The sequence below is a fragment of the Apus apus genome, chromosome 19, assembly GCF_020740795.1.
Source record: "Apus apus isolate bApuApu2 chromosome 19, bApuApu2.pri.cur, whole genome shotgun sequence".
In the NCBI taxonomy this organism is placed as follows: Eukaryota; Metazoa; Chordata; class Aves; order Apodiformes; family Apodidae; genus Apus; species Apus apus.
The window spans coordinates 101015-222910 of record NC_067300.1 but is presented as its reverse complement, the minus strand read 5'-3'; the positions used below and the strand labels follow the sequence as shown (position 1 = coordinate 222910).

Below are 121896 nucleotides of genomic sequence, written 5' to 3'. Positions count from 1 at the left end.
AGCGGGTGCTGCCACCCTCTGTGCAGGGCAGAGGGATGTGTGCCACAGTGTGCCACACCAGAGGTCCCTCCACAGCCACTACAGCCTGTGGCCACAGAGTCCAGTGCCAAAGGAGAGGGCTTAAAAAGAAATAAGAGGTTGTGAACCGCACCAGCACCACTGGAGGAGTACAAGCACCTACAGCAGCTTTCAGAGAGCAGCCAGATGAAGCACTGGAAGGGCTGCAGGTGGATTCATGACCATGTCCCAAAGCAGTAAGGAGAGACCAGGGGTCCCCAGAGCACAGGGAAGCTCAGAGGTGACAGGACAGGGCACGGGAACGTGGCCTGGAGCAGACAGCCACTGGGCTCCTTGTGCTTAGGCTGTGATTGTGCAACCTCAGTTCACCCACAGTCCGTGGGATAGGACAGTCAGGAACTTCAGGGCTGGCAGCAGTAGATGGGCTGACTTAGGCAGAGAGACAGAAGGATAAATTAAATAGCTCACCTCACTTTATTATCCCTACAGACAGGTGACCCCCCTCATAAAGAGAGCCACTTTTAACTAAATCTCAGGCAACACAGGCACCAGAGGTGGCATCATGTGATGGCAAACACTGATGCCCAGGGGACAACTAACACCCTACTCCTGCAGAGAGGGGACATGACCAGTCATGGCCTTGCTCTTAGCCTCTGCCTTGCACTTTGCTGGTTCCCACTCTGGCACGGGGCAGCAGGCATGAGTGAAGAGCAGAGATTCATGCCTTGCAGTGAGTTTCAGGTCATTATCAACCTCAAATTGAGGAGCTGGATGGGACAGACAGCACTGGACAGATAAAAACAGGAGCGAGAAGGGAATTGATCTGCATGGTGCCAAGCCCAGGGCAGGTCCAGCAGCTTCTACCCAACTCAGTGCATCATGTAACAGCGTGCCAAGACTCAGATCATAAAACAATCCCAGAGAGAAAGGTCCTGGTCTTGGAACTACAGAAGGACAGGCCTGTGCTACATGGGGATTCACAAGGATCTCCTATGAAAGTACCATAAATACCAAGTACCAAGCTACATGGAAGACATTGTTCAGCTCAAGCATCATCATTGAGTTGGGTGGGAAGGAGGAGGCATCCTGAGATGCATCGGACTAACAGGACCCATGCTCAGACCACCACCCTTCACAGAGACCTGGAAGGGGAGCCAGCACACACCACCTGGAGAGGCAAAGCTGCTGTTTCTCCACTTGGAGATGTGCAAAGGAAGGGACTATCAGCCTCCACTCCATCACCCAGGTTCAGCTAAATACATAAAAGAATTCTAAGCCTGGCAGTCAGAAGGAGATCTTTGATAGGTCAAGCCAAACACAGTGATGTCGAGGTGTCTGCCTTGATCTGCAGGGAGCCTGGAACAGCAGCTCAGAGGTTCAGGCTACCTCGTTTGGGTCTCTGGCTCATTAACTCTAGGAGCCTACAGATGTGTAAACAGCCACTATGGCATCACTACTGCAAACTGGATAGAGTTACACCAGGAGCACCAGCTTGGGCACAGCTCTGGCCCTGTGTAGTGTTGTAGCAGGCACAAGTCAGGCAGCAGAGAGGAGCCAGGCATGTCCCATTGGATCTTCAATCTCGTCCTCTGACAAACAGGAAAGCAGGAGACAGGCCACCCTTCAACAGCCTAGAGATGCTAGCTGGAGTACTGAAGAGCCATCATCTTTTTCTGAGAGAAGCCAAACCTCAGCTCCCCCTGTGCGGGCAGCACGGGCAGCAGCCGCTTCCCCCAGAATGCTGGGGACACAGGACTGGGGACACAGTCCCTGCAGTCCATCCAGAGACAGAAAAGGAGCAGCTTGACAGCAGCAGGGCTGGAGAGTGCAGCAGCAGAGCAGTGAGGGTGCTCCCTGGGTGGGGAACTGCCTTCCCAGCTTCCTCCTGCTGAGATGCAACCAGCAGCTCCAGACCTTGAGATATGGCACCTGGAGCAATGAGTGCGGTGGGTTTTGGGCAAGAGTCCCACAAAACCCCCAGGGAAGGTGGAGGATGGGGAGCGGGGTGATGGACACTAGATGAAGGTGGAGTCCAGCTGGCTTGTTTCATGGTTATTGCGGGCACGAGCCTCAAAGAGCTGCTTGATCAGGGCAGATTTCTCTTGCTCCAACTGGGTGATGCGTTCGCTCTTGTCGGTCACCTCCTGCATGGGACAGAGGATGAAAATGCTGCTCAGAGAATGGAAGCACTAGTGTTTGCTGCACTGCAGGTGCTGGGATGTGAATCCCAGCAGCCAGCCTGGCCATGGCAGGGGCATCATGGGTGTTCCTTCCCCAGCAGCCTGGGGAAGCAGCCACAGACTCCAGCCACAGCTCTGCACCCTCTCCTGACCTGCATCTGTCATAATCTTTTCCCTGCAGTAGGGATGCCCCATGCCCACCCACAGACCCTTCTCCAGCAAACAGCTGGACACAGCTGCATAACGGAGGGTCTCCAGCCCACATGCCCTTCTCTGGGATGACTAAGGTTGGCCAAGCTGAAGGAATATTTTCCACTGCTTCCTATTCCTTCTCCAGCCCCACCCCCACCCCTCGAAAGGGATCTCCTTCCTCCAGTACCTTGGTGAGAAGCCGGTTTTGCTCCTTCAGCATGTTGATGGCTTGCTGGGAGCCTGCTGAGGCTGGGGACACCATGGGGACCAGCCTGCTCACAGCTGAGGAGGGGGTCACCGGCTGCAGAGAAGATGATGAGGAGGGATGAGCCATTGAGCCTCCTCCTCACTGGCTCTCCCCAGCCTTTCCCAAGGCCAGAAGCTGCTTCTGTGGCATATGGGGAGCTGAGAGAACCCCAGCACAGGATCAAAGCCCCAGCACAAGCCTTTGCAGGGGCTCCAGCAAGGCAGGCAGAGGTGGGAAGCATTCCTGCCAGTGTGCTCAGCTTCTGTCAGGAGCCCAGCAGGACAGCCAGCTCTTGAGAGGGCCAAATCAGCAACTCAGCAGGATGCTTTCCTTATTCCCTTGTAAATGGCTACACCTTTTTGGGAGATGCCTTGAGCATCCTCCAGTCCAGCTCAGGACAAGCTGTGCTGTCCTCTTGACCCTCCCCCATCCAACTACCTTGCCCACAGAGCAAAGTCACCCCCTCCTAGAGCTTGAGGAAACTCTAGCAGCTTTGATGCCAGCTCAGCCATGAGTGTAAGGGGGGACAAGATGGGTCCCAACTTCACACAACCAGCCACAAGCTGCTGATCTGCTGCTCTCACCTTGCTGGCGGTGGAAAGGAGGTCACCCAGGCAGCGGTTCACCTCCTGCAGCTTGGGGACCAGGCGCTCCAGGTGGCTCTGGCCACCCTCAGAGAGGAATTCCTGAGGGACAGGGAGGAGGAAGAGGCTGGGTGTTACCATGGGGCCAGCTCCAGGTCCAGCCAAGTCCCAGGCTGGTTCTCCAAACCCACAGGGCATCCCCAGACCCACCGAAGTAGATGGGCACCCCAAGAGCAAGCCCCAGACTCACAGCACTGGTTTTGTTTCTCCCCAGGAGCCTCTGGCGCTCCTGCATGAACTGGATGTGCTGTTGGTACCACTCCCGGGCATGCTCTATGAGCTCCAGACCCTGCAGCAGGAAATCCTTCTCCTGTTCCAGCTCTTTCATGTGCTTCAGCTGCAGGACAGAGCATGCAGAGATGTTACACCCTCCCCACCAAGGCCTTGTCAAGGCCCAGGAGATGGTTTCTGCATGAGGAGTGGAGGAATATGGATATGGGCAGGGGTCTTGGCCCCTGTCCCCATGAAAAACTGCAGAGAAGAGGGATGACAGCTCCTGCCAGATGCTGCTTTGGAGGAAGGGTCCTCCAGTTTGGGAGAACAACCAAAGCAGGTGAAGGACAGTCAGGCCGCCTCTGCAGGCGCAGATTTTTATGCCTTGTATTTACCCGGGGATGAAGCAAGAGCAGAGCCTGCAGCTGCTCCCCTAGCCCCTCAAGGCTGTGAGCACCAGCCAGCAGCACAAACACACTGAGTTCTCAGCAGTAGCCAAGATAAACCTGTAGGCTGGAAACAGGGGGAAACCTGCAGTTCTGATTCCCCAAGACTCTGCTCCCCACTCAGCTTTGTCCTGCTGTGAGGCCACATGCGTGGGGCTCCTGTCCCCAGCCCAGCCCCTGGGACAAGCAGAGCTGGACCCTGCACCAGATGGTGGAACAGACAAGGCTGGGCAGGGCAGCATGGCTTGATCCTTCCATGATGGGGATCTGTGCCCCAGGGACACAGGGTCCCCTGCTCTGCTGCCACCAGCAATCACAGAGGTGGGGAGAGAAGATGGGACATCCCTGGGAAAGAGCGATTGGTGCAGTGACCCTTTCCTCAGCCCTCCACCAGTGAGCCTAGGCTCCCACTCCCCTTCTCCCAAGCCATACCTGCCTGCTCCCCAGCTCCTGCCCCTCTCTCCATGCCAAGAGCAGAGCTGCCTGCTCTGCTGCCTCTGCCTTCTCTGCCTGGTCTCCACCACCAGGGCACAGACTGGGCTGCAGGCACCAGTGGGACTTCGATCACCCAGAAGCTGCTGGGTGCTCAGAACCTCTCCTGCTGCTTTGGAGAGCATCTGGAGGGAGGGGGATTCAGCTCAGAAGTGACCTTGGACAGATCCCCACCCCGAGGGACAAGTGAGACCATATCAAGACCTTCCTCAGGCTGCCAACACTGCCCTGTCCCCATGGCCAGCCCCAAAGTCACCCAACCTCCCTACACCAGCCACCAGCCCCCCTTACCCAAGGCTGTTCATGCTCCTGCTGCTCCTGGAAATGCTGTTTGCAACATGACAGCCCTCCCCCAAAACTGCCCCCATGCTTGGACGGACAGACAGACATACCCACAGGAAGAAGTGCAGAGCTTTGCTGCTACACAGGCTGCTGCTGAGGGGCACAAAGAAGGTGCTGTATGTGGCAAGGACCCCCACCCAGCTGGGGCTGCAGCCCACCACTGCCTGGCCTGCCCTGGTCCCACCAGGCTTGCTGGCCAGCATGGTGGCTGAAGGAAGAGGCAGCATCTCACAGAGCAGCAGGACCTCACCAGCACTGCCAGGTGTGGGGACAGATGGCATCTGGCCAAGGACAGGATGCTCTGGGGACAGAGGCAGGTTCTGGAGCAGGAGGAAGGCAGAGTGCTGGGCTTGACTGGTGCTACCCAGGGTAGAAGGGGAGGGGACAGTGCCATACCCTGGGCTCAGCCTCTCACAGAAGGTCTCATCCCAGCCATTCCCTGTGGCCATGGGGAAATCAGGCCGATCAATCACGAACTGGCTGAAAAACACCAGCAGACAGGAGCCATGGTGGTGCAGAGGGTTCCAGCACTGCAGCACAGCCCCCACCTCCACTTTGCTGCTCAAGATGAATGTGGGGATGCAGGATGGACAGTGCACCCACTCGCAGCCACCCCCCTCCCTGGCTTTAGACAAATTATCCTCATCACAGCTGATTGACTTGTCTCTGCAGCATCAGTGGGGAGGTGACAGCAATGTCCTGCACAGGGATTCAGTTGTTGCTGCAGTCAAGCCTGCTCCAGCTATCTCTCTATGCTCAGAAGTGGGATGAATACCCAAAGGCCAGGATGCCAGGGAAGGTTCCCTGCCTGCAGGATGGGGACAGACACCTGTTCTCTAAGGGCAGGAGCACATGGAAGGCAGCACTTGGTACATGGGGAGGGGGGAAGAAAGGCAGAGAATCTGCCTCCCACAACAACCTGGAGAAACAGAGGCAAGGGAAACACCAGGCCAGAGCAAGAGAGCTTGTGGGAGAGCTGGGAGGGGGGTGATTCAGCTCAGAAGTGACTCTGAACAGATCCCCACCCCCAGGGACAAGAAAGACCATACCAAGACCTTCTTCAGGCTGCAGCACTTCCCCATCCCTGTGGCCAGCCCTGAAGCCTCTTAACCCCCCGAACAGCCCCTTTATGCCAGGACTGCTCCTGTCTCTCAGTGTGACACATGGGCCACCAGCCCCTCACCAGTGCCAGGCAAGACCTTGAGCTTGGGACAGTGATGGGCTCAGCCTGGATTCGGGGCCTGGAGCTGCCTGGAGCTGCACCAACAGGGAGCCTTGCCAGGGAAGGAGGGACCTTCCCCTCCCTGAAACAGCAACTCCCAGCCACCAAAATCCTGAGGACCAGAGACCACCATCCCCAGATACACACATCTACATGTATTACTCCCTGCTTAGAGTCCAAGAGCACTCCATCCCTTGCATGGCTGTAAGCCCAGCAAACCATGTGTGCACAACCCCCCTCCCCAGGCCAGACATCGTAGCATGTCATGTCCCCCAAAGCCAGGACCAGGCTGGCATCGATGCTGCCCAAGCCACCACTCAGCCCTGCTGTTGAGGCACAGGGTGACACCAGCATGTGAGGAGTGGAAGTGCAGAGGTGATAGCCTCAGCTGCAGCTCTGACACCAGCCAGCGCTCGTCCTGCAGATCACTCATCCTGCAGATCACTCATCCTGCAGGCTATCTTGGCTCTCTTCCCAGGAAAATGTACCTAGAGCTTGTGGGTAACATGTCCAGGCAGCTTGCGAGCAGTGCAGATCCCTTCATCCAGCCAATGTGATCCAAGCATTCTCCACTCAGGGACAAAGAGAGGGCAGCTGATCCCTCCATCCTGGGCTGCCCAGCTAAATTAAATGCTAATTTATCTGCATTACTGGCAAGAAGTCTCTTGGGAGCTAGGAGGATCAGCATGCTTGAGCCCGGACCTACGGAGAACATCTGGCAGCCCAGCCCCGCTGCTTCCCAGGATGCAGTGTGCCTGACCTGCACTGGAGTGCTTGGAAGGCCCAGAGACCCTGCTCCTGCACTCACATGTCTGCCTTTCCCTGCCCAAGTTTTTGCCCACAGGGAAGGCACCTGTGCAGTCAACAGTGGCTCCATGGGCTGCCCTGCTCTGGGGACAGGCAAGGGGACACGTGCCTCCTCCCTGTCCAACACGATTTGGGTCAGAAATCACCTCAGAAGCAATGGCAGGACCTCCATGTACATCAACAGAGCTTTGTATCCAAACTAACAGGATCTGCCTGACACCCCATGGCTCACTCATGCAGGGTGCACACTGGGGAGCCACAGCCCACACAGATCTGGTGTCAGCAGTGAGGGACCCCTGCAATCCACCTTCCCCCAGGGACGACCGGCCCCTTCTCTGGAGCCCACAACAGGGCCATCCCCTTACCATGCTGAAGTCCATGCCATTGGTGATGGTGTGTCTACGGTGTTCTGCACGTCCCCTCTGATGCCTCCGAGTGTCCTCAGTCCCTGGATGGCAGCCATCTGTCTGGGACTGCCCAGCAGCCTTAGCATCACTACCTGTAACACAGGAAAGCATGAGCCCACCAGCCACTTGGAATAAAAAACTCTTCACAACCACTTATGTGAGACTATCTGCAGGGTGGTCTTGCAAACAGGTGTGGCCAGGAGCAGCTGAGCAATGCACTGGCCCGAGCATCTGCTCACATCTCCATATGCACAGGGTAGGCTTCAGCAATGACTCACTTGGCTGTGCCAGGCTGGCAACAGACCTCTGTGGTCACCTTCTGCAAAAAACAGGCAGCTTCCAGGCAGCACTTTCAGTCCCAGCACAGGCAATTATACCATTACTACTATTGCCTACCCTCATACTGTCCTCATGGGAACTGACTACTCCTGAAGGCAGCTCCTGCTTGGTGAGAGGTCTGACCATGCAGACATCCCCCACGACCCTGTGCCTGTGGTCTAACCATAGGATAAATCAGACTGCAGGTTTTCCAACATTTTATTAAAATCCCAACATCATTTCTTGCAAAAGTCTGATCTGCAAACACATGATGCTGGTGCAAATCCATGAATAACAGATTTTTGCAGATAAAGTTCATATTGGCAGGTTTCAGGCTGGATCAGACCCTCCTGCCTGTTCACCAGAGCCAGTATTGGCTGGACACCTGCATTCAGGACAAGCCCTGGTGAACTCACCAGAAACAGCCACGCCAGCCCGGCTCCTGCTCCTGCCCAGGCATGGGCCGCAGAGCAGGCAGAGCCCTGCCCACACCTGCCTGGGCTGCTCCCCCTTCTTGCCCCAAGGCCTGGCCCAGCCCCCAGCAGGCTCAGCAGAGTGTTTACACAGACAGCTTGATCTGTTCTCCTTTTAGTTACAGGCTCAAAATCCTGGGGAGAAAAATTAGAGTAGAAGGGACTTCTGGAAATCATCTAGTCCAGCCTCCTACTCAAGGCAAAATGAAATGTGAAGATAGATAGTGTTGTTCAGGGTTGTACCTAGTTTTGAAAAATTCTAGGGATGGAAATTGCATACAAGTTCCCAGCAGGTCCCCACAACTGGTTACAGTCCCAGCACAGAGATGCTGTTACTCCCATCACCACGGCCCTGAGGCAATATTGATCTGTAGCAGACCAGGGGGCTGCGGGTGTTGCAGCAAGGGACAGGTGAACCTGAGTAGAGCAACAGTCTCCCTCTGGCCCACCAATAATTTAGTGCTGCACTGGGAATACTTGCACTTAATGGTAGTGACCATTGTACCCTGATCACGGAAACTGAAGAGTTGTATTTGTGTTGTGAAAGTGCTGCTGTATGACCAGTGCTGGCTGGATCAGGTCAGAGTAAAATCCTGAAGCTCAGCTGCACTTGCAAGCAAGATCACAAAGTTGTTCTGAATCTCTCAGGTCTGGAGGAGTCTGTCCGTAGGGACTACAGGAGTTCTTAGTTTTGTCTGTCCTTCATTTATGTGATTCAGCTTACAATTAGAAAGCTGTTAGATGACACTGGAAGCACTCAGGAGCCACATTAAAAAAAACCTTCTAAAGTATCAGCTCTGAAGTCCCATTTTTACTTCTTAAGTGAAGAAGTAAATCATGTGGCAAAGAAAATAATGGACTTTTTATGCACTTGCTCCTGCAGCTCACCCCACTCTCAGCACACAGCTTTCCTTGAGAGTTTCTTTCCCTGGCTTTCAAACAGGAGCAGCAGGGAGGCAGGCAAGTGAAGGCAGGCAGTGAGGCAGTTGGAGAAAACATCTCTTCCTGGGGACTACACCCCACAGATCTCCCAGACACCCCCACCCATCACCACCTCTTCTCCTACAGCGTGGGCACCTGCCAGCTCCCAGGCACCAGAGCTGCCTGGCACGGGTCTAGCAGATTCCCTGCTGTGCTGGCACAAAGGGCTGTGAGTGCCAGGACAGGGCACTTGGCATTGTCCAGGCTGACACATCATTTCCCACTGCTCCACATGTGTGCTCAGCCAAACACATGAACATGAGGAAGAGGAATATGTGGCAAGAGAGGGCAGCTGTGGCCGCAGGAGCCACCCTTCACCTCGAGGGCAGCAAGGTCTGGGAGAGCTGCACCATACTGGGGCTGTGCGGCCACGACTGTGCCTGTTCTGCAATGGGAGCTGAATTTAGCTCAGGGGGCAGCAGGCAGTGCTACCTCGGTCAGCCTGTCACACTGTGTCACTGGGGAAGGAAGCCATGGGAGAAATCTTCCTTCTGGTCCATCATGGTGTTCCTGTTTCTGCTACCAGCAAGTGGCATAGAGAGGACACCAGAACATTGACAAATACAAAGCCTTTGATATAACCCATTCATCTACTTTGCCAACTGCCTTTGGTTTCCATATCCACCTGGGAGGAACCCAGCAAGACTGGTGCAACCACACACATGTTCTCCTTGCAGAACTGTAGCACATCTTGCTTGGGAAGCTGAGAAATGGCCCAAAACCAAAGGTAACTTTGATATACAGAATCCCAAAGCAAAAACAGAAGCACTCTGGGAAGAAATGAAGGGTAGAAACATGTCAAAAAGCTTTTTTGCTGCTGTTCCTTGGAAGTGCCAGGTTGAGCTGAGCTGAATCTGTGACAAGAATGTGCTCCTTGGTCAAACAACTGAACTCCGTGCACCTGCGCTGACAATGTAGTGGCTCAAAGAGGACCTCTGCTAATGAGCTGAGACTGATTCTTCTTAGGCAAAGAGCAGGGTTAGCTCACCAGATGTGGAAGAGATCCTGCCATGAGATGTGGGATGGTGTCCTACCTCCAGAGCCCCTCATGAGCCCAGCATTCCCCAGCCAGAGCAAGTGCCCAGGAATGAGCAGACACCTCATGGTCACTTTTATGCATTTACATTCCTGTCCTTGGCAAGGGCCCAGACAATAACAGCTACAATAACCTACAGACAATAACCTACAAACCATCCCCTCCCTCCTGCTGGGGCCACCAGCTCTCCAGGCCCAGAAGCACAGGCAAGTGCTGCACTGGGGAGGAAGCAGAGCCCAGGGCCACCACTGACCTCCTGCACTTTCTGATCTGCTTTAACTTCCCCAGATCTCAGTTCACAGCTGATCCACAAGGGTAAAGACCTCCAACACCAAGACCCTCAGATGCTGCTGTGACAGGCCACCAAGGCACGAGTGGTAGGGAAGCCATCATGGTGATTTCTCTGCCCAGTATCAGCCTCACCATCCTTGTCCCTGGATGCTGCTGGCTCCCCGGAGACCATGGTTGGTGTCCAACAGTGACCTGTGGGCTGTGCCAGCACAGCCAGGCTGATGAGAGCTTCTAGGATGCTGGAAGCTGACTCTGAGCAGGGATTTCTTCAGAAGCACTTCTGCTGATCCACTGATGGAGGTTAGCAAGGAAGAGCAGACAGAATCGAGCAGACAGAACCACTGTCCCACTGGCTCACTGCACCCCTGGATGTGCCAGGAGGATCCTTTGGCCCCAGCCTCTGCCATCTTGCCGTGATCTGCATCCAAATCACCTTGGATCAAATCACCTGGACCAGAAAGCAGAGCCAAGGTGACATCCTGTGAGCCCCTCCTTCCCCCAAAACACAGACAGGAAGAGCTTCCTCTCTTCCTCTGCCACTTTGCAGTTGATGGGCATGGATACACCATCTTGCTGCACTTGGTTGGGTTCTTACAGAAGCTGCTTCTTGCAGCTGGAGAATCAGAGCAGCCCTAGTGATAAAACCTTAACAGAGACAGGAGGGCTTCCTGGGCAGCTCTCAGCATCCAGCACATTCCCCTTAAGTGCCAAGCAGCTGTATCCTACCATAGCAGTGCCCAGTTGGGGCACACATGGCCAGTTAAGGAGAACATCAGCCTGTTCAACCACAGCCCGAGAAGCCCTCCACAGTGGGAGGGGGCACTGAGCAGCTATGCAGGATGCGAAGCTAAACCAGATAAAATAATTACGAGTTACAATGTTCACTAAGCTGCTGTATCAACCTGAAGTTCAGGCCTGCTGGCAGAACCCATCTCTGTGTTGTGGGAAGCTGGCACAAGGGTGGCACAAGCTGGCACTGAGGCACTAAGCCTGCCTAAAGGTTCACTGGTATAACACCAGGCTAGAATGGAAAAGATGTTCTAATGTTGCTGTAATCATCCGCTCAGTCCTTTCCAGGGCAGAGCCTTCAATCTGCTGTTAATTTACCAAGCAGGTTGCTGGGGTTTGTTTTTTGTTTGTTTGTTTGTTTGTTTGTTTCAGCTTTTTCCAGATCTACACTTTTGATAATAGAAAGGCCAGCCTGTTTAATAATATTTTCCCAGGTGTAGCTCCAGTGATTAGTTTGGAGGCAAAATGGAAAACAGAGAACCTCCACCACTTTTAAAGTTTCCTCTCCACCTAGCTGAAGGCATGGGGAAGGAACGGGTGGGAGAGGAAGGAAAACCAGCCCAGGCAACTTTTCCAGGGTAGAGGAAGTCACCATACTCAAGTGTTGCAATAACAAACAACAGCTCCTCACACAGACCTTTGTGTCTGTAAATCTCAAAGCTGTTCACAAACTTAGATAAAGAATTATTACCCACACTAGATAAGCTCAGGAGCCTGGTTTCCTTATATTAACTAGTCACAAAGCAGGGTGCCAGTGACATAGTCTCCCACTTGGCAAGGTCAGTGTGCCACCCGCAGTGGGAGACCCTGGCAGAACCATTATGAGGACCCCAGGTCCTGAGGAAGAGTCCGCAGGGACCTGCCAGTGAGCATTGCAGACACAGCCCTGGCCTGGCCACCCAGACAGTGCTTGGGGACTGCAAAGGACATCTCTTCAATGCTGCTTTCCCGTATAATTTTGGTTTAATTATTTATTATTATAAACAATATTGCAAATTATCCCAACCGAAAGCTGGATCAGGTTTTGCTATTTTTTTTTTTGGTCCCAAAGGTAGATGAAATCGTGACCCGAGCTTTAGGGAGGGCACTCCCTCAGCACTGAGCCCACCAGCTCCCGGCTGCTCCGGCACCGCGGCTCTCCCTGCGGAGAAGCCGCTCGGGTGTCGGCGACCGGCTGCATCACCCACCCCCGAGGAAGGTCACCTTACAGTCACGCCAGGATAGAAGCACGGACACTTTACAGACATGCTCTTAATTCTTCTTGTCACTGCTATGAACAGGCAGCATCCACGCGAGAAGGGATGCAGAGGGAAGCACCAACCCGGGAGCGGAGCACCGCGCTCGCCCTCCCGCAGGACCAGCAGCTCGGAACAAAGCCACCAGACCTGAACTAAAACCAGCAGTGACTTTGGTGGAGTTTTCCGCAGGCCTGCGGGCCGGGCTCGCCTCTGCTTCAAGCCCAGAGGAGGCAGCAGGACCGGAGAGAACCCCGGGGTCCCACCCCGTCCTGCCTACCGCCAGTCTCCGGCCAACGGGGCTGCCCCCAAGTCGGGCCACGTTCGCTCCCCGACCCTGTCCTCCCCCGGCCCCGCCGGCTCACCTCGGCCCCGGGGCTGCCCGTGTCCCGGTTCCCGCTGCCCGGTGCTCTTCCCCCGTCGCTCCTCAGCACAGCGCGGGCTCGGCGGCTTCTCCGCGCTCCGCCGCCCGCCGCCGCCGCTCTCGGGCGGGGGCTCAGAGGCAGGCAGGGCAGCGCGCAGCCCCAGCACGAACCGCTCGAAGGTGAGGTACCCGCTGGCCGGGGCCGCCCGCCGCAAACCCTCCATCACCCCGGCGGGCAGCTCCCGGGCTTCCGCCCCGCGCCAGCGGGACTCGATCTCCCGCAGGTGCACGTAACCACGCCGCCGGTCATCCAGGATATCGAAAAGCGTCCGCAGGCTCTGCAGGAACGCCCGAGGGAGACCGTCGGTACCGGCGGGCAGCGACCGGTCGCCGCGCTCGGGAGCCATCACCGGCCGCCGCTCCAGAGCGTTACTCGCCGCTCCCGCCCCCGCGCGCCTATTGGCTGGCGGCGGCTACTCCCTCGCTTCTATTGGCTGGCGGCGGCCGGTGGCGCTGCCCATTGGCTGAGGGGCAGGACGGCGGTTTGAGTTCCACGCGGCGCCCGCCCCGCTCCCGGCCGGGGGGGAGCGGAGGGTCCCAGTCCCTGCTCTGGACCCCCGGACTCCCCGGAACCCCACGGGACCCCAAGGACGAGAGCAGGGCGGCCTCAGAGAGACGCCTCCTCCTCCATCCCCTGCCACCCAAGCCCCTGCGCCCTCAAGAACGGCTCGGTGACGCCCCCCACCCCCCCCCCCCCCCCCGTGCCCGTCCACCCCGGCACAAATTTCACCCCCAGACCCTCACCCACTGCTCCCGCAGCTACAAATCTCCTTCTTTACGGGCAGAACTGACGGTCCCACTATCTGTGCCCAAACACCATGAGTGCTTCTGCTGCCAGTAGTCATAAATGGCTTCTTCTTCCAAGTAACAAGCAAAAGGACAAGAGGAAATGGCCTCAAGTTTTGTCAGAGGAGGTTTAGATTGGATATTAGAAACAATTTCTTCACTGAAAGGGTTGCCAGGCCCTGGCACAGGCTGCCCAGGGCAGTGGTGGAGTCCCTGGAGGGACTTAAAAGCCCTGAAGGTGTGCTGCTGAGGGACACAGTTTAGTGGTGGCCTTGGCAGTGCTGGGTTAATGGTTGGACTCCATGACCTTACAGGTCTTTTCCAGCCAAAATGATTCTATGATTTTTGTACCTCAGAAACACTGTATCCTTGCAGAAAGGAAAGCTGCTCTCTTTTTAAGCCATGGACACCTCCTCACTGGGCTTTGCTCTGTGAAGGACCTGCTCTGGCTGGTCTCCTCTGTGCTATTGCCAGATTGTTCCCAGCCTGCTTTCCATTTCTTTTCATAAGTTTCCTGGACCTGTCCTACCTGTTTTCAGACCTCTGCTTGGCTTAGTCGTTTTTCACTGAACAGGTTCACACCTGTGTAAGGACACAGAGAGATGGAACCAGTGCATCATCCCTCCCCTCTCTGATCCAGAAACAAGGCAGTGAACGTGTCACTGCTCAGCTCAGGTACCAGAAACAGACTGTGTCTGGAGGTTCTGCTGTAATACTCTTGCTCCTCCATGTGGAGCTCTCTGCTCTGGTAACAGGGAGCTGGGATCCAGATGCCCAGTGCAGCTCTGGTCTGACCACAGGCTCCATATCCAATGGCCCTCAGGACACTGCCATCTGACAGGCTGATGTTCTTGTCCTCAGTGTGATTGGGAAAATGAGGTTAGGGAGCTTTTGAAAATTGTTGGGAAAGATCTTCTGGGGCTTTGTTTTGCTTTGCTTTGTTTTCTTTCACTGAATTGTGGCACCAGCCCAGGCTTTTCTGACTGCCAGAGCCATCTTTGAGTTTTTAATTATAAACAATGTAGTTATTCAGTTTTCTTTCCTCCAAGACACTGGGAAGCACCAGCTCCCACCGTGGCCCAACCCTCCCTGCTGGCCCGCAGGCATTAGTGGGGACACTCGCAGCTCTGGCGCAGTGGCTCACAAAATACCAGTGCCCCTTTCTGGGGAGGGCATGGAGCAGCTGATGTCCCCCAGAAGGCTGATGGCAGGCCATTGTGTCCCACCAATCAACATTGCCTGTACTGGGAGGAGAGGTGGCAGCAGCTACACCAAACCCCAGCACAGCACTGGTGGTGGAGACTGGGACACCCTTCTACATGACGCTGACCATCTACGGGTGACACTGGGTGACTCCGGCAGTAGGTTCAGTCCCTTGCTGACTTCAGCAGCACATACGTATTCACACATACGTGAATCTTGTCTCTGCAGAAGACACATTGTGATTGCAACCATGAGGTTGTTCCCTGATGACCATGTTCAAGTAGACACTGTGGAGCCCCTGCTGCTCTGTTCTCCTGGGGTAGAGTGAGGTCTGGTGGGGAACCAGCTGCATGTCTGTGGGCTCAGTGCATGCATGCTGCTGTCTAGCAAGTGGCCCAGCAGCACAGCACAGCCCACCTCTACCTATTGCTCTGCTGGCCAAAACAGGGCCATGTCCAAAGCAGGTTGGTCTCCAGCCAGCACAGGTCATCAGACCACAGCCAGGAACAGTTGGTTGGGGCTTGGTTGAAACCAGACCAGAAGCCGTGTTAACAACACTCCAGATACCAAGTTCTGGTGCTCCCCATCACTATCCAAGTCATGAAGTGCAGCTGGTATTAATTCTTCCTTTCAGACACAAAGCTGAAGGGGTGCAGAGAATCACTTCCAGGGGAATACCAAAGTGTCAACTCAGAAATGCATCTGTCCCCAGGAAACCTCTGGGCAGAGGCCAAAAATGGTGAGGGGAGTGTGGTCAGGGAGACACAGCACATCTTCATATAGTTTGATCTTTCCAGGTCTGAAATTCGATCGTGTTTTCCATCTTGCTGCTCATAGGGCCTATCCAGGACATGCTCTGTTTGCTTTGGGCAGGTTGGGTGCTTCACTTTTCTTTTCTCCAGACTGCTTTTGCCCTTGGAAGACCTGTGAGCAGGAAGTCTGGTGGCTGCCTAGCAGCTCCAGGGCTGTCATGAGGGCTGGGAGAAGGGCAGCGGGTGAGAAGCTAAAATAAGCTGTCCAGGGGGCAGGGGGTTTTGTTTCCTCACTCTGCAATGTTCTTGGATCCACAGAGCCATGGTCTCTGGGTAGGAAATGGCCCTGACTAGTATCCAGTCTCAGCCCTATCCCCTCCAGCTGATGGGTTCTCAGCAAGATGAATTTCAATATATGGAATAATTTGAGGCTTAAATTGAAGGGTGATAGATGCTGCAAAGCCTGTGATTAGAATCTGTCTAGTGTTTGCTCTGTTCTACTACAAATTCCACTCTGCTGCCACCAATGAAGGCAGCTCCTGCAGCCGAGGGCAGCTTGCAGAAACAATCATGCTACAGCCACAAACTGCCCAGCCTCTCATCTAATTCAAGGAATGACTGTAACACCACATTTCTCGGGGGAATATATTTGTGGGTACTTACTTACGGAAGACTGAAGCAGAGCCCTAAAAAAAAGGAGCTCTGCCTCTCTCCTGGTAGAGTATCTGCCCCTGGTGGAACAGTGTTTGCTGTCTGTCTGCTTTCAGGGTGCTGGAGCTTTTTAAAGAATGAATTTCTTCTTCCATCTGCATGTTTGTGTTTCATTTGGCCCAAGTGTTCCCTCCTTCCTGCTCTTTCAGGTTGTCCTGCCCAGAATATCTGCTCTAACTTGCCATTGGTTTTACTGCTTTGCAGAAGAAAATTTCTACCTGCACGGGTGTGATGGGTTGTAGAATCAGGCTGGGTAACTCTGTGCAGCAGGATCAACCTGTTCTGGAGGATGGTTGGATTTGAGGGGTGGGAACACATTTACTAGCAGCAGCAGGATTTGCTGCATTTTTTCTAGGAGAGCTGAGATGCCAGAGCTATAAGCTCCCATGGCTACAAGATCTCACAGCTACATGATCTCATGGCTACAAGATCTCACAGCTACAAGATCCCACAGTTATGTGTTGGGGTTCCTTCAAGGCAAGGCAGCAAGTTCTGCAGGAAAGAGCAGGGCTGGATTTATAAATTGGATCTGACAGAGCCTTTTCTGATTAATAAGGGTCGGTAGTTATGCAGGTACTACTTGTGGAAAGACCTGCACGACACACCAGGCAAGCCAGGAATGCAGCCGCAGCAGGAATAGGCTTTGTATAAACAGGAGCAGAGAGAGTTTTTGAAACCCAAGCCCCTGCTCAAGCAGGGGCTGTGTTGAGTCACGTGAAATAGAGAACAGAGGGTGAAACAAAAGCTTTGAAAACTGTCAGGCTTTCTTCCTGGCCTGATTGTCACATCCAGATGGGGTACAGCTCCCCTAACTCTGGTCACATGCAAGGAGGTGGCTACATCTGAGCAGCTGTGTGTGTGTCTTCTTGTCTCCTGCTTAGCTAGGCTCCAACTGCTGGCAGGATGCCAGGGGGACAGGCCAATGGCTGTGACAGGGTGCCCAGCTACAAGAAGGGATGGAATACACTGGGGCAGGAGTGTAGGACATGGCACTGTCCACAGTCTGTGACCACAGCATGAGCTGCAGGGGATACCACCTCGTGTGTCTTCTGGCACCTCCAGACTGGCCCAGCCTTGATCTTTGGTTTTTTGCATCTAGTCATGCCACCTCTGATGGGGACATGGAGTTGTGAGTTGAGCCCTGACCCTGTGGCTGGCACCATAGCCACAGTGGGGCAGGATCCACCCACCACCCTGCTGTGCTGAAGTCACCCCAAGAGCTTTTTGGGTGCAAGAAGGGGTGTGAGACTTTCCCAGGAACCAAGGTCCCAGCACTAGCACCCCTGGCATCCCCATCAGGTACACCCTAGCAGCCAAAGATGTCTGGCACCAGCTGGCACAGCCTGCTGCAGAGGGGGCCTGCTGGGTGCCAGCTGCTGTGCTCAGACCAGGAGACAGACTGGGAACTTGGCTGTACGGAAATGCTGTGCTGGCCAAAGGCAGCCTCACAGGGCAGAGCCATGGGCATGCACTGGGCAGGGACTGTGTAGTGGGGAAGGATGGCAGGTTCTTGGGAGGCAGGAGCTGTTCTTGGAAAGCACACATTACCAGATTGGAGCAGAGGCAAGCAGGGAACATGCTGCAGACCCTGGGTCCAGGGGAATCATCACAGCTGCTGACCAGCTCTGCACCTGTGAGGGACAGCGAAGCTGCTCTGGGTGGGGCCATATGTCATAGAAGCATAAAATGTTTTGGTTGGAAAAGAACTTTAAAATAATGGGATCCAACCATTAACCCAACACTGCCAAGGCGACCACTGTCCCATGTCCCTCAGCACTGTATCTACACAGCTTTTAAGTCCCTCCAGAAACAGGGACTCCACCACCACCCTGGGCAGCCTGTGCCAGGGCTTGACACCCTTTTCAGTGAAGAAATTGTTCCCAACATCCAATCTAAACCTCCTCTGGCATAACTTGAGGCCATTTCCTCTTGTTCTTTTGCTTGTTCCTTGGGAGCAGAGACCAACCCCCCTGGCTCCAACCTCCTCTCAGGCAGCTGCAGAGCCAGCAGGTCTCCCCTCAGCCTCCTTGTCTCCAGGCTGAACATCCCTGATTCCCTCAGCTTCTCCTCATCAGACCTGTGCTCCAGCCCCTTCCCCAGCTCCACTGCCCTTCTTTGGACACGCTCCAGCCCCTCCATGTGCTTCTTGTTGTGAGGGGCCCAGACCTGACCCCAGGATTCCAGGTGCCCCCTCCCCAGTGCCCAGCACAGGGGGATGATCCCTGCACTGCTCCTGCTGGCCACACCAGTGCTGATACAAGCCATGATGCTGTAATCGGCAATAACTAGCCAGGAAAATAATTTAGAAATTATTCCATTTATTCGAGGTAGGTGAGCAAACAGCGCTGGGCGACCGGAGAGTCTGTGCTCTGCCAGCGGCGCGCACGCGGCTCTGCGCGGGGGTCCCTTTTATACAGTTCTTTTTCCTGCCGTTTGGAGGGTCCACCTCTCTTGGAAAATTCCATCCTTGTCCCGCCGTTTTTGGGAGGTCCTCCCCCCGTCTCGGCAAATTCCATTCCCTTTCCCACCGTTGCAGGGGGGGGGGGAGGGTCTGTCTCTTTCTCTCGGTAAATCCCATTCTCTGCGTTGTTGTTGTTCTCCGGGACTTACACAGTCAATCAAGATGTTATATAACTTATTGTTTTATCTACCTGATATGGCCATCAGCATTTAGCATTAAATAACAAAGTATAACTTCCAACATTAACCATTACATAACAGAACATAACTACAAATATTTAACAAACATGGCAGCCTGACACCCAGCCATATACATTCAGATTTGATCAGCAAATTAAATTCCTGATTCACCTATAACAATGCCATTGGCCTTCTTGGCCACTGGGCACATGCTGGCTCATATTCAGCCACTGTCAACCAACACCCCAGGTCCTTTTCCACCGGGCACTTTCCAGCCACTCTTCCCCAAGCCTGGAGTGTTGTGTGGGGTTGTTGTGACCCAAGTGCAGGACCTGGCACTGAGTCTTGTTGAACCTCATACAGTGGCCCTCAGCTGTCCAGATCCCTCTGTAGACCCTTCCCATCCTCAGGCAGATCAACACTCCCTCCCAGCTTAGTGTCTTCTGCAAAGTGAGGGTGCACCTGACCCTCTGGATGAGGGGTCCAGATCATTGATAAAGATCTTAAAGAGAACTATCCCCAAGACTGAGCCCTGGGGAACACCACTAGTGACCAGCCACCCGCTGAGTTTAACTCCATTCAGCACAACTCTTGGGGCCTGGCCACCAGCCACTGTTTCACCCAGCGAGCAGCACCCCTCTCCAAGCCACGAGCAGCCGCTTTCTCCAGGAGAGTAACATGGAAAACGGTGTCCAAGGCATAACGGTCCAGGCAGCCAACATCCACCGCCTTTCCCTCGTGGTCCCGCCCTTGCCCGCCTCGTTCCGCCCCCGGTGCCGCAGCCGGGCAGAGGCCGCTGTCGGGGCCATGGGGCCGCCCGAGGAGGTGCGGGCGCGGCTGGCGCGGTGCGGGCAGAGCCACCTCCTGCGCTTCTGGGCCGAGCTGGGCCCGGCGCAGCGCGGGGCGCTGCTGGCGGCGCTGCCGCCCGGGCTGGGCGAGCACTGCCGGCTGGCGGCGGCAGCCGGGGCCCGCCGAACGGAGCCGCCGGAGCGTCTGGACGGCCGGATGGAGCCGCTCCCCGACCGGCTGCTGGGCAGCGCCCGCCGCAGCGGCGCCGCCGCGCTGGAGCGCTGGGAGGCGGAAGGTGAGCGGGCCGCGGGGCCGCCCGTGCTGGGGCGGGGCAGGGGCTGGGGCCCGGCCCGTGGTGCTGCCCTCCCGCCTCGCTACCCGCGCCGGGGCGCGGCTGGGGCGCCTGTTGCGGTGTCGGCAGGTTCCGTAGCGCGGGCTGCCGCCGCTCCGTGCCAAAAATACCGAGACTTGTCCTAAAAGCCAGCCGGGGCTGCCGGCGGGAGCGGGCCGGGCCAGCTGGATCCGACCCGGGCCCGGCCCGCGCTGCCGTGCGAGGCGCGGGGTGCGCGGGACGCCCCTCAGTCCGCCCCTGCCGAGCCTCGGCTGGTGCGGGGAGCGGGGCTGTGCCCGTGGGACCCCGGGGCAGGGAGTGGGGCCTGCGGGGCGTCGGGAAGGGCCCGTGGGACACTGAGCAGGGCCCGTGGCGTGTCGGGCAGGAGCTGTGCAGGCGCTGGCCGCAGGCAGCCCGGTGTCCCGTGGGGGCTGTGGAGGCTCTTTGGGGCTGAGACACTGAGTTTTCCCTCTTAGCTGTTAAATACAGTGGCAGAGACTGGGCGGCGCATGGTTGGCTGGACACGGGGTGACATGGGATAACGCTGTGCCTTTCGGGCAGGTGATGTCCCTGGGGAGGGTGGGAGCAGAGGGTTTGCATCGCTGCTGGAATAGGGTCCTGCATCAGATGGATGTAGTCTTGTGCTGGCACAGGGGCTGATGTAGAGCCCCATCCAGGCTGTGCCACATTCAGTGCAGGAGGGAGATGGGGTCTGGGAGCACAGCAGGTGGGTAGTGTGGAGGAAGTCCAGGAGAGCCCAACTTCCATGGCTTTTGGAGCCTGGCAGATGCTGGTGGCTTTCCCTGGTCACCCTGTGTGTGTGTGAAAGTTGGAGGTGATGGGGAGGGAGTGGCTGGATGTGAGGGCTGTGCTCCCCACGTAGCACATACGTCTTACATAGACATCCTCTGCTTTTTTCCAAGTCCATGATTTTTTTCATTTAATTACACAGGTTCTGATGTGTCTCCTTCATAAAATAACAGCACTGTTAAAAAATAATCATCATAAAAAAAGGAAACCAGAAAAAACCAGCTGTGGTCAGAGAGACACTTGCCTAAATTGTGGCAACCATCTGCACAGCCTTGACTGTCTTCTGTCAAAGAGGTGGGGATGTGGGGAGTAAAAATTTCCAAGCAAAAGCAAAAATAGAAGTGTCAGGGTCACAGGGCAGAGGAGCTTTTCTGCCACTCCTGCTGAGTGGTGGTGGAGGGAGTGGGAGGAGACTGGGGATTTGTTTCCACCAGCTGTGCTCACATCTCCAGCCCAGCAGAGGAGGGTGGTGGTGCCTGGTGAGCACCACGGTGGAGCCCAGATCGTTTGGCAGGGGACCCGCTTGGATGGTGGTCGCTGCCTTTTGCTAAAGGGTGTCGGTGAGGAGGAAGGGAACCCAATGGGTCTAGGTCAGGGCCATGCAGTTAAATTAATGATTTTATCAAACTGGGTCCTTCATCCTCTGCCCTGCTGTTCCAGTGAGAAGCTGGTGTATCTGCCTGGTGCCACCTTCCACAACAGGGAAGAGAAGGCAAGCATTGCTTGCAGAGGTCGCACGTGTCTGGGACTACTGGCATTGCACACGGGTCAGCTGACCTTGAAGTCTTCATGACCCCAAGTCACGCGGGTCCTGTGGACAGCGATTCTTAACTTGTACCAGGAGAGGGGGACGTGGTGCTTGTGGTTTGTAATCCAGTTTAATGCTGCAGATGAAAATCAGGCTCGGTTTGATTGCCTGGAGGAGGGCTGTTGGGAGCGAGACTTTGTGCCACTGAGCTGGGCAGCGCTGGCATGCCCCATGTCCCTGCAGACGTGGCCTCTTCTCCAGGAGTGTCCTTGTGCCCCCACACAGTGTGTTCCAGCAGATCCAGCATCCCCACAGGCTTTGCAGGGATTGTGGGTCCCTGAGGGGATGCAGGTTTGGAGAAGCTCTTGTTTCCAGCACGTTGCTGGTGGTGTTGAGCTGGAGGAGAGCAGGGTGAGCCGGCCAGGCTGCTGCTTAATGTCCCTGAGGCTGCACAGCTGATGCAGCCCCTGGTTGCAGGGTCAGGATCACCCCTGAGCTGAGGTCACCTGTGTTCTGCCTGCAGATGTCCAAGTCACCAGCAGCTCCCACCTGCAGCTTGTCCTTGGTGAACAAAGACTGAACAGCTGAAATGATGTCTCCTCCTTTCCCCTTCCCCCTTTTCTTGATAAAAAATCATGGTTAGAAGAACTACGCAACTCAGAACTTAGTCTTGGGAACACCCAAGGTACATTTAAATAGTTTAAAAAATAATACATTGTTACTGTCTCAGAGACAATAAACTTAGCCTGGTCAGGTTTGCATTCAGATCTTTAAGTGATCACATATTCTAGGCAGCCTTAGGGATGATGGTATAAATCAAGCACAGATGCTTTTCCAGTCTGTGAGTGTTTTGTTAATAAACTCTTAAGTCTTGGGCATGGACCCCAGCATAGCTCTCATTTCACCAGAGGTTTTGATGAGCCTATTCTGGTATCTGACTACTCTGCAGAATGGAGGGAGTTTAACTTTTTGCTTTATTCCTCTCTTGCTGACTGCTCTTGTAATTGGGCTGATGTGCCTGTTCAGGAGAATTCAATCTGCTCTTGCAAGATCAATCTGTGTTTCCTGCAAAATCTGTTTTTGTTTTTTACTTTCTATGCAGAATGAAACGTCCTGCAGCATTGATGAGTATCTATCAACACATCTTCCCTTTGCTATTTGGTTGAGCTGTTTGTATTTAATATGCTGCAGAAGATAACCATGACCTTGCTCCTTCAGCTACAGCCATCACCATCCTGTCCCTGCTCTGCCCAGGATGGGGACTGGCTGCCACAACAGTGGGACCCAAAACTGAAGAGTTTGGCTTTGGTTTTGAACTGCAATCCCTTTCCCTTCCTCTCCTCACTGGTAATTTAGTGATGGCTGCTGCCCCTTCCAGTGGCTGGTGACTCCTCCCTGCTCCATCCTGGGGCTGTTGCTCCAAGGCTGGGGTGAGCAGAGGTGATGGTGAGACTGGTCCTGGCAGGAGTGTGGGAACAGGGGCCAGCTGGAAGCTGTTGGTTTGCTGAGTCTCTGTGAGGGGAGGAGAGGTAAGGGCAGGGGGAGGAGGAGAGCAGGGAAGCATATTTTACTGAGGTGGGTGTTCCCAGGGCTGCAGTGAGCTAGGCTGGTGTGCAGAGTCTCACCCTCACTCTTCCTTGCTGGAAAGGTTTGCTGCCCTGGTGCCAGATCCTGGTGTGGGGACAGCCATGAGCCCAGCGGGATGCTGGGAGGCTTGGAATCCTCCTGCAGCCCTTTGCTCAGGTCCTTCCCTTCTGTGATGGTGTCATATGTTGGCAAACCATGTGCCAGGGACTAGGACTAGGAATGTTGTCATCTCTAGTACCTTAGACCTTCTGGTCTGTGCTCCAGGTCTTTTGCAATGGGAATTTCAGTAAAGATGCAAAAGGGTCACTAATTGCTTGTGGTTTGTTGCGTAAAATTATGCTTATTTCATTTGCATCAGCATGCAGCGCTGAGGTCAGACTGACAGGCCTGTAATTCCCTGGATCCTCCTTTTGGCCCTTCTTGTAGCTGGGGGTGACATTTGCCAATCTCCAGTCAACTGGGACCTCTCCAGATGGTAAATGGTGGAAAGTGGCTTGACAAGCACTTTTGCCAGCTCCCTCAGTACCTTTGGGTGTATTCCATCCAGCCCCATAGACGTGTATATCTGTGTGTATCTACTAAAGATAATGAGACTTTGTTTGTTTGGGATGTGGAAACAATGGTCACAAGGGACCTCTTGGAGGTCTCTTGTCCAACCCTTGTTTGGAACAGACCCATACCCAGTCAGATCAGCTATGGCTTTATCAAAGTAAGCTTTGAAAACTGTGAAGGAAGGACATCCCCCACATTTGCCCTAATGTGTAGTTGAACCTCCTAAGCTGCAACCTCATGGCTGTTTCCTGTTACATCACTGCTGCTTTAGGTGAGGAAACTGTTCAGCCAAAGAAGTGAAATTAATGTTTTAGTATTGTGTGAAGCATCATCTTTCTCTCTCTGAACTGCCAGCAGTAGGCATTCAACTGGCAGCTTCTGGCTGCTGCCTGAGCTGTACAGAAAGACTTAGGAGAATAGCACAGGGTGTTGTCTGCTGGTGTGATTCTAATGTTCCCTTGGGCTTTTTTCTCCTGTTCAGGCTTGCACCACATCTCACAGAACAAGGTGGCAGTGCTGCTCCTGGCTGGAGGACAAGGAACTCGCCTGGGTGTGAGCTATCCTAAGGGCATGTACAACGTGGGTTTGCCCAGTGGCAAAACCTTGTATCAGATCCAGGCAGAAAGAATCCGCAAAGTGGAGCAGCTCGCTGGCCAGAGACATGACTGCAAGTGTGCCATCCCCTGGTAGGTGACCTGGAGCCACAGACCTACTGTGCAGGGCTCTTTGCTTTGCAGTCTTGCATATGTTGTCTTCTAGAAACCCTTTGCTGGGTGCCAGACAGAGACACATGAGGGAAAAGCCTTTTGTCAGCAGGATGTGTGATGCCAGCAGCTGGGGGAGAGTGCGCAGGGATGGGGAGGTTCAGGTCTGTGTCTGCAGACCTGGGGGACTGAGCACTGCCCTTGAGTCACTGACCACTACCCTGACTGCTGCACTGTGCTGTCTTTTCAAGCACAGCCCCTGACAACACTATAAACAGCACTTTCAGTGCCTGTTTCAGATGCTTTGCAAGAAATTTCACCTGTTTGCTCTGTGCTTCCTCAGGTTCCTGCATGGAGGGGAGGGATGGCCTAGAGCTCACCTTCCAGGCCCTTCCTCCTTTGCCTGCAGTGTCTGCTGCAGCAAAAAAACTCTTCCCTTGTAGCAGTAAATTCTTATGCTCCATTTTCAGGCCATCTCCTGCTGTGGTTGTTTACAGCTGGCTGCTGTCACTCCTAGCTGCTCCTAGGTTTCAAAAGCTTCCAGGCTTCAAAGAGACTAGCTCTGTGCAAGGTGCAAAATGTGAATTTGCTGTAGGATGTGGTGGGTGAGAGAGAAAGGTGCTGCAGGATGCTTCTAGCAGTGTTTTCTGCAAGTGTCCTTTGATTATAGACACCTTTATGAAACTGTCTGGGCTGAGCCAGGGTTTGGGAAGAGTGAGATCAGTTGTCTGAGGTCTTCAGGGTAGCACATTGTTTTACAGATTGGAGGTCAAAGGTGGTTTCAGTCCATGTTGTGTTTCTTTCTGAAGCCATGTGTATGTCACCTCAACTGCAAAGGCACCATCCCTGGGACTGCTGGAAGCCAGGATGGTTTGTTTGCAGGGTACAACACGTGCTGATCATGTTTAGGGTTCCTCTCCCTGGCAGAGGGTCTGTTGGCTGCTGCAGAACAGGCGGTGCTGTGCTGCAAAGATGGAAATCGGGGCACATGTGACATCCAGTCCTGTGCAAAGGACAGATACCCTCGGCATGGTGGCAGAGGACCCCATGTACCTGTGCCAACTTGTTGAAGTGCTAGACAAGTAGACCATGAAGATGACTCTTGGCCACTGTTGAAGAAGGAGTGCAGTGGAGACAGAGACAGCAGCAAGAGGAAGCTGGAATGAGAGGAGGAAATAGAGAAACTTAAGAGAAAAACAAATCATGCAGCCGTCATGGGAAAAATGCTGGCAGACAGAGCTGCTGGGGAGTCACAGCTCATTCCCAGCATCTCATGCTGGTCAATGCTTCCTTTGGTACTTAACATCAGTTTGACTCTGAGATGAGTGAGGCTGTTGTAGTGTCCTTTGCCTTGTTTTCCAGCTCAACCAGATCTCCAGATGTCATTCACATTTAGGGAATGGCTCTTCTGTCCTGGCTGGAGCTAAGTCTGTGGACTGGGTCATGCACAAGACCCTGTGGGGCCTTCCTGTGGGATCAGTGCTGGAGGGGAGCTCTCCTGCTCAGTTGCAGGGTACTCTAGTCTCTCTCATTTAACACTCTTGGCTTTCCTCCCTTTTATGTTCCATTTGTAGTTTTCTCTTTTGCTTGTGCTTTCCTCACTCATGGCTCAGCATGCATTCCTGCCCAGGTACATCATGACAAGTGAGTTCACGCTGGCGCCAACAGAGGAATTCTTTGTACGACACAACTACTTCAACCTGGACAGATCTAACGTGGTGATGTTTGAACAGAGGATGCTGCCTGCTGTCACCTTTGATGGGAAAGCCATCTTGGAGGAGAAGGGGAAAATTGCTATGGCTCCAGGTACCCTACTGTTCACTCTTACAAGAATGCAATTAATATATGTTGATAATTGCTACCAGCCATCAGCCAGCCTTGGCACATGGAGCAGTCTTTGAAGGTCAGTGTTGATGCTTCTGGTCAGCGTGGGAGGGTTCTGTTGAATGTTTCAGTCTAGTAACCAAGAGTGTAGCAATCTCTTTGTAGTTCTTGCTGGAGATTTGTCCACAGCACGTGTTTTTTATCAAAGCTTGAGAGTATTGGCAGGTGAGGAACAAGGTGCATGGGCAGGGCATGAGGTCCCTGGGGTGCTGCCTCCCTGCTGTGAGCCAGGTTCCCAGTCAAGGTTGATTGCTGGAAATGGATGAAAAAGCAGCAAAATTAACTCTCCAAAACGATTGCAATGTCTCATCTAGTAAAGTTCTCTTAACCTTTTACATGGTGAGAGGTCAGGGCCATGGTGCAGTGATGTGGTATTGTGGCTGCAGGTGCTTTTTGTGGGCTGACAGGGTGTCAGAGGAGAAACCATGAAAAGGTGATCTGTGATGAACAACTGGACAGGTGTCTTTTGTGCAGCTGCACTTCAAGCCTTTAGAAATGCATTGGGAAGTTGCAGGGGGAGATGATCAGAGAGTAAGATTTATTTATTTTCATGCTGAGTTTTAAGTAGGTTTTTGCTCTGCACTGGAAGAGGAGATATGTAACAGGCTTTTCCTACCCTCTGCATAAGATTTTGCCCTCTACTCTTTTCCCTCTTGAGGATCTTAGAAGGCTTCATTAAGTGTCATACCACTTCTCTGTGAAGCTGGTTCCCACAGTCCTGCTCTGCAGGCGAGGGAGCTGGGGTGTAGAGGGGAACAGGCTTGTCTGAACTGCATGACAAGAGCTGGAAATAAAACCTGACAATACTGACTTTTGGCTAGAAACCACTCCTTGCTCTCCTGTTAAAGAAAGTTTGTTCAGGCCTTACGGCTTTTGCTCTGCTAGCCACAAAATACCTACAAAGTCACTAATTAGCCAGGGCTTTCTCTTTTATCTTGTCTTATAGATGGCAATGGAGGCTTGTACCAGGCTTTGGTGGATAATAAGATCTTGGAGGACATGAAGCAGCGTGGGATCCAGTATGTCCATGTGTACTGTGTGGACAATATTCTGGTGAAAATGGCAGATCCAGTCTTCATAGGCTTTTGTGTTTCCAAAGGGGCAGATTGTGGTGCAAAGGTGAGGTGGTACTGATGCTGGGCCACTTCCTCATGGGGAGTTATGGTCTGGTTATGCTTGGCAGCTGCTGCCCAAGGTGAGCTCAGATGAAGCCGTGTGTTCAGACCTCTGTTCAACAGCAACTCCCTCCAGGCAGGTTTAGAGGAGCTGTTTGCTGCCTGCATTACCTCTGGGATCCCTACCTGTGGGTTCCTCTCCTCCTCCCAGAGTCTTGTGGAAAATAACCTTTAGTTAGAGCAGGGACTGGAACTGCACAGGAAACTAGGACCTAGAATTGCTTCCCATTGCTGTGCTGCTGTTTGTCTAAAGGCACTTGGGCCATCTAGGAGCAGTTTTGGGCTGGGTTGTGTGTTATGAAAGCACCTTTAAGTCTAATGGAGGCATTCCTTATGCCCCACTGTGAGAGATGGGGAAAGCCAAAGGAGCCTGGTTTTGTCACCCTAAAGCAGCAGGTCCCCAATGAGGGTTTTATATTACTTTAATCCATAAAAATGTTCATGGGAACAGAGAGCTGAAGGGTAATAGCTGCAAACATTTTCCAATTAATGCCAGGTCCCTTGATAAAAGAAATGCCTCACAGTATGCCAGTTTGGTGAGGGACTTTTTAGGATGTTGGGCAGTGGTAGGACTAGGGGGAATGGATCAAAACTAGAGGTGGGTAGATTTAGATTAGATGTTAGGAAGAAGTTCTTCACCATGAGGGTGGTGAGACTTTGGAACAGGTTGCTCAGAGAGGTGGTGGAAGCCCCATCCCTTGAAGTTTTCAAGGCCAGATTGGATGGGGCTCTAAGCAACCTGGTCTAGCAGGAGGTGTCCCTGCCCATGGCAGGGGGGTTGGAACTAGATGATCTTTAAGGTCCCTTCCAACCCAAACCATTCTATGATTCTGTAATCTCTTTTAAGTAATTTATCTTCTGAGCAACTGTGCAATTAAGTGGTCAAGTTACTGGGTTTTATGCCCAGGTGTTGGGCAAAATGTGCCTGCAGGCTACTGTGTACACCCCACACTGCCTGTGCTTCCAAGTTCCTGGAGGAGCTGCATGCAAAAGTCCTGTAGGATGATTGGTACTTGGAAGTTGGAATAGTGCTGGGCTTTTCTTTCTCCTAGTCATAGCTCTCTCTCCTGGGCTGCAGGTGGTGGAGAAAGCCTACCCCACAGAGCCAGTTGGGGTGGTGTGCTGCGTGGATGGCCTCTACCAGGTGGTGGAGTACAGCGAGATCAGCCTGGAGACTGCACAGCAGCAAAGCCCCGCCGGGAGACTGGTGTACAGTGCCGGCAATATCTGCAACCATTTCTTCACAGTTGAGTTCCTGGAGATGGTAGTTCAGTAAGTCCAAGCAGACCTGCCAGGCAGCTGTGTAGCCTAGGAATGCTTCCGAGAGGGGGTATTCCCATTTGCCACTCTGTAGTTTCAGTTACAGGTACTTCCTGCTTTGCTCTTCACCTCCCCTCTCTTCCAAACAGTAGTAAACAGTCGTGTCCCCTTTCTGACAGCTCAGACTGAACCCAATGAAGAGGTTGTGTGCTTTGCTGTAGCTGAATTGTCTGAGTTATACCAGTGCCTGGACCTTCCTGGTCCTCCAGGTGGCTGCCTTGTGTTCAGGAATGCAGTCAGCGATGCAGCGCCATGGGGAGGATTTCCAAGGGGAGTGTCACCCATGCCATCCCTTCGGACAACAGAGGTTGGAAAAGAGGGTGAAGCTGGGGAAGGACTCTGCACCTTATTGTGGGGAGATGGGCATGTGATGCTGTGCTCCATCACCATCCCAGTCAGATACTGAGTTGGGCTACCTTTTTACCTCTGCCTGTAATTCCAGCCAGCTGCTCAATCGTCCCTCCCCTCTTGCATTGCCCTGTCATGTCCTACTGGTGCAGGGAGTGCTGCTGGCCAGGTTACTCTGCTGACAAGTTTTTTCCTGGATGTGACTTGGATCGATTTGGAATGAACAGCACCCACGACAGTTGAGAGATGAGCCTGAGCAGTAATAAGCCATGTGCTTCCCAGAAGTGTACTACTTTTTTCTAAGTGGGCATGAAGCAGGTGAACTTGTTTCTCCTCCTTTTACAGGAAATATGAGCCCCAGCTGAGGCATCATGTAGCCATAAAGAAGGTGCCCTACATTGACGAGGAGGGAAATCTGATAAAACCGCTAAAACCAAATGGAATAAAGCTGGAGAAGTTCGTGTTTGATGTGTTCCAGTTCTCTAAGTTAGTGGCAGACGTTATTTTCTTTTCTTCCTCCCCTTCTTAATGTTTGAATGACTGTAGGTTGCAACAGACCTTGGCAGGGAGTGCATGGTTTGTGGGTGGCTTGTTAGAAAGGCTGTTGGATCCACACTGAGCTCCAACGCAGCTGTGGCGCTGCGGACTCTGTGAGCTGCGATCACCCAGTGCTTGGGCACAGCTGGGCTACCTGCCACTGTGCTCCCAGATCTGTGTTCCAGCTGGGAGGGAGGGGAAAGAGGAGGGAAAGGAAGGGAAAGGAACTTGAGATCAAAGCCAGTGTTTAATACAAGCCTATGTTGGATTATTCAGACTTGAAAAAATTGGGACTTTCAGGGTTGTGGCTTCCATGGCAACTGCAGCTCTGGGTGCATTTTTGGTGCCAGGGCTCAGCTCACACCCTTTGTGCTTGGAAAACAAGTTGTTTGAGCACTGTGGGGCCAAGTTACTTTTGCTGTGGGAACTGTCAGGGTTGACTTGTGAAGGCTCTAAAACAGAGGGCACAGTGCTGCAGTGTTAGCACAGCCAGGGGTACTTTGTGTTTTGGGAATGTGGGATTTTAATAATTTAGGAATTTAGCATAAGTGTTCTATGAAACCTGTTTTCTGAGGTCCTGAATTAAGCAGGAAAGTTTTGGGTTAAGTAAATGGCAAAAAGAGGCCTCGGGCAAACTGAGTTATCTTTGTCTGGGGATAGTGTGTTTCTTTTTGGAGGATTTACTTCAGGATAGGAAGCTCAAGGTTTGAACAGATCCCTCTTTCCTCATGTGTGTTCAGTACCAAAGGCAAAACCAGTTGATGGAAACAGTGCTGAGTTCTGGGCTTTGAAAAGACTCATTTGCAAGCAGTGATTCCTTCTGCTTTTTTAATAATTATGCAAAACCAGCTTGGCAGCTGCTCTTCACACATGGAATGCAGAAACACACAGATGCTGCTGTGGAATTTTTTAATTTGCATTCCAGTTTCTGGTAAACAGCTATACTTAACATTCAGCTGTGAATCCTTCCATATTACTTGTTCACCCCTGGCAGCTGGTGTCCTCAATTGATCCTTGCATACAGACTGGCAAGTGAGTCTGTTTCTTGGAGCAGGGTGTGGTGCTCTGAAGGGAGCCATCCAGCCTGGCTCTGTTGCTGAGCTTCAGGCATCACTGATCTCTCCATCCTGCCATACTCTGAGCCAAAGCTTTTGGTCCATCTGCCTCCCAGTGCCTTCAGAGATCCCACAGAAACCTCTCCAGAACTGTTGCTTTTCCTCTCAGCTGTGCACAGCTCTGGAGGGCTGTGAAGCTGCTGTTATGTTCCCAGAGAGACTAGGCCTATTGTGTGTTTCCATCATACGGCCCTGGTACTTCTTTGCTCTTCACACAAGAGTTGGGCTTTCCTTAGCTTGACTGCCCCAGGTTGCATACATTGCTGGTCCCTGAAATACAAGTGAGCCTTTCCCCATGGAAGAAGTTGTTGCATCAGCAGGGCTGATGGAATAGTTTTGTTTTACATTATTGTTATTTTCTCCCATTCACCAACAGGAATTTTGTGGCATTTGAAGTTTTGAGAGAAGAGGAGTTCTCACCACTAAAAAATGCAGACACAGCTGACCAAGACACTCCTACCACTGCTCGGCAAGCCCTCCTGGCCCAGCACTACCGCTGGGCTCTCAAGGCTGGGGCCAGGTTTCTGGATGAAAATGGTTGTAGGATACCAGAGAAACTCAGGTATGATGTTCTATGAGCTCCATAGCCTCTCTGCCTGTGGCTGCCCCATTGTACTGGCTGGCATGCCTGCAGAACTGGGAATTAGTCTGGTGACAGGGTGACTTGGCAAGATTTCGTTCAGCTGGTCTCTTCTGAACCCACAGTCATGTCCATTACAGCTCTTGCTTCAGCAGTGGTTGTGAGCATTCTAGGCAGCAATGCACAGTGCTCTGGGCTTTATCTGTGGTAGAGAGTCCTGCCCTTGGGCTTGAATCACAGAATGTCAGGGGTTGGAAGTGACCTCCGGAAGTGACCCCCTGCCGGAGCAGGACCAAATCTAGGACAGGTTACTCAGAAATGCATCCAGAGATGTATGTTGAGACATTCTTCCTGCAGAAGCTCATTAGGCAAGGACAACCTTCTCCACCGTTCTGGGGTTAGCCAGGAATTGTAGTTTGTAGTCTTCTCCACTTTTCTGACTATGTCCCCAGTGCTTAAAACCCAGCATGATTCTCAGGTGGGCTTAAGGATCAGCTGTTACAGCAGTTATCAATTCCAGTGCTTCCTCCATCAGACTGAACAGCAACCTGCTTGTACTCCATGGGGCTATTACTGTATCAACTCATAGTTTAATAAATGCATGAGCTGTTAATTTTACTTGACAAGCACCTCCATAAAAGTGATGTTCTTGTTTTGATGGGAAATATTTGTGACCTGCTTATTTCCTTTTATATTCACACTTTATGTTTGAATAATGTCTGATGCATCTGAATATAATAAATGTCTTATCCTTCTGGATATTCTGTTCTTGATGATCTTTTAAAGAAGATGCTCTGTTTTTTAAACACAGCAAGATGTTCATCCTGTGTTGTCTTCTCTAGTCTCTCAGGAACCGATGATCCTCCAGCTGTGTGTGAGATTTCTCCGTTAGTGTCTTACTTTGGCGAGGTGAGAATAGCTGTCTGGAGGTATTTTTAAGAGTGTGCAGGTTTGCCTCTGATTTCCTTCCAAACACAGAGGATTTATTTAGCCTGGGCTTACTGAGAAATGGTAAGATCAAGGGAACTAGGACTTGGGCTCTGCATTACCTTCATGGTTCTCTCTTCAGCAGTTTGTTCACTCTCAGTTTCAGCCATCTGGAAAATGAGATTTGCAATGAGGCTGTGCAGTGTCATTAAGAATTACAAGTCCTTTAAGATCTTCTGAATGAAAAGTGCAGCATATTCAAATTACAAAATCCATGGGGTCACTGTATTCAGTTGTATCTTGATCTGTGCCCATCTCCCACTGAATGAGAAGTGCGGTGGATGCATTGGCTTTAGAGAAACTGCATCTTAAAAGAGATTTCTCATGTTGGCCTCTCTGAAAATAAGTGGTCCTGGGAAAGCTGCTTCCATTTAAGTAGCAAGAAGAGGAGCTTCCCTGTGTTGGACAGGCAGGGTGAGAAACAAAGGATTGCAGGAGGATCTGTGGGTGCTGTGGGGAAAGGTGTTCATAGAACTTCACATCTCGCTAGGTTTCTGTGTGCAGGTAGTGAACCCATCGCAGCTGATGCACTGTAAATACAAAACGAAAAAAAGGCAATTTAAATTAACTTTTCTTTGTTAGGATTATTCTAATGTGAATTAAGGACACACCTACCATGCCTGCCCCTTCCCAGGAAGATTGTATCTGAGATCCCTTGTTTTATGGTTCGTGGGTGTCTCTCCTTCATGAACCCCAGGCTCAGGGCTGAACTGCTTTCCATCTCTGTCACTGGGAAACTGCTGCTGTTGTCTGTCCTTCCTGTAACCTTTTAACTTTGGCCAGCCAGTTTTCTCTGAGTACATTATGTAGACTTAAAAATACTGCAAGTAACCAGTGTGATGCAATTCCAATCTAACAGTTCTGTTTTTACACATTCTCAGGGTCTGGAGGCATACATGAAGGACAAAGACTTCCTTTCTCCCTTTGTACTTGATGAAAACAAAGTCAAGGTGCTAGGAACTTCTTGAAGAGGAAGGAGAACTTTCCCCCTGAAGACAGATATCTGTCTGTCAGATCCATTAGAAGAAATGACATTGCTGAGATGTCAGCTATGAAGTGCATTATAAAAAAATTGCTTTGCATTTTTGAATTGATACCAAATCCTTGCAGCAGTTGTGTTTACACACACGTACATGCTCACCGGTTCTGCTTGGTGCCTTGGAAGGCTGTGCCTTTTTTACCTCAATCTGTTTTGTAGACTTGGATGTGAATGAAGATTAATACCTTCTGTGTGCCAAACAGGTTTTATATTTCTTATTTGCTATGCATACAAATATGTAAAAGAGCCAGTCAGGGCCTAATAAATCAGCTTTGCATTCAAGAAGATGAAATCTCTTTAGTGCCTTGTTAGGTATCTTGTATGTGCTGGTGGAATTTTGTTTTGTGTTCACAGCTGAAGAATCAGTTTGAGGTCCCATCATGAAAAGTATGGGATGACTTTGTGTACTGGGGCCTTTTTCTGTGTAGATCCGTCCTTTTCCCAATCCTGTGATGATTAGAAGAGCCAGTTCAGCATTTCCATTCTCTAACCAGGTCAGAGAGAGGAATCTGCTGTTGGTGGGTATGCTCTCTCTGTAGGCATCACTTGAGGTTTGGCAGTCCAAAGCAGAACAGACTGTTTTGCTTATTCAGGCTTGCTGGTGCCATTCCAAGAAAACGTAAGTAAATACGCAGCTTAGACTGATTGCTTTTTACAGCTGTACTGACCTGTTTGGTTTTTTTCTTAATTAAGACAATATTTTTTTTTCACAACAACTGTCTGCTCTTCCTGTCTGTAACAAACGTTTCTTTTACTTCTCATTTTTTTCTGTTTTAATATATACCAAATCCCTCAAAGAGGACTTTTTAAGTACCTGAAAGAAACAAGAGGAACAAATCCTGCGGGAGTTTAATGCTTAATGAAAACAAAATAAAAGTCTTAATCCCAGCATAACCAGTGTGCGCAGGAAAACACCAGCCTCTGCTTCTACAGTTTCTGGCCAGGTAGTTTTCCAGCACTCCTTCACATATGAAGTAATTATTCGGATACCTTCCTTTTGACGATGTTGCTAACCATAGTGTCAGCTAATTAAGGATGCTAATTGCCAGAACATATGATTTTATGTGACCTGAGCCCTAGCTGAGGACTGGCAGGGTGGCTGTGATCCCCTCCAGCCTTTGGACTGCTGAGCCTGTGCCTTAACACACCCAAGTTGTTCCACCCTTGGTGAGGGTGCTCCAGGTGCACTGCTGGGCACCCTTACATAAGGAGCACTCCATACTTCCTACTTAAGGAAGCACTGCTTCCTGCTTAAGGAGCACTCCATACACCCTAACAGTGTTAGGGAAGGTGATGAGCAAGCTGCCTCGTTTAGAATGTTATTTCATGCACCTGCTGATGCTATTTTATTAAGCATAAATCTTTTAAATCACTTCTGTGGCTTTTGGTAATTCCTGACATGAAGCTGTATTCAGGATGTCAGGGAAGTATGAAAATGGGAAGGCTTGTGTTTTCCAAAGAAAGCATCTAAATGCCAATCTAAACAGAGTTTTCAGGTATAAAGTGTCTTTGCATGCACGTGAGTAATGAGCCTTTTGCACATGCAAATGAGCTAATGACAGTTCTGATGACCTCACTTTGCATGTGCAGCAATTCCCACCTTTAATAGAAATAAAGCATCTGTCCTTGATGTTCAGTTCTGTAATGGTTTTTGCACGGTGTTTCTGTGGGTCATTCCATTCCTGTCAGTCAAGGTTTATATCCAAGAACAGTCTGTGTTGTGTCTTCGTGAACATGGCTTGTGAATTCAGGCACCCACTCCTTTTGAATTGCACTGTGCTATAAAGAAAGGATCTTTATTTTGCTCTTTTAAAAGTGCTTTTTCTTTTGAAACTTCAGTTCCCATGTGCTTTAATCATGTGTACACTGAGATGCTGACAAGGTTTTTAGAGGTTGTACTCAAGGAAAAGCTGAATTAGAATGCTGGGTGCCTTGTCTGTTGAGGTTTTTTTCTGTGGTTCCTCATTTTAAACTGGAATAGAGAATTTTGAGAGAACTTAAAAAAAAAAATTAATCTGTCCTGTATGTAACAAAATAATTCTAATATGTGTTACAAAATGAAAAAATGAAACTTTTGGACACTTAAGCATTTTTATAATAAAGATGTTACTATGATTTCTATGTGTCTGTCTGTGTTTTGTGTTCATGAGGAAAATGCACTTGTTGTCTTTGTCCCTACACGTGTTGGATGTGGCCACAGGAGCTGCAGGACACAAGACAGTGTCACTGATGGCATGGCTGGGGCTGCGATGCCCACGCTTCCATGTGCAGGGGATGTGGAGCTGCACAGAGGGTCAATCCCAAGGGAGTTTGACATTGTGGGATGTATTTTTTCTCCACAAAACAGAAGACAGTTCTTGGCCAGTAATTCTGTTAGGTTTGGGGATTGTTTGTTTTTTTTCCAAGCTTTTAATCTCCTTGTACTGAGGGGAGGAGGAGTTTCATTGTGGGTGGTGTGTGTTTGTCTTATTTGAAGATCTGAGTGATCTGGAGCTGAGTCAGGCTTTCACAGATGCTCTGTAGGTACTGAGCACTTGTCATGCAGCCTTTGCTTGGCTTCCACTTTTCAAACAGGGCTCTATTTATAGAACAATCAGTAGGGAAGTTACTGATTTTTTTACAAATGACAGATTTTTTTCTCTTTTAGGGGTTTAGTGCTGAACCCAGCAAAGGTCAGAAGTAGGTATTTTTCCTTCCTTACCTACTTCCCCCCATGTTTGTCTCTTGGCACCCATGTGAAGGTTGCTGAGGTTTTTTTATGGGTTTCAGAGCTACATGAATCAGTGGTTTCCTGTGATAGGAAAATAAATGCTACAAATGAATGCATTTCTCAGGCTTCTGTTAAATTGTTCCTCTGCTTGTTGATGAGTGTTCCTATCTATCAAAATTGCTTGCTCATTTCTTTTTAATTCTGAGATGCTCAGGAAAAAAATCCCGTTTTCAGTTTTGTCTAGAGATCCAATGTGAGTTGGATTCCCAAGTTAAAGGCTCAAATGATGCATGTTGAGTAGCTGGGCACAGCCAAAGGTGAATTCAGTGCCAGCTCTTAAAAGCAGCTGCTTCAACACTGTCGCAAGCCGGTACTGGGGGGCTACCCACAAACACTTTCTACTTCTGTTTGGACAACAAACCAGATCTAGAAGTAATGGTGATTAGAAAGCCCCAGTCCTGTGGTGTCCATCACTCTTCCCTACCCTCTACTGTTGCCATCCCTCCTCCATCCCAGTGACGAGACCAAGACGTGTTTGCACAGGGAGTGACAAAGGGCTGGGGCTGTGTGAAGAAGCAGATGAGGGAAGAAGCAGGTCCTGCTGAGAACCAAAATTCAGTTCCAGATCTTGTGAAGTATTTATTTACACAACAGCTTGGGTTGCTTTTCACCCACTCACACGCATCCTCTCGCAGATTTCTGTTGTCTACTCTGAGGCTTGTGTTCCTGGTCTGCCCAGGGCTCTGTGTGTGTGAAAAGGACAGCTCTTCTCTCTCCTCTGGGAGTCAATAGTTGTTTGGAGTTTTTCTTTGCCGTGCAGGCTGGCTGGAGGAGCAGCGGTGTCTGTGGTGCCTCCTCCTCTCATCAGGGCACAGTGTCTGCTGGTCAGTGAGTTGTTTTTCCTGATGACTTCCCACGTGCACACTTCCACTTCTGTTTCTTTCACACCAATACTTCTGTGACTGGTCCCCATAACATCATCTCAGAACAGAGAGGAAAAGCGAGGGCTCTCAGCCTCTCCTTACTTTCCACTTCCCAGCCGGGGTGGCTGAAACCCTGGCTGGGCAGGGCCTGCTACGTGGCGAGAGCAGGCAAAGCCAGGGCCAGGAAGCGGAGGGAGGGAAGGAAATTCTGCCCCAGTCCTCTGCCCGAAGGAGCTGCCAGTACCGGATGGCTGGTGGCCGTGCTTGGCCGGGGAACACGCCCGCTCCGAGCGCTGCGGCCCCCGCGGCGAGGGCTGCGGCCGGACGGTCCAGGGCGGCAGACGCCGGTAGCTGCCGCCTCCCTGCCCGCCGTGGGGTGTACGAGTCCCCAGGCCCTCGCTGCCCGCACCGGCGGCCGCCGCCGCTGCCCCGTTGCTAGGGCGGGGCGCGGCCGTTGCCACGGGCGCCATAGAGTCCCGGAAGTGCTCGGGGGACGAGAGAGGCACCCGGAAACGGCCGCTTTGCGCCGGGCGGCGCGGGGCGTTCGCGGCCCCTGAGGCGTCGCCATGTACTCGGCCGCCGCCGCCGCCTCCTCGCCGCCGCGACGGGACTTCATCTCCGTCACCCTCAGCTCGGAAGAGGCGGTGGGGGCCGGCGGCTACAACAACAGCAAGGCCTGGAGGCGGCGCTCCTGCTGGCGGGTGAGAGCGGGCTCGGGGCTGTGGGCCGTGAGGGAAGGAGCCGGCTTGGCGCGGGTGTGGAGCTGTAACGGCGGGGACACTTGGCGATGGGGCGCTCTGGGGAGGGGTGTCTCCGGTCTTGGGTGCAGCTGGACCCTGTGTTGGGGTTTCTGGAATGGAGACCCCTCTTTCCGAGCTGGGGAGGGGGCCGAAGCTGCGGGCCCTTGGTGGTGGGGTTGGGGAGGGGTGGCCCCGGTCGGGGGCTCTTAGGAGAGCAGTGTTGGGTGGCAGCTCCCCACCTAGCAGGGGCTGTTGGGGCGCAGGCTGGCTGAGGGAGCTGTAAGTCTTACCTTAATTTTTATGAGCAAAGCTGGGGCGGGGGGATATGGGGTGTGTTTGAGTGGAATCCTGCCCTCTGCTAGTGGGCATTTAGGGCCAGCACTGCGCTCACTGGGCAGGAGTGAAGAGGGGATGAGATTTAGTCTTAATATCTTTGTCTCCTATTTTAGGGCTTGAAAGGGGGAGCCCTGTCCTCTGCCCTAGGAGAGTAACGGAAACAGTTCTGTTCTATGTGGGAAGGTTGATGTGAGCAGAGGGGTCTCTGGCAGAGCTGTATGGAAGGAACCTTCCTGCCTGTTTGGGACTAGAGAGTGGGCAGCAGCGTTACCAGGGTTGGGAGTCCTGGTTTGGAGGGGCAGGAAAGGAAAGTGTGAGTCCAAGGGACAAAATAACCCTTGTTGCAGGTAAGGGATGAGGTACCTACAGGGCTTTATGGTGGTCGGATGAAGTGTATGAAGAACTGTTTTAGGGACACAGTATGGCAGCTTTTGTCTTATTAAGAGCTAAGGAAATGTGGGGGTAGCGCACAAGATGTTTCACCCTTCCTTTTAATCTTATTCTTTGTCAGAAAAAAATGAAAGTCAGGTGGTGGTGAATGCCTTTATGTATTCTAGTGCTTCATTCCTACCCATCTTTTCCCAATGCCTCTTTTTCCATCCTGTCCCAAAGGAACTTAAGGCTGCTGGGTTCCAAGCATCCTTCAGCAGTTGGAAGGTCACAGTGGGGGTGACCGTGCAGGTTGAGCTGAAGGCAAAGAAGTGGGGTCAGTGTCCTGTGGTGTGCAGGGTCACCAGGCTGTCAGCAGCCTGGGAAGAAGGCAGGAATGGTGCTGTGGGGCTTGACAGTGAGCACCTCCACAGCTCTGTGGAACATTTGCAGCCCCTGGTTGTTAAGAGGATGTGAGGACTATGGGAAATGCTTGGAGGGGATAGAGTGGTTTGTAGGGAACTGCAGGTTGTTCCCAAGTGCAGCCTTGGCACTGTGTGTGCCAAGAGTAATGAGAAAGAAAATGCTGCTCTGGTGAGTTTTGATAGGACTGTTAGAAAACTACCAAAATGATATTTTAGCAGTTAAACATTAACTGCAATTGTTTTCTCTAAATGAAGGAAGCTTCTCTCTCAGGCTAATATAGCATTTGCTGCCTAACTTTTAATGATTTTGTTGTATATACATCAGTTTTAAAAACACATTTTTGCCCAGGTCTAAACTTGAAAACATCATGGTTTTATCTTGTTTGTTTTTCTGTTGCTTTACTTCATTTTCATGTTGCTGAGGGTTGGTGACTTTATTAGTGGTGGCAGGACCTGTTCTGTGTGACATTTCACATATGTTTGGCAGGGGCAGGATGCCTGACTTTCGTTTTCCAGGGAATGTCCTCTCAGCTGATTTTAAGCCTTTCTTATTTGCTGCAGTAACATTTTTTGTGTTCCTAATGTAGGCTGCTAATGTCATGCTAAATATTCTTCCTCTTCCTTATTTTCTTCCCTAAAGAAATGGAAGCAGCTGTCCCGACTGCAGCGCAGCATCATTCTCTTCCTGTTTGCCTTCTTGGCAGTCTGTGGAGTCATTTCATACACAAGCATGGAGGAGCCATGGAAAAGTATGTGTTTAGCTGGGAATTACTGGCATGTGGTGGTACGTTTACGAAGTTGCTGCCGTTCTTGGAACTAGTTTTACTTTTTATTGACAGTGACTGGATGTGTCCATGAAAGCGCAGTTGGGAGATGATTTTAGGTGATGTGTTTCAATTACTTGTTTCTGCTTAATCAGAAATATTTTTAATATGCCTTTTCATTGTTTATCTTGACTAGAGCAATATTTTGGTTTTATTTGATTAAGATTTGGAGGCTGTTTATTTGGGGTTTTTTTTATGTTTATGTGTAGATATTGCTAACCCAAACCTAAACAGTAGGATGAGATCATCCTCTCTTGGTTTTGATTGTCCATCAGATTAGAAATTCCAATATTTTTCTCAATATGAAGGCACATTTACCTTTGATATTATCTTACTGCCTGTATTGAGAAGCTAAAATAATAGCAATTGGGAAAAAAAAAATAAGTGCGCATGTGCCATTTAGCAGCCTCCTTGCATATTAAGGAGAGTGTTGATACCAAAAGACATTTGTCTCTGACAATTAGTGTGTCTTATCAATGTTTTTGAATGGAAACATTTTTTGGAGGCACATCTAGTGTGTGAATGCTGTTACACGTTTCTAGCTGGAGCCTAAACTGTTGGTTCCTTGTGCTGAGCAGTTCTGTGTGTCTAGGTCTAATTAACAAATCGTTGGATGATCAGAGAACAGAACCAGAAATTCCTGGATTAAAGCTGGCAAATCCAGCTGTCTTACCAGCACCCCAGAAAGCTGATACCAACCTTGAAGACCACCCAGAACTTTCACCACAGGTACTGTGAGAAGAAATGAGTTTTATATACCTACCAGGGGGTTTGTAAACACTGCAAATAGTGCTTGTTTCCAACAGTTGTTGAGGAGAAAGGAGTTATAACTTGCAATAGAAGTCTTCTCTAGGTGGAGTTCTCTCCTAAGAAGGGCTTTGGTATAGTGTTTCTTGGCTTTACCCTTTTTTATTTAAGTGTTTAGTTATACTAGTTCTTAATCACTGCTGTAGTGAAGAGTGCGAGGACTTCAGGTCACAGTGACCTCTCACTTGAGGCTTCACTTTCCTGGTATTGGTTTGGACCTGCAGTGCTCTGGACATTAGCACTGCTGTTGTGAGGAGCCTAAATAGAGGCCTGGCTGAAAATGAAGACGTACATGCAGTCAGTGTCACAGGAATTGGAATGGCTTTGCTGGGAGCTTGAAAAAACAGCTGCCATCAGCAGAGGCGTGAGTAGGTTTTGAAGGGTTACATTTGTGAGGAATGTGACAGGGAAGAAACGTGAACTGACTGTGTTACTCTTCACATATTGACCTGGTGACTCTGGGGATTCCTAGATAATGAATATGAAACTCTGTATTAAATCTTTCCCTCGTTGTGCACAAAATGCAAATTTATTACTGTACAGTAATTCTTGGTGTTATCTAACGCTGCCCTTGTGTAAGTTCTAAAAAGACAGATGTGGTGCCAAGGGACAGGGTTTAGTGGTGGATGTGGCAGAGTAGTCCTGTGATAACTGTGAAGGTTGGTTTTTTTGCATGCTTTTTGCTAATTCAAATAAAAATTTACTCTGCCTAGTACAAGGCAATCAAATATCTTTACAATCCTTTAGCAGTGCCTTTTTTTAAATTACTATCTGGTAGCAGTAGAGGTAGTTTTAAAGTCATTTATCTTTATAAACTTAAGAACTGGATAATTTTACACAAGTTTAAAGCAAACCAAAACCCAAGGTCTTTAGTGTACCGTCCATTCAGGGCAGAACTTACATGGCTGATACAATATCAAAATAAGATTTATCTGAAATGGTGTTTAATGCTGAAATGATGTTGATTTATGATTTGAAATTTGGCCATTTCTGCAATGTACCAAGCACTGGTTTTTTCTGTATTTTCTCAGAAGCCACCAAAACTGCCTCATGTTCGGCGTGGTCCTTCCAATCTGCAGATTAAGCCACCATGGAGGGATGTGAGGCTGAAGACTCAACATGATACCAGCAGAGCTGTAGAAGGGCCAGTCCAAGCTGATAAGGAAGAGAAAACGGAGAAATCTGTTATCAGGTAGAAATGTTCTCAGCAAGTTGCAGTGTTCCCCCCCCAGCCCTCCAAGATCCATTGGATGTTGGAGTGAAAGTTTTAAGGATGTTCTGTGGTCAATGTTTGAGGTTGATTTCTTTCCTTGAACATATTTTTTCTGAGGTCTGATCTATCAGCTATTGATATTGCTGTGCTGATTTATTTTATTTTGGTGAATGTGCAGGTTTTCTGTTTTCACTCTTTGCATTACAGAACTGCAGAGGATTTGGAGGCCTCCTGGGTTCTCTGTGTTTCTAATGCACCTGGACACTTGTGATGCTCAGGAGATTTCCCAGTATCTCTACATTCCCACCATTTGTTTTTAGTTCCTACCATTGTAGTAAATATCAATGTACCAATGTCAATACAAAGATGTCACAAGTCCCTTTGTCCTGGCTAAGACTTGGAAAATGGCAGCAGTGTCAGTGTTGGGTTGTGTGTGGCACCACTAAGTACAGTTGTCCCAGGATGAACTGGCAGAAGCTGTAAATGTGTGTGTAGTTGTGTGCATGTAACTGCACGAGGGATGCTAACTCCCTTCTTACAAGAGGCCAATCATACAGCTCAAAGTCCCCTTGTGCATTTCTAGTATTATCTTATAATATCCATACTAATTTCTCTACTCTGCACTGGTGCTGCCTCACCTTGAGCACTGTGTGCAGTTTTGGGCACTACAAAATAAAAAGGACATCAAGCTATTGGAGAGTGTCCAGAGGGGAGCCACGAGGATGGTGATGGGTCTGGATGGGATGACTTCTGAGGAACGGCTGAGGTCACTTAGATTGTTCAGCTTGGAGAAGAGGAGGCTGAGGAGTGACCTCTTGCAGTCTGTGGTTCCTCAAGAGGGGAAGCTATGGGGCAGGTCCTGATCTCTTCACTCCTGTGACCAGTGACAGGACTGGGGGAATGGCAGGAAGCTGAATCAGGGAAGATTTTGGTTGGGTATCAGGAGAAGGTTTTTCACCCAGAGGGTGGTTGAGCACTGGAACCAGCTCCCCAGGGCAGTGGTCACAGCACCAAGCCTGCCTGGGTTCAAGAAGCGTTTGGATGATGCTCTCAGGCACATGGTGTGATTCTTGGGGTGCCCTACACAGGGACAGGAGTTGGGACGGGTCCCTTCCAGCTCAGCATATTCTATGATCTTTTACAGAGAGTCTGTACTGCTGTGATTGTATTTATGCAAAGTTCTTTCCTAAGACATTATCGATAAAAATATTTTGATTTGGGAGTAACTAAAAAGATGTGACTTGAGTATAGAAAAGTCTGCTACAAGTTCAGCAGAGGTTAAGATTTGGAACAGTAGGTCTGGGGTTTTTTTATATATTTGTGTCCTTTTCAGCACCAGCACAGTTGAACTCATCACAGCATCAGCACTTGAGTGTTGGGATTTCCTGAAATCTCTCAGAATGTCTTGAAGTGTTTTATTCCTGTGCTTCCACTTACGCTGTAACTTGCGGAATTAAATGGGTGGCAACAGGAGAACTTAGGAGAGTACTGAAAGCTACAAATGTAAAGAATGAAAGTAAGAAATTAAATGATAGGATTTATGTAAGTCATAAGATATGGTGGCTGTAAACAATAGGAAGTTTAAAGGTCCTATAGGCCTGGTTCCCTCAAGAGGCATCTCATGAACTCAAAGGCACCATATCTGTATATTAAGCAGCACGGTCAAGATTGTTTGATCTTGATGTGAACTTGGCTTGATTTGAAGTCTGTTCTGAAAGACTTCTCCTTCAGGAGCTTCTTAATAAAACCTTTAAAAACTGATTTATATATCTGTGGTGGTAGGGAAGGCTTATGGGTAGTAAAGCAAGTACATTAAGTGCCTAGTCATAGAATCATAGAATGATCCTGGTTGGAAGGGACCTTGAAGATAATCAAGTCTAATCATAGCCTAAATTCCCCTGCCATAACCTAATTTACCCATTCAGTGCTTAAATCTTGTCCTCTGTACTTACTCATGATTTTTTTGATACCACTATTTGCGTGGTAGTCTTTAGTGTCAGTGGCTCCTGTCATCATTTCAGAACTGGTAGGTAACAAAATACTTCTCCTGCAGCATTCTCAGGTGTTTGAATTCTTTGCAAAAGGTCTTTATTAAATTTGGTTACCAAGATATTTAATGAAACTCCGAGAGCCTGTAAGACATATTTCTGAATCGTCTAAAATTTCTGTGGTGCAAATGACTTTCTTTGAACAGAAAAATTACCTAGTGGATAACGTGGTTATTTTGATTCTTGATATAAAATCCAACTCCTGTTTTGGTGAAGTGTTGTGAAAAAAAGAAACTGCAGGGATAATTCTCATCATTTGCTTTACTTCCTGTGATCCAATTAAGCCTTAATTACAGTCCTTTGTATTTGCAGCTGGAGAGGAGCAGTGATAGAACCTGACCAAAGCACCGAATCCCCATCGAGTAAAAGAAAAGAACCAGAAAAACCTTCATCTGTGGAAGCTGAAGACCAGAAGGAGCCGGGTAAGCAGTACAGTTAATGGTAACTTTATTTCTGTTTGATTTTAAGGTTTAAGTTGTGCCATTCCTCCCCACACACATCTATTAATTTATTTTAAGTAAAGGAAACAAAAAGCATAGGAAAGATGATTTACCTAGAACATCCAAGCCTTTCAGTGTCCTTATTCCACCATGACAGCCTTCAGTCAAAATTCTGCAGGAAGTGCAGTCTCAAATTTCAGTGTTGAATAAAGAATATTCTGATACAGAAGTTAAACTTACCTGGTGTGTCCAATGCCATGGCAGAAACTGTTTGCTGTGGCTGCAGTGGCCAGACTCTGTGGCAGTGGGTTGCAGAGTGTGTGTTGGATGTTCTGCTACTTGCAGCTAGTTGCTACCTCTGTCCTCTCCTAAAGTGCTTGTCTGCTTCTGGAAAATGCACTGTGTCCTCTTTGGTGCTATATAAAATGGTACCAGGTCAAGAGAGGTCATTCTTTCCCTCTACTCTGCTTATGTGAGACCCCACCTGGAGTACTGCGTCCAGTTCTGGAGCCCTCAACATAGTAAGGACATGGAGCTGTAGGAGCAAGTCCAGAGGAGGCCATGGAGATGATGGGAGGGCTGGAGCAGCTCTGCTCTGCAGACAGGCTGAGAGAGTTGGGGTTGTTCAGCCTGGAGAAGAGAAGGCTCTGGGGAGACCTTAGAGCACTTTCCAGTGCCTGAAGGGGCTCCAGAAAAACTGGGGAGGGACTTTGGACAAGGCCTTGTAGTGAGAGGGCAAGGGGGAATGGACTGAAACTGGAAGAGAGGAGATTTAGGTTAGACATTAGAATGAAACTATTTCTTGTGAGGGTGGTGAGGACCTGGAACAGGCTGCCCAGGGAAGCTGTGGCTGCCCCATTCCTGGAAGTGTCCAAGGACAGGTTGTATGGGGCTTGGAGCAGCCTGATCTGGTGGGAGGTGTCCCTGCCCATGGCAGGGGAGTGGTTGATCTTTAAGGTCCCTTCCAACCCAAACCACTCTGGGATGCTATGATGTGTGATCAGGACTGGAACTACCCAGGGGTTATTTATTTCTATGCAAACTTAACTTCATGTTATCTCACACCGTGGATTTTTGCAGCAGCATTGTTACCTCTGAAATTCTGAAACAAGGGGTTGAAAGCAGCGATGTTCCTGATTGTGGACTTGCTTTGTTGCCTTCCTAGAAGATAACCTCTTCATGTTGAGTAGACTCTGGAGATGCCCTCAGTTTCACTCTATTCTGAATTTTTGGTACTTCTCTTCCCCCATCAGTTTCTTCTCAGCCTGTGCAAGAGAAACCAAAAGAATGTGCTGGAATATTTGTACTAAGTTTTGGTTTTGTTGTTTTTTTCCTTCTCTGTTTATGGAGGGCATCCACTCAATTTTGATCTTCTTGCCCAGCTCTTTGTTTGCCTTAAACTGTTAGAATAATATTGAAAATAAATGTTAGTGACAAATCTTTGAAATAGAGCCGCTGGGATGAGGGAGACACTCCCATTGTTTTTCTAGGAAGTGACAGTTTAAAGAGAGAGGGCTTGAAAGGGACAGTTTTCTTTTTCCATGGTGGTTTTCTGTTTGTTCTGCAAATATAGGAAAAGTTACTTCCTCCCTGAATTCAATGGAGCTATTTTTAAGGCTCACCAGATAGCTGTAGGAGTTGTTTTTGCAGTTGCTGTCCTGGTGGAGTAAAGATCCTGTTGTTCTGCTTTCTGGACTCATAGGATTAAGTTCTGATATAAGAAATGTGGCTTATTACAATGTGATGTATTTGGCTTGTGCTGGATTAATATATCCAGGGTTAATTATGCTGTCTGGTGTTTCCCACTCTAGAAAGCTTTGTTTATGCTTTTGTAAAATTTCAGCTAGTGGGCTTGACATTTCTCATGGTGGATGTGGAACAGAAGCTCAGCTTTATGGCAAGTTGTAAGCAAAAATTTCAGTAGAACTAGGGTGAAAGACAAGATGCCCAAGATGAAAAAAATGTAGATTTTCTTCCCATTTCGTATGAAGTTAAAAACTCAAGAGAGGTAATTTTATATAACTGATTTTAAATTTAGCAGGAAGCATTGAACAAGACAGGGAAGATGAATTAAAAATGGTATGTGGTAAATTAGCTGAGGATCGTATTGTTAAGCATATGTGTTCAGCAGCTGAGTTGTGGTTGATTTAAGCAATCTTATTTCTGGTATTTCTGGACTTGGAGGTCTTTGAGCTTTAGTGATGCTCACCTAACAACTTTGTGTGATTCTTTGAATGTTTTCTTTGCAGAAGTCAATTTTCTTTTTTTGCCAGGGTGATATCACTGTTTCCACCCAGATGAACTGACCACAAACACTGACTGGTTACCCCACAGAGGAAAGGAAAGAATAATCTGAGGACGGTTTTTCCATTGCACTGAGCATGTAGTTTGGAAGAAAGTTGGGGGTTTTTTTGGGTAGAATTGGTCTAGCTGCATGTCTCCTGGGCAGGAGACCTGAGCAAGGTGCTGTTTGCCTTTTGCAGTGCCCATCAACGACCGTCAGGTGGCTGTGATCGAAGCCTTCCGACATGCCTGGAAAGGGTACAAGGACTTTGCCTGGGGCCACGATGAGCTGAAGCCTTTGTCCAAGTCCTACAGTGAGTGGTTTGGACTTGGGCTTACCTTAATTGATGCCTTGGATACTATGTGGATTTTAGGCCTAAAAGAAGGTATTTTTTTTTCCTTTCATAATTTTTTCCCTTCCTTATTTTCTATTCAGGCAGCATGAGTTCAGAGTTCTTTGAGGGGGAACATTCATTACATATGGCCAGTAAGTTTAGCTTCCCTGTGAGGGTAAATACATATATATAAATAATATTTATAAAAATAAATGTTAAAAAGCTCCCAATGATACTTTATATATCCAATGATATATATTAAGGACATAGTTTTTCTTGCAATAGAATTTTGAGCTCGAAAAACTCTGTTCTCACATATAACAATGGATGTGTCTGCTAGAACCTCAGGAATGGAGGAATAAGCCTCTTGGTTTTTGTTTCTGTGCTAAACCCCCAGTGCTCTCTTTGTGCCATTGTAAAGCCAATGTAGGATTTCTACCTGTCAGTCTTTGGTAGTTGGCCTGAAAGTTCCTAGGTTGACACCTAATATCAATATTTCATATTTGGATTTAAGAAGGTCATTTCTGTAAGAAATCAATGGGTGGAGAAGGGGAGTGTTCAGTACCTCCTTCCTGACTACTCTGCTGTCTGTATTTTTTAACAGTTCTAGAAATGACTGTGTTAGAAAACTTTTAAACAACTTTTCAAAACTAAGCCAAAAATTCTGCAATTCTGTTGCAAAAAACTTGCTTAATCAGTATTTAAGAGGCTTGGTTTGTGGCTGGGTGTCTTTTTTTTATGTGGTGCAGGGTTTGTTTTTTGTTGTTTTTGGTTTTTTAGAGGTATTAAAAAATTTCTGGAACTGTATCTATTTAACCTTGGTAGATAGCCACCTTTGTAAACTTTTATCCATCATCCATTTTTATGTGCCAAGATAGGAACAACAGAGCTGCTAGTAAGGGGAAAACAAAGTCCTTCACAGTTCTGTCTTCTATGTTTGAAGTTGGTGTAAAATATTAAATGAAACAACAACTCCCTATTGTGTCTGCAGCTCTAGGCCTGAGGAAGTTGCCTTGGAAGTTACATCAGTTTGACAGTGTGATGCTTTTATTGTTTTGTTGTTTTTTTTTCATCAAAAATGGATTGTGAACTGCACAGAGCTTTTAAAAGCATTTTATAGCAGCTCTTGTTGATTGCCTTAGAAAGCTCCTGGGGTTTCTTCTGAATAACAAATGCTGTATAAAGAGAAGCTTTGTTTGCAGTGGTGAGGATGCCAGTCTATCTTGTAAACTGATGAATGCGAATGCTTCTGTGAAAGAGGCCACCACCTTTTCTGCTGTACTGCTGATAGTGCTGACATCCCACAGGGGAGATTTTGCTGTGGTTCTTCTCAGTCTACTCAACATCCACCGTTACACACCATTCAAGATGTTTGTCATGAGGACACAGAGTCATCCTTTTGCTTTAGAGTTCATCTCCTGTGGATCACCTGCCATTTCTGGTAGCCATGCTAAAATGGCATATTTTTTTTACATTCCTTTTTTAATTAGTAATGTGATAAACATTTTTGTTCCTGGATAAAAAACCGAGCCTGTGGACTATGGGGATTTTATGAGTTAAGTGCTGAAGTAGGAGGCAGGCTCCCCAGGACATTGCTAAACTAATGGCTGTTAACTGCAAGTGTTATCTGTTATCTACCAAAAGAACACCTTTGGTTTAAAAAGATTTGATTAAAGTTCAGAAGGCTTTTGTGGATGGACTTAAAAGACCTTGATTTCTGGACTGTTTTAATGAAGAATTCCTCAATTTCTTCTCTCTCTCTTTTTTTTTTTTTTTTTGATTATAAAGAGTATTTTGTTTTGGTGGGTATTTCTGTCTGTATGCACCTGTGTGGTGTATACTGTTAAGAACTAACGGTAGTCAGGCTTCTCCCAGGATGTGCTCTTCATTTTAGTTTTCCAACTGAAATTATACTGTCTTATACTGTAGGCAGATAAGAGTAACCATCCTGGTTATATGGAGTATTTTTGTTTCTAGTCTAGTTGTTGGAACATGCCAGAAGTTCATGACCCTTTTTACTTTGCAGAGTTTGAAGAAGCAAGAAAATGGGTAGCAAACGATTTGGTATTTGATAAAAATGTGGATGTGAACCTCTTTGAGAGCACGATTCGGATCCTGGGGGGCCTGCTGAGCACCTACCATCTCTCAGGAGACAGCCTCTTCCTGGAAAAAGCTGTGAGTGACTAGTCTTATAAATGCAACTGGAGCAGGTATTCAATATTGGACAAAGTTGAGGAAGTTTCATCAGAAAATTCAATGTTGCTGGTTTTTAACAGCTTCATATTTAAAGGGAATGGGATTTACCATTAATCTTTTAAGCCTGCACTATTTTCTCCCTGGATAACCTCAGAGCCTTGCTGATTTTTTATCAGGAATTCATCTATACCTGTTATCCTGTTGATGAAGAGCTGACCATAATAAAGTTCATGAAATAAAGGAGGAAAGAAATGGTTGACAAAGAGTAATATTTGTACTTAGTCACCCTTTCTGTGTGGCTCAGCAGCATCAACCACCTCTTTAGGTTAGCTAGATGCTGTCAGTGACTTCAGAGTTACCTCACATTGCATGGAGATAGCAAACTGAAATGAGGTTTGCGGTGCTACAAAGAAGGTAGCAACTCTGTAGGACCTCAGTAGGCTCGAGAAGTGGGCTCGTCCAAAGAGCATGAAGTTCAGCAAGGCCAAGTGCAAGGTTCTGCACCTGGGTCCAGGCAACCCCATGCACGAATAAAGGTTGGGAAGAGAAAGGATTGAGGGCAACCCTGCGGAGAAGGACTTGGGGGTGACAGTGGATGAGAAGCTCAACATGAGCCAGCAATGTGCAATTGCAGCCCAGAAGCCAACCATGTCCTGGGCTGCATCAAAAGAGGCTTGGCCAGCCGATCAAGGGAGGTGACTCTTCCCCATCTTCTCTGCTCTTGTGAGACCCCACCTGGAGAACTGTGTCCAGTTCTGGAGCCCCTGACGTAAAAAGGACATGGAGCTCCTTGAGCATGTTCAGAGGAGGGTGACAAAAATGATCAGAGGGTTGGAGCAGCTCCCCTATGAAGACAGGCTGAGGAAGCTGGGGTTGTTCAGCCTGGAGAAGAGGAGGCTCCAAAGTGACCTTATAGCAGCTTTCCAATACCTGAAGGGGTCCTACAAGAAGGGTGGGGCAGGACTTTTTGCACAGGCACGTAGTGAGAGGACAAGGGACAATGGGTTAAAATTTGCAAAGGGGAGGTTTAGGTTAGATATTAGGAGGAAATTCTTTGCTATGAGAGTGGTGAGACTGGAACAGGTTACCCAGGGAGGTTGTGAAAGCTCCATCCCTGGGAGTATTCAAGGCCTGGTTGGATGGGGCTTGGAGCAACCAGATCTAGTGGGAGGTGTCCCTGCCCATGCAGGGGGTTTGGATCTAGATGATCTTTAAGGTCGCTTCCAACCCTAACCTTTCTATGATTCTATGATTGCTGTGAATAAATTCATGACCCTTTTTAATTCTGGGCCTTCTCACACCATCTAAAACTTTGCTGCTATTCTCTGTTTTTCTGTCTGCCTAGTGAAAGAAAATTCAAACGGGTGGGTGTGTCTGTATTTATTTTTTTGTTTTGTCTTTCTTTGTCCTGTGCCCTTGGCTTTTCTTTAGAAAGACATCGGGAACAGGCTCATGCCAGCATTTAAGACCCCCTCCAAGATACCATATTCTGATGTCAACATCGGCCGGGGCACTGCGCACCCCCCTCGCTGGACATCTGACAGCACTGTGGCAGAGGTGACCAGTATTCAGCTGGAGTTTAGGGAGCTCTCTCGTCTCACTGGAGATGAGAAGTTCCAGGTATGGAAGAATCAGTTGATATTTTTTTCTTTTTCCACCTCTCCACAGCTCCACCACTGACTCTTCATCAATATGTGTGGTCTCTTTTAGTCTTTAAGTGATGTTAAGTCAGTTGTGAAACTCTAGATGAGGGAAGGAAAAGAAACAAATTAGTTCCAATTATTTTCTGAAATACTGAGTAGTGGAGGTGAATCATTATATTTCTCCCTCAGAAACAGCTTTTGATCTAAAAAGACCCCACAAAATAATAATAAAAAAAAGAAACAGCAAAACCACACACAACAAACCCAAAAATAAACACCACCTCTGCCTTTGCCCAACCCCCTGTTTTTTATCATTGACGTTTTTGTTTGACACTATGTTGTCAGATTTTGTAAAAATATGAAGCTGAACAGGAGACTGTGAAACTCCCTTCCTAATGTTCTTGGAATTCTGTGTGTGGTTTCTTGATGCCATTATCTAAATGTGAAGAACAAAACCTTGGTGTTGCCAGCCAAGGAACTAAAATGTGAGTCACTAGGTAAGAATCTGACAGCAGGTCGCAGTACAAGGAAAAGTTAGTGGAAATAAACATAATGCCAGAGAACATAATATCTTCCACTCCTTTTTGCTTGGCGATGTTATTTTATTGTTTTAAATTTTCTCCACAGCTCAAGTTTTGAAGAGTGCAGTTATTTCAAGAAGTTATTTTAGCTCGACTTCTACTTTGTAAATAAGAGTAAGTCAGGTCATGGTTCTGTGCTGTAGCACTGGCTTTCAAGTGGTCTTCCTTGAGGGAAAGGAAGTAGTTATAATTATTTCAGAGGTACTTAAATGTACCCAGAACATCATTTTTTGTGAGTTAGAAAGTTTATAATCCTGTATTTAATATATTGTGTGAGCTGAAGTTGATGTCCTTGCTGCTAATTAGAGGAAGAATAGTGAAAGATTTGTTAGTGGCCTGAAGTCACTACCCAGTTTGATGCATCATCTATTCCTGTAATTTGTTTCCTTTTTTCTTTCTTTCAGAAAGCTGTAGATGAGGTGATGAAACATGTTCACACCCTCTCAGGGAAAAATGATGGACTAGTGCCTATGTTCATCAACACCAACAGTGGACAGTTCACTCACTTGGGTGTCTACACTCTTGGAGCCAGAGCTGACAGCTACTATGAGTATTTGCTCAAGCAATGGATTCAGGGTGGGAAAAAAGAAAATGAGTAAGTTTTTCCCACTTCTCATGTTGATGTGAGAATTATGTGAGCTGTAAAACTTTCTTTTGCAGTTTGTTGCTTAAAGAAAAATGTGTGTGTGCCAAATATCACTGGTTTTATAACCAAACAAGAGGGACCTGTGGTAGTTTGTAAAAAGAGAATAAGAGGCTTGATCTCAAAGCTCAAAAAACTTTTCTTCCTCAGCACATCAGATGTGAGGAGTGTCACAGACAGGAGAAGAGAATTAAATATTTGCAGTAAATACGGAATATAATTAGACGCTTCTGAAATACTGATGATGCTTCAATTCACCAGCAATGTCTAGGTTGTCTCTGGATTTCTTAGCGACAGGTAGTTGAGATGGGAGACTTAATCTGTGAAGAATAGTTTTTCTTGAGAAGAGAAGACTAAGAGGGGACCTTATTAATTTGTACAAATATCTGCAGGGTGAGTGTCAAGAATTGGTCAGTCTCTTTTCAGTGGTGCCTGTGATAGGATGAGGGGAAACAGCACCAACTGACAACACAGGAAGTTCCACCTCAACATGAGAAAGAACTTCTTTCCTGTGAGGGTGACAGAGCCCTGGGACAGGCTGCCCAGAGAGGTTGTGGAGTCTCCTTCTCTGGAGACTTTCAAGATCCGTTTGGATACATTCCTGTGTGATCTGCCCTTGGTGCTCCTGCTGCATCAGAGGGGTTGGACTTGTTGATCTTCAGAGGTCCCTTCCAACCCCTGTGATTCTCTGATTCTTAGAAAGGAGTCTGAAGTTTGAAGTTTGTGTAAAATTGCTTTAGATCCCTTCTCTTTGTTTTATCTGCGTTGGTTAAGTTGAAGAGAATGTTTGCAAGGAGCAGAGGAATTTAAGATGTTGGAAATGTTTTCCTCTAAAACAAAACAAAAGAATTCAAGCAGTTTTTGCTTATGAGCTAATTATGTTGGACTTGTTTGTGTTGAGTGGTTTGATGCATACAGAGCAACAACATGCCTCTGAGCCATTTCTTTGTGCCAAAGCAAATGCAAAGGAAGTTTGCATCATTGCTTTTTCCAAGCCATAACTCCCTGTCAAAGGACAAGAGTTGTCTTTGGGACCATGAATAGTGACATTTTTTGAGCCTCAAAACAGAATTGTTCAGCAGGTTTTTTTTCACATCATAGAATCATTAAAGGTTGGAAGGGACCCTAAAGATCATCTAGTTCCAACCCCCCTGCCATGAGCAGGGAACCCTACCACTAGACCAAGTTGCACAAAACCTTGTCCAACCTGGTCTTAAAAACCTCCAGGGATGGGGCATCAACAACCTCCCTGGTCAACCCATCCCAGTTCCTCACCACCCTTACAGTGAAGAATTTCTTCCTAATATCTAACCTAAATCCCCCCTCTCTCAGTTTAAAACCATTACCCCTTGTCCTATCACTATCTTCTCTGATGAAAAGTCCCTCCCCAGATTTCCTGTAGCCCCTTTCAACTACTGGAACGTGCTATAAAGTCTTCCTGGAGCCTTCTCTTCTCTAGGCTGAACAGCCCCAATTCTCTCAGCCTGCCTTCATAGCAGAGGTGCTCCAGGCCTTTGATCATCTTGGTGACCTTTCTCTGGACCCTCGCCAACAGGTCTATATCTTTCTGGTGCTGAGGGCGCCAGAACTGTACACAGTATTCCAGGTGGGGTCTCACCAGAGCAGGGGGGCAGAATCACCTCCCTGGCCCTGCTGGTCTTTGGATGCAGCCCAGGATGGGTTGGCTCTCTGGGCTGTGGGTGCACACTGGCGGCTCATGTCCAGCTTCTCATCTACTAGCACCCCCAAAGTACTTTGAAACAAGGGATGTTCCAATTAAACAGTGTTTCATCATGGAAGTGGACAAACATTGGAGAAGATTGCTCAGTCATTGAATCTCCATCATTGGATGGTGATACTGAAATTTTCTCAGATAAACCCTTAGGCAACCTGATGTAGTTGAACCTGCTTCAGAGCCAGAGGGTTGAAGTGGAGACCTCCAAGAGGTCCTTACCAGCCTAGATTTTGTGTGATTTCAATTACTGTGCTTCTGAGGATTCCTGAATTAAAATCTGGTTGCTGCCTAGAAGCAGAGTTGAGGGTATTTTGTCTTTAATGCTTACATTGAGGGTTTACTTCTCAAGTACCCCCAATATTGCTACATGGTAACGATTACTAATTAGTGTCCAGCTGATGGTGACTTGGAGGGGGTTTTTCAAGTTTTTGCATTTGGATAAATGTTGTTCTTTAGACTGAATTAACAGTCTCCAAAAGGATTGCTGAACATCAGCCATGATTAAATGTATTCTGACTTGGTGTATTTGAGCCAACTGGGAATGCTTTTAATTCACAGGCTGTTGGAAGACTATATGAGAGCCATAGAAGGAGTGAAAAAGCATCTTCTTCAGAGATCACAACCCAAGAAACTTACTTTTGTAGGAGAGCTTGCTCATGGCCATTTCAGTGCCAAGATGGTAAGAAGTACAACTGCATTTAAAAACAACAACAAAAGAAAACAGAAAAGACACCACTGGGAAAAAAACCTCAAACAAACCAAATCCATATGGACAGGCAAATGCAAAGCTGCTGTGCTGTGTTTCCCCCTTCCCTGCTCCAAAGGGAAAAACAAACAAAGGAAAACAAAGCCAAGACTAGATATAATGCCATATATAGTGCTGGTAGTACTGACTAGTTTGTTGTTACTAGTCACCTGTGCAAACCAGGGGTCTTCCCTTTGAGTTACTCTAGTAAATCCATTTATGTCCCCGCAAGATTGAACGTTTTGGTTTTGGAGTAAATTTTTCTCTTGTTTTGGTCATAAAATTCCTGTGTCTGAAACTGTTGAGGCAATGCCTATTTTGTATACTATTTTCCGTAATTCAAAAATATACACAGACACTTGCATGCCTGCCTTTTCAGACTTACCTTCAAAAGAAGCAGGTGATCTAATATTGTGTTACTGGACCTAAAAAAAAACCAAACCAACAACCTTATAATTTTGGAGGGTTCTGTCCATTCATGACATTTTGTTTCTTTTCCTTCATGTAGGGTTAGTGAGTAAAACAATATGCTGTTTGCTGTAGGGCTGTCATGGTTTGACTCGGGATGGACAATTAAACCAGTGACAATAATACTCTTGATCCCTTCCCCATCCCATCCAGGTAGGAAAGGAGAGAGAGAATAAAGGAGAGAGACTTTCCAGATTGAGAACTAAACTAGACAGCTTTAATTAGATACTAATGATAAAAGAAAATATGTACAATTATATACAGATGTGTTCAGGAATGTGCAAAATCTTCTTTCCTCCCCCCACCCCTGGCAGCTCCCCTGGCACCTCCTGAGCTGTGAGCAACCCTGAAATGTCCCAGAGCTGCCGGAGAGAGGGCAGAGCAGGAGCTGAGGAGAGAGTGATGAGGGGCAAGGATGCACAGGCCTGGGGATCAACAAGGATGGACACACGGAGTCCTCCCCAGACACTGGCCATGGATGGGAGAGAGGGGGAGAAGAAGCAGGAAGGAGCTTGACTTCCATGATCCCTGACCTTACACCAAGCTTATGTAGATCTATGGAATGGAATACTTTGGTCAGTTTTGCTGTCTGTATAGTCCACTCCTCTGTACAGGGGGGCTGCAGACATGACTCTTCTACTCCTCAAGCACCTGAGGCTGCAGATTCAAAAAACAGAGCAAAGTGACCTTGATTCCTTAGCAGTAACAAACATTCCAGCATTATCAGTCCACTGGCTAGAATGCTTGCTGCTAGGTAAAAGAGAGCTCACTGAGGGAAAAAAAACCAGTGAAAGGAAAATTGGCTTCATTGTGGCTCAAACCAGGACAAGGGAAAATGGTTTGATCCTAACTCCCTGCTCTTAATTTGTGCATCCATACTTTAAGAAATGCATCTTAAGATCTTTCAGTTAAATACTCCTGCCAGTGCAGATGTTCTATGTGCACGTGGCTTTTTTTTGTTTGTTTTGAGTAGTGTGTTCATAGAATATCTTAGAATCATAGAATATGCTGAGTTGGAAGGGACCCATCAGGGCCATTGAGTCTAACTCCTGTCCGTATGTAGGGCACCCCTAGAATGACACCATGTGCCTGTTGCTAATGTCTGTGTAGTTGTACACCTACTTTTTCAATACCTGAAGTGAGCTTTAGTGAATTCTTGTTTGGTTTCTCAATGTAGTGTTTTTGAGATTTTCAGTTCTGGTTTTTACCATGTGCCTTTTGCACCTGAATTTCACCCAGCACTCTTCAAACCTGTTGTCAGTGAGTCCAGAGTCTGGGGATTGGGTGGAGGGGGCTTCCCCACCCCAAGATGTAACAGAACTGAATTCACTTCAGACAGAAGGATGTGTACTCAGTTTCTGCACGTCTGTACACTTGCTTCTGTTCCAGGGAGTCAGAGTTTTGGTTTCGAATCCTCTCTTGTTGGGTGAAAAATATCACAGGTGTCTTACCCTGGCCAACTGGAAAAGAGGGGATGTTCATCCCCTATGTTGATGTTGACCTTTACCACCTTCAACCATTTCCTTTAGGACTGGGCAAAGCTTTTCAAGATCCATACAGGTGCTGCTTGTGCACCAGAGTGCTTTTACTATGGTTTTGGGTGATGAGACCTGAGCTGTGATTCTGAATGGTCAGAATAATTTGCAGTTCCACATGTGACATCTGTAATTCATACAGTCACTGTAACAGTGGTGGATTAGCCCCTGAAGGAAGATAACTAATCTTGTATTGCAAATTTAATCTTTCTAGAGATGAGTTTGGGGTATTTTATACAATGTTTTCTGATGTGTTCTTCAGCTGACTTGGACAAGTGAGCTTTCTTGTAAAGTTAACTATATTAATCTTGATTGTTTACAAATGTTGCACAGCTCTTGAAGCAATACCACTTCTCTTGTCCTTTGAACAAATTGTTTGCTGTAGTAAGGAAAAGCTAAGAAATGTCCCTGCAGTCTTTTCATGGCTGCTGCTTTGTCCTGGGGAAGCAAGCAGGAATGCTCTTCATACCATCATACTCAGGTGCCCCTCTTCCATACGCACACTAAGAACCAAAGGTATTTTGTTGGGGGTGCCTAGTATTTGGGGTGTTCAGCTGGCTGTGAAAAAAAGAGGAAGTCCAGGAGAACTGGTGGTGGGCATGGGAGGCAGCTGTAGCCCTGATTCGTGGGAAAAATGGTACTCCTGCATCTTTGGTGCTCCATGGAGGTGAGGGTTAGTAGCTTTTTATTACTCCAAATAATGAAGTTGCAATAAGGGGGCAAGCTTTCACACAGAAAAATGCTTGAAAGCTTTGTCATGTTTTCCAGTTGTTCCAGTGGACCCAGTGATGTCTGCAGCTGTTGTCTTAAAATAATGCTAAGGCGATTATTTCAGAATTATGAAAATGTCCTTTGGCTGACCTCTCCCCATTCTCCAGAGCTTTTCTGTGGCTGACTTCTGTCTCTGTTCCATTTTAAGTTTAAAATTAAATTCAGATGATGAGTTTGCCCCTTCTGTTGTAGCTTTAGGTGTCTCTACTGAGAAACCTTCAGGTGATTCTGTCCACCCCCCTTTGTGAGTCGATATGAAATGTACACTTTCTTCCCCCTTACCCTGACAGACCTTTATTTCAGAAACTTGACATAAAAACACAGTCTTGTACATTTTCCAGATCAGTGATGCCTCTGTATTTATGCTGCCTGCCTTGTGCTACATCAGATTGTTAACAAGTTGCCCTCAAGTTCTTGGTACCTGAAATGTGTTTTGAAGAGGAGAAAGAAAAAAAGACGGACACCTAGAGGAACAGAGGGGCACACACAAAAATACCTGTTTGCTGTGTAATTCTTCCCCAGTAAGAGTCGTCTTGTCTTGCAGGATCACTTGGTTTGCTTTTTGCCTGGTACTTTGGCCCTGGGAGCTCACAATGGTTTGACTGCTGATCATATGAAACTGGCTGAAGCCCTTATCGAAACCTGTTACCAGATGTATGCTCAAGTGGAGACAGGCCTGAGTCCAGAGATTGTTCACTTCAATCTTCATGCACAAAAGGGTCACAAAGATGTGGAGATCAAGGTGAGCAGATAGCTGGTCTAAACTGTTATTCCATGATTCTTCTGTATCTATTCTGCTGGTGAAACTCCCAGCTGGATATTGGTGATGTGCTCTGTTGTGAAACAGCTTGTTCTTCTCCTGTCTTGCTTTCTAGGTGTACTCTAGCCTTTGTTTTTAATTACCCATGTATGCTACAGGGGTACAGAAGCTGAGTTATGCATAATAAAAAATATGCATGGAGTAGATGGAGGTGGGAATTACTGTTTTTCCAGCTGCATGTATCTTGAGGGGATTCCCTGTTCAAATTATTTTTGCCTTTCATTTTTCCTCTTGCAGCCTGCAGACAGGCACAACTTACTGAGACCAGAAACTGTGGAAAGCCTTTTTTATATGTACAGATTCACTGGGGATAAGAAATACCAAGACTGGGGCTGGGAAATCTTGCAGAACTTCAACAAATACACACGGGTAAGGTCAGCTTATAATGACCTTTTTGTGTCATGATTCTATTCACTCACTTGGTCCCTAACAAGAACTTTGGAAATCTCCTCTCTTTCAAGTGTCATCACATACCCATGGGGAAATTAATCAGAACACACATTAAAATTCAGTTCATTTAGTGCCTTAAAATCTAAGCTACACTGCTTAGTATATTCAGGGAAGGAACTTGTATGACATTGACTGAAATGTAAAATGCAGAAACTGTGTGCAGACTACCAAAGTGTCTCTACATTTTCTTGGAAGCTGTTAGAATCCCCACTGCAATCCTTCTTAGATTTCAGAAGCTGAGAGGAACCTGGATGGGTTGAAACAACCACTTTGTTGAAATTGAAAGGAAAAAAAACCCAACCAACCAAAAAAAGAGAGCAAAAACCAAAACAAACAAACAAATCCCCCAACCAAGCAAAAAACCCAAACAGGCTGCAAATGGGGTTGATGCTTTAATAGAGGGTTTTTTGTTTTCCAACTGACCACAGCGCTCATGGAGATACCACTGGTAGATACCATGTAGAAGTGTGGCCTGGGTGTGAGTGGCCATTAAACATCCGTAGCCTGTTCTTCAGCAAGTAGGTTTGGTGCTTTGACCCTGTCTGTTGTAGAAATTGCAGTAGTTACTTTGTGCATGTTTGTCCAGAAACTTCTGTGGGATGCTCTTTGAGATACCTCTTCAAATCAAGCATAAATGGCCATTTTCCTTCATTTTATCCTCGTGTTTTTTTTTTTTTAAATGCAATGAGATTATTTTTTTTCATAACTGAAGTTTTATATGTAAATGAAAACAAGTATGAAATGAAAAACATGCTGATCTGTTTCTTAGCACTTATTTTCTCCAAATGTATCTGGATGTTAACAACTGAAAAGAATTTATTTTAGACTATTGAAACATCCAAAATTTTTGATTTTTTATATTTTTTTTTTTTTCACAGGTTCCTACAGGTGGTTATACTTCCATTAACAATGTCCAAAATCCCAGCAATCCAGAGCCACGTGATAAGATGGAGAGCTTCTTCCTTGGGGAGACACTCAAATACATGTTCCTGCTGTTCTCAGATGACATAGACTTAATCAACCTTGACAAATACGTATTTAACACAGAAGCTCATCCACTCCCTATCTGGGTGCCAGCTTAGACTGGGTGTCAGGAGACCTTCCAGCGGTGGCATTTTTATCTTCAAGTCACTTTACTTTTCAGGGTATAAAGAGAGATGCTAAATTACACCTTTTTTGGCTGAAAACACAAAACCTTTGGAAAAGCATCTCTGGTTTGGAGAAGTCATGTCAGTCTTAAATCTAATCCCTGTTTCTGGGATGGACAGGCTATGTCCTACTAAGCTGGTTTTCCTGATATTGATGATGAGGTTCAGAGAATAAGTATAGTGTGGACCATGATGTTCACGGGGCTCTGGTGATCTAGAACTTGCTTCTGCCAGTCTTACTAAATGCTCATTACATATCAGGAATGCAGCAAGTGGTCTTACAGCACAGGATTGTCCCTGGAGAGAAGGAATAAGCCCGCAGGTTTCTGGCTAATTCTGGATTCACTGAACCACTTTGTTCCAGCACCATTCCTTCCTAAGAACCTGTAGTGTTTCAGGTGGCAAAGGGAATAAACCAAGAACTGTAATGTTATCCCAGGTAGAAGCAAAGCTGCCAGTCTTGCTACTCACGCTCTGCTCTCATTCCAAGCCACCAAGATGTGCTGCCTCATGTGAGAAGAAGGAGGTGGCAGCAAACATCTGCTGTACAGTGTCTTAGTTCTATGAAGCACTTTGAACAAGCTGTTCCAGCTGTGGCTGCAATGAATGATGGAAGAGAATTTGCTGCTGGTTTGGCTCCAAGTGGTATCTGATTTTGTAGAGGTATTGCAGTTTTTTAACTTATCTGCAGGAATGCAGGAGATAATGTGAAACCACACATGCATTTGATATATTATTTGCATCAGTTAGACTCAGGTATTCTGACTGAAAGCTGCTTTCTAAGGCTGGGCACTGGGAAAGCTTGTGAGCACATTAGGTACCATTCTAAGTCAGGTCCTTCCATCCCTTCCTGTCCAGAAATTGCATTTTAAGTTGTTTGTTGACTCAAAACAAGCTTACAGCTGTACAGCAGAGTCCATGATAATAATATTTTTTTTTAACTGGAGAAATTTGCAGTTGCATTTTTTATTTCCTTAGGAGTACTTTGGGTAGAAGTATTTTCATTAGTAATCTTAAAAGCTGACAGTCTAAATGTATTACAGTTCCTGGCCCAAATAGAATTAGTGAAATCTGTTCGGTTGCTTGAAGACAAAGCAGACCTAGCTTTTTTTAAAGAATCTTATGGGAGCCCTGGGATCTTTCATTTTTATATGTGCAAATAGATTTTAAGCCATTGATTGGAAATTAGCTTTCTATAGTGCTTTTCCTTTTGATTTTGTAGCTACTCAGACCCTCCTGTATCCACAGATGAGGTCTCAGGAATGCGCTTGTTCATGTTTCTTAGAGGCTGTTCTCACCAAGTTGTCCTTTCCCTGACATTAATGGGAGTGGCAGGAATGTAGGTTTGTGGTAGTGCTGGTTGAGGTACAGTCCCCTCTAAATCTGGGGCTGCTAAATGGAACCAATTAAATCTGACTGTTGTGGTTAATTCTGAAGTGGCTGAGGGAGGTATGTGTATTTTAACTATGTGTAAACTTTGATTTGTAAAGTAAGATGCATCTTTCTATGTTTTATGCTGATCAATTCTCTTCTGGAGTCAGAAGTTACCCTTGGGACCACTACTGAAGTATTTTGAAGAATATTTATCATTCCATGTACTAATGATGGCTTATGGAAATGGAGAAATTTTACAGATGATTGAAATGCACCTTTCCTGTCATCATAGGGGCCCTGGGATTTGCAAGACAGGACAAGTTTGTGCAGAATGTTTATGTTCCTCCAGTTCACATGCCACCAGTAACCCTGGAAATATGTTGCTCACTTATGTGCAGTGGAATCCAGTAGCTGCAGCCTTTGTCTGCACAACTGGTTTGCTCCCAAGACTTTTGTTTTCTTTAACAAAACAGTGAAGAAGGAAAATGCTGTTGAAATGTGAGAGGAAACACCTTCCGTGTTTTTGTTTGTGGAGCTGATTTGTGTTAATGAGGAGCTGAGCTTTGGCTAAAAGCTGAAGGCTCAAAACTCGAGATTAAAAAAAAGAAAAAGATTAATTCAGTGAGACAACCCGGGCCCTGTTGACTTGTGTTGCTTGGCCTTGTGCCTTTGATTGAAGCTCATATTGAGCCCTTAATTATGAGTTTGCTAAAACTTCCAGAGTTTGTCATTTCATCTCCATGGCAGCCCTACTGAGGAAGCAAAGAGATTTCTTAGAAAGTGGAATGCATATGAATTTCCACCAAAAATCTTCTGTTGTTGAAGACTTAGAAGTCTTGTAATAGTCTTAATATCTTCAACTCTACTGATGGGACTGTGGGAGTTTGGGTTATGATTTTTTTGTCTTATGATTCGCTTGAGAGTAATTATCCATTTCATAATGAGTTAAAGGAAGGAGAGAAGAATAACTCATTACATTCTGATAAACACTTCCTGTATTTTAGCTGAGTCCTTTGGTCCAACTGATTTCTACCTAATTCTTCCTGGGAAATTGAATCTCTGCAAACTGGGGCTTTACTGTTCCCTTCCTTTAAGTCTGAGTTCAAGATTGTTCAGCTCTCTCTACCTTTGAGAACAAATGCTTGTTTCAGACTCCTAAATCACATGTGAAATGGCACAAGCCTAAATAAGCTAATAGGAGCTTATTTGCCTCTTCCTGTTCCTTTGCAAATGTCACTTTACTTGCTTATTTATTTTTACTTCTGTAAGACAGTATGTTGTGTTAGATTCTTTGAGGTTTTGGAGCTTTATGGCCCATCTCTGCTCCACTCCATGCTCCTCCCCCAGCACAACAGAAGCTTTGCACATCTTTGAAGTTTTCTTTCCAGTGTTCTTTGATTCTTTGAACCAAAGTCTTAACTTCAGGCTCTGTGATCCCAGTGGGTGGTGGTGCAGCATACTGGTGTGCTGCTGATGCTGAAGTGGAATGTTGTGGAAAGGCCATTTCTTCAGATGGTGATTCCGGCCTTTTGCACAAAGAGGGGCCTTGGTTTTGCTCCAAGAACTTGAGTGCCTTGCCTAATTAAAATAAAACAATAGAAGCCCACTCCCACCCAGCTATACTCTTCACTGATGCTTTCACCAAGGGCCACAAAAAGACATGTGCACAGCCAGGAGGTGCTGCACAGCTGGAGGACTTGGAAGTCTCACACTGGGCTGAGCCACAGCTCAGAAAAAAAATACAAACCTGTTCCCTCAAAGAAAATCCAGTAGAGGGATAGGGCCACAGTTAGCGCCTGATCTCTGACCTTTTGTGACCTGGAGTCCCAGGACAGGTCTTAGAAACTGGCAGTTTTGCAAGGTCCATGGTACTGGCTGGCAGGGGCCCCTCCGTGTTTCACATGACTTTCCATTAACAAGGTTTTCACCTGACCTGCCAAGCTCAGTTACAGCTGTATTTGCTCCCTGAAATACTAGGCCAAGAACCCACTTTGTTTCCTTTTCTGTGCTAGGACATTGCAGTGATGAGGGATGCAGATAGAACAGGCTTTTGCAACTTAACACGTTGACACAATTTTGTACATTGTTTCAGCCCTTGACTCCTTCAGCTGTGTACAATATCTACAAAATCTACAAATAACCCTCCAGGCAATTCAGCTCCTGATTTCCAGTGCCACACTCAGTGTACTTACACTAACAAGACCAGTAAAAGTGACACATCAGTGACATGCTGCTCAGAATCTTGTTGCTTCAGCAGAAGAATTAAGAATTTCCTGACTCGATTTGGGAAGAACCGTTTGGGTTTTGGTGTCTCTGAAGTATTGCTACAATTGTCAGTTTGGAGGCCTCAGCTTCCACTAAAGCCCAACCGCGAGTTCAGAAAAGCATGCCTTGAGCTTGCCAGGAAAGCCACGGATTCGCATGGTCGGTTTCCAAGCTCTTAAAGGTGTGTGACCAAATAAACACTTCTTGCTGTTCTGTGCAATGTCCCCATCTTGGTCATACTCCTTGTGCCAGTATGTGATGATGGAGTAAATACAGCTTTTTTCAAGCCCCCCTGGTACAGGCCTTAGACCAGCACGGGGGCTCTGCATGTGGATGGTGCCTGTGAATGGTACTCTGGTTCGCTCACTGCTTGCTCTGCTTTCCTTTTGTGTCCCTGAAGTTCAGGCACCAGCAGCATCCCTGCAATGGAACTGTGACTGCTGCTGTTGGGCTTGTCCCTTCAGCTCAGAGAGCACCACACTCCGAGGCTTTCCATCTCATCCTTCCTTGCCCAAGGCTTCCAGGTATTATGGACATCTGTGGCACTGGCTTCGGGCTTCTGGCAGAGTTTCTCGGGCCTGTTTTTGTAATTATTTTTAGCTCTGCTTTATCTATCATCTGTGTGCAAGTCCGTGTATATCGTGTTTATCCCTTTGCCATAGCGTCTGAAATCCTTTAGCTCATCCTTCCATATCAATCAAACCATTTGTGCCCCTCACACTATGTGGGTTCCTTAGGGGCAGGTACTGTCTGCAAGAGGAAAGTAAGAGATCAGTATAGTCCATTACAGCAGGATTAAAGAACTCTTACCCTTCTGGAACGTCAAAAGACACCTCTGTTCATTCAAAGACAAACCCAGGCACTGGCCAGGGGTGGTAACTTTCAGATCACTTTCCAAAGGACTCGTACTGAATGTGGCTGCTAGGTTGGTGTAATTGTGTGCCTGCCTGCTGGGACATACAGGTACTGTTAGAAAGGTAATCCAGGCAAGATGGAATCCTCTCTGCAGACACATCCCACTCTGCTTTTTTTCATGTGCTAGTCCTGAGTAATTGCTGGGGTACAGCCAATTAAATTCAGAGATATCAGGGGTGTCTGTGAGCATGGGAGGTGACCACCAGATCCTGGCATAAGGCTGAACATGGCAGTGTGTGTAAGTCATAGTTTCAGCTGCCAACCTGAAGCCTGACTCCAGGATGAGCAAAAGGGAGGTTAGCAGCTCTTTGCAGAGGTTTTAATTGGCACAAATGGAGAAGATACAGGTTTTATTGAGGATGTAGTTCCTCTAAGAGTCTTAAAGCATTCTTCTTCATGGGCTGGAGTTCGATCAGGTCTTCCATATGTTGCCCTTCATTTGTACATACCTGAAAGATCTGGTAAGTGGACAGATACGTTCCTCCTCTTCCTGCACTCCTCGGCAGGGGAGGTGTGGGAGGAGCAGAAGCTTTGCCCTTTTGTAGTTAAGAACAGTGAAGAGGTAAGTGGGTTGCATGCCAAAAGCCCTTATGTCAGCACCTGGATATTGTGAAATAACATCAGTGACTGACATTGTAGCTCTGGGAGCCAAGCGTACGGTGATGGCAGGGAGGACCCAGCAGTGCAAATACTTCACACAAAGCCTTGTGTTTGAGCACTACCACGGGTGCTGAGCAATGGTGGGGCTTTGCCTGCATAACACAAGCCTCTGATGACCTGGGAGACATTTCCCTGAGCTCATAAAGTCACAAATGCATCAACTGAGCCATCCGATTGATTAGCAGGATTTAATATTATTGCAATTATGCTAGTATTTATTGGTGCACAGTCATTCCTGTAGGTAAGAATCCACCTGTTCATGTGCAAAGATGAGTTTACTCCACATGGGAAGGTGAGGAGTATCCTTTTTTTATCTTCTTTGGTTATACTGTCAAGCCATGAAATTATATCACACACTTTAATAAACTTGTAATTTATTTTCAAAAGATCTGAAGATGTCTCCAGTGGCAGTGTGCTTTACTGGTCACTAACACAAGCTCTTGAGCCACAGCAGTATACACTGGGACTACCTTGTGTGAATCTCCAGCCCAACAACTGAAGATTTTTTGTGGAAGTTAAAACAAACAAAAAAAAACCAACAACCAACCCAATAACACTGGATGAGGCTGACAGAATATTTTTTTTTATGTAACACCTGTGTAAGTAATGACCATGCCTCTGCTTTTTTTGCTAGTCATCTATTATTTACTTTTTGTCTAAAAGTCATTTAGATTCAACCTTATGGTGCTCACTGCAACTCTTCAGTTCAGGACAGTGATGATTCATGGGTCTTCAGGGAAGCTTTTATTATTTTCACCATGTATAATGCCTGTCACGCCAACCAGGTGAGCAGGAGCCCCACATCTTGTGGTTTGGCCTTTTGGTTTTCTTTTTGTGCTTGATTAAGGGTAGGTGGGACACTTCAGAAGGGTGAATTTCCACCATCATGGCAGAGGAGATGAGTACTTCCTTATGCTGCTCAGCAGGCTGCTGTCCTCTTTGCTGTCCTTAGGCAGTCTGTCACCCCTCTGGAGCTGCAGGGATGTGTGTGCTCACAGCCCTCTGCCCCCTGAAGCTCCCCAAGGCTTCTCCTGTGCTCTTTCCATCCCTGCAGATTTCACCCAGCCGTGGATGATGCTTGCTTCCAGCCTGCGTGCCGCTGTGACGGACGGGGGGTCAGCTGGGTTGTGTCCTCTAGAGAGAGCAGAGCAGTGTCAGCGAGTCATAGGCAGCAGCTCTTTGCCTCCTGCACAGGGAACCCAACCCAGGCAACTGAAGGACTGAGATCAGCTGTTTTGTGCCTCATATTTATGGCCTGGGAAACAGGTTAGGATGTCATACCCCTGGGGGTGGGGAGGCAGGCTGAAGAGCCTCAAGCTTCCCCTTGCTTCCCCACTGCCTGCTGCCCAGGCCTGAAGGTTGATGGCTAATGCTAAGAGATGCTGGACTATTTCACATGACTGATCACTGCACTTGTGCCCAACCCTGTGCAATAACACCTTCTGGTCAGGAATGTGAGCTCAGTGCCGAGCTCTGCACAGCCCAGCTCCCCTGGGGCTGCAAGAGCCCTGTACTGGGGCAGAAGCTTGCTCTGCCATGACTACAGTGCAACAGGCTGGTCCTCCTTTGGCAAAGAGTCTCCTGATTCTTTGGACTGTGGCTAGCTGAGATACACCCCCAGAGCAGCTGGATTTTTTCAGCTGAGACCACCACACCTCAGGGCAGCTGGATTTTCTCAGCCAAAGGAGCAGCCAGCACTTACCGGAGATCCAGGTGGTGAGCACCTCCTTTAATGGTCAAAGCAATTAGGGAAGGACTGAGGCTGCTGTTTATCTGGAAGGAGAAGGAGCAGAGAGACAAGCTCTCACCAAGCTACCAGCAGAACTAGACATCAGTTCTGAAAACCGGAAGATGAGCTGGGCAGGATGGAGGAAAAGCACAGGAAGACATCCCTGGTATGGCTGACAGGCCTAAGGAGTCCAGTCACCTGTCTCAAATGAAATGAAAACTCAGCCTATTTCCAGGACAGGTTTGAAGTAACAGGCTCCTTTGGGGCACATGCCCCCTCAGCAGCCTGTTCCTCCTGCAGCCTAGAACAAGGAACTCCTGCAGTTCAGCTAACTAAAAAATCCAGTTCTGGGTAATTTCTGGTTTTAAACTTTAAACTAGAGCTTTGGCACCACTCTGAAGTTTTGTTGAACCCAAGCCAAATATGTCCTTGTCCAAGCTGCTGCTCACGGCTACTGCTGGGTCTCACCAAGGATGCTGAGACTGGACAGAGCAAGGAGCACTCGATTGTTGGCACCGAGACCAAGTCTCGACACAAAAATGATGGTTGTAGTTCAGACTCTGGCTGTTGGGTAAGAACACGCCTGCTGTGTCTGCACTGATGAAGCCACCACTGCTGCCTCAGTGGTCCTGGATGATGGACTCAAATCAGTGTGTCTGTTATTAAAGTCCTGAGTCTCTTGAATGGTTCAGCATAAAAGAACCACTTGCAGAAACTCAAATGGGTTAAGGAGGAATTTTAAGTGCTGGTTTGAAGGGGAGTGGGGGGCAGTGGGTCACCTGGAAAGGCTGATCTCCACCAAAGGCTGGTGTGCAGAAAGACACATGCTTACCCCACCTCCAGCCCATGGGTCCAAGTCTCCATTTGAAAAAATGATGTTGCTGGCACTTTTCAAGTCTGAAATTCAGAGAGATGACATTTGAGAGGCCTCCCCTTCTGTCATTTACCCAAATGGGTTTGGCTACTGCAGCAAGATTGGCCAAGAACAGAAAATACAGGAGAAGGAAACAAATTCTTGGCAGTTTTTAGAAAGGTCTGTTTGGCTCAAGTCAGCACAAGGCTGTGACTTTCTGTCAGGACTTGTTAGTGTGTTGTGCCTGACCCCACAGTGCTCAGCTGGGCAGATGGGAGACAAGCAGACAACTACAGGGCAATACAAAGGGACACTCAGCCAGCACAACCCACCTTCTCCCCAGAAGTTTGTCTGAAGCCAGTGTGGCCGTGGTGTGACATGCCACCTTCTCCAGCAGTACTGCTCTCGCATGGCTGCTGTGAAGGGCATCGCGGGGAACATGTCGGTCATGTTGTTGCTGTTGAAAGTTAAGTTGATCTCGGTGCAAACCTACGAGAGGTGAAAGAGGTGTCATGGGGCAGAGGGTAACCAGGGCAGCAGCAGAAGCCTGCTGGTGTCTCCAACACCTTACCTGGTAGTCCCAGGCCTCAGCATCTGAGCCGATGCCACAGCCCGTGGGGTCAGCGCAAGACTGGTACAGCTGGTATATGTCATAACACTGTACTGAGCCTGAAGAGTTGTAGAACACCCCTGTAAGGAGGGAACCAAGGCCAACCTGTCAGCACCTCTCTGCTCTCTCTCTGGAGGAGATATCCTAGCTGGGGCTGCCCCATGCCAAAGCCTTCACAAGCTCTCAAGCCTGGCTGCACACTACCCTTTCGTTCTGCTGTACCCAGGGGGAGTAGGAGGCTCCCAGGTGCTCTCTGTTGTCTCTGCTTGTGCCAGAAGCCAAGTGACCACTTTGTTTGTCCTTGGGAGAGCCCCAAGCCTTCAAGCTCCAGTGCCCACAGGAGCAGGCTGTGCACAGGACGTACGTTTGCTGGATGCTTCAAACTGACTGAGACACAACTGCTGAGACCCTCCCATCCCCTCCCTGAAAGTAGCTGTTGTCTGAATGCATCAAGTTTAGCTAGAAGGCCAAGGGTGGCAGGGCACAAACAGGATTTTGACTGTTGTTCAAGAAGGGACAGACAGCATGTGCAGGCTTGCCCAGATGAAAGAAACCCTGACCGGGCAGCTCAGTGGAGCGTAGCTGGGGAGCTGCTGGGGAATGAGCTGCTTTTTGTGCAGATGGGCAGTTATCAGATAGCAAGGAGGAGGAGGAGCAATGTGGCTACGCCAGTGGCTGTCTGTGTCCTAGCCCCCAGGCAAACCCCACAAACACTGTGGGCTTTGTGCAATCACCAGCACTTGCCAACAGTCTCTGGCAGCTGCACAAGGCTCACGGCACCAGGGGCTTCAGTGGGCAGGGCAGGGGCTGCCATGGAGGTGGCTTCCCATGGCCCTGGGACAGCTCTGCAGCGTGGCCTCAGCTTCCTCCAAGCATGAAACAGCCCGTCCAGCTGCAGGAAGCTGCCCAGGAGCTGCAGTGAGTGTGTGGCAGTTCTGGGGTGCAATGCTGCTCAGCTCGCCTGCTGGTGCGGCACGGCTTGTGTCCGACACCTACTTGGCCAAATTCCTGGAAGGGCTTGGCAGCCTCCGCTCACAGAGAGCACTGTGCGACGTGACACTGGAGGCAGAAGGGGTTTGCTTTCCAGCCCACAAGATCATTTTAGCGTCAGCAAGTAACTACTGCAAGATCCTGTTTGTTGGAAACTTGACAAAAGCAGGGAACCCAGACGGCAACGTCCAGCTGAAAGCCATCAGTGCTACAGGGCTGAGGAATGTCCTCAACTTCATTTACTCCAACAAACTAGACCTCTCATTACAGAATATTGAGGAGACCTTCAAAGCTGCAGAAACCCTCCTAGTTCGTGAGGTGATCAAGCTGTGCTTTCGTTTTCTGGAGGATTGCTTGAACTCGGAGAACTGCATGGATGTCCTTAATATTGCTAAAAAACTTGGCCCAGCAGAGTTGAGACAGAAAGCCGTGTACTGCATAGGGCAGCATTACAAGCAGATACTGGCTGATCCTCAGTGCTTGAAAGACCTGGACCGAGGAACCCTTTGTGAAATTTTGGACAGGACTGACATGGTGGGATGCAGCGAGCTGGAGCTGTTCCAAGCAGCAGTGAGCTGGCTGCAGCATGACTGCGCGCGGCTGAAAGATGCAGCAGATATTTTAAGGCGCATAAGATTCCCTCTCATTCCTCTATGGGATCTGCAGAGATATGTCCAGAAAGTGCCTCTTATGAGGCTGGATTCAGACTGCCACAGGTACCTGCAGGAAGCCTTGAGTTATCACTCCCAGCTATATGCTCAGCCCATCCTGCAGAGTCGGAGCACAAGCACCCGCTCCGGGTCTGTTGTACTGCTTGTGGCTGGTGGCAGAACAGCCAACAACATTGTGTGCAGAGAGATGTGGGCTACAGACCAGACCTGCAGCATCTGGCACAAGGTTGGGGACCTCTGTGTGCCAGTGTACAACCACTGTGTTGCCATCATCAATGAATTCCTCTTTGTCATTGGAGGACAGAGCAAATTTGATCCCACAGAAATGCACCCTTCAAATGAGGTAAGACACAGGAAACATTTATCCTTAGAAAAATGGCTGTGTGAGGGAGGGGGGGAAGTAATTCCTCTTGCTTATGGCAGATCTCCCACCTTTGCATATTCTTAGTGCCCTGTACAGGACTGAAAGCCCTTGGGCTTTCCATGGGTTTCCAGCTTTTGGACTCTCTGGTAACAAGCAGGTCCTGCCCTGCTCTCACCTTGCTCCTCCTGTAAAACTGACATCCTAACCCATACACAACTTCCACAGCACAGAAAGAAATTCAAGATGGATGGAATGCTCAGTTAGCCAAAAAGCTGAAGTATGGAGCATGCAAGGAAAAGTGAGATGATGTGATATTAAGTGTGAAAGTTATGCACAGGCAATCAGAAGCAGACAAGTGAAGCCTTTTGCAAGGCTACGGTAAACATGGATATTGAGTGTCCTATAAAACATCTGTCGTAGGTGTGGGACAAATCATACAAACAGAACATGTGTGGATTGGGTGGATATTAACAGAAAAAGATTGAGATAAATACAGAATGTGAAGGGCGTTCACCTTGCATTATAGGGCAGTGTTAAGCTAATTTTATGCAAATGGTCCATGTTAACCAGTCAAGCCACCCCATGAACGCTGCCCTGGCCCTACTGCTGCTGCTATGGGACATGTGCTCAGGAGCCATGGTTAAAGTCTGCCACATCATTCCAGAACTGCTCCTTCCTTGCTTTTGCCCTTGAAAGGAAAATCTGCTTTAGCTCCTGGGACCTTCCCCTTCTGCCTGGAGAGTAAAACGCCTTGTGCAGGATTTTCTGATTTCCTAGATGGTTTCAGTGAACATGCCAGACAAACCAGCATATTTTTCTTTCTCATGCACCCATGCACTTAGTTCAACATTATGCTTAGTTCCACGGTGCAGTTGGGAACAGCAGCTCTCCTCCAGGGCCCTGGGGGTGAGAGGCAGCTGGGCCAGGATGCTGCAGGAGCAGAGCTCTGACAGCACCAGTCCCATGCTCGCTGCCTGTGTTTCTGCAGATGCTGCCCTTGCTCAGAGACCCAGGCTGCCTAATCAGGACTGAAAAAACAGGCTCAGGGAGGTATTTACTGCTAAACAGTGTGACTGGAGGCCTAGCCTCAGTAGAGGTGCTGTGACCCTGTGGTAATGCCACCAGGGATGAGGGAAGACGAAGTCACTCCTGTCTTCTCCTGGACAAGAGCAGCCAGCAAAGCTCAGCTGCTGTCTTCACTACACACTCAAACAGTAGCAAAGATGCAAAACATGCTTGCTTATATCACTGACACAGTTTTCAACTGACACATGCTACCTGGTGTTTGAAACAGAGGTATTTCACTAAGCCAGTGTATTTCACCTTCTGCTTGCTTTGAGTTGAGAGCCCAACCTGTTCCCAGCCCCCCTAAAAGGTCTCAACTGAGCCTTCAGCTCCAGTGGGGAGGTGCTGCCCTGTCAGCTGGCTGGTACTGGAAGTTGGGCCTGTCCAAGTCTGAATAGAAAACCTTCCTCAGCCCTGGGAAAATGTTCATCAGTTCTTAACGCCACACAACGTGCAAGCCAGCCACCTGCCCTCTGCTGACCACCACCCACTTGCTGTCATCCTAGGTTTTCCGATTTGATCCCCGCAACGCTTCCTGGCTCCAGGTTGCCAGCATGCTGGAGAGGAGGACACGCTTCCACGCAGATGTGCTGTCTGATCACATCTTTGCCGTGGGTGGTGGGACACTGCTGGGGACCCTCACCTGCTCTGTGGAGCTGTACCAGCCCGCTGACAACAAGTGGGAGTTTGCAGCTCCTTTCCCCACACCTGTTGCTGATCATGCAGGCACAACCCACAAGGGAATCCTCTATATTTCAGGTGACAGAGCTACTGGAAAGCAGCACATTTTCATATAATTTCATTGATTTTTGCTGGTATCTTAATGTTGCAGTCTAAACCTGCACCCACAACAATAATACCCGCACCTCCAACATCCCTTTCCAGCTGTGGTAGCACAGCTTCACTGTCCTCCTCAATAGCAGGAGTTGTTTTCTTTCCCAGACAGTCAAGGTGACATCATCTGCTGTCATCCCATCCACACCTCTCCTCACCTTTGACCTTGAAATCCTGGCTAAATCCCAAAGGTAACCTTACCCTGAAAAGGTAAACCAGGAGCAGGAAGCCATAATGTTGGGGATGGCATTAAACGCTGGGATCAATCTGAATGGAAGATGTGGGGTTAACCCTCCTGTGCTGCTTTCTTCATATGTACAAAAAAGAAGTATAATGCCTGTGCAGCTCATGGCCTACAAGGGATCCTCGGTCTTTACAGGGATCTGTGGTGGGTGGTTCTGGGTGTTTAACAATAAAGCAGCACAGGTTTAAATTGTTATGGGATCTTCAGGAAATTGTTGTGAGATCTTCAGCTTTTGTAGCTACTGATTTGGAATTGAAAGATAACCTTTGGTTTGTCCTAGGAAAAGCACTGTGTTACATGTGTTATTGCCTCTGCAATAAGACCTGGGCCAGCCTGCATCCCTGTGAGCTCCCTGCTCCCTAATCCAGTATGGGTCAACTGGGAGCCTATACTGCTCCAGCCCAGGTTAATTACAAAGATGCAATGAAGGGCAGGTCTCCATGCTGGCCTGCACACCCGAGGCCCCAGGAGCACAGAGGGCAGCATTAAGGGTACATGTCCTGCCCAGGGCACAGAATCACCAAAGCTGGAAAAGACCTTTAAGAACATCAAGTTCAACCTATGACCTAACACCACCACATCGGCCAGACCATGGCACGAAGTGCCACATCCAGCCTTTCCTTAAACACCTCCAGGGATGGTGACTCCACCACTTCCCTGGGCAGTCTATTCCAATGTCTTATCACCCTTTCCATGAGGAAGTGCTTCCTAATATCCAACCTAAACCTCCCCTGGAGCAGCTTCAGGCCAGGCCCTCTTGTCCTGTCACTAGTTGCCTGGGAAAAGAAACCAACCTCACCTGAGCACAACCTCCCTTCAGGTAGTTGTAAGAGTGAAAAGGTCCCCCGTGAGTCTCCTCCAGGCTGAACAACCCCAGGGCAGTCCCCAGGTACAGCTGGCTCCTGCCTGGCTGAGACCTGGGTTCAAGTCCCTCTTGACTCTGCTGGCCTAAGGTGCCTCAGGCAGATAACTTAACCCCTCTGAGTCTGATTCCTTCCAGAGACCAAGGACATGATTGTCTCACAGCACTTCAGACATGCCATACTGACCCAGGCTGAGTATTACTACACCCCTGGGCATAGGATCTCACCCACCTACAGCACTCACTGCCCTCTGAGTCTGTGGTAACTGCAGATGGATGTGGCCAGCCCACAGCCCTACCCCAGCAAACCCTTCAGATTTAAACACAAGCTCCACACAGTGTCCACAACCAGGTGAGCAGGGCTTGTGGCCAACCTGAAACACCATCTGCCTTGACTGCAAAGACTCTGCAGGCTGGATTCACCAAGCAGGCAGCTGGGGCCATTTACTTTTCCCACAGCAGTACCTTCCTTCTGCGAGGAGCTTTTAAAAATGCACCTCTGAAATGCCCACTCAGTGCCTGGTAAGGCAGAAAAGTCAACAGCAGCCCTGGTGGATTGGCCCTGATCTTCTGTCAAACAGCTTTGAGAGCTTTCCTTTCCAATCACTATTTTCTGACTGCATACTGGAACCAGATTTCCTAAGTACTGTGTCCAGTTCTGGGCTCCTCAGTTCAAGAGAGACAGGGATCTACTTGAGAGAGTCCAACAGAGGCTACGAGGGTGATGAAGGGACTGGAACACCTGCCTTAGGAAAGGCTGAGAGATCTGGGGCTTTCCAGTCTAGAGAGGAGAAGACTGAGGGGGGTTCTAATTAATGTCTATAAACACATGAGGGCTGGGGGTCAACAAGGCAGGGACAACCTCTTGTCACTTGTGCCCTGTGACAGGACGAGGGGCAGTGGATTCAAACTCAAGCTCAGGAAGTTCCATCTCAATACGAGGAAGAACTTTCCTGTGAGGGTGACAGAGCCCTGGGACAGGCTGCCCAGAGAGGCTGTGGAGTCTCCTTCTCTGGAGACTTTCAAGATCTGTCTGGATGCCTTTCTAAGTGATCTGCCCTAGTTTTGCTTGTGTTCTAGCAGGGGGGTTGGACTTGATAATCTTTGGAGGTCCCTTCCAGCCCCTGACCTTCTGTGATTCTGTGAAGTAAAGCTGTTCCTGGTCACACCTGAAATAACCCCAAGAGCTTTATTCAGAAATATTTTGTGGAAAACTATACAGAAAGACCTGTAACTGGCTGGGTTTTTTCTTTCTCTTATTTCAGATACCTAAGCAGCTCAGGTTTTAAATTTCACACGACATCAGTTCTGCAGAATGGGGTGAAACTGTAAACCTGAGCTTATTGTGTAGGCTGGAACTAGATGATCTTCTAGGTCACTGCCAACCCAAACCATTCTATGATTCTATGATATTTTAAAGAAAAAATATCATATTTGCTAATTTTCTAATTTGCTGAAGGTTTTCTGGGTGACAGAGAGGACGATGGATATGTTGTCAAGACTTCTGCTTCCCTTCTAGGAGGCTTCTCTGGGGGTAAAACCTTACGAGACACTTACAGCTACCTCCCTCGCCTTCGCCGCTGGATTGGTAACAGTGCCATGGCTTTTACCCGCTGTGACCACGGGATGGCGACAGCCGGGGACAGGATCTTTTGCGTTGGAGGGAGGACACTAAAAGGAGTAAGTTAATTTGATTTTTTAATCCCCAATCTGATCCAAAATGGGGTCTCTGTACTGCTAGGCCCAGACTGTTTTACTCCAGCAGTAATTTCATTAGTTTTGGTCTCTGAAGAGGGCTGGCACAGGTGCCATCAGGCCTACAAGCTTATGAAGATGTGCCTGCCATGATGGCCGTGTGCTGAGAAGCTGCCCTGTTGTCACACTCGACTTACTAGGGTACAAAGGCATTTTTTAAAACAAACATACGGTGGAGGCACAGCCTGCTACCAGAGACAAGCTGAAGGTGAAACTGGTCACAGAGCTGCCCAAAGCACCCTGCCCTCTTGATTGCTCTTCCTGAGCTGAGAGGGGGGAGGACCACTGGCAGACAGGCAGGGGAATGCACTGAAGTGAGGACACCAGCCCATATTTTTTGAAAGATGGGCTCAAGTCCTGCAAATCAAATGAAGTGTCTCCAATCTGGGGTTTCCCATCTCCGAAAGAGGAGAGCAAGCACTGCCCAGCCTCCTGGGGACAGCAAGGCAGAAGAGACCTGAGAGGATCCAAAGGCTCCCTCTAGGAGACTCCCATTCCCTTAAAACAAGACAACTGAGTTTTCAGAGCTCATGCAGCAATTTCCATTTGCAAGTGTAAAACTCAGAGCCCTGATTTACCATGAGGGTGCAGTTTCTTATGAAGGCAAGCAGACATCTTAGAGCAGGGAATTGTTCACTGAGGATGGGACAGAAATCCATAAAGAGAAACTGCACATCAAGGCTGTCTTTGAATTCCTCCAGACAACACAAACTCAGCTCAATAGTCAAACTCAGATCAATAGTCCACATTTCCTTTGCAACATGTTTAATGTCCAGAGAGCAGCAGCAGTTGGGCTATGCAGATTCCAGCAGGAACCCATGGCACCCTGCTCAGCTTGTTCCTGATTTTCCAAGAAGAAAGCTCTTTTGAAGCCATGGTTTTGTTTTCAGTGTCTTTTGAGGCTCTGATTGCTAAATGTGGCACCTTGAGCCCTGGTGAATTCAAGCAGATGTTAAGACACTGAGGTCCTTTATCATGAACCAAGAGAGCCTAACATGACAATGATACCCACTTGAGGTGTGATCTGATGGGTGAGTGTTGTTCTGGCTCTTTGCAGGTGGCGGAATGGATTCCTGTCACAGAGACAGAGTGTTATTGTCCTGCAAGCAACCAGTGGACAACACTCATGCTGTCACCCTTCAACTGCTGCCAGTTCAGCATCACAGCCCATGAGTCTATGCTCTACCTGGCAGGAGGTGGGTCACTGCAGCACATGCAGAAAGAAGACAGTGTTTTCCTCTATGACACGGAGGGGCAGATATGGAGAAAAGCCAGTCCCCTGCCTAAAGCTCTGGTGGATCACACCTCTTGCATGATCAAACTGTCCCAAGTGAACTTAGCTAGTGAGATGGGAAAAGGCATAAAGTGCTCCCCCAAGGGCAGCAGGAAGAAATCTACCTGCATCTTGTTCATCACAAAGAAACAAGAGTCCTCCTCTGTCTCAGAATAGAAGTAGGATGTGAATAAGTCAAGATCTGACAGTGTTTGCTATGACATTAGTATTGTAACAACTCTACTATTAAAAGCAACTTGAGAGATTCTATGAGGAAGTCTTCAAAAGAGCTTTGCATCCCACTTGTAATAAATTCCTTACAAACACTGCTGTCTGACAAATTAGGTACTCAAAGAGATAAATATACATGATGTGTCTTGCCACTGAATTAAGACCCTAGAGCACTGTGTTGTCAACCTCGTCCTCAACAAGCAGTCCAGAAAACTTCCTTCACTGAACATGCACTGGGATGGCTTGAGCCAGAGAACCAAGTACCTTCTAAGTCCACATCTCATGGACAGTCCAAGGGGCTGCAATGGCTGAAAAACCAGACGAGGATAAGTTTGAAAAGGTGAGAGAATGAACACAAGGTCCACATCGGACATCCTGACAGACAAAGCCAACACGGAGCAAAATGTCCCAGGAGGAGGCTGGAGCTGTACCAGCTCCTACCACAGACAACCAGTCCAGCAACACAACAGCCCTACTTTCGGGTGCTTGTAGAAAGCAAGGGGTTAAACAAAAGACCAAACTGATATTATAAACTCACCAACAAGAGCAGCCAGGCCTCGAATTGGGTCAGTATGGGCAAGGATTTGTTCACAGCCAACCTGGATGAGACACACCACAGAACAATTAATAGTCTCTGCTCTGTGGAAGGGCTAAGCTGAAAGATTCACTAAAATTAAAACTTACACATTTTATGGTTCAGCAGCTTTCCAAGGACTTAATGCAAAAGGTTTTTTGTTTGTTGGTTGTTGGGTTTTTTTTCTAGCAACAAACTACATAGAAACAAGGAGACAGGGCTAGGACAAACAGTTCCTTTACCGAGCTACATGGCTGTGCAGAGGCCACAGTCATACACAACAGTTCCTGCTTCCTACAACCAGAATCTTTTCATCCCCTTTGCAAGAGTAATTATTTCCATTTTACAGGCTGTTAGACAAGCCCTAGAAGGGAACTGGATGCCCACTGGAGCCAGAGAGAGCATCTCCTGAATTCAAGAGCAGTGTAGCCTTATGACCCCTTGGCACAGTGTGTGTTTTGATCCAGGTCAGACCAACCACAAATGCTACCAGCCAGAAGCAAACAAAACCCCGTGGCATGGTGTGCTGGGCACAGCAGGGGCAGCAGCACCAGACTGGCAGCACACCAGAAGAAACCAAGAACTGCACCAGCAACCACTGACCTGGGATCAAAGCTGGGAACTTTCAAAAGCAGCTGGTATCTGGGGAGTCTGTGAAGGGCTGCAACATCCCCCCACCTCTCCTGCCCTGATAGTGTGAGCCTGGCAGTGTCCTGGCTGTGCACTCCCAATGTCCTGGTCACTGAGGGGCCCATTAGAAACCATGGCTCTTACCTGTGCCCAGGTACTCACCTTCACTGGGTTGGCAGGGAGCTGACCCATGAAATCTGTTTTGTAAGGGTAGTCCATCATGGCCATCATGGTGAAGGCATTTCTAGCAAACCCAAAAAGCTGGTAAACATCCTCCATGTTAGAGATCTTATTGCATGTGGCCATTTTGCTGCTGATTTCATGGTAGGCTGCGGAAGGAAGAAAAGCAGCAGGCACAAACTTCAAGAGAGGAAAATAAAACCAGCCTTCAGCATCGTTTCACTCAGATGCCACAACACACAGATGAGGTTTCTGGTGGAAAGGACACATTATGTTTACATTTACACCCAGGTGGATGTTCAGGCACAGCCTCCCTGTGTAGCTTCACTACCCCATGGCCAGCACCCTGCCCCTGGGGCCCAAACCAACCCTCCCTGGGGAGCCTGGAGGAATCTGTACCCCAGGAAGTGGAAGCAGCCCCAGCTGGCACAGTGTGATGAGCAGCTTGGTATGAGCCCATCCTTGTGGGGCCCTGCTGGGCTGTGTCCTCCTGCAAGGCAGCCTGGCCAGGAGAGCAGATCACAGCACACAGGTCCCAGTGGCACTTAACAGCTGGAAGAACTGGCAGGGGGGGGGGGAAATAAAAACTAAAAAGCAATTATTTTTTTTTAAAAAAGAGCTCCTTGGGAGCCAGGTGCTTTTTGCAGTAAGAAGTGCCAAGTGAGAGCAGTCTTCACAAAGTCACCAAGAAATCCTGAGATGTGCCTCAGCGTGACACAGAGGGGTCAGCTGGAGCAAGGAAATCTGTCTTGGAAGACATTCCTTCAAGAAGCACTCGCATACCTGCTGATTTCTGCTGGGAAAAGCTGCTCCCTTTGTTTTCATCCTCCACATTCTGGAGCTGTGGTTCCTGTCTGTCCCCACCCTCCCTACTCGCTGCCCATTGGAGCCCATCTGCCTGTACTTGGAAAACCAAGGTCTGGGTCCTGCCTCTGGATACTCCAAGAGCCTAAGCCCTAAACATTACCATACCCACCCTGCTGCAGGAAGGGTGGTCCCACACAGACCTTGAAGACCTTGGCTAGTCAATGGGAACGTTTTTCCGGCTGTGACCAAAAGCTCCTCTGGGCAATTCCAGGGCTAGGTCCTGGAGCTGTTACAGGCTGAGCCACCTTGCCGTGCAGCAACCCAGAGCAGGCCAAGCCTTGAGCAGACCAAGAACCCACCATGACTGTTCCCACGTCATGCAGGGCTCCCAGGAGATGCTGCATCAGCACATGGTATGTGGTCTGGCCTATGTGGGAGATGTGGCAGAGGTCTTCACTAGTCTCTGTCCTTGACTTCACCCATCCATCCAAGGCTGGAGATGAAAGGGACTTATTCTCTAGACTGAGATGGACTTCCAAATACGTCTCCAATGTGTCCAATGAGCTGGGCCATGCAGCTGTCATACCCACCTGAACAGCTCTCAACAGTGTGGCTGTTGAGGACCAGCATCTGGCGAAACACAAGTCTTTACCAGCGTGAACTGCAGGGGTTTTGCACCTGTGGATGTTTCTGACTTTGGTGCAGAACAGACGGTTTCACTAACTCTGTGCAAGCCCCACACAGATGCTTTCATTTTGGTGTCAGTTGCTAATCTGAATACTAACTGAAACAGTTAATTAAATCAAAACTCAACTGTGCTAGCAGAAAGAGCCAGCCAGGTGGACATTTGCATTGATTTTGCTGAACCAATGGAAGACTCGGCTGAAATAAAACTGAATCAACTTTTTCCTCCCAGCTGGGCCTACCCATGGCTGCCTTGGGAAGCCACCTGCAGGGCTCCTGCTCCTTACCTCCACTCAGGCCCAGGTCCTTGATCTGCTGAAAAGCTTTGCGGACAGCTGTGACACAGCTTGGGCTGGACTTCTGAAAATCCTGAGGGGATGGAAAAGATACGGGATGTGTGGAGGCTGCACAGGGAAGAACTGCCAGAAGAACCAGGAGATGACAGGGGCTACTGGCCCACTGGTCAGAACCTCATCTGCACCTCCTGGAGCAGCGACATCAGGGTTCCTGCCTTGTCCTCCAAACAGTCAGCAGGTCCCAGCAGAAACCAACAGTCTGCATGGCTCAGACCAAGCACCGTTTCACCAGGTCTCACTGAGATGAACTGTTAGACAAAACACTTGGCACTTAGTGGAGCACAAAGCAGCAAGAGGAGACACATGCCTTGGCCAGGCCATGGCAAGAGGGTGCCAGGCTGCTAGGCCCAAAAGCGTTTTGTTGTTGAGTCCTTCCAACTGCACTTGATCTATGAGAAGGAGTCAGGGCAGGCAGAGCACTACTGTGGGAACCAAGACCTGCTTTTCTTTCCTAAGACTGCCAGATGATGAAGGCAGCCATGTCCTTTTTCTTGGGAAAAACATTACTGAGCCTGAAAAAGCACTGTAAAAGGTATGTTTGAAGAGCTGTGACTGGTTTTGCTGGTGGAACAAGTAATTTCTGTCACTGAAGGCTCTAGCAACCAAACCTGTTTCTCTTCTGTCAGCCTCTGAGGCAGTTTGAGATCTGCTGGCAAGCAGTGCCTTGTAATAATGAGAATGATTGTGGCTCTTTTAAAGTCCCTTTACCCTGAAGTAACCCCAGATCCCTAGCTGAGCATGCTTTCCACACAGACACAACCTCAACTGAAATCTGCCTTTTTCTGGCAGGCTTAGAGAAATCCCTCTGGGGTTTTCCACAGTTTACTTGGGCATCCCGTTAGGGGCTCCAAATCTCCTAGATGTGCTTATTGACCTTTATCAATAGATAAAGGAGAGGGAGCTCCTGCAGTGAGTCTAGAAGGTTGGCACCTTCGTTAGCATCAACAGCGCTCAGGGGTCTTCTCTCACCAGCAACCATAGAACCTGTGGTTTGGGTTGGAAAAGACCTTAAAGATCATCTAGATCCAACCTCCCTGCATGGGCAGGGACACCTCCCACCAGCCCAGGTTGCTCCAAGCCCCATCCAACCTGCCTTTCAACACTGCCAGGGATGGGGCAACCAAAGCTTCTCTGGGTAGCCTGTTCCAGTGTCTCACGATCCTCACAGGGAAGAATTTCTTCCTAATGTCTCACCTAAATCTTCCCTCCTCCAGTTTTAATCCATTATCCCTTGTCACCCAACCACTAAACCATCTCCCTCAGCACCATTTCCACCCCTTTTTTAACACCTCCAGGGATGGTGCCTCCACCACCACCCTGAGCAGCTTGTTCCAAGGCCTCACCACTCTTTTTGTGAAGAAATTTTTCCTAATATCCAATCTGAACCTCCCCTGGCACAGCTTCACCCCATTTCCTCTTATCCCATTACTGGTCACCAGGGAGAAGAGCCCAACACCCACCTCACCACAACCTCGTCTCAGGTAGTTATAGCCAGCAATGAGGTCTCCCCTCAGCCTCCTCTTCTCCAGGCTGAACAGCCCCAGCTCCCTCAGCCTCTCCTCATAGAGCTGTTCTCCAGACCCCTCATCAGCCTTGTTGCCCTTCTCTGCACCCTCTCCAGCACCTCCATGTTCTTCCTATCCTGTGGTGCCCAAACCTGCCCCCAGTGCTCAAGGTGCAGCCAAGCCAAGGCAGAGTAGAGGGGCAGGATCACCCTCCTGGTCCTGCTGGTCACACTATTCCTGATATCACCTAGATCTAGAAAGACATGTCAAAAAAGAAGCAGAACAAATACCATCATCACAAGGTTTCAGTACAACGGTAATTCAGTACAACAAGGTAATAAATTTCTTTCCTTATAAACCAAATGTAAGTCAGTTCTAAGCAAGCCACATTCCTGTGGGTGCCATGTCGTCCAAGTGTGAAAGGCACATTTAAATGTTGAAGTGTACCCAGGCCACCTTGCATATTTTTAGTTAGTGAAATGAAGATTCCCAAGCATTTCATTGAAATGCAGTCCTCTTGGGACTCCACAGCTGTGGGGCATCGTTGGTAGCAATGCAAAATAATAGCATTTTGGGAGAGGATTTGGAGAATAAATTATCTAAAGGGGGTTCAGCCAGGAACAAAGGAAAACTTTCAGGCTGTAATACGGTCAAGTCCCTAGAAATGGGAAAGTGGATCCTTAGTGGTACTAAATGTGCTGGAACTGAGTTGTGCTGCTCATGGGAGCAAAGGCAGAGCTGCCCCAGCTGAGGCAGTGCTCAGCCATGACTGCAGCTCCTGATTCTCCCTGCAGGTTCCCATTTCATTGCAGCCCCTGCCCAGCACTGAAGATAGATGTTTGTGCAAACAGATGGAAAAGGAAAAAAAAAATCCAGCCTTCTTAATGGAGAAAAGAACGCTCCCAAAAAGAGATGCTACTTACTGCTGTTACATCTCTGAAGAACTGGGTGGGGTCTCCAAGCCCAGCCACAGACAACAGAGGAGCACTGGCAGCTAATGCTCCATCCACAATGTTGGGGTATTTCATCCTCATGTAAGCACTCAGCATCCCTCCATAGCTGCCACAGGAGAGACAAGAGAGTTCCCTGCTTTAATAGAAGCTTAGGTCACAGTAACCCAAAAGTTCAGGGTGGCATTCATGGCCTCACCTAACCCAAGGCAACAAAAAGCTTATAGATATCTAGTAGATGCTACCCTCGTGTAAGAAGATCCAGTTCTGGTCTGCAAGCAGCACACGGTGTGTTCTGACTGCCCTTTCCCCAAACACACCAATTCCAGTAGGAGCACAGCAGGGATGTAGGGAGGAGGAGACAGGAACAAATACCACCATAAAGCTCAAAGCCACCTCAGCAGCTCGAGTGCCAGGGCCACAATCTACAGATATATTCAGGGTTGTTAGATAAACACAAGGTGACAAAAGTTATTCATGGAGTTACTCCAAGGTCACTCCTGGGGGAGGCAAATGACACCCCAAAACACAGGGAACAGCAGGTCTGACCCAAGGCCTCCCAGTGCTTGGGTATCCCACCCACCACCTCAGGTGGGTGCAGTAAATACCCCTCCCACATCACTCCCATGTAAAGCAAAGTGCATTTCTCTAACCCTGGTCTTGGACACATGCTGAAATCTGCCCCAAGTCATTTCAGGTTAAAGTTTGGCAAAGTTACAAGCAACAAGGTTTTTTCTCCCTTGGGCAATGCCATGCTGCTCCAACACTGCCACCTTTCAGTGTCCTTCACGTGGGTCCAGAGCTGCTCAGGCTGCTGCAGACTGAACTCTTGACTTACACACATGGAGTTGCAGCCTCACCTGCAGTCCAGCTAGCAGGTCTTGTGAATCCCTCTCCCATCCCAGGACAGCTCCTGGCCCTTTTTACACTGGCAGTCACCAGGAGTGGCCTGGCAGTCACCCTGAGATCAACTGTGCAGTCACTACCACAGAGAGGTGGGAAATTGAGAACTGTCAGGTCAGATGCAATGGAATTAAAGAGCCCTCATGGAGGCCTTTGAGGGATGCATCCCTCTGCCATAGGCATGGGGAGCCCTACAAGGGACAACCACATTGCACCAACACAGCTCTGAGCTGCAAGAGGGCAAGAGTTTTGGGGAAGGACTTTTGCTAGGAGCAACCAAGTAGCAGGTTGCAGAGCAGAGCTATGAAGGGCACCTCCAGTGAAAATGGCTGGGTGCTGCTAAAAAGGCCATGTTTAGTAAAAACGTGTGTGGGCCCTGGAAAGGATATGTTACCAATTAGTTTATTGTACTTGCAATGTAAAATGTTTTTATCCTGCAGGAGGAATTTCCCATTTTCTGCGGTTGTGGCTGACTCATACCTTGAAGATGCCTGGAAACATCCAGGCAGTGGTGTTTCTCCAAAGCACTCACAAGTCCAGACTAGTTCATGGTGGGAGAGCTGACTGGGACCTGGTGTGAGCTCTTGGGAGCTAAGGCATAGGCACTTCTGTTCTCTATTGGATAGCTTGAAGCTCTGCCTTTAGAACTTGCTTGAGAGCCAAACTGATCAATGAGAACAGCACGACTGTGGCTGGTAAATGATGCAGAGAGGGGAGGGAGCACACACAACCTCACCTGCCTCCAAAAGCAATGACAGGGCAGCCTGCAGCACCATACTGCTGCTTGAGCTCAGTAATCAACACTGCATAGTCAGCCAGGGCTTGTTCCACGGTGAGCAGACCAGTCTTCTGCAGCTGTGTCGACTCAAGTCCAAATGGAAGAGACTTCCCATAGTACCTCTGAAAGGAAAGAGAAATGCTGTGGGAATGCTGGTGTCAAGGTCATCCCTGTTCTCACTGCAGAGCTGGGATAAGCACCCAGTGCACCCATGGGAAGTGACAACAGAGCACGTGGCATCTTTATAGACTTGTTCATTATGGAGGAAGAGCCTTGTCCCCTGCATCTGATAAACAGAACCTTCAGGATGTGTCCTGTGGAGGATGGACAGTCCCTGACAAGCTACTTAGGTGGCTGTCAAGCCAGCCTTTGGCATACATGTCTTTCCCGAAATCCCCAACTAAAAAAGGGAACAGGACAACCTCTTAATGTGTATGTTGTGGAGCAGTAGATTGCATAAAGTGGTGTGCCTAGGTAAGGGTTGTCTTGGGACTTCACAGGCTAGAGAGATTAAATATTATCATAGAATCATAGAATGGTTAGAGTTGGAAGGAACCTTTAAGATCATCTAGTTCCAATCTTTTTGCATGGGCAGGAACACCTCCCACTAGATCAGGTTGCTCAGAGCCCCATCCAACCTGGCCTTGAAAACTTCCAGGATGGAGCTTCCACAACTTCTCTGGGCAGCCTGTTCCAGTTATCCAAACAAAATAACTCTCTAGTCCAGCATGGAGTTCAAGGCTTGTGGAAACTACTCACGAGAGCACTGGTCTAAAGCAAATACCCTCTGGCATGAGTTTTACTGAAACAGAAATCTCTGGCCTAGGTTGCTGGTAGGTGTAGTAAAAAGGGAGCAGTGGTTAAGTAAATAAAAGCTTTACTTTACATGATGAGAAACCATTCCTTGATTCTATTCTGACAGCTTAAAGCAGGTACACCTCAGCTTTGTGGCAAAAGAAGTTATTTTTCCAGACCTGCAGAAAGTTGAATTCAGTAACACTGACCAGAACAAGACTCTATAGGATGCACAATGCCTACAATACTCACATGTTCAGCAAAAATCACAAGTGCTTCCTCTTCCTCTGCTAATTCAAATATGAACCCAGAGTTCTGAGCAAAAGTCCAGATGTCGCCTTCATTGCCAGTATAGAAAAAGATGGGTCCAAATCCTTTCTTCCAGAATTTGGCTAAGTGAGACAATTCACAGGAACAAATTTAAAACAAAACCAAAAAACAAGCAAACCAACAAACCCCAAAACAAACAAACAAACCAACCCAAACAAAACTAAAAAAAAACCACACAACAAAACATGAGCATGAAATGACTCTGCTTTGGGTGAGTTTGGGTAGGAGTTTAACAAGGAAGCACTTTGTGAAACTGTTGATGCTCCAGACCCAAGCTGGGGGATAACGGTGCAGGAAAGGTCAGGCTACAGAAATCTCTTTTCTGAGTGGGGGTAAATAAGAGGTTCCAGGAGATCAGCACATGGCCTGGGGCTTTCAGTTGGCCTTAAAATCCCTAAAATCTCAGTTCTGCAAGGCATTTGGGAACAGCTGCTCCCTAAAAGAGCAATTTTCTATTTATATTCCCTTTTCATCCCAACTCATCCCAAAAGATTTGCACAGATCACTTTTACTGCAGAATGGGACAGCAGGGAATTGCCTGCATCTCTCTGCTGCTCCTGCTGTTATGTGTGATGTAGAGCCAAGCTGTAAATCTCCTATCACAGAACATTTGTTTTGGACGGGACCTTCAAAAGATCATCCACTTCCAACCCCAACACGGACACCTCCCACCAGACCAGGTTGCTCCAAGCCCCATCCAACCTGCCCTTGAACACTTCCAAGGATGAGGCAGCCACAGCTTCTCTGGGCAACCTGGGCCAGGGTCTCACCACCCTCATAATAAAAAAATTCTTCCTTCTGTCCAATCTGAATCCACCCTCTTTCAGTTTAAAACACTGCCCCTTGTCCTGCCACTGCAGGCCCTGCTAAGAAGTCTCTCTCCATCTTTCATATAAGTTTTCTTTATATAGTCAAAGGCCACAAAACAGTCTCCCTGGAGCCTTCTCTTCTCCAGGCTGAATAGCCCCAACTCTCCCAGCCTGTCTCCAGAGCAGAGCTGCTCCAGCCCTCCCATCATCTCTGTGGCCTCCTCTGGACTTGCTCCAACAGCCCCATGTCCTTGTTGTGTTGGGGACCCCAGAGCTGGACCCAGCCCTGCAGGTGGTTGTCATGAGAGTGGAGCAGAGGGGGAAAATCTCCCCCTCAGTCTACTGGTCATGCTGTGGGGATGCTGCTGGAACACTGTTACATGTTAGATACATAACACACACATGCATATTTATCTCTCTCATATGTTTTATTATTATATATATTATGTGCTTCACTCTCTGATCTTTTTATAACTGAAGGCAAATTGAGACTGGCAGGACAAGCTGACCCATGATGCCAATTCTTGCTTATCTAACAAACAGTTGCTTTCGTGCCTGCTGACTTTTAAAAACATTTTATTTTAGCTTAGTCTTAAATTGCACAGGAATTAAGAGGGATAATAAATAGCTTTCTTCAACAACAGACCTTAGACCATCAGTTGAGTGTTGATTTCAACACATTGGCACTTCATCCAGAGGGATCCCCCAACAGCAGCTGTCCCAGAGGCGCCACTGCAGCATGTCCCACGAGGCCATTAACAGAGAGGCTAGGATTTAATTCTTGGCGTCCTGAACACAGATTTGCCACAGCAGGATTTGGCTTGGAAATGGGTTTGAAATCATTCATTAGTGAAACTTCTGCACTTTGTTAGCAAAGAGGCTGGTCCTCTTTCTGTGTCAATGTGCTTTGGGCAGCAGGTAGCACACTGAAATGCTCCCTTTGCTTGGGCTCTCCTGCCGACATGCTTCCTCGCCCCTGGAGGAAACAACCATTCACAGGAGCAAAACCAAACCAGACAAGTTGCTTAGAAAGGTGTCTATTTTTGGATTGAAATCCTGGGGAACTGCCAACTAAACTCAAGGCTGTCAGATGACTGGTTGTGAAATCATAGTCTCTTTTTCACTGGTGGTCTGAAAAGTCTCATGTTGCACAAGAAGCAGTAGAGGAGACTGAACTACTCACAGAAATTTTGAGTAAGAAACTATTTGTAAACCAGCAAAATTACTGTGTTAATGTTTTCTTCCTCACAAAAACTATTCAGCTCTACCCAGGACACACAGATAAAATATAACACCTTAAAAAGAAAACAAATTAAAATTATGCAATGCTTTAAACCAGGTAATTCCCCCAAAGTTCTGTTCAAAAAGGAAATGGAATTAGTGAAATTTCATCCTTGGGTGTGCTATGAAAATTCACCAGTGCCCCCATGTCTGAAACAGGTCTGACTGGGTGCAGCTGCTGAACAAGCTGCAGAGTACCATGAGATGTGAAGGAGATGCTGCAGGAAGCCCCCCCAGCAGTAGGTGCCAGGCTGGGCACCACTCTGGGCTGCTGCTACCCCCAGCTCCACCTCTGCTCTCTCCCTGAACATCTCCCCAGTTCCTCCAAGCAGGCAAGACTGAAAAATATCTGACACCGGTTATTGAAAGTGCTGCCTTTTTAGTCACAAACTACTTAGAAAAGCCTCCTTTCTCTTCCTGTCTGTTGCACGGAACATAACTCATTATTTGGCTAGAAAGGAAGGCACTGCTGGCTCCTTGCTGTAAGCCCCCGTTGTTCAGCACAGCTTAAAGCTCTCTGAAGTTGTAGGGTTTAAAATAATGCAGAACTCTCACCCAAGAGGAGTTATATTCACCCGTAAGAATGATAAGCACAGAAGTGAGATGTTTAGGTCAGTATTTGTTTGTTCTTGCTGCACTCAAGAGCCCCAAGCTGCACTTGTAGCAGCTGCTGTGGCCAACTGAAGACAGAGGTACAGAGCCAGCTCAAGGCAGCTGCTGCTCCCAGTTGAGTCTTGCTCCAGAGAGGCCAGTCCCCACACCTGCACCCTGCACTGCTTGGGTGGAATGACAAACTAAGGGGAAGCAGAGAACAATCCAGAAAACAGCTGCCAGGATGATCAGAGGGCTGGAGCAGCTCTGCTGTAGAGACAGACTGAGGGAGATGGGGCTGTTCAGCCTGGAGAGGAGAGGGCTCCAGGGAGACCTTAGAGCACCTTCCAGTGCCTAAAGGGGCTCCAGGAAAGCTGGGGAGGGACTTTTGGCAAGAGCTTGTAATGAGAAGATGAGGGAGAATGGATTAAAACTGGTAGAAGGTGGATTTAGTTTAGACATTAGAAGGAAATTCTTTAGTGTGCGGGTGGTGAGACCCTGGCCCAGGTTGCCCAGAGAAGCTGTGGCTGCCCCATCCCTGGCAGTGTTGAAGGGCAGGTTGGATGGGGCTTGGAGCAACCTGGGCTGGTGGGAGGTGTCCCTGCCCATGCAGGGGAGTTGGAACTGGATGATCTTTAAGGTCCCTTCCCACCCAAACCAGGCTGTGGTTCCATGATAACGCTGGGGGGCTGGCTCATGGGAGTGAGCTCCACTCAGCTCCAGCAAACTGCTGGCTGCTCGGCACACCTTACCCAGCACCAGAGCAGGTCTGCCCCCCGCGCGGAAGCCGGTGACGCTCACGCTCAGACAGACACCAATTCAGGCCTGAGCCATTTCAAGGCCCTGCCGACACCGGGCCGATAGTGGCACCACCCCGGGACCCACCTGAGACCAGGTAGCGCTGCGGAAAGGTCTCGTTGCCGTAGGTCTCGAAGCTGAAGTGGTCCCGGACCTGATGGAAGAGCTGCTCCTCCAGGCCGGGTCCGGCTGCGTGGGCACCTGCAGGGGGAACCGTCAGCGGGGGGAAACCGGCAAACGGCGGCGCCACCCGCCACGGCCCGGCCCAGCGCCGGTACCGGGGGCCTAGGGGAGCCCAGGGCATCGCAGTGCTCCCCAGACCGGCTGGGGGGTCCAGCCCGGGGGTGATCTGGGGCGGTGGCAGAGTCCGATCCGGGGGCGGTTGGGGGCCTGGCCCGGGGGGGCGGTTGGGGTCCGGCCCGGGGTACCCACCGGGAGCGGCGCGGGCCGGGGCCGGGGCCGGCACCGGCGGCAGCAGCAGCAGCAGCAGCAGCAGCAATGAGGGCGCTTCCATGGCGACCTCCCGGCCCGTCCTCCCGCCCGGGAACGGCCGCCGCTCTGTCACGTGATTGCCCGGCGCCCGGTTTCACGTGACCACCCACCGTCCCCTCACGTGACGCCGCGGGTGCTGCCGCTCCCGGCCGCCGCCATGTTGGGGGGGGGGTCCGGCCGCTGCCCGGGCTGGGCGGGGACCGGCCCCCGGGACCCGGGAGGGTGCGTGGGGTCGAGGCAGGAGCGGCCCTAGGGGTGCTGAGGGGGATAGGTCCTGAGCCGGGGGCAGGCGGGGGTCCGTGCGCCCCTCCCGAGGGGCCTGGCACCTCCCCGCCGTGCCGTCCGTTGTTGTCGGAAGAAGAAGGTTCATAGTTACAAAGAGTCCAGGTTTGGAAACCAGGTAGGCGGGGGGGGCGTCGGACCTGGGGGCGGCCTCCTAAACTCAACTGAGACACTAAGAGCCTCGAGATAGGAGGATGTTAATTTTCTGCTTTCACGTGTAAAGTTGGGAGTGACGAACAGCGCAGCAATCATTGACTTCACCGAGGGTTCTTGGCTGTTGTTTTGGATGTAAGACTGGGTTTATTTTTCTAGAGCTTTGGGAGGCTTTCCCTCTGCACCCTTCTCCACACAGTGCTGGAATAAACCAAGTATCTTGACTCTTTCCATCGGTTCTTGTGTAGTGGGTGAAGAACCCACCTTTGGGACAGGGCTGTGGCAACAGTGGCTGTGCTGGCCACACGGGCTGGCCTGCCTGGCTCTGGTGAGGGTGCCAGGGCCCCGTGCATGGGCTGGGGATGAGGAGCGTGGGAGCCAGGGAGGCTCAGAGCTGCTGCCAGGGCCCATCCCTGCGGGAGCTGGGATTGGGGTGTCTCTGTTGTCAGTTACTAATTGAAATAAGTAATATTTGAGGGAAATATTGAGGGAAATCATATCAAAGAGAACCTAAGGGACATGCAGAATAAAAACAAGGCTTAGATAACAATGAAACAGTGAGAATGAGACAAAACCAGATGCCAGTGAAAGAAAAGCACGTCTCAAGGAGTCACCACCCGTCGAGCCAGGCCTGCAGGACACCTGCAGGAGAGAGGGGACAGGGATGGAGAGCTCTGCCCACAGCTTGGGGACAGCCTGGAGCACTGAGGGATAACACTGAGTAATTGATTTGCCATATTAACGAGATACTAGCATACTGAAATACACACACCCACACACCCAGGCTAGAGGGACCCCTGCTAACAACAACCCTCCAGTCATGGAGCAGGCACAGTGACATTCCTGAGCATTGGCACTTGGGATGGCAGGGAGGGATTAGTGACCCACTGTGTATGCCAGCGATAGAACAATGGTCGAGATCAAGGTCCTTCTCAGGTTTTTGGGTATAAAAGCAGGACTTGTGTTTCAGGGAGCTGAGCTTGCTGTGTGGAACACCCCTCTGCTCCCTGCTCTGTGCAGAGCTGGATATTAAAGCAGATCTCTGGGCTCTGTTTGTGAGAAGGAAGTGCTGGGAAGGAGGGAAAGCCCGGCCAGCACACAGGGCGATGGCAGCAGCAAATTGAGGTAAGTGGGAATGTAGCACTGGAGGAAATTAAGGTGAGGGTCCAGCTCTGGTGAGGAGTGGTGGGTGAGGGAGCAGGTTGGAAGGATGCTACTCTCAGCAGGAGGGTATAAGTATGTTGCAAGAAGAGAGTGTGTCTCTGTGGTGGTGACATGCTGGTGGCCCTGTGGTTGGGCTCACAGGGGAGAGGAGCTCAGGATTCTCTGAGAGCAACTCAGGAGCAGCATGAAATCCTGTAATGGGTGGTTCCCCTTGGGTTTTAGTTCCAGAGGGAGGCTCCAGCACGTGTCCCAAAGTCCATGTGGCCCTGGAAGAAAAGTGGAATGGAGAAAGTTACATTGCAAACTGGGCAGGAGTGGAGCTGCCAGTATGGCTGTAAGCAAACTCAGCAGTACCTGCCAACTAGCCTGACCTTTTTATGCCAAGCACAGAAAAAACATGCAAATAAAAAGGCCTGGTTTTATCCCAAAGTGTCAGTGCACTGTCATCTTCTTCAAAATGTTGCTGACACTTTACAGAATATCTGTGTATGTCATAGAAGTTTATGTTCTATAAAGGAAGGAGCTGTTTTAGGAAGAAGATTTAAAGGGTGTAGTCATGGTGGGAAGCTGCAGAAGCAGTGTTTTCACGTCCACTGTTGCTATCTGCAGCCACACAGTGGCAGCCACAGCATGGGAGATGATCCGGTCAGGTGGTCACAGGATAACAAAGCCAGGTGGAGGTCAGATTCAGCCTGTCTTGGCGTGTTGAAAGAAGAGCAGCAGGCTCTGAGGATGCATGAGTGGTTCTGGCCAAGACTTCTCTAGGGCTGATTTTGTCTTCAGATTCCTGCTTGAGCAGGTGCAGAGATCCTCCCTGCTTCTTACCTGAAACTTGTGTAAGATTTATCCCTGATAGATTGGTCACTTGATTGATTTTTATATTTTTTATTAGGACTGAAATAGTATTGTGCTTTCTTTATGAATTTAGTCAAATGAAAATATTAGAGGAGTTCTGAGCTGCACTGCAAGTACTTTTTAAAAAATTATTATTGTTTTCCTGCATTCCCAGGTTCGTGCTTTCAGTAAAGTGTCATTACCATGAAGACTTCTCAATCCCTGATTTTTGGTGGGCTGTTGTTTCTAAAACTGTTTCGGCTTGATGGTCCTGAGCAGGTTTATTTCTGCAAAGGATGGGGCTCAGGCCTCTTTCTTTCCATCTTCCCAGAGAGGAGAAGGCTGTGACATTGGAGGTTCTTCTACTTCTTAAACCACAGGAAAGTCTTCAGACATGTTGGTTTAAAGTGTGAACTGTTGCAAAGAAAACTGAAGACGTTAGCAGGAGATTGTTTTCTTTTGCAGTGGAGAGGAAAGGCTGGAACTGGTCTTTGATCCTTCCTGGGCTCAGGGTGAAGGCTTTGCCACATGCAGCAGGATTAAGATCTTATTTTTAGACTACTGCTTATCTAAAATCTGTCCCAAAGAGCTTTGCTGCCTTAGGCTGTAAGTAATGGCTGTAAAGTGTGTAATCCAGGGCTATAGGGGAAGAAGAAAGGATTTGTACTCATTGCGAAGCTTTCTGAAGAGGTTGGGGAAATCCTTGAGGTGACATGGGCCTAGACATTTGTCCTGGGGTGTAGCCTTTTGTGTAAACCAATCCTAATAAAATAATGCCTTTTAAAAAGCTCTTGGTGTCTTCAGAAATTCAAATACTTACTGGTGGAGCCAAAGGCTCTGAAAAGAGCCTTTTCCAAGATACAAAGAGAGAAAGAAATAGTCTGGGTTTGTCCCTCCCTGTCAGTAACACTAAACTCATCCAAAGATACTGAAGTGAGGAGGCAAGTCCCTCACCCATGGTGCTTTCAGACTGTCAGCTCTGGCAGCTCCAGCTGTACAAGCTCCTTCCCACCTCGCTTGGTCAAACCCTCAGCCTTGGTGAGATAAAAGAGCAGGGGTTGTTTGTTGTGACCTCTGGACACAAGCAGTGCAGTCCTGTGTATCTGGATGGCTGCATTTGTATTTGATCTATCCATCACAAAATGTGTAAATCCTGTTCTGTCTGCTGTAGGTCACCTGAATTCTTGTTCTGTGAGAGTGTCCAGTCTGAGCTGAGCAGCCTGCCTTGCTCTAATAACCTGGGGCTCTGCACTGCCTTTCCATGGATGGGTTTTTGTTATCTTGTCAGCTAAAGAGGGGCCAGCAGAAAGGTCTCTTGATCCTTGCTGGCAGGATGGAAATGGGGTGTTAAAACATATTGAAAATAGGAAGAGGGATTGTTTGGAGAACAAGTCCTACAAGGAGAGGCTGAGGGAACTGGGATTATTTAGTTTGAGGAAGAGGAGGCTGAGGGGAGACCTCATTGCTCTCTACAACTACCTGAAAGGAAGTTTTAGGGAGGTGGGAGTAGTGCTCTTCTCCCAAGTGAATAATGACAGGATGAGAGGAAATGGCCTGAAGCTGCACCAGGGGAGTTTTAGACTGGGTATTAGGAAGAATTTCTTTACTGAAAGAGTGGCTGGACAGTGGAACAGGCTGCCCAGGGAGGTGGTGGAGTCACCAGCCCTGCAAGTGTTTAAAAGAAATAGGGATGTGGTGCTTAGGGACATAACTGAAGCACTGAACGGGTAGATTAGCTTATGGTTGGTGGATTTAGGTTATGGTTGGACTTGGTGATCTTCAAGGTCTTTTCTAACCAGGATAATTCTGTGAGTACCTGGCACAATCCTCAGACCTTTCACCAACTTGGTAGCTCTTCTCTACTCTTTTCTACTCATGTCACAGGGCTGCCAGAGCACCCACACTGCACAGCAGGGTTCCAGCACCAGCCTCCTGATAAGACCGTTCTGGAGGTCAGGCTCAATGGCAGCGTGACCGTCCTGAGGCCAGCAGCTGCGGAGTGATGTGGCTGTGGGGGCTGGGACTCACAGAGCCTGGCTCTGTCTGGACCAGCACAGCATGGTGGTGGCAGCCTCTGCTCTGGACACAGTGGCCTCAGGAGGTGCTGTGATGTGTGCTCTGGGAGCACCAAACCTGCCAGGAGCACTTGGTGGCAGGTTGAGGCTGGGACCTACAGCTCTGCTCTGCAGGCAGGAGTGGGCACAAATGAGGGGGACCCCCTAGCTGCTCTGCAGCCTGGAGGAGGTGTCAGGGATCATGCTGGTGAGGGCTCTGCCTCCCAGCAACTGCAGGGTCACCACTGGCTTTTCTTAACCTGTGGCAGGTGTTCCATTACTCCAAATTTACTCTGCAAACAACACCTCCAAATCCAGTTGGGAGCGGGATGTGGTTGGGCTGTGTGTGACTGATTTGGTGCTACTTGGCTATTGGGTTTTGCAGGAGGGTGTTGTCCCAAAAGTGGGGTCTGTCACCCGGTGTGCAAGAGGCCAACCCACGCACTCAGATACTTACTTTAATGTCTAGTTCCACACAGACCAGGTAGCAGGGGGTGTCCTACAAAGTCAGCTCTGCTTCCCAAAACACAAGGGCTACTTTTATACACAAAATGTGAGGAAGAACTTGATCTCTAACATTATTCCATCATTCACACACAGTTGGTTAACTGATTCCTCTAACTAATAAGGAATGCCATTTCTATTTAAAGAGGCAATGCTCAAAAATGTCACCACGCCTGCTCAAATAGGGTTTTTTTTTGTTAACAGGGGTCCTTCTAGCCCATAGGTGGATATTTTATAGAATCATAGAATGGTTAAGGTTGGAAGGAACCTTAACGTTCATCAAGTTCCAGCCTCCCTGCTATGAGGAGGGATACCTCCCACCAGACAGAGCTCCTCTCCATCCCTTCCATCTGTCCTGCAGGTGTCCTGCAGGCCTGGCTCAGGGGCTGGTGACTCCTTGGGGAGTGTTTTTCTCTTACTGGAATCTTGTTTTGTCTCATTCTCACTGTTTCACTGTTAATCTAGGCCTTGTTTTTATTCTGTGTGTCCCTTATGTTCTCTTTTATGTGGTTTTTCCTGCAATGTGATGTTTCCCCAAAATTCTACTTATTTCAGTTAATAACAGACATCAAGGGCACAGGCTGACCCTGGGTGAGCTTCAGGGATGCCCAAAGCTCAGACTGATTTTTGTAAGGCAGGAAGTGTGGGTGGGTTGGTGGTGACTGAGGGGCCATCCTTGCCATGAGTGGCTCCTTGTGCAGAGCAGCTGGTGAACATCACATCCTGCAGGCAGAAGAGGTGAAGCTGGTGTCTCCCTGTACCTGCCACTCCTGCTTGGAGCCCCAACCTCTCCTGTTTCTGCACAAGGTGCTGCAGACCCAATGGCTTGGGAGTATGCTGAGGGACAACACATCTGGCCCACTCTGGCTGGTAGGCAGGGAGGGCAAGGATGTTATCAGCCCTCAAGGCTGCTCAAGGACAAGGTCTTGGAGGCAGTTGCAGGTGGCTGGGCATGGCTGGTGCAGCTGTGGAGCAAGCAGGGAGGGGTTGGATGGTGTGTTGGGGTGGGATGAGTCTCAGCAGAAACCTCCGGCTTAGCTGAAAGAAAAAAGTAAGCCACAGTGCCTGTGGGATGACCCATCAGCCAGACTTTTCTGAAGTATAGGAAGGGTTTGTGCACACAATTTCTCAATCACAGAATCACCAAGGCTTGAACAGACCTTTAAGAACATCAAGTTCAACCTATGACCTAACACCACCACATCCGCCAGACCACGGCACTATGTGCTACATCCAGCCTTTCCTTAAACACCTCCAGGGATGGTGACTCCACCACTTCCCAGGACAGTCCATTCCAATATCTGATCACCCTTTCCATGAGGAAGTGCTTCCTAATATCCAACCTAAACCTCCCCTGGAGCAGCTTCAGGCCAGGTCCTCTTGTCCTGTCACTAGTTGCCTGGGAGAAGAGCCCAACCTCACCTGACTACCACCTCCCTTCAGGTAGCTGTAAGAGTGAGAAGGTCTCCCAAGTCTCCTCTTCTCCAGGCTAAACAAGCCCAGCTCCCACTGCCTCCCCCTCTAAGACTTTCCCTCTAGTCCCTTCACCAGCCTTGTTGCTCTCGTTCTGGACCTGCTCCAGCACCACAAGATCCTTCTTGAAGTGAGGGGGCCAGAACTGGACATAGGACTCTGAGCTATAAACTTCCCCCTTCTGTCAGGCTCCAGTTCTGTGGTGCTCTATTTGGTGTCGACAGTCTCCTGGTTGCCCCATGTTTGTCCATGGGGGCAGCAGGTATTTTGGCAGATGTGGACAGTCCTTGTGCTGACCAGGGGCTTTCTTCAAGGGTTTCTTCCAGTTAGGAATGCTGCTGTGCGGTTCCTGGAGTCTAAGAAGGTGCAAGCTCCTACCAGAGCCTCTCCACTGCTGGACCTTGAGGCCGTTGTTCTGGGGTGCAGGTTCTCAAAATGTCTGCCAAGGGCTGCAGCACCTACTGCACTGGGAGCACAGAGAGGGACCCATTTGTTGCGGTCCGAACCTGTTTTTGGGTCGAAGCCACCTTATCTCAGGGGACAATCACCCTGTTTGTTTATCAGGATTTTTTGACACCAATTATATATAATCAGGTTAGCCTTTGAATTATTTCGGTGGGTCTGTCGCTGGCTGGGAGCCTGTTTGCTTCCACCGGATCGACAACCGATGGATAAGCTCCTCTCGGAAGCACACACACACAGATTATGTGTTTAAAATACAACTTTACTGTAAAAGTTTTCAAAGTGTGTGTGGGGAAAACTGGATATGTAAATGTAACCGGTCGGTAAAGAGAGGGGAAAAAAGGCCCGAAGCCTTTCCCGTACAGGGTCGATGAGGTGCATGTGAGTAAGGGGCCGATTACACATGCGGGGGGAGAACGCGTTAGAGGTGAAAGGCTTGGATGGTGATGTTGTGCTCGCCTCCTGGAGCCGGGGCGAGGCGCGTTGTGGCAGCGGGGGCAGCTCCAGCGCAGGTGGCACCAGCGGCAGGGACAGCAGGGGCTGCAGCAGCTGCTGCCTTCGTCCTTCTGGTGCCTCTGGCAGCCGGGCTGCCGTGTGCCTGAGCACACAGAGGACGGCTCTTTTTGGAGTCTGGGCACCGGTGGCAGGCCACTCACCGCTGTCGCCCTGAAGAGCTTTCTTACGATGATCTCAGGAGCGCTGGAGAGACGGAGTCTGACGCTGTTTTCCTCACTGGACCCGGGTCTGGTGGGAAAGTCGCGGCCTGTGGTGGTCTCAGGAGGGCTGCTTTCAGCTCGGCTCCTTTTATTTTGTTTTCTTCTCCTCTCTCTTTTGTCTTCTTTGTACCAGCAGCAGCGGGCAATGGGCGCGGTAACGATCCACAAACGATCGTCTTTATGGGCCTCGCATTCTTTGCTTTTGCAGTCTTAGGCCGCTTCTTCCAGGCCTACATGCAGCTCGTGACGCTACCCGTGTCACCAGCTGCCTCCTGCATCACCCAGGTTTTTGTTTGTGTTGTCCTGAACAAATAACATAAATGAGTCCTGGGTGCTCTCGTGGTAGGGTTGCCGTAACCCACAGACACCCTCACCTTATGTCGCATCAGCTTTTGTATCGATGGCGAAACGTTGCTGTGCCCGTCGTGCAGGCGGTCACCCTGCTCCTGCTCCGTGGGTCCATGATGGTGGGTGCTGTGGGGCTGCTCTCTACGAGCATCCTTATCCCAGGGGTGAAGGGATGGGACAGCAGCTGGGAGAGGAGGCAGAGCTGGAGAGGTGAAGACTTGGCCTTAGTCAGAGACAGGAAAGAAGGTTCGTGTGCTTTCCTCTCCTCACGCTGAGTCCGGACAGGTTCTTCTGCCTTCATACAAGTGCTGGAGAGTCCCGGTGCCAGGATCTGGTGCCATTTCTTTGGGATCTTTGGAGTGGTGGTGTGGGGGGTGGTGCACATGTGTGCCTGGTGTGTGAGCAGCACACCCTGCACCCCCAGCCATGCAGGGTGCCCGGGATGCTGCCTGGGGCGGCGGCGGTGGGAGCTCCTTGCCTGGGGGGGGGAGCATGGGATGGGCGGCAGCTGGGGTCGCCTCTACGGTGCCTCCTGGAGGAGGCTGGGGACCCTGAGGGGGCTGGTGCCGAGCGGTGCCCGTGCCCTGTGCTGGGCGGGTGCAGCTGCCCCGGCAGCCGCGGCTTTGTCCCGGGAGAGGCTGCAGCAGCGGCGGGGCCCGCGGGCACTGCTCGGCAGAGATGGGGAGGCGGGCACGGGGCGGGGCCGCGGAGCGGGCGGGACCAGCCGGGCCGAGCTGAGCTGAGCTGAGCTGAGCTGTGTGGGGCCGGGCCGGGCCGGGCCGGGCCGAGCCGAGCCGAGCCGAGCCGAGCCGAGCCGAGCGGGTTCCAGGGGGAGCGGCGGTGGGGCCGGGCCGAGGCGGCGCGTCCCGCAGGACCCGGGCCCAGCCGGAGCAGGTGAGTTGCGCTCGAGTCGGGCGGGGGTCGCCGAGCCGGGCTCGGGATGGCCCGGTTCGGCCGCACCCCGCGGGACACTTGCCACCCCGTCCCGCTCCCTGGCCACCCTCGGGCTTCTCTTCTTCCCCTTCGGGAGCGGAGCCCCCGCCGTCCCGCCCGCAGCCCGCGCGGTCCTGCAGCCCCCGGTCCCGCTGGGGGATCCACCGTGCCCGGCACTGGGACCCGCCGTTCGCGCAGCGCTTGAGCGGGCTGCGAGGCACCGAGCTTTGTTACTGCAGCCGTGCTAGCTGCCCTGCGGCCCCTCCGCGGGATGGAGACTGGGTGATCCTGGTCCCCAGCGCCTGCTCCGTGCTGCGGGCTGCAGCGGGAGGGGACGGGCAGAGCTGCTCCCGAGGGGCAGCAGCTTCGGGGCGGCTCTGGGCCTTGGCCCGGCTGGTCCCCGGCGGAGCCAGAGGGGATTCCCCAGGTGTTGCCCACGGGATCTCAGTGGACCATGGAGACCAATGTCTCTAGCACTGTTCTGGTCTTAATTTGGAGAAGAGCTCTGGGCTTTTGGAAGACTGCAAGAAAAAAGTAGATCCCAACGGGGAAAAACTATAGACTTCGTGCTTGGTGTGGAGTCCCTGGGCAGGTGTTCCGTGTCACCCTTTGCTATGTAGAGTACTTGTTTACCTTTGATGCTGCTCTGCTGCTGCTTGCAGACACTCTGCATGTGCTGTCTCAGGTTTGTTTGCTGAAGGAGAGATGTGTTTTCAGCCCAGTCTCTGCTCTGCAGAAAAGGTCCTTCTCCTGCCCTTTCTTGATGCATCTTGGAGACATGGATCTGCCCCAGAGCAGCTGTGGGAGCAGGGCTCCTGCCTCAAGGAATGGCTCAGGGCAGTCCAGGAAGGGTTGTCCTACACTGATGGCCCAGCAGTTGCAGGGTCTCTTTCCCTGCCAAGTTTAGCAGTTCCAGTGAAGAAACATTAGTCAGGAGAGAGCACACTCTCCCCCAGATGTGTCTTGTTTTTCTTTTAAAAAAACTCTGCAACACTCAAACAGGGAAGACTGAGCTGGAGGATGTGTAAAACTTGCATGCAAAGTGTAGCTAAAGCTGTGAGGTAAACAAATGTTACAAACCCATCAGTAATGAAAGGGTTTCTGTGTCCTGAAAGTTCAGTCACAGCATGGCATGAAATCTGCAAGAGGCCAAACAGAGGCCAGCAGGACTGAAGTGTTCAAAGCAGAGCTACCTGCATGTGGGTGGTGGTAAATCACAAGGTGAGAGTTACAGTGCTCCTGTCCCTGAACAGGAAAAGAACAGAAACCCCACCTGGGTCCCAGCAGTGTGGCCGAGGGATGCAGCAGACTGGGAAGCCATGGGATGAGCTCCTCAGCACTGAGAGCTCCACAGCATCCTGCAGGGACCTCACTGGAGGGTCCTTGCCTGGCCATAGTCCTTCCACAGGCAGAAGTCAGGGCCGAGTCACTCAGGGTGCCTGGCAAGTATTGGCTGGTCCTTTTCCTGTTGGTTCTCACTCTGTGGGGAATGGGTGTTCTGGCAGAAGTGTTGCTGCCAGCTGCAAGCTGCAGCCAGCAGCTCTGTTGGGCTGGCCCACCAGGCAAGGTCCTTCTTGTGCAGTAAAACCCTCAGCAGCCCTCACTGCTGATGCTTGCTGTCAACACATTGCTGCTGTTTTCTCTTTAGATTATTAGCCCTGTGATCATCAGGTTTGGTGCTTTCTAGTGATGTTTCAGAGGAACCCTGTGTAAGCTCACAGGCTGAAACCGGCGGTTCTCTCTTACTTCCTACACCAGTTAACAAAGCTTTCAGGAGTATGTTCAGTATCTGCAGGCTGCACCCAAATGTACCTGCCACTCCCTAGGGAATGACGAAAGAGCTATCTGCAGAGCGTAAGTGGGGAAGCCCATTCAAAGCAGAATTGTTAATTTTCCTGCCCCCTCCCCACTTTTTGCTGCACAGAAAAAGCTGCTGCTCTTCTGAGCACAGAAGCCGGTTTTCTTCTTCTGCAGCTTCCTACAGTCAGAGTTTAAAACATCAGGGCTTGTAAAGGAAACTCATCAGGGTCATCCCTACTGCTCAAATTAACTATTGCATAATCTTCTTCCCAAAGGGCAGATTTTGCAATGAAAACTTTATGTAAAGCAGCAGCCTGGCTTTACATGAAGTGATGCCATGGGGTTTTCGCTTGGAGCACAGTTTGTGAGGCAGCTTCGAGCACTGATGTCAAATGCTTTGTCTCCTGCCACATCTGATCTTCTGCAAGAGTGCTTGGTGCCATCTCTTGCTGCTGAACATGAAATATCTTGTTGCTGCTATTTTAGCAAGTGGTTGGCCAGGCTCCTCCTGTGACCTCAGTGACAGCTGTAATTAGCTAAAGTGCGCATTCTGTGGCTCAGCTCCTCACTGCTGCGTGCTTGTTGGAGCTGCTGGAGTTCCAGTGTAGTGGTGGTGGACCTTGATGTCCTGGAAGAGGTGAGCTGTATGACCTGTGTCTCCAGCAGCCTCCTGCTCCTCAGGGCTGGGTTCTGCTGGGTTCCTCCCTGCCGCCCTCCTCTGAGTGGATGTGGACAGTGAGCCAGGGGCAGTGACACACCTGCTGGTGACAGTGACAGACCCATTGGTGGCCATGTGGGGAGCCTGCTGCCACACTGCTGCCCTGGCAGCCAGGCAAGGGATCTGTGGCTGCGCTGGGGGATGAGCAGGGCCTGCTGCAGTGGCAGCACTGGCAGAGGTGCAGCCTGTGCTAGCCCTTGGCCACAGCAGATTCCACCCTTGCTCGCTGGGCAGCTGGCTCTGCTACTGAGCTGTACAACTTTTGGGCAAACTGTGTTCTGGGGCTAAACATGTATATTGTTTCAAAAAACTTTACTGGATAGATTCACAGAAGAAGAACAAGTATTGAGAGCTACTGAGTACAAATCAAGGTGTCTCTGCTGTGCCCTCAGCAAGTGGGAGCCCAAAGGCAAGTGGAGGGGGGGGTCCTCATCTCTCACAGCTTAGACTTCGCACCCACTTTGACACTGGCTCATCACGTGGCCTTGGGCAAGTAATTTAACTTGCTTTTCTTATGTTTTAGCTTTAGTTTTTCCTTTATTAGTAATAGCTGAGTCTTCCTGCCTTGCAGTAGTGGACTGGTATGAAATAACATCTGCAGGGAGTTGGGATTGCCTTTGCAGCTCAGTCTCCTGTGCTACATTGATAAGAATATGCTCATATCAGATGCAAATCTTATTTCTTTTTCCTCGGCCCTTTGGGAGAGGCTGAGTAATACCTTGTTTCCTGGAGAGAGACTTCACTGTGTTCAGTGTCCCTGGCATTAGCTGGCTGTGATGTGTGGGAGCTCTTGGAAGCAGCTTGCTTGCCTTGAGAGACTTCTTGGAACTTGTGTGTTGTTGTGCAGATGCTGCTGGTTCACACAACATTACCTGGAGAAATGGGTGTAGTGGGGTGAATGAGTGGTTTCCCTGGCACAGGTAACCTGGCTTTCTGAGGCAAGCAGGAGAGCTGGGCAGCTTGTGGGCCAGCTGAAGTTCAGCCTCCCCCAGGTCATCTGGTTCTAATGAGCCTGGAGTGGTTTCGGTACAGCTGACCATGGCAAGAGGAAGGCATGGAGAGGAGAGCAGGGTGTTAAGGGTGGAGTAGCCCTGGCTGCTTGAGGCAAACTGCTTTCAGTGCTGCTCTCCAGGCAGACGGATGAACCCTGCCTGGACACGGCAGGATTCCAGCTTGCCCTCCTTAGCTCCCCTGGGAAGGGACACGTATCCTGAAAGCTGTTGGAGCAGGGACAGTCTGCCCTGCACTTGCACTGCCCGGCTGTGGGGCCCAGGGCGAAGGCCAAGTGCAGGGATGTGGTGCCTAGAAGTGCTGCGGAGATGCTGAACTTCTGAGGAGGTGCTCGGCTGCTGTCATGGCCATCTCAAAGGTTTTAATCCTTACCTACTTATTTAAATTATTCCTTACCTCTACTGCCTCTGGCAGGTAGATTACTGGGGCAGGTGGGATAGAGAGAGGCCCAGTGTCTGTGGGCTGTTGTTGCCTCTGTCATCTTCAACTGTTTCTTGAAGTAGCTTTTTTTCTGAGCATGAATTAATCTGTTGGCAGGGGGAAAAAGAAGTTAATGCAGCTGTTTGAGCAGTTCAAAAGCTTCTTGCACAGCTGAGATGTGGACCTTAGTCATGCTTCTTATAACACAGAGTCCTAAAGCTGGTGTGTTTTCCTGGTGTGCCTGTTGGTGCAACCGAGGTAGCAGAGGTGGGCTGTTGGCCACCATGCCAGCATTGGCTGTCACACCAGCTCCTGGGGAGATGTGGGTGGCAGAGGTGGAGAAATGGGTTATTGAAGTGAGCCGTCTTCAGTGCTGGTGAATCAAAAAGGATTCATCACCTCCTGACTTTGTATAAGTGGGGGGTTCGTTTCTGTGCATGAGCTGCATAATGCAATGAAAGGAACACAGGAACACAAGAAAGTTCCACCTCGACACGAGGAAGAACTTCTTTGCTGTGAGGGTGACAGAGCCCCGGGACAGGCTGCCCAGAGAGGCTGTGGAGTCTCCTCTGGAGACTTTCAAGACCCATCTGGATGTGTTCCTATGTGATCTGCCCTGGGTGTTTCTGCTGCAGCACAGGGGTTGGACTTGATGTCCCTTCCAACCCCTATGATTCTATGAAAGCAAGTCTCTGCCAAACCTGTTGAAGTAATTTTGCTCTAGCTGTTTGCAAGAAGAGGGCTAAAAAGTAGAAAAGGGGTTTTCTGCCTCTTCTCTGTGAAAGGCTGAGAAAATTTGCTCCAAATTCTTTGTCTTTCACTTATTTTAAGCTGCCTGGAAAGATAAATTGTTTAGCTGCTGAAGACCATAGCTCCAGCATGGGGAATGAGCCAGTTGGAGTTGATGGGGCTGCTGAGATTAATTTTCCACTGGGAAAAATAAAAGTCTGAGATGTGCTAACCGGATTTCATCTCTATCTGCTGGATATTTACTACAGACCTACGTTGGCTGGAGAGTGGAAAATGGGCAAAGGGAAACGTGCTGGGGCCTTCTGATGCTTACAGGGACGGAGTTTCTCCCAGGATGACCCCCCTATTGAACCAGCAAGGTTCCACACCAGATTTCCTGGCCTGGCTGTGTCTCAGAGGTGGTGGAAAGTGATGATTTGTAAGTGGATGTAGGGCCAAAAGGCCATTTGGAGTCAGAGAAGTGCACAGCAGATGTTCCTTCCCTGGCTGCAGCTGGTGAAAAAGCTCCTGGTCCAATCCTGGGACATGGATGCCCTGTGCCATGTCTGTGGCTTTCCACCTCTCATCTTGGCTACGGGACATCTTGGCCATGGCTTTCCCATTCAAACAGGTCAGCATGTCCTGCAGGGCTGTCCCTTCCTTCATTCCCAGCTTGATGGAAATCTGGCTTTGGGTGAGTGTCAGCAGAGAGCCATTCCCCAGGCTGTACCCTGCCTTAGGGTCCTTCTGCATTAACCAGGAGAAGATGAAGCTCTGGAAAGACCCACAGGCAGGCTCTGCACTGATCCAACCTGTTGGGGCTCTGCTGAAGGCTACTTTGCCCTGCTGAGTGTGAGCCATGCAGGAAACGTGCCAGTTCTCAGCGTCAGGGCTGCAGCCCCCTTTGCTCCAGGCAGATACTGTGGTAGATGAGAGTGAGTCTGAGCTGTAAGGTCCTGGTGCTGGTGGTTAGGCATGCCAGGGGTTCATCTGGCTGAGAACCCTTCAAAAATAGTTTTCAGCTGAATTGTTGCCTAATTAAAGCAGTCAGAGGGTATATCACAGCAGGCACGTGATGGTGGTTTGCACAACTGCTGCGTGGCAGGGCAGGGGGTCATGGTGCTTTTAGCTGAGGCAGTGCCATGGCCTTCATCCCCCACCCATGTACAAGGGTCCCTGTGCCCAGGGGCTCCTGGCCAGACTTGCCACTGTGTTTGGGGTCACAACAAGAGGGAGAAACAGTGTGAAATAGTTGTGTCTGGGGCAGCTGTTCCACATGAGCCTCTAGCTCTGGTAGTACTTGTCCTGTTTTGCAAGCTCTGTGCAGGTGAAAAGCTGGTCCTGGTCCTGGAGGGCTGAGAAGAGCCAAGAGGAGGAAAGGCAATGCCAAGGACACATTGGCTGGGGCTGCAGCCTGGGTGTCTTGAGTCCTTATTGGGCTGGGCCACTTCTGCAGGATTTTTGTCTGCTGTACATGGATATCTCGTGGAGTCACACAGCCACAGTGCTGCCTCTGGTGTCTGCCTACCTACAGATTTCAAAAACCTTAAAATGTTTAATTCAATTTATCATGGTTAGTGTTTTCCTGGGAACAGCCTCAGAAGAGCTCAGAGTCCCTTCAGGCTGTCCCCAGTGGGAGCCAGCAGCACAGAGCTGGAGGATGCCATGAAGACACATTGAGCCTTTCTTTCCACCATTCACTGAACATCTGGATATACAGCAATCAACAGGAGGTGGGTCCTCATTAACTATGTTCTTCACTCAACTCATTCCCTTGTCTCTGAGGAATGGAGATCTGGCTGGAGCATGGGGGTCAGGTCTGCTGGGTCCTCTCCAAAGTGATGCTGGGGTGGTTCTGTGACTTTGAGCCTTTCCTTATGGTTCTCTATGTGTAATACCAAGGTTCTCCCTACCTGCCTCCCAGAGCACAAAGCCCAGTTAATGCTCTCTAAGCATCCCCAAACTGAAGTGATTTAGGGGTTTTGAGGCTGATTCAGTGTTTTTTTGTGGGTGTTAGAAGAGCTAGCAGGACCAAGTGATGTCTATTGGTTTGAAAAGAGATAGACTGGGTTTTAGGAGGAAACAACTCCCCAGGTGTGGTGAGAGCTTGTGTGTGAAGCTCTGTGGGAAGCATTGGCCTTGCTCAGAAACAGCTGGCAAAGACCAGGTATGGCTGCAGCAGTTTGTTGCATATAGGAAGCACTGTTGGTGAGCAGCCACAGCACCATGCCTGGCCCACTGCAGCCCAGCCCATTCCCATGGACAGGAGGTGGTATGTGCCTAGGGAGACCAAGCAAGGCATGCAGGAGAGGACCCATGGGGCAGGAAACCATGTTATCTCTGATGAGCAGCGCTGGTTGGTGCAGATGGAGTTTTCCTTGCTGAGGTATCAGAATGTCTTGCAGAACCAGAAAAGTGCTGTCACTGCTTCTTGGCATTTGAGGAGAGATGGACACAGAACTCTTTCACTGTGGGGTGATCTGCCAGCAGAGTGTTTGCATTGACTCAGGGCTCCAGCCATCTGCACCAAGAACAGTGCTTGAGCTGTTCTTCCCCCCCCAAGAAAAATAATTTCTTGGCTTCTGGGAATGATACAGAATGGTTGAGATTTGTCTTTGGGGTTGTTGTTGGAAACCCCAAAGATAAAGGGCATGGCTTTCACCTGCTGTGGAGCATGTTTGGGTTTGTAAGGAGCCTGTCCCTTCCTGGGCTGTTTGATGGTAAGGCCTTCACCTCCCTCCCTGGTCCCACCACAGTCTCCAGCTCTTGTCTCTGGGCTGTAACAAGAAGCAGGTTATGATAATCACCATCAGCTGATACCTCAAACATTTCAGCAGTAAAGTCACTGTATCTTTGCTCATCCTAATGCGTTTTTCCTGATGGAGTGGGTGGGCTTGGGATGATTGAGTCAGCTCAAATGCTTGACAGTTCCCACATGCTTCCTTTTAAACACCCACATGCCCTTCTCCTTTTTCATTTGTATGGTGTCAAGTAAATATCAGGGGAAAATGAGATTTATATATGCTGGTGAAATAAGTGCTGTATGACATCAGTTAGGGGTCTTGAACCGTGAGTCTTCAGAATTAAAATAAAAATCACAGAAAATGCAGGAAGAGTGTCACAAAGGGAGCAGAGATAATGTGTGGGATGAGGCTTGTGACTGCTGAGCTGTTACGACTGGTCTTTTTTCTAGTCTTTTCTGCACTTTTCCATCTCAAAGGAATCTGTGTGCCTTTTTGATCATCATCCATTTTGCAAGGTGAGCCAACTTGAAGCTGCCTCTGCTGACTGCCCTGGAGAGTGTGTTCTCACTGATTTGTGTCTCATTTCTCCTCCTCCAAAACCACTCTCTAGCTTCCCATCGGGCAGGAGCGTAGTGGCACTTGCTGTGCATGGGGTGTGTTACTGGGAGAGGCACAGAGACCTCCCCAGATGATTGGGTTAAACTCTCTAAAAGCTTAGTGCAGAACAGCCAAGGTCTTGGAAGAACCTGCCTGATTGTCCTTAACCCTGCCAGAGGCCAAACTGCAGCTTAGCTGCCTTAATGTCTTTATGCATCCTGGTGTGATTGGTCTTTACCAGTTTTGTGAAAGCTGTTTCAAGGTTCTTGGTTCACTGGGCACAGGGGATCTGGAGATCAGGGCTCCTTGGGTGAGGAGGGGACCAGCTCTGTCTGTGTTCCCCTGTAGACTTCTTTTATGGGGAGGGGGCAAGTCAGTTAGTTGCTGGAGGAGCTGGTCCCTCTCCACTTGTCTTCAAAAATGTTCATTGCTAAAGCTAAAGTTACATACAATTAATCTCTTCCTCGAAAGCCTTGGAAAAATACTTGATTTTTAGGGCCAGAAGATCTTAAGAGCTTGTCTCCCCCTTGTAGGCAGCATTAGCCATAGATCTTCACCTGGAAAATTCATGCTTTTTGGTTAGATTGCTTTCTGAATAATTTGCATCTTGTTTATAAGTTTGGTGGGATCAAGACTGTATCCTGATCAGATTTTCCAACACTTTCTTCTCTCAGCATAATACATGTGGAGTCTTTAAACTATTTCAGATTTTGACAGGCATTTATGTCACATGGTGGCTGATTACAGCGAAGACTTAGACTCAGCTGTGTCAAGGATCTGCTATCCTGTTGGGTCATCGGAAGTCCTATTTGCTGGATCTTATAATGTCCTCATCCCTATTACTTGGCATTTTCACCTCAGCAAAAGTATATTTTAGCTACCAGTTCTCTCGTGACCTTCCTTTATGTGCCCTCCTGGGGAAGCAGATTTCCCAGATTTTAGATCTTACCTATGGTTTCTTTCTTACCTGGCAGGGGATAGGTTTGAAATTGGAGTAGCTAAATCAAGGCTGGGATTGCAGCCCAGGGTGTGATCCTGGCCCTGCAAGCCTGATGCCATCCCAGGAAGGCAGGATTTCATCCAGGTCTGTGTCTCACAGATGTCCCTACTGACAGCAATATAAGCACTTGAATTAGCAAAGTGAAAATGATTTATCCTCCCAGTAAATTACCCTGAGATTTTAAAGTTTCACTTTCTGGGCTGTATTTATTTATTTCATTTTATGAAAAATATGTTTGTGCTCAATGAAATGCAAGTATCCCTTTATCCCTGCTGTATAATTTACTTTAATTTGCTTCCTGTGGAGAGAGGAATTTCCTTCCTGATTCTGTTTTATTTTATTTTCCTACAGAAAATGGTCTTTCTGACTGGAGAAATCAAACATATTTGGGTTTGCTTGAGGAAAAGAGCCAAGTGTAGACTAGATGTTCTCATTTATGTGAAGTTGACTACAACAAGCTAATTACTAACTTGTCTATTAATGGCATCCAGGAAACGGCATCTGGTGCTCCATGATGATGGGAGCTGTTGGCTGCAGGGATGTTCCTGACATCCTTGCACTGGTGAATGTCACTGTTTTTTTAATCTGTGGGAAGCCATCCTCTTTCTGGGCAGCAGGAACCATGGTCTTTCTTTAGCCTCCTTCCCAGACCAGGACTATTTGGGAAATACTTTTTCCTTTTTTTCCTTTTTTTTCCCTTTTTTTTTTATTTTTTTTTTTCCTTTTTTTTTTTTTTTTTTTGTGGGTCAGGAGATCAAAAACACCAGGTGGGCTTTGCTAAATGTTTGTCCCAATTTTTGGAAGTTTCACCATCCGTTGCCCTCAGGGTGGCTTTTAACAGGCTATTGTACCTTTCAATCTTCCCTGAGGGTGGTGCATGGTACAGCAAACTAGTACTGGTCAGCACACTCATTTTGGTTTTGCTACTACATTTTTCCTTATGTTCCAGGGTTTGCTGGTGTCTGTTATAAAAAGCCAGAATGGAAGAACATCAATTTGTGTACAAGTATAAATGCTGAGTAGCTCTGCTGAGGTGTTTCCTCCAGCTGGCATAGTCAGATAATCTCATCTAATGTCACACTTGGTATCTGGGTTTGCTTTTCCTTTTCACCCGGGAGCATGGAGCCCTCAACCCTCCATCCCTGCGAGCCCAGCGCAGGCAGGGCAGGATGGAGAGGGCTGCAGGGACCAGTGTCCACGTACCCCTAAATCATCTGGGGACTGAAGTGATGTACTGGTTTATTGACTAGATATTTCTGATTTACTGATGAGATGCAAACAACTGGCCGTCAGTGAAGGATCAGGATCATTGTCAACAGCACAACAGGTCAACCCCAGTGCTGGACACTTACAAAATGTTAAGCACTGACAGATCCTTCTGTCTGTGATACCCCCCGAGGGGACACATGTGCCCACACAGGCAGTCAGTGCATACCCCCTTATCCACCAGGAGGGTGGGCTCTCCATTTGTGCAGCAGGGCTGGCACCCTGCTGTCCTGGCAGAGATACTATTTTTTAAACAGCAATCTCACTAGCAGAAGGTTTTTGCACGGCATGTTGGTGAGCACCAGGTGAGCTTTGACACACTGCTCCCCAGGTCAAGGCTCCAGCCTCAGGTGCTGGCTTCCTGCTCCAGGGGGTCCCTGGGCTGCTCCAGCTCCTGTTTACTGTCAGAGGAGGCTGGGGGAAAGCTCCCTGCTCCCGAGGCAGGAAGAAAAGTTCTAGAAGCAGTGGTGGAGGAGTCAAGTTGGCTGTCTGGCATGTGAGGGCAGAAAGAGTCTGTTCTTCCTGTTTTTCAGGGGGAGGTGAGGGAGGTGATTCACCCCCTCTGCTCTGGTGAGACCCCACCTGGAATGCTGCGTACAGCTCTGGAGAGCACGGGAGAGACATGGACCTGTTGGAGAAGGTCCAGAGAAGGGCCCTCCACAAGGGCCAAAGTGGTGGAACATCTCTGATATGAAGATAGGCTGAGAGAATTACGGGTGTTCAGCCTGGAGAAGAAAAGCCTCCAGGGAGATCTTAGAGCATTTTCCAGTGCCTGAAGGGGCTATAGGATAGCTGGGAAGAGACTTTTCACGAGAGAAGGCAGTGCTAGGACAAGGGGTAATGATTTTAAACTGAAAGAGGGGAGATTTAGTTTAGACGTTAGGGGGAAATTCTTCACCATGGGGGTAGGAAGGCACTGGAACAGGTTGCCCAAGGAAGCTGTGGCTGCCCCCTCCCTGGAGGTGTTCAAGGGCAGGTTGGATGAGGCTTGTGCAGCCTGGTCTAGTGTGGGGTGTCCCTGCTTATAGCAGGTGTTTTGGAACCTGATGATCTTTAAGGTCCTTTCCAAACTTTGCCATTTTATGATTCTATGACTCAGGAATATTTGCAGTCTAGATGAAGGGTTTGAAGTCTGGGGTTTGCATCCTTGCAGCAGAGCCTGGGCAGGAGCTCAGGGCCTGGTCTGACAGTTTTCTTGGCTCTGGCAGGGCCCTTTTGCCTGGTGGGTGAGGGCTGCCGTGGAGCCATGGGTGCCGTGTGGCTGTACAGAGGAACAGTGAACAGTGCCTGGCAGGCCCTTCCTTCCGTGGGGTGGCCGTGGTGCAGGGCCCAAGCCATGCCTGGGCCTGCGCCATTGCCCTTGCCTTAGGCGGATTGCGGCCTCACGGCCCAGCCTGGCTGAAGCACCACCAGCCAGCTGGGCCCCTCCCTGTGGTGTGGACACCTCACTGGTATCTGTAGACCAGGAAAGCCCAGAGGAGGGTGGTGCCTTGGGTCCACTTTTCAAGATGACTGCTGATGGCATGTTTTCAGTCTGGCAAGGTTCCTGCAGAGAGGGTTCACAGGGCTCACAGCATCCAAATGTTTTGTGGCTGCCCGTGGGCTGCTGCCTTGGTGCTCCTTGCTGCTCTGGAGAGCCAGTGGTGTTAGAGCTCCCTGGGCAGCAGGAGGTGGATTTTGGAGCTCCTCACTGGCTGTGAGTGCAGTTGAGAGCCTGGGGACATGGGTGGTTTCCCTGGAGGGTGGTGTAGGCCAGAGACCTCTCTACCTGCAGGCAGGGCAGCCTGGAAGGGGATGATCCTCCTCCTGTGCCTGAGACTGGTCTCCCCCTATGGCTTGAACTCGAGCTCAGAACATTGGGGTGCAGGCAGCTGTCCCAGGACTTTGCCTGCTCAAATGCACAACTTTGGGTGCTCTGTCCTTGCTGGTGAGGTGAGGATGTGTCCTGCCTTGCTTTCTCTCCCAGCTGCCCTTCCTGCTCACTGTTCCTCCCTCCTTCCCTCTCTCCTCAGCTCCATGGAAGCCTTCAAATAACTCTTGGCATTTTAAAAGGCCTTCTTCTCCTCTGGTCTATGTGTCAGGACTAATTGGGGACAAACAGCCACATTTATAAGAAGAAAATCAAGACTCAGCTCCTACTCAGTGACACAATATGAGGGGCTGTTCCTGACGTGCTGGGGATACTGCAGGGATTCTTTGCTGGACAAAGAGGCAATTGATGAACTAGGTCATAGCAGGAGGAGATGGTACGTGGGAAAAGCACAGAACAGAGAGGCTGCTGAAGAGGAAACCATTCCCTGTGGAAGAGGCAGCCCCAGGCCTGCCTTGCCTGAGGGGACCTGTCATGCCTGTGCCCAGGTCATCCCGCAGGCAGAAGGGGCCATGGTGGGGGGGGTCAGGGCACCTGCTGGGTGCTGCTCTGCTGGGGGAAGAATCTTCTTACCCAAAGGTGCTAAAGTGGAGGCAGAGGTGTTCCGAGCCTGCATTCTGGTGGCCTCAGCTCTACCAGGGTTGGCTGGCACTCTGGGTGAGGTTGTGCCTTGCTGCATGACTTGCTTTGCCATCTGCACCACAGAAGAGGGCAAACCTCAGACCAGGTTTGGGGCAGGAGGGAGCAAACCCTCAGAGTGCATCCTCAAAGAAGGGTGCAATTCTCAGGGTGACCTTTTGCCATTCCTTCGTGTTTTGTTGGTGCCTGAGGATCTGTCAGACCCTGTCAGTGTCCCCTATATCCTGGCTAGTTGTGGAGGATGTGGAGCACCTCTGTGCCTCACTGAGGGGTGGGAGGCACCACTTGCTTGGCCCAGACCTGCAGCACACCTCCTATGTCTGCCCTCCTGCTCTCGGCAGGGGGTGCTGAGCATGGCCTCGGGCAGGAAAAGCCCCTTCCTGCACCCTGCCCCAGGCCCTGCCAAAACAGGGCTGCTTTTAGAGCAGAGATCCTTGCAGGATCTGGATGAATTGTCCTTACAGGAAGATGGTGCGTTCAGTGATACAGGCAGAGCAGGGAGGCTTTAGCAATGTTGAGGGTGCTTGATGTCAGTCTTGTCCCCCTGCTTCTGCAGGAGCCTCTGTCATGAGCAGTGACTGTTCTAGGCAGGTCCCTGCTGTTGCATCCCCTCATGGGATGTTTCTTGGTTGCCTGTCTTTGGGTCAGAGCAGGGTTAAAGCTGTGGCCCTGTGACCCTCTCCATGTGCCCAGCCTATGCCAAGCATTCTCTACCGATCAAGGCCGTGGGTCCCCTGGTCACAAGCAGTTCTGGGGCCTTGGTCTTGCAGGTGTTTGCCATGTGACTGGGTAGGAGCCCATGTGTCATGTTGATTTTGCTGGGACTGGATTCCTGCAGTCGTGGGACTGTCCTGTTGTGGCAGCTTTGGGGTCTGGCTATTTTCAGAGGTTTGTGCGGTTGTTCCCCTGTGTTGCAGCATCCTGAGTCTCAGCCTGGAGCTTGCTGGCTGCTCACATCAGGGATCCCTGCCCTGCTGTCTGCTGCCCTGCCCCACACCCCAACCCTCAGCTCTTCCTGAGTTCCTGCCACCACATCTGTCTGTCCCTGCTCTGCAGCTCTCTCTTTGGCTGGACTGTGGGTGGATGTGCTGGCTGGTGCAAATGTTGTATGTGTGTCTCAAGGCAGGTTCTGCCTCACCATGTAGAAGCAAAGTAGCCATGAAATAATGCCTGGGATCAAGGGATGTTGATACAGCATTCTTGTTCAGTGCAAGACTTAGAGCAGAAACTTAGAGAGGGCAAGCTTACAGTTGCTTCAAGGCTGGAAGCCTTGAGGAATTACCCTTTGTTGACTGTGTCTCGCCTGGTTACAGTTTGACAAAGTGGCTCCCCAGGCCTAAGGAATCTGAACACCTGCTGTGAGTGGAAGGTGCTCAGACAGCTTTGTAGTGCTCCAAGGATTGTTTAGAATTGTCCAGAAATAGGTGCCTTGTTTGCCTCACCGTGTCAGAAGCCCGTTTTCCACTCAGTTTGCCTCCCTTTCCTCTTTGGAAGTAACTAGAGGCAAGTGATGTGGGAGAAGAGGAAGGACAGCATATGGCTTTGGAGGAAAAAGCACCAGTCAGCACAGGTTTATGAAAGGCAGGTCCTGCTTAACCAACCTGGTCTTCTTTTATGACAAGATGACCTGCCCGGTGGATGAGGGAAAGGCTGTGAATGTTGTCTCTCTGGAATTCTGTAAGGCCTTTGACACTGTCTCCCACAGCATTCTTATGCAAAAAGTGCTTGTGGCTTGAATGGGCCTGCTCTTTGTTGGATCAAACACTGGCTGGATGGCTGGGCCAGACAGTGGTGGTGAATGGAGCTAAATCCAGCTGGTCACAAGTGGAGTTCCTCAGGGCTCAGTGTTGGGACCAATTCTTTATAACATCTTTATCGATGACCTCAATGAGCTAGAATGCACCCTCATCAGGTTTGCAGACAATGCCAAGTTGGGAGGGAGTGTTGGTCTGGCTGAGGGTAGGAGGGCTCTCGGAGGGATTTGGACAGACTAGATCCATGGGCTGAGATCAGTTGTATGAGCTTGAACAAGGCCAAGTGCTGGGTCTTGCACTTGGGCCACAACAATCCCATGCAATGCTACAGGCTTAGGAAAGAGTGGCTGGAAAGCTGTTCAGCAGAAAGGGACCTGGAGGTTCTGATTGACAAGCGGCTGAATATGAGCCAGTGTGTGCCCAGGTGGCCAAGAAGGCCAGTGGCACCCTGGCCTGTATTAGAAATAGTGTGGCCAGCAGGACCAGGGAGGTCATAATCCCTCTATACTCAGCATTGCTGAGGCCCTGCCTCGAGTCCTGTGTTCAGTTCTGGGCTCCTCAACACAAGAAAGACATTGCAGGGCTGGAGTGGGTGCAGAGGAGGGCAACTAGGCTGGTGGAGGCACTAGAGAGCAAGTCTTATGAGGAGCAGCTGAGGGAACTGGGGCTGTTTAGTCTGAAGAAAAGGAGGCTGAGGGGAGACCTCATTGCCCTCTACAACTACCTGAAAGGATGTTGTAGGGAGGTAGGTTCTGCTCTCTTCTCACAAATAACTGGTGATGGAACAAGAGGGAACAGACTAAAGCTGCACCAGGGGATGTTTAGACTAGACATTAGGAATAACTTTTCCACTGAAAGAGATGTTGGAACGTGCTGCCCAGGGAGGTAGTTGAGTCATATGTTTAAAAGTCATATAGATGTGGTGCTTGGGGATATAGTTTAGGGCTGAATGTGGTAGAGTATGGTTAAAGGTTGGACTTGACGAACTTATAGGTCTAAATGATTCTATGATTCTGTGAGTGTGAGACTTGTGCCGTAAAAGGCAGAAATGGGAAAGGAGTGAGGGTGCTGGGGAGGGAAGTATAAGAGCAGTGGAACAGGAAGAGTATTTAGCAGAGGCACTTGGGGCTTGGAGTCAAATTCAGGATACACAGACAGGAGGAGGGCTGCTGGGGCAATTCCTTCTTCTGTGATTTTTTAGGGCTTATAATGAGCTGTAGGCACCTGCCAAGTGAGGACCCTTTTAAGATTGTTTCCTGCTAACCCCCTCAAGCCATGGTCCTCTGTCTTGTAGTAGTACCTGAGCACTGCCCAGAGCTCTGGGGCAACAGATGTGGCATTAGCATGTGGCACATGACTGTGCTGAAAGCCCAATTTAGACATAGTGCCTTTTAATCCAGTGTAGGGCTATGAGGATGATGAAGGGACTGGAACACTTGCCTTATGAGGAAAGGCTGAGACACCTGGGGCTTTTCAGTCTAGAGAGGAGAAGACTGAGGGGGATCTAATTAATGTCTATAATAAACACATGAGGGCTGGGGGTCAACAAGGCAGGGACAACCTCTTGTCACTTGTGCCCTGTGATAGGAGGGGCAATGGATTCAAACTTGAGCACAGGAAGTTCCATCTCAATACGAGGAAGAACTTCTTTCCTGTGAGGGTGACAGAACCCTGGGACAGGCTGCCCGGAGAGGTTGTGGAGTCTCCTTCTCTGGAGACTTTCAAGACCTGTCTCGATGCCTTTCTGAGTGATCTGCCCTAGTTTTGGTCCTGCTCTAGCCGGGGGCTTGGACTCAATGATCTTTGGAGGTCCCTTCCAACCCCTGACCTTCTGTGATTCTGTGATTCTTTCTGTGATTCTGTTATTCTTTCTGTGATTCTGTGATTGATTCTGGGAGACTAGTGCCCACAGGCGCTCCCAAGGCTGTGTGTGCCGCCCAGTGCATCAGCCAGATGTCTCATCTCCTCTTTCTCTGCTCCTGAGACTTCCCCAGACTTGTTGTCTTGCACCAGTGTTTGTTGAGTCTTGCAATACTGCTGTGGCTCATGTGCAACACCCTGTGTTTCAGCTGCTGCCCCACCATGTGCGAGGCCGGCCTGATCACGCCGGAGCCCTCCGGCCCCGTGCAGTACTACGCTGAGTCCTCCGACACCTACTACCATGTGGACCGTTGGCAGAGGCTGCGCACAGCTGTCAGGAAGCTGGAGTTCTGGGAAAACTTCAATGCTGAGCTGATAGGCAGTGGCTTCTTCTCCAAGGTCTACAAGGTAAACTGACCTGGAGGCAGCCCATGGCCTCCGAGAGAGCAGCAGAGGCTGAGGCTGTGTAGATAGTTCTGCTACTGATAGACCTGTCCCTGTGCGCATTTCTTTGTCTTCATCCTTCCTAGGTCACTCTGGCAGGTTGGATGGGGTGAGAGAGGAAGGGACCCCACCTCAGTGAAGCCAGCATGTTGCCTTTGATGCACATCTCCCCTTCTATAGTAAAAAAGGAGATGAGAGGACTCAGTCAATCCATGTTCATGGATACTGTCATCCAGCCATGCAGCAGGCATGCCAGGGACCTGAACTGGGTGTCCGACGAGATTAGGGGATATTTATCCTCTGTGCAGGCTTTGTTGTCAACGTTGTAGCAGAATATATAGAGAAAAAGAATGTAAAATGAAGCTGTGTTTCCCAGAATTCCTGCTGCCCACACCTGTGGAGACACTAGTGCTGTCACCCCTCCTGGCTGCTGCCCTGTATTAAGGGTGATGCTGGGGAAGGACAGAGGACTTGGGGCAGGGTCAGGTTGAGACAGCCTGCTGGTCTGTCCACTTCTGCCTCTGCTGCCTTCATGTCAGGAGACCCACGGCTCCCTGCAAGCCAGAGCATGATGTAGATGGTGATGTCACCAAAGCAAAACTGCTTTTCTCACAGGGGCTGTTTCAAGACTTTCTGCACCAAGCTCTGCTGGTGGGAGGTTTAACTCTCTCTGAGCAAGCACAGGATCCAGGGAGCTGCCAGCTCTGCTGCCCCTCCAGTGCTGTTCCTCAACCCAGGAATGCCACTGCTTATGTGGGGGGTGTGGGTGGGACCTGGGGGTGAACGGTGAAGTGAAGGGAGGTGTTTCATGCTAGGAAGTGGGACTCAGCCTTCAACTCTGAGAGCAGATGCCATGTTGCTTTGCAGTGTGGCCAGGTTTGCCATCTTGTCTTTCCTCCCAGCAGCCCTCTAGAATGTGGCTGCTGGCACTGGTTGTTGGGTTGTGACACAGACCCAGTGGGAACAACTTGGGTCTGACCATTGCCTTCAGATCTTTAGAACTTGACTGGCCCCATGATAAACATCATGATTGCCTATTTCTTCTGGGCCAGCATAAGACGATTCTGCCAGAGGAGTACTCTGACACATCCTGGGTAAGATCTCTGGCTGGTGCAAGCACGTGTCCAGTTGAATGGAGCCAGGCTGGCAGGATCTGGCCATGGAACTGCAGAAAACACGTAAGTCAGATGGAAGCACATTGCTTCCTGAGTACTCTGCCTCCTCCTATGCTGCACCTGACCTTGGTGCTGTGATAAAGCCTTTGGGTGAATGTCAGGTCCAGGGACAGTGCACTAAAGCTGATTCCGGGGAATAATTTCCCTGAGATTCCAGGGGAATCTCCAGCCAAAGGTCTATGGCAGCTCTTTGCAGACTTGGGCAATACATGACAAATACCCCTCCCCACCACAGCCTCCCTCTAGGAATTGCTTTCCCCACCTACACATTGTGCTTTGGCTGCTTCTCTTTCCTCTATCTAGCAGATTTTTGTAGTAACAGTTGCTGTTTTCTTCGTGCATGACATTTTCCTCCAGCCCTGGCAGTGAATGAAATTCTGGCAGTAGGCAGGCTGGAGACACGGATCTTAAATGAAAAAGAAATAACTTTTTGAAGTAGAAGCAGAAAAAGAAATGTAAAAAATCAACAAAACAAGTTTGAATTAAATGCTATGGGTCAAATAGTCAGAAGACAGCAGAGAAGGGCTTGGGACAAGGACAGTCCTCTGTGGGGACTTGACATTTGTCTGGGAACTTGAACGTGTCTGTAACCAACTGCTCTGATGACTCGTGGTTGTCTTGGATCAGCAGGTCCCCTGTGGACTTGTAGCCCTGGACAGCAGCACTCCTGCTGCGAAGCATCACTGGCGATGCTCCTCTGAAGCTCTGACAACAGATGCTGTCTTCCAAAGTGCTCCCACAGCAAGGACACGGACACCCCAAAGTGTTCATGCTAGCCTGGGCTGGCTGCCTGCTGCTTTTGCCATCCTTTGTCTGTCAAGCCCGTTCTCAGGACTTGTTATATGTGGGTTGGCTGAGGAAGGAGGATTCACTTTGTTCTACTTGGTGACTCAGACTCAAGAGGTTGGGGCACAGCCTTCTGCTCCGTGGGTTATGTATTGCACAGCCTGGGCACAAGCTACTTTCCCTCTTTCTCTGCCTTAGTTTTCTGGTGGGCAATAAGCAGCTATTTAAGTATGAGTTTCTCTCAGACAAAGCATAAAGCTTCTTTCATTGGCAGCATCATAGAGGTCTGAGGTGAGAAATGCACTGTCACATCTTTTTTCTGAGGCTGTTTTAAGGCATTGCTCAAAGGGAGCCTCTGAGCAACCTCTTTGTCTCTTGGCCCTCAAAAAGCTTCATACATGTTAGGAAATTCAGTGCATTTCCCAGTGCCAGATTTTCACTTATAGTTCTTCACTCAAGGCTGACACCTGATCTTTACCCTTCATCACTTGTTAGCATGAAATGAGAATACCTTTGGAGGCCTTTCTGCACTTTCCTGGTTCTGACACTTTCAGCACAAAACTGGACACTTTGCATGATTCAGAGGGGACTAAGGGCTACTCCAGGTTGGCTAGAGCAAAGTCTTAGGGCGTGTTGTCTTGGAAGAGGCTTTCTGAGCCTGTTACCTTTGCCCGTCTCTGCCACTACTTTTTTTGGGGTGTGGGTCTACCCTTTCTCTTCAGTCATTTCTTTTCCAGATGAGGCTGGGTTTGCATTGCCCTGTGGACAAGAACCCCTTGAGTGCTCACCAGCTCCACCAGCCCAGGCTGGGAGGGAGGGGGGGAAGGAAGGAGATGTGGGGCAGGCTGTGGCTGAGAAGGGGCATTGCAGGCAGGGCATTGGAGGGGAGAAGGCCAGCTCTGTGGTAACCCAGTGGGCTGAGGAACTTCTCCAGTTCAAGGAGCACACAAATTTGGGCAGGGAAATAGTGTTGTGTTGGAACAGGAGGGACCCAGTTGTCCCCAGCCACCGAGGCAAGCATCACTGGAGGGGAGCTTGTGTGGAAGGGGCAGCACCTTGCACTTGTGCAAACAACTGTGCAAAGCTCTGGGCAGCAGGGAAATGAGATCCAGGCCTTTGGTTGGGAAGGGATGCTGTGGTCCAGAGGGGGTGGCAGACCTCTGGAAGGTAAGATATGTCCTACTCCAACCTTGGCTCCAGGTGACCCAGACTGCTGCTTGTAAAGTGATGGTGGTGAAGATCTACAAGAATGATGTGGACCAAGAGGTGATTGTGCGTGAGATCAGCCTGTTGCAGAAGCTGTCCCACCCCAACATCGTCAGGTGGGCACATCCTCCAGCTATGAGCAGTGGGTGCTGGCAGGGGCTGGAGTTGGCTTGGTGCCTCTAAGGCAGTTCTGCAGTGAAGGATTGAACTGAACCTTGATGGCTTCTTTTTTGTGTGTGTTCTTCTGCTTAGGTACCTTGGGATATGTGTGAAGGATGACAAGCTCTACCCTATTCTGGAGGTAAAGGTTCTTGCTTCTGAGTGTGCTGTGGGCAACACCCTGCAGTTCTTCAGCAGGGAAGATGTCAGATGTCCTGGAGCACCTATTTACACCTCTACAACTCTTGCATCTGTGAATGGCTCTGGAGTAGCCAGATTGCCTCAGAGGGGCTTCTGGTCCTTTCTGCCTCACAGGTGGTCACAGCTGGAGTGGGGCACAGTCACTGCACGACAGCCAAAAGTGTTTCAGGTTGGCCTGGTACCCCCAGAGTGGGCCAGCTTGGGAGAAGTGTAACTGGGGACAGAGGGCAGGAATAGGAAGTAAAGGAGATGAAGAGTGGCAGGACTTCCAGGTGACTCTGAAGGGTTGTGTGGTCTGATGGAAAAGCCTGGGCTGGTACCAGGGAGGAGGTCTCACCTTGTTCCTACACTGTTGTTGGCAGAAGGTGTTGACTGAGCTGCTGCCAGGCTTTTTGCCTCCAACCCACTGCCTGTGAGCGAGGATGTGGGTGGGGTTACACAGCCATGGGGCAGCGCCCAGAGGCCAGCAGCGATATGCTGTGGAAGGAGGGGTGTTTGCACTGTACCACATGCAGGGGCCTCTGTGTGCGGTGGCATTTCCAATCCACATCCCACAGGAGGGGCTCCTGGCTCAGCACCCAGGAAGCTCCAGGGGAGCCTGTGCCTGGCTGCACAACCACTCGCTTCTTGTTTGTGTTCACAGTATGTGAATGGGGGTTGCCTGGAGGAGCTCCTGGCCAGCAAAGACATTGCTTTGACATGGAAGGAAAAGGTGGACCTAGCTTCTGACATCACAAGAGGCATGATCTACCTGCACTCCAAAAACATCTACCACCGAGATCTCAACTCCAAGGTATGCAGCTGGAAAGGGGATAACACCTCTGGACTGATGAAGGGACTGATGAAGGGACTGTGTTCAGGGACCCTGCAGGGACCCCTAGGGCTGTAACTAGGGGGTTTCTGTTGGCCCCCTACTCTCTGCTAATCCTTCTTTGGGCAAGGAGAGTTTCTTGACAGAGCCTGTCATTACATCACAGTCATCACCTGCCAAGCAGGAGACCCAGATGGAGATAAAAATATATGATTGTTCCTAGAGCTGTTGCTGTCAGAAAAGAAGCCAGATGGAAATGTCTGCAGAATTGCACATGGGTTTCTTTGCCAATGGTTGCAGAAGAAGCTCTGCTAGATTTAGATTTTCTTTCCTGCTTACAGCAAGGAGGAAGCTGTTGCTAGAAGGAGCTGGTGGTGGGCCCTGGGAGCCAGTGCCAGGATCCCTCTAGGTGTGCAGACACCAGAAGAGCTCAGGAGATCATAGAATCATGGAACTATTAAGTGGAAAAAACCCTTGGGATCACCGAGTCCAACCATCATCCCTGCTCTCCAAAGTTGTCCCCTAAACCATATCCACCAACACCACATCCAAACAGCCTTAAACACATCCAGGGATGGTGACTCCACCACCTCCCTGGGCAGCCTATTCCAGTGTCTGACCACTCTTTCTGTGAAAAAATTGTTCCTAATGTCCAGTCTAAACCTGCCCTGTTGCAGCTTGAAGCCCTTCCCTCTTGTTCTGTCACTAATTACCTGTGAGAAGAGACCAGCACCAACCTCTCTACAATGACCTTGCAGGTAGTTGTAGAGACTGATGAGGTCTCCCCTCAGCCTCCTCTTCCTCAGACTAAACATTCCTAGCTCCTTCAAGTGTTCTTCATCAGATTTATTCTCTAGGCCCTTCCCCAGCTTCGTTACCCTCCTCTGTCCTCGCTCCAGCACCTCGATATCTCTCTTGAATTGAGGTGCCCAAAACTGGATACAATACTCCAGGTGTGGCCTCACCAGTGCTGAGGACGGGGGGACAATCACCTCTCTACTTGTGCTGGTCACACCATTTCTAATACAAGGCAGGATGCCATTGGCTTTCTTGGCCACCTGGGCACACTGCTGGCTCATGTTCAGCTGCTTGTCAGTGAGAACCCCTAGGTCCTTTTCTGCCAGACACTTTCCAGCCACACTTCCCCAAGCTTTGAGCATTGCCTGGGGTTGTTGTGGCCCAAGTGTAGGACCAGGCACTTGGCCTTGTTGAAGCCCAGACCATTAATATTAACCCAATGATCCAATCTATCCAAGTCTCTCTGCAGAGCCTCCCTATCCTCATGCAGATCAACACTCCTGCCTAGCTCAGTGTCATCTGCAAACTCACTGATGACACACTCTATGTCCTTCTCAAGATCATCCATAAAGATGTTAAACAGAAACGGTCCCAACACTGAGCCCTGAGGACACCACTTGTGACCGGCCTCAGCTGAATTGGACTCCAGTGACCACCACTCTCTGGGCCCAACTGTCCAGCCAGTGCTTGGTCCAACAGATCATTTGCTCATCCAGGCCACGAGCAGCCCATTTTTTATGAGAGTTCTATGGGAAACAGTGTCAAATGGTTTTTGGAGGTCCAGATAGACAATATCCACAGCCATTCCCTCATCCATTAGTTGGGTCATCATGTCAGAGAAGGTGATCAGGTTCGTCAGGCAGGACCTGCCTTTCATAAACCCATGCTGACCGGGCCTGATCCCCTGGTTGTCCACTATATGTCTTCTAATGACACTCAAGATGATCTGCTCTGTGACCTTCCCTGGTACCGAGGTCAGACTGACAGGTTTATAGTTTCCCAGATCCTTTCTGCCTTTCTTATAGATGGGTGTTACATTTGCCACCCTCCAGTCCTTTGGGACCTGCCCAGTTAGCCAGGACTTGAGGTAAGTAATAGAAAGTGGCTTGGTGATCCCATCTGCCAACTCTTTCAGCACTCTTGGATGTAACCCATCCTGTCCCATGGACTTGTGTGCGTCTAAGTGGTGTCGTAGGTCTCTGACCACTTCCTCTTTCATTGTGATGAGCTCGTTCTGCATCCCCTCCCTGTCTCCTATCTCATGTGGCTGGGTACCCATGGAACAGCTAGTTCCACTGCTAAAGGCTGAGGCAAAGCAGGTGTTGAGCACCTCAGCCTTTTCCTCATCCTTTGTTGCTAAGATTCCCTCTGCATCCAATAAAGGATGGAGATTTTCCCTAATCCTCCTTTTGCTGTTAGTGAACTTACAGAAACATTTTTTATTATCCCTAAGAGCTGTAGCTAGTTTGAGCTGTAGCTAGTTTGAGCTCTAGCTGTGCTTTGGCTCTCTTAATTTTCACCCTGCATAGGTTCACTTCACCTTTATAGACTTCATGAGTGACCTGTCCCCTCTTCCAAAGGTTGTAGACTCTCTTTGTTCTTAAGGTCCAGGCAAAGTCCCTATTTAGCCAGGCTGGTCTCCTACCCCGCTTCCTGGTTTTTGGGCACACGGGGACAGCCTGCTTCTGTGCCTTTAAGACTTCTTTCTGGAATTATGTCCAGCCGTCCTGGACTCCTTTATCCTTCAAGACAGCCTCCCAAGGGACTTTGTCAATCAGTCTTCTGAGAAGGTCAAAGTTTGCCCTCCAGAAGTCTAAGGTGGCAGTTTTACTGACCCCTCTCCTTGTTTCTCCAAGGATCAAAAACTCAATCATCTCATGATCACTATGCCCTAGATGGCCTCCAACCTTTACTTCTCCCACAAGATCTTCCCTGTTGACAAGAAGCAGGTCCAGGAGGGCACCTTCCCTGGTCGGCTCACTTACCAGCTGTGTGAGAAAGTTACCTTCCACACAGTTCCCTCTCTGCTGTGTTGTATTCCCAGCATATGTCTGGGAGGTTAAAGTCCCCCATAAGAACAAAAGCAAGTGACTGGGAGATTTCTCCCAACTGCTTATAGAAAGCTTCATCCACCTCACTGCTTTGATGGGGAGGTCTATAGCAGACTCCCACAGCAATATCAGCTTTATTGGCCCTTAACCTAATCCAAACACTGTCAATCTCATCATGACTACACTTGATTTCCAAGCTCTCATAGCATTCTGTAACATACAGGGCCACTCCA

The 121896-nt window shown here is 49.3% G+C and overlaps 6 protein-coding genes and 1 long non-coding RNA gene across 13 annotated transcripts in view; 5 read left to right on the top strand and 2 right to left on the bottom strand.

The window, feature by feature from the left end:
• Positions 1-469: 469 nt before the first annotated feature.
• On the bottom strand, positions 470-13218 carry SAPCD2 (suppressor APC domain containing 2). The gene is given in 6 exon segments (XM_051636933.1): positions 470-2162; positions 2578-2691; positions 3222-3323; positions 3472-3618; positions 7169-7302; positions 12699-13218. Coding segments are annotated over 6 exon segments (1146 nt in total). The 3' UTR covers positions 470-2033.
• A 6425-nt stretch (positions 13219-19643) lies between these two features.
• On the top strand, positions 19644-35474 carry UAP1L1 (UDP-N-acetylglucosamine pyrophosphorylase 1 like 1). Of its 2 annotated transcripts, XM_051636763.1 has the most exons (9): positions 19644-19933; positions 24148-24352; positions 26001-26176; positions 27201-27373; positions 28508-28701; positions 29443-29583; positions 31126-31311; positions 32172-32238; positions 33198-35474. In XM_051636763.1, the coding sequence occupies exons 1-9, from the start codon at positions 19657-19659 to the stop codon at positions 33282-33284; spliced, it is 1506 nt and encodes a 501-aa protein (XP_051492723.1). In that variant the 5' UTR covers positions 19644-19656; the 3' UTR covers positions 33285-35474. The 2 variants fall into 2 exon arrangements, with proteins under 2 accessions (XP_051492723.1, XP_051492724.1); XM_051636764.1 differs by lacking the exon at positions 32172-32238 and having other exon boundaries at positions 33198-33302.
• A 2026-nt stretch (positions 35475-37500) lies between these two features.
• On the top strand, positions 37501-65145 carry MAN1B1 (mannosidase alpha class 1B member 1). Of its 4 annotated transcripts, none has more exons than XR_007891317.1 (14): positions 37501-37689; positions 39499-39607; positions 40275-40411; positions 41521-41681; positions 44063-44172; positions 46674-46859; positions 48835-48983; positions 50436-50624; positions 51633-51823; positions 54165-54285; positions 57670-57867; positions 58183-58314; positions 59274-60206; positions 63583-65145. XR_007891317.1 is itself a non-coding variant. In XM_051636907.1 (13 exons), exons 1-13 carry the CDS (start codon positions 37555-37557, stop codon positions 59475-59477), a joined length of 2022 nt encoding a protein of 673 aa, XP_051492867.1. In that variant the 5' UTR covers positions 37501-37554; the 3' UTR covers positions 59478-61920. The 4 variants fall into 4 exon arrangements, 2 of the variants coding, with proteins under 2 accessions (XP_051492867.1, XP_051492868.1); XR_007891316.1 differs by having other exon boundaries at positions 63010-65145; XM_051636907.1 differs by lacking the exon at positions 63583-65145 and having other exon boundaries at positions 59274-61920.
• Positions 64927-88779, bottom strand: DPP7 (dipeptidyl peptidase 7). Its single transcript, XM_051636909.1, has 13 exons — positions 88642-88779; positions 88297-88410; positions 84653-84792; positions 83564-83727; positions 81898-82033; positions 79401-79482; positions 77605-77771; positions 76777-76837; positions 67911-68029; positions 67672-67828; positions 67319-67383; positions 66460-66530; positions 64927-65891 (listed from the first exon to the last, which is right to left on the bottom strand). Exons 1-13 carry the CDS (start codon positions 88721-88723, stop codon positions 65750-65752), a joined length of 1500 nt encoding a protein of 499 aa, XP_051492869.1. The 5' UTR covers positions 88724-88779; the 3' UTR covers positions 64927-65749.
• Positions 68811-76305, top strand: LOC127392680 (kelch-like protein 9). Its single transcript, XM_051636911.1, has 4 exons — positions 68811-69953; positions 71546-71798; positions 74499-74659; positions 75792-76305. The coding sequence occupies exons 1-4, from the start codon at positions 68895-68897 to the stop codon at positions 76182-76184; spliced, it is 1866 nt and encodes a 621-aa protein (XP_051492871.1). The 5' UTR covers positions 68811-68894; the 3' UTR covers positions 76185-76305.
• A 52-nt stretch (positions 88780-88831) lies between the features above and the next one.
• LOC127392682 (uncharacterized) lies at positions 88832-91921 on the top strand. 3 transcript variants are annotated; one of them, XR_007891320.1, is made up of 4 exons: positions 88832-89101; positions 89207-89271; positions 90107-90261; positions 91310-91921. It is a non-coding gene; the product is annotated as an uncharacterized LOC127392682 (long non-coding RNA). The 3 variants fall into 3 exon arrangements; XR_007891318.1 differs by lacking the exon at positions 89207-89271 and having other exon boundaries at positions 88839-89101; XR_007891319.1 differs by lacking the exon at positions 88832-89101 and having other exon boundaries at positions 89111-89271.
• A 22291-nt stretch (positions 91922-114212) lies between these two features.
• Positions 114213-121896, top strand: part of LOC127392679 (dual specificity testis-specific protein kinase 2-like) — an 18972-nt gene continuing 11288 nt past the window's right edge. The window contains exons 1-4 of the mRNA XM_051636910.1: positions 114213-114440; positions 117638-117759; positions 117896-117944; positions 118647-118796. Of these exons, the coding sequence (XP_051492870.1) occupies positions 114219-114440; positions 117638-117759; positions 117896-117944; positions 118647-118796 (543 nt within the window). The 5' untranslated portion in view covers positions 114213-114218. The remainder of the gene's footprint in view (positions 114441-117637; positions 117760-117895; positions 117945-118646; positions 118797-121896) is intronic.

Coding starts and splice junctions, on each gene's coding strand:
- UAP1L1 (XM_051636763.1), top strand. CDS start 19,657: ATGGGGCCGCCCGAGGAGGTGCGGGCGCGGCTGGCGCGGTGCGGGCAG. Junction 27,374..28,507: donor GGGCAGATTGTGGTGCAAAG/GTGAGGTGGTAC, acceptor CCTGGGCTGCAG/GTGGTGGAGAAAGCCTACCC. Junction 31,312..32,171: donor AGGATACCAGAGAAACTCAG/GTATGATGTTCT, acceptor TGTCTTCTCTAG/TCTCTCAGGAACCGATGATC.
- MAN1B1 (XM_051636907.1), top strand. CDS start 37,555: ATGTACTCGGCCGCCGCCGCCGCCTCCTCGCCGCCGCGACGGGACTTC. Junction 37,690..39,498: donor GGCGGCGCTCCTGCTGGCGG/GTGAGAGCGGGC, acceptor TCTTCCCTAAAG/AAATGGAAGCAGCTGTCCCG. Junction 41,682..44,062: donor ACGGAGAAATCTGTTATCAG/GTAGAAATGTTC, acceptor TTGTATTTGCAG/CTGGAGAGGAGCAGTGATAG.
- LOC127392680 (XM_051636911.1), top strand. CDS start 68,895: ATGCTGCTCAGCTCGCCTGCTGGTGCGGCACGGCTTGTGTCCGACACC. Junction 71,799..74,498: donor GGGAATCCTCTATATTTCAG/GTGACAGAGCTA, acceptor CTTCCCTTCTAG/GAGGCTTCTCTGGGGGTAAA. Junction 74,660..75,791: donor GAGGGAGGACACTAAAAGGA/GTAAGTTAATTT, acceptor GGCTCTTTGCAG/GTGGCGGAATGGATTCCTGT.
- DPP7 (XM_051636909.1), bottom strand. CDS start 88,723: ATGGAAGCGCCCTCATTGCTGCTGCTGCTGCTGCTGCTGCTGCCGCCG. Junction 76,838..77,604: donor TCCCTGCCAACCCAGTGAAG/GTGAGTACCTGG, acceptor TGTCTCATCCAG/GTTGGCTGTGAACAAATCCT. Junction 68,030..76,776: donor AGGCCTGGCTGCTCTTGTTG/GTGAGTTTATAA, acceptor CCCTCCTTACAG/GGGTGTTCTACAACTCTTCA.